The 144,179-nt window shown below is 38.1% G+C and overlaps 2 protein-coding genes and 1 pseudogene across 2 annotated transcripts; 2 read left to right on the plus strand and 1 right to left on the minus strand.

Annotated features, from left to right (window-relative positions):
* Window positions 1–425: 425 nt before the first annotated feature.
* Window positions 426–23,203, plus strand: FBXL3 (F-box and leucine rich repeat protein 3). Its single transcript, XM_037800442.1, is given in 9 exon segments — window positions 426–772; window positions 11,659–12,007; window positions 14,737–14,859; window positions 16,598–16,769; window positions 20,571–20,824; window positions 20,826–20,862; window positions 20,865–20,936; window positions 20,939–21,127; window positions 21,130–23,203. Coding segments are annotated over 9 exon segments (1,308 nt in total). The 5' UTR covers window positions 426–746; the 3' UTR covers window positions 21,216–23,203.
* A 1,920-nt stretch (window positions 23,204–25,123) lies between these two features.
* CLN5 (CLN5 intracellular trafficking protein) lies at window positions 25,124–35,272 on the minus strand. The gene is given in 7 exon segments (XM_037800443.1): window positions 25,124–27,582; window positions 27,585–27,717; window positions 27,719–27,802; window positions 27,805–28,045; window positions 31,029–31,258; window positions 31,974–32,139; window positions 34,951–35,272. Coding segments are annotated over 7 exon segments (1,068 nt in total). The 5' UTR covers window positions 35,109–35,272; the 3' UTR covers window positions 25,124–27,526.
* Window positions 35,109–79,532, plus strand: LOC119506859 (annotated as a pseudogene).
* The last annotated feature ends 64,647 nt before the right edge of the window (window positions 79,533–144,179 follow it).

Below are 144,179 nucleotides of genomic sequence, written 5' to 3' on the forward strand. Positions count from 1 at the left end.
ATTTTTAATCCCTTAGGTTATGAGGCGCAAGGCGTGGCCATCCCGAGCGCCGGCTCATCGCCCCGTGAAGGTATGTCAGCTGTCAATAGCTCCTGGTTATCCTTCTGCAGAGCTGCGGAGTTACAGCACACTCGAGAGAAACTCCTTTCTTCTTTCTGCCCCACCTCCCAAAACTTTCCTGTTTCAGCAAGATTTGAAAAAATCTCCTAAAAGTAGGAGCCACGTCTGAGGGAGGAAGGCGGCGGCCTCTCCCTCTGGAACCTAAAGCCGGAAGCCCGCAGCTGCTCGGGGCAGCACGATTTGCTCTGGCTGCGCGCGCTCCCGCGTGGGCGCGGCCCTTCTCTCGTCCTCTCCCGCCCTCCACAGGCGCGCACCCTCCCCACTCAGGCGTAGACGCGCCGGGAAGGCGCGCGGCCGCGAGCCGCAAGCGCCATTTTGAACTTCGTGTCTGGGCCGAGAAGCAGGGAAACTACGCGGCGGCCGCAGCTCGCTGAGGGAGTCTGTCGTAGTAACGGAACGTCCCGGAAGGGGGCCGCGCACAGCGTGGGACTGAAAAGGAAGGCTTCTCCTGGGTAGCCAGAGCCACAAAGGTGGAGCCGTGTTGGCACCCGCCGGGGGACCAGCGCCTCGGATGCGGGCGGAGCGCGGGGGGCCGCGGCGGCGGGAGCGCGAAGCGGGGGTTCCGGGGGGCCTCATGTGAGAGCCGCGGGACCAGCCGCCGCCGTCCCCGGAGCCCGGGGTGGTGTATGGGGGAAGCCGCCCCCGGCAGCAGGTAACGGCGGAGGAGCAGGGCCGGAGCGCCGCTGCGACGACTGGGCCGGGGTGGGGAGGTCTGCCGGCCGTTTCTTGGCGGGCAGGGGTCGCGGGTGCCTGGCTTGCGGGGGCCGCCCCTTGAAAGCCCCGGGCGCAGCGCAGGCTGCGGCGCCCAGACCTTGGAGCCTGTTTGGGGGCGTTTCCCCTCCGTGCCTGCTTCAAAACATGTCAACAAGGCGTGGTGTCTGTGCGGCGGCCGCGTGCATCCCTCCCCGCGACGCCGCGGCCCTCGGGGCTCGCCGCATCTATTGCCCGGCTTGGCAGGGTTTGGTGACAGGCACCGTGAGTTTGCGTCCCGCGAGTCCGTTCCCGGCGTTGGCTACGCCAGTGCTTGTAGCTTGAGAAATTAGAGGCATTTAGGATGTCAAAACAAACTAGAGGGTAGAGCGCAGGAGATGTGTCGGGGAAAGCCAATCCGTGGAGGTGACGGAGGGAGGTAGGGACGCCCCCGCCGCGTAAGCCAAGTGAAAAACTTGGTCGACTCAAGGGATAAGCAGCCTTTTTAGGTGCGATTGCAGACAGTAGTCAGGAAAGCAGCCCATGAAATGACTGGCCTGCTTCTCCGAGCTAAGAGTTGCAAGAGGTTTTAATTATTTTGTTGTTGATGTCCAGTCGAGTAGCTCGTCTTTTAATTAGAACCTTTTTTTTTAACTTTTAAAAAAGTTAGTTTCTGCTATTCGTGGAATGTTTACAAAAATGCCACCAGCTCCCCAGTCGTCTACATATGATCACTAGGTATTTTCACATTTCCCTGCCATCCAGTTCTGAGAGTTCATTCGCTTTCCACTCTTTTTATCCTTGTATGCCAGTCAAAGAAGGCATATTCATTTTGATATTAGTCAAAGCAAAACATAAATGGAAAGGAAATGTGATACAAAAACAGGCATTTAACTTTCCAGAGCTAAATGCAAAGGGCTTTAAAAATTATTACATGCCTAGCATATGTAAAAGTACCTAATAAAATGAGAGACAGCAGTGTGTTCTCTGATGAGCAAAAGCCTGTTTTTAATGATAGGTTGACTACTCTTTTCGGAGTTTGTGGAAATGTTATAATTCAGTAACTTCCTGTGCTACTCAATTAGTCTTAGGTGTTTTTTAGGGGGATGCACTTCCCAATAATATCATTTCTTCCCTCATTAGACGTTCTCAAGGGCCTAAGTTGCATTTATTATTTGGGGCCTGGAAAGGTTACAGTTTTAAATTAAACTGCTGAAGCAGCTCTGCAGAGGCCTAATTTTGTTGCTCTAGAAAGTCTCATTGGTTTATTGTCCAACTCTGTCCTCCCCCCTCTTTCTGTTCAAATATAAAAGGTGTTTTCACTTTGACTAAAAGTAGGAGATAAGTCTGTTGACATAAATGATTTACAGACTGGTGGATGCTTTGAATTGTTTAACTTTCTGTACAGCAGAGTTTCATGTGCAAATAGATTTACTAAAATACTTTTGAAAGCAGTATAAATTTTTTAATGAAAAACTGACATTTAAAAATTATTAAGTGCCCAGTCCTGTTATTTTCATGCATAAATGAGGATAATAGACTATTTTTTATCTGCATTTGGCTTTACATTTGTAGATGTGCTTTTTAAATCTAGGTTAATATGACATATTATAGTTTTGTTACATATGACAATAGAGTTCTGTTCAGCTATTCAAAACATATAATCTTTTTAAATCTAGGCCAAAGAAATACTGTACTTTAGTGTTGAATACTTGCTTTTATTATTTGTCAATTCCCCCTCTACCCAACATGGAAAGGTATTGAAATATACTTTGTTTAAAACAGGGCTAAAATAAACTAAAAGTGTCTATTGTTAGGATCAGCAAAGTTTTAGCAAACATAATTGTGTGAATAAAGTTATTTTATTTATTTTCTTTTATTTTTTTAAAACTGCTTTATGGAAAGATAGTTCACCTGCAGTACAATTCACACATTTAAAGTGTACCATTTATTGTTTTCAAAAATTTTCATTGTAGTAAAACGTATATGGCTTAAAAGTTCCCATTTTAACCACTTTCAAGTATACAATTCTGTGACACTGATTACATTCACAGTATTCACAGTGTTGTACTATCATCACCTCTACATCAGTATCATTTTATTTTTGCTTTTATGTTCATATTCTCAAGTAAAACTAATAATTTCAGCTTTTAATTGAATAATTCTGGTTTCAGAAGTCTTTTCTCCAGAAACAGGGAGTCAGTATTCTATAATCAGGAGTAGAAATTGTAAAGATTGCTGTATTCTGTTGTGAATCTCTGTATCTCAAAATTCTGAGTAGTTTTAGGTAGTCAGAGGAGAAATTATAAGCTTATGAGTAGCAAACCCTTAGTTCTTTGACCCAAATTTTATATGCTAAAATTAAAGTAAGACTTTAAAATAAGTTATAGCAGAAAAATGGGTCATAAGACAGTATAATCTCAACCTTTGGTGGGACATTATTGCTAACTCAGATACTTGGAAGTAGGAGCAAGAAGGAATAGGCAGTTTATTGCACATGTGCTAAGACCTCCTGGACTCATTTTCATGGCATGGAGGTCAGATGCCTCTGCCATTCTGTCTGTATTCCCCAGCTGCCAATCCTCTTCCATGGGTTTTGCTGGCTACTGGAGAGACATACTTGGTTTGCAGTTGTGCATATGCACATCCTTCCTTCCACCCAGAAACCAGAGAGAAATTTTCGTATTGTGATGTGCCAGAAGAAGGGAGTTGGAACTATGTTCTGGTTTGCTAATGCTGCCATTATACAAAATACCAGAAGTGGATTGGCTTTTATAAAGGGGATTTATTCGGGTACAAATTTAAAGTTCTAAGGCCATAAAAGTGTCCAAACTGAGGCAGCAACATATGATACCTTCGAAGAATGGCCGATGACATCCAGAACACCTGTGTCAACTGGGAAGGCACATGGCTGGCATCTGTTGGTCCTTTGCTCCTGGGTTGTGTTTCAAAATGGCTTTCTCCAGAATGTCTCTGGGTGTCTGTCTTAGCTTCTCTCTCCCAGCTCCTGTGCGTCCACGCTTGTTCTCCCAGAATGTTTCTCTCTAAGACCTCTCTTAGCTTCCCTGAGACACACTCTGGGCTTCATCTCTTAGCTTAGCATCTCCAAACTTCCTTCTGTTCGCAATTCCAAGCATCTCTAAATGTCAGCTTTCAATAGCCGTCCCCAAAATGGTGCTGTTAGCTTCTCTTGGGGTGTTTTGTCCTCTCTGCTCTCTGTGTGAGCTCCCTTTAAAGGACTCCAGTGATTTAATTAAGTCCCACCCCGAATGGGCAGGATCTACACCTCCATGGAAATAATTCAATCAGATTCGACCCTAATCAACAGACTTATCAGTCTGCCCCCACAAGATTGCATTAAAGAATATGGCTTTTCTGGGGACAGAATATATCCAAACCCGCACAGAACTACAAGCCATTCTTTCGAAAGGCTATGATCCTAAGTCTAGGTCCAAACCACTAAGAGTAGATTAACTTTCTAGAGACTGAAGTGTTTCAGGGTCTAAACTATTTGGGGTACTAATGAGTGGTCTGTAGTTACCCCATTTAATTCAGAGCCTGCCATGTATTCTTTCCAACAAACAAATCAAAACAAGATTTTTTTTATCTTATTACAAAATAATACATTGACATTAAAAGAAATGTGTAAAATATAGAAAGGAAAAGCATATTGACAAAAAAAATCACCTGTAATCCTACTACCCACTCTTAGTTACTTTAATAATTTGGTGAAGCTATTTCCACTGTGTTTTTCTCTTATAAAAACCTTTCTCTCCTTCCCCCTCCCTCCCTCCCCCCACCACATACCATGTTTTAAAACTAAAATAGGATCATTTTTTGTCTATTTTTACTGTTTCAGCACTTTAATGTTAATTTTGGACTCTTTTTTTTTTTTTAAATAGAAGTTGTGGGTTAACAGAAGAATCATACTTAAAATGCAGGATTCCCATACACTGCCTCACCACCAACACCTTGTGTTGGTGTGGAACTTCTGTTACAATTGTTGATAGCACTTTTTTTATAATTGTACTTTTTTTTTAACGGTAGTTATTGTTACAATCGATGAATGACTATTAAAATACTAATACTATCATCTATAGTTTACGTTAGGTGTATTTTTCCCATATACCACCCTATTATTAACACCTTGTATTAGTCTTGTACATTTATTATAATCCATGGATTTATTATAATTTATTATAATTTATTATAATTATTATAATTATTATAATTATTATTATTATATAATAAATTATAATTATTATAATTTATTATAATCCATGAAAGAACATTCATATACCTGTAGTCCATAGTCCATTGTCTAAATAGGGTTCACTGTTATACTGTCCTATGTTTTATCTTTTAATTTTTACTCTAGTAACCTGTACGACCTAACGTTTCCCCTTTTAACCACATTCAGCTACATAATATGGTGCTCTTAATGACATTCACAATATTGTGCTACCATCACCAACATCCATTTCCAAACCTTTTTAGTCAACCCAAACAGTAATTCTTTACAAATCAAGCATAAACTCCCATTCACCAAACCCAATCTATCTCATGGTAATCTATATCCTAGATACTAACTTTTTACAGATGAATAATATTCCATCATATGTATGTGCCACATTTTGTTTATCCATTCATTGGTTAATGGAAAATTGGGTTGCTTCCATCTTTTGGCAAGTGGGAATAATGCTGCTGTGAACATAGATTTACAAATATCTGTTGAGTCTCTACTTTCAATTCTTCTGAGTATATACCTAGTAGCAGGATTGCCACATCATGTAGCAATTCTGTACTTAGCTTTCTGAGGAATTGCCAAACTGTCTTTTCACAGCAGTTACACCATTTTACTTTCCCACCAGCAGTGAATAAGTGGTCCAGTTTCTCCATGTCCTCTCCAACACTTGTAGTTTTCTCTTTTTTAAATATTAGCCTTTCTATTGGATGTGAAATAATACCTCCTTGTGATTTTGACTTGCATTTCCCTAATAACTAGTAATGTTGAGCATCTTTTCATGTGCTTTTTAACCTTTTATATATCCTCTTTGGAAAAATGTCTTTTCATGTCTTTTGCCCATTTCTTATTTGGGTTGTTTGTCTTTTTATTGTTGAGTTGTAGGATTTCTTTATATTGAATATGTGGTTTCCAAGTATTTTCTTCCATTGGGTAGGTTGCCTTTTCACTTTCTTGAGAAAATCCTTTGAGGCACAAAAGTTTTTAATTTTGAGGAGGTCCCATTTATCCATTATTTCTTTTGTTGCTTGTACTTTGCGTGTAAAGTCTGAGAAACCATTGCCTAAAACAAGATTCTGAAGATGCTTGCTTATATTTTCTTCTAGGAGTTGTGTAGTCCTGTTTCTTATATTTAGGTCTTTGATCCATTTTTTGATAGTTCTTATATATAGTGTGTGATAGGGGTTCTCCTTCATTCTTTTGCTTATGGATATCCATTTCTTTCCAGTAACATTTGCTGAAGAGACTATTCTGTCCCGGTTGAGTGGATTTAGCAATGCTGTCAAAAATCAATTGGCCATAGATGTGAGGGTCGATTTCTGAACTCTCAGTTCGAGTCCATTGGTCACTATATCTATCCTTGTGCTGATAACCATGCTGTTTGACCATTGTAGCTTTGTAATATGCTTTAAAGTCAGGAAGTGTGAGTCCTCCAAACTTGTTCTTTTTCAAGGTATTTTTGGCTGTTTGGGGCCTCTTACCATTCCAAATACATTTGATAATTGCTTTTTCATTTTTGCAAAGTAGGCTCTTGGAATTTTGATTGGTATTTATTGAATCTGTAATTCATTTTGAGTAGAATTGACTTTTTTTAAGTCAAAAAGAAATATTTATTGAGAAAAGTGATCATGTAGGCAGAGTTAGTCTTGTTTTCCCCCACCTCCTCTTTTTGAGTCCCCTTTCTTTTTTAATCATATTTTTAATCATATAATATACATAAAAGTGATAACTTTCCAAGTGCAATTCCACAAGTAGTTAGAAAATTTCAAAGAATGCTATGGGTTACAGTTCCACAGTCTCAGTTATTTCCTTATTGTGAAATACAACATACATGCAAAAAGGTAGTATCTTTCAAAGTATGATTTAACAGGTAGTTATCTAGGAAATTTTCAAAAATGTTATATGAGTTACAGTACCATAGTTTCAGTTATTTCCTTATTGTGAAATATAGCATATATAGAAAAAGGTGATGACTTTCAGATTACAATTTAACAAGTAGCTATAGAACAAATTTCAAAGGACGCTTTGGGTTACAGTTCCACCATTTCATTTCTCTCCTTCTAGCTATTCTAATACTCTAGCAACTAAGAAGAAAATTATATAGAGAGACTCAGTATTCATAATCCTTTGTTCAATTCCATCTTGTTTGTTGCTACTCCTTCCTCTAGTTTAATCACTTTCCCAATCTTCAGGGATGTCTAGGCAGTGGCCACCCTAACTTGTTCATGTTGACAAGGGATGCTGACATTATGGGGAAAAAGGGACACATCTAATTGATGTTCTTGAAAAGGCCGTTGCCTCTGGGTTTTGGGACTTAGCTGGCATAGGAGTTCTCTGGAGGATTTAAGTTTCTGAAGAGTAAACTTTTATAGAGTCTCGGTTAGGGATCCAAGTAGGTGGAATTGACATTTTAATGATATTTGGTCTTCCAATCCATGAATGTGGTATGTCCTTCCATTTATTTAAGTCTTAGATTTCTTTTAGCAATGCTTTGTAGTTTTCTGTGTATAAATCCTTTACATCCTTGGTTAACTTTATTCCTAGATACTTGATTCTTTTAGTTGCTATTGTAGATGGATTTTTTCCCTTGATTTCCTCCTCTGGTTGCTCTTTACTAGTGTATAGAAACCCATTTGGTATTTGCATGTTGATTTTCTCCCCAGCCACTTTGCTGAATTCGTTTATTAACTCTAGTAGCTTTGTTGTAGTGGATTTTTCAGGATTTTCTATATATAGGGTCATGTTATCTGCAAATAGTGAAAGTTTTACTTCTTTTGATCTAATTTGGATATTTTTTAGTTCTTTCTCTTGCCTAATTGCTCTAGCTAGAACTTTCAGTATAATGTTGAATAATATTGGTGACAGTGGCATCCTTGTCTTGTTCCAGATCTTAGAGGGAATGCTTTCATCTTTCACCATTGAGTATGAGGTTAGCTGTTGTTTTTTTATATATTCCCTTTATCATGTTTGAGGTAGTTTCCTTCTATCCTACTTTTTGAAGTGTTTTTAGTGTTTTAGTTTCCTTCTGTACCTACTTTTTGAAGTGTTTTTATCAAGAAAGGATGCTGTGTTTTGTCAAATGCCTTTTCTCCATCAATGGAGATAACCATGTGTTTTTTCCCCTTTGTTTTGTTAATATGGTGTGTTACATTAATTGATATTCTTATGGTGAACCACCCCTTGCATACCAGGATTAGAACTCACATTCTTGTAATGTGCTGCTGGGTTTGATTTGCAAGTATTTTGTTGAGGATTTATTGTTTACATTCATTAGAGAAATTGGTCTGTAGTTTTTTTGTAGTATCTTTATCTGGCTTTGGTATTAGGGTGGTGATGGCCTCATGGAATGAGTTAGGTAGTGTTCCCTCCTCTTCAATTTTTTTTGGAAGAGTTTGAGCAGGATTGGAGTTAAGTCTTCTTGGAATGATGGTAGAATTCAACTGTGAAGCCATCTGGTCTTGGGCTTTTCTTTGTTGGGAGGTGTTTGGTGAGTGATTCAATCTCTTTACTTGTGATTGGCCTGTTAAGGTCTTCTGTTTCTTCTAGAGTCAGTGTAGTTTGTGTATTTCTAGAAATTTGTCCATTTCATTTAGATTGTCTGATTTGTTGGCATACAGTTGTTCATGATATCCTCTTAGGAGCCTTTTTATTTCTGTGGGGTCGGTAGTAATGTCCCCCCTCTCACTTCTGATTTTATTTTTTCCATCTTTTCTCTTTTCTTCCTTGTCTATCTAGCTTTGCCAATTTTATTGATGTTTTCAAAGAAACAACTTTTGGTTTTATTGATACTATTCTAAATTTCATTTATTTCTGCTCTAATCTTTGCTATTTCTTTTCTCTTGCTTGCCTTGGGATTAGTTTGCTCTTCTTTTTGTAGTTCTCCAGTGTGCAGTTAGGTTTTTTATTTTAGCTCTTTGTTCTTTTGTAATGTAAGCATTTAGGGCTATAAATTTCCCTCTCAGCACTGCCTTCATGGCATCCTGTAAGTTTTGATATGTTGTGTTCTCATTTTCTTTCATCTCAAGATATTTACTGATTTCTCTTGCAATTTCTTTTACCCCCTGATTGTTTAAGAGTGTGTTATTTACCTTCTCTATCTTTTTGGATTTTCCAGTTCTCCTTTGGTTACTGATTTCCAGCTTCATTCCATTTTGGTCAGAGAAGATGCATTGTATAATTTCAACCTTTCTATATTTATTGAGATTTTGTTTTTTGACCCAGCATGTGATCTGTCCTGGAGAATGATTCATGTGCAGTGTTCTGTGTGTGTCTGTTAGGTCTAGTTCATTTGTCATAGTATTCAGGTTCTCTTTTTCTTTTCATCTGCCTTTCACTTTCAATCTATTTGTGTCTTTGGTTCTAAGGTGGGTCTCAGGTGGACAATATAGATGAATCATACTTTGTCTTTTGTAACAGCTTTTGACTTAAAGTCTGTTTTGCATGATATTTGTATAGCTTCACCAGCTCTTTTATTGGTTACTATCTTTTCCCAACCTTTCACTTTTAACCTATTTATGTCTGTGGGTCTGAGGTAAGTCTTTTGTAAACAACATATAGTTGGATCATGCTTTTTAAATCCATTTTGCCAGTCTGTGTCTTTGATTGGGAGTTGAATCCATTAACATTCAGTGTTAACCATAAAGGCAGTACTTACTTCAGCCATTTTGTCCTTTGGTTTTTGTCTCTCTTTCCTTTATTGCAGCCTCTTTTTCTGTATAGTTGATCTTTTGTTATGTATCTGATTCCCTTTTCATTTCCAGTTCTGCTTATTCTGCTTTCAGGATTTTCTCTCATTATCTTTGGAATTGATAGTTTGTTTATAATATGCTGCAACATGGGTCTATTTAGGTTAATACTGTTTGAAGTTCATTGAGTGTCTTGGATTTGTATATTCCTGTCTTTTGTTACATTTGAGAAGTTTTCAGTCATTTCTTTCAGTAGTCTCTCTGCCCCTTTCTCTCCTCTTTCTACTTCTTGGGGTCCCACAAGGTGTATGTTGGTATGCTTGATAGTGCCCCACAGATTCCTCAGGTCTGTTCACTTTTTTTCATTCTTTCTCTGCTCTTCGGCTGGATTATTTCAGTTTCCTTATGTTCAAGTTCTCTGCTTCTTTCTTCTACCAGCTTCCATCTGCTATTGAATCCCTCTAGGGAATTTTAAATTTCTGTTACTGTGGTCCTTGGCTCTGTTTGGTTCCTTTTTGTGATTTCCATCTATTGATATTCTTTTTGTGTTCATCTATCATTTTCCTGATTTCTTTTAGTTCTTTGAACATATTTAGGGGATTTTTTTTTTTTTTAAAAAGTATTTGTCTCTATGTCCCAGATCTGGTTCTCCTCATTGATGGTTTCTAGTGCTTTAATATTCCCTGCTTTGACCTTGTCTTCCTGTTTCTTTGTATGTTTTGTGACCTTTTGTTGAAACCTGAACGTCTTGATATTTTAATGTGTTGTGGCTGGAATTTAGACTTAGAGGTGTCTGTTCCTTAAGCTTGCATCCAGCTAGGGTTATGACAGAGCTGTCCTTAAATCCCAGGAGCACTCAAAAAGGGACGGGGGCACCTTTCCCAGATTTCCTGTGCTAGTGTTCTCCTTCAAGACTTGCATATGTTTAGTTTGGAGAATAACTTGAGATCAGAATGTAGAGGCCCACCCTGTCCTTTCTGTACCTGCCTCTTATCTTAGGAATTCCCCCTATTTAAAGGATTTTGGATGCCCCTCTTCCCTAGGAAATAGTTTCCTCATGATCCTGAGCACTGCACTATATGTCTCATGCAGCAGCCCCTTGCCCCAGGTGGCCCATAGCATTGTCCTACAGAAATACTGTGGGCATTCTGTAGAGAAGAGCTCAGTGAGCCACTTTCTTCATGCTGGGCAAGTTCTGGAATTGAGAGTCAGTCCCTCAGGTCATCAGCAGAGAGATTGGGCCAGACATACATGCTCCCAGCATGTGCATGAAGGTTAATTACTCCCGTTGGAACTGGGACCTGCGATCTGCACTAGGACTGTGTGTTGGCTCTGTATGAACTCCGTGGGGGAGGGGCCAGCCAGGGCACCAGGAGATCCTACCGCTTTCAAATGATCTTTTCTTGATTTGGCACTAACCATGTTACTGCAGTCCTTTAACTGTTTTCTAGGGCTTTGAGAAACATGTTTTTGCCAGTTCTTGCTGGTTGTTAAAAGTTTCTGTGGGAGGATGGAGCCCTCTTAGATGACTTTTTAAAGAACTTTTAGAAAGTGTTATTGTAGGTTCCCTTTTGTATTCTACTACAGCTTTTGAAATACAAATTCTTGGTTTAGTTTCAAAATCAAAATAAACTTTCCCCCCAAGTTGTAGAGTATGGTATTAAGTATTTAAAATCACCTCTCAAAAAATGTATAGAATGTATAAAACCACAGTTGGTCTCCCTCCATTAGGATTTTTCATTATATTTTGTTTTGATATTCTTGAATTACTGGTCCAGTTCTTGTTGCATGTCTGTGTTTGTACATATAAACAGACATATGCACATCTCAGTGGCAGAAAGATGACTTAGTTTGGATTTATTTGTGTTCAAAAGGTAAGTAGAATGGGAAAAAAAATGATGCATTTTTTTTTTTTAATAGGATGAAACGAGGAGGAGGAGATAGTGGCCAAAATTCATCAGAAGAAGGTACTGCAGAGAAATCCAAGAAACTGAGGACTGCAAATGAACATTCTCAGATCTGTGACTGGGGTAATCTACTTCAAGATATTATTCTCCACATATTTAAATACTTGCCTCTTCTTGATCGGGCTCATGCTTCTCAAGTTTGCCGGAACTGGAACCAGGTATTTCACATGCCTGACTTGTGGAGATGTTTTGAATTTGAACTGAATCAGCCAGCTACATCTTATTTGAAAGCTACACATCCAGAGCTGATCAAACAGATTATTAAAAGACATTCAAATCATCTACAATATGTCAGCTTCAAGGTAATATTTTAAATACTTCTTTTAAAAAATAAAGCATTTTTTAGTGGCTTTTGTGTCCTAAGCCAATACATCCACTCATGTCATTAAAATATTTGCCTTTTTAGGGAAAGTGCTTAAAGATTTAGAATTACAGTGTACCTTAGAAGCTGTACTAAATAACTCTGATATTTAATGGCACTAAATAATTCTATTTTAATGTAATTATTAATAATTTCTTAAAAGAATAGATGCAGCCACCAAATAAGCATAAATCAGTTACATTGAATTATTGTGAACAGATTTGAGTGAAAAAATAGACAATAAATATTTTAAATGGGGAGACTTATGTTTGAGTAAAATATATAGTAATTGTTTCTAGCTAATAGAGACTGAGTTGCTTATTGATGGTTTTATGATACGAGGTCTTCAAATTAAAAGGACATATAGAAAGAAACTATGTAAAAGATGTAGATAATATATATTAGAGAGAAAGAAAGGTACATGGAAGAATGCCAAAGAGAACTGTTTGTTTATTTTCATTGTGTGAAGGGACATGTTAGAAATCATGCGAGGATAAGAATATGAATAAGATAAATGAAGTGGCATGGCTTTTTAAGATGTCCAGAATTGTTTAGGAAATCACAGTGGTTTGTATGTGCAGTGTATTAATACAGAAACTTGTAATGTTTTGTTTTGAGAAAGAACAATGACATGTAGAAATGTGGGCATTTTTTGGTAGCAAACAGCTGATTATTATTGTTGAAAAGTAACAATGCATGAATTTACCTATGTGTAACAGTTGCTAAGCAGGCCAAGTTAAGCCTAGGTAGAGCAATGGTTTTTAACCCAGAGATCCTTGCCATAACTAAAGCCTGCCTTTCCCCCAAATGTCAGTCCCTCTTGGAGATTACCTGCTTATTCTCCCACATCCTCCATATGTGAGCAAGGAGGAGGAGGGACCTGGTAATGGGAATGATTGGGTATATTGTGGCCCTCTTCCCAGAAAAATGCACAAAAGCACTTAGGCTCCTGGGAGTAGGGTTGTGCCAGGTTTTGCAAATAAAAATACAAGACCCCTAGTTAAATTTGAATTTCTGATAACCAGTGAATACTTTTTTGGTATAAATATGTCCTTTGCAATATTTGGGACTTACCTATTACTATAGAGTATTTTGTTGTTTTATCTGAAATTCAAATTTAATTGGATGTCCTGTATGCTATCTGGCAAGCCTAACTGGGGATGAGGGTGGGGGAAATGGTTGGGGGATCATATACAAAATTCCAGGAATGCATCTCTCCCCTCCCAACAATGAAGAAATTTTGAAGAGCCTTCCTTTTGGTTTCATTCATTTTTGAGTTAAGAGTGTTCTAATGGCAAGTTCTATAAAAAGAGGCATATAATGGATTCATCTGATAGGTCTTAAAGACCAATTCCATCTAGTGGATTAGCTGGATCAGTTTTATTTTACAGCTCTGTGATACAATTCAGGTGTATCCAACTTTTATAACCCTCACAAAATCATTTGTCCAATAAGTTTAAACATTTCTATTAAGAATTGTTTATTTTACTGTTGGAAATAATTTCTGATTTACAAAAATAGTCACCTCGCAGGGTTCTCCTGGGCCATCCTGATAATATTTGTGTTTTAATTTATTGCTGACAATAGACCCAAAAAGGTTGTAGTCAGTTTTAGAGTAGAACAATGGTTCTTAAATTTTATGTGCATCAGAATCACCTGCAGGGCTTCTTAAGTTGAAAATTGCTGGGCCCCACCCCAGTTTATGATTCAGATGGTCTGAGTTGGGCATCAGAATTTGCATTTGTAACAAGTTCCCAGGTGATGTTAATACTGCTGTTCTAGGGACCACACTTTGAGAACCATGGTGTAGAGAAACTTAAAGGATAATAGAACAGTTCTGAGACTGTAACATAAATCCTACACTTTAGTTTTACAGCCTGCTCTTCAGAACAGTTTTGGGTTAGGGTAATATACACAGACCTGCAAGTTAAGAGTAATGATACTATTTTTAACTATTCTGATTTAAGATGCTCTGTAGCCCAGGGAACAATTTCCTTTTTGAAGGAGAAGCACTTTCTTATGTCTTTTGAGTTTACCCTGGGTTTTTTGTCCATATTATACTTCCTCCAGGAAATGTATACAGAAAAAGTGTGTGGGAGGAGCTATCTCTTACGGTTATTTGGTTCAGATTTTCATGCTTGACTGGTTGGAGACCCTCATTTTACTTAACACTTACCTTTCCATTAATAACATTAATGTTGAATCCCTGGCTTGATTCACTTGAATATCTGCTAAAATGCTAATTCAGTTTCTGGTTCCTTGGAAACATGTATTTACATATATTATTTACATAAATATTAATATATAGTACTCGACCCACTGCCAAGTATACACTTATTTTTCAAAGATGATTATAATTTCATTTATTCCATTTGGTTACACAGTTTGAAACAAATCAACTTATATCAACTTAAAAGCCAAGTTCTTTCAATGTTAAGTATATATTTTATAATGAAGGCTAACAGTCTTGACAATTTGCCTTATACTTATTCAGGGGGACTCACCCCAGGGCTAAAAGTTGTATATGAAGGTGGATGATTAAAAGAATAAATATTAACTCTCAATTGTAATGCAGTAAACTAATACCTATGTTTCTTGCCTTGTAAAATTAAGATATGCACAGAGAAATGTAAATATATGCATGTGATAAATGATGTTTTCTTTTCTAAGGTGGACAGCAGCAAAGAATCAGCTGAAGCAGCATGTGATATATTATCGCAACTTGTGAATTGCTCTTTAAAAACCCTTGGACTTATTTCAACTGCTCGGCCAAGCTTTATGGATTTACCAAAGGTATCTACTGGTTTTGTTTTATTAGCTGTTACTGAGAACTCCAAATGAAACGCGAACCAGTTATTTCTTATATGGACAACAGGAGTATAAGAGAAGTAGTATATATGATGGAAAATAAGTACTACTTACAATATTAAGAAATAGGATTTTGAAAAAGCTTTTCTTTTTATCATCTGAGGCTTCTTTTTGATAAAGTTAAGGGGTGAATTTACAGAAGATTCTATAGAAAGTGCTAAAAGAAACTAGTAAGTAAAACTGGGGAACAAGAAAATTAGAAAAAAGAGAAACACAAATGTTCCTTTTTAGACCTTTAGAGGAGTTTGGTAAAATTAGAGTCAAAGAAAAATAGAGAGGACCAGTGAGAGCAGGTATTTCCTTTTTTTTTTTTTTTTTTTTAATTACTAATGGTTGCCATTGCACATATCTAGTTCTAGTACAGTACTTATTTAGTAATACAGTTTTGTCTTTGGGAACTATTGATGCAGTTACAGCTACTGCCTTCCTTATTAAACTGGTCTAGGATATTTATACTTTTTTTTCCCCCTTTTTTAATAATAGCTCTTGTATAAGACTGAAATAGGGTGTTGCTATCTCTTGGAAATCCTGAGAGACCTGAAGAGAACAAGAGATTTAATTTACCAGAATTTAATGAGAGGAAATGGGAAAAAGAAGGCAGTAATAAAGATACGAACCTGCTAATGAAGAAATGTGATTGCACAAGATAAAAAAAAATCTTGTTTGATAAGAAAATATTAGAAGAAAGATGTCAAAATTTAAATAGTTAACCAGTTAATCACAGTAAGGAAAAAGTTAGTTAGGGAATGTGACCAAGAAGACAGTGTTTCCTTGTACTGTCTGTCGTGGCTATTAGCCTACCTTCATTCCTTCTCACTGCTGCGGAGAATTCCTTAAGCTCAAGTGGGAATTGGTTATTTAGAGGAATGTGTTGTATCTGTTGACCTCTTTCCCCTTACTCTCCTGGATTCTTTGCCCATTGATTATGGCTTCTAATCTCAGCTTTGATTCAAAGTAGCATACTTTGCCCATGTTTTAATTTCTCTTACACTACAGTGGTTCCTGAACTTAGGTTAGACTCTGTGTCTAGCAGATACTCATATGTATTTGATAAATTGAATGATGCTAATTGGTTTATTTGTGAACAAAATACATTAAAATAAAATAGAAGGCTTTGAAATATTGTAGATAATTTAACATTTTAAGGAGTTTTAAAGTTTGGGATTTTATTTAAATATGGTTTTGGCAGCTTAAAAATCAAATTTTATAAGTTTCCATTTTTCCAAATGAGTCATAGCTTTTGAGTTGATTGCTGCTATAATAATTTTTAATAATTATGCTAATAGTCATTACTATTTTAATGGTTATTACATACCAAATCAAAAAAGAATGTGGTTCAGTGTTATAAAGCATTAGAGTAGGGCTGCTAGATAGGCTGAAGGGAAGTGCCCAAGTAGGTAGTCTCATCTCAGGTTTCTGAATTCCCCTTTTCACTTACCAGTGATTGCTGTGATTTAGGGACACTCATTTTGAGGCTTGAATTCCCTGTCTTCCACAGCCACCTCTTTTTACCATCCTCTTAACAACAGGATGAAAGTACACTACACCCTAAAAGTTATGAACTGTATCATTAGCGTACAGATGAACCCTGTCAGATATTGTATGGGAACCTCTAATTCTTATTTGTAAAAATTGAAATATTTTAATTTTTTTCACTTTTCAGTCTCATTTTATCTCTGCACTGACGGTTGTATTTGTGAACTCCAAGTCCCTGTCCTCACTTAAGATAGATGATACCCCAGTAGATGATCCATCCCTCAAAGTACTTGTGGCCAACAACAGTGATACACTCAGACTTTTAAAAATGAGCAGCTGTCCTCATGTCTCTCCTGCAGGTATGTTGTGTTTTTTTACAAGATACTTAACATATTTTTATAAAATGTATTGGTATGTTCACCCAATTAAGAAAAACTATTATCATTAACCCTGAAGATGTGTTAATAAGATTGTTTCATTGCTTTTGCAAAAAAATATTCTTCATATAAAATAATAGCATTAGCATAAATTCCATAGTAATCCTAGCCTAGATACTCACTTTCAGCTTTTTTTTTTTCCCTCTCTAACCAGATTTATTGAAGATAACTAAATTCTATATACAAAGTGACCTGGACCTGCTGCCTCAAAACATGATCCTTTCTTACTAATATTTTGATAGGTCAATCCATAGAGTGCCAAAAAGCAGCTTACTCTAAAAATAAATAGAAAAATGCTGAATGCACATTTAAAGAATGGCCTAACTATTGGAGCTTTAATAGTTCTATAAGATAATTAATATAGGTACGATTGAGTCCCTGTGACAAGCTGGAGAATTGATACAAGGTGTCAAGAGGCTATTTGGAGCACTGCCATTGTGATGCCATCCTGTTTCTGGATCATAATGGTCACATTATCTGATTCTAGATATATCACAGGAATATCAGTGGGGACAGACGTTAGCTTAATTGTTGACTGGACTAAAACAGATATTACTCCAACATGCTTATCTGACAAGGTCCCCATGGCAGCCCAGATTAAGTCCCTGTGAATCTTTGCCTAGGACTCCAGTAATGGATAGATTCTTCATCTTGTCCTCCAATTTGTTGCACCAAGGTCTCTGCCATCCTGCCCACATCCATCCCAGCCCATGATTCCTCAGCATTCAGCTTATTTTTAAATCATCTTATTCGGCAAGCTGTGTAGCAAGTGCTAGAAAATGAATAATTTTTTCTTTAAAAAGAATAAAAGGACAATATGAAGTCTGAGTTGCCCACTTAGATAAAATAGAATTTTCTCTAGTTGTAGTTGAGCTACAATGTTAAGTCTTGAGTCAAAGCAATTAATTACCTTTCTTCTTCCTATTTAGAGGGAGAAGAGTTATAGTTAACATTCCTCAAGATGCTTTCCCAAGTTGAATTTGGGAGCAAAGAACCCATTAAATGGGGGAATAGCATTATAAAAGCCCGTTCCAACTTCTCTGATACAGAATTTTCTAACCATTACTACATTATTCAGTTTCAGATTATTTAAATTGCCAGTGGTTTGTATTGAAAAGTAAGCATAAAACTGCACTTTATATTGTTCTCTGCTGCCTCACTCCTGACTCATTCCTCCCACTGTTGCCAACATCCACTCCTTTAGCTGTGTTATTTGGAGGACTTGTTCTTTAAGGGACAATGTTAAATTCTTGATCTCTTTACAGAACACTTCCCACCTTCCCATAACTTAAAGCCTGGTCTTCCCCTTAGGAAATGATTCCCTCTTGGATGGAAATTATCTTCTCATTCTCCCATGTCTATTCTTATAAGGAGGGGCTTAGTGATGAGAATGGTAGATGTAGTTTCGTGTTTTCCTTGCTCCCTCTGCCACTCCTAGATTGTTATTAAAGATATTATAAAATAGAAGTTAAGAATAATGGGCTTTTGCCAGTTGTTTCCTATGTGGCCTTGATCACATTATACTATCTAGTTACAGGTTTACAGTGAGAATACGGTCCATATTTCGAAGCTTCAGAGTGTACAAAGTCCTTTGTATCCTGACCTCCACCTGTCTGTTTAATCTTGTTGTTTAGTACTCACAGGCAGCTTTTACCTGAGCCCTGTGGAACTACAGCTCTTTGGTTGTACCTTTGTGTGTGGACAGGAGTACCCTGTACCCTATGGAAAGTGCCCCCCATCTTTTTTTTTTTCCTTAAATTTCTTCATCTAGCTTACTCTAGCCCAGCCTTCAAAATTCAACTCAAGTGTTAGTTGTTCTTATCCTTGCTCTTTATTTCTGGTTTAGATACTCCACCCTTGACTTTCCATAGCACTCTGAATGTAACTTGTAGCACTTATTACACTGTCTGGGAGTCTCTGGGTTTCTGGTTTCCCTGTGAGACTGTGAGCTCACTGTTACCTTTATCAAGGTACATCCCATGTTCATTTATTTTTTTAAATGTATGCATCAATTCTGATAATATAGTATAAGTTTGCTTGGTCCCACCTAATGGCTTTTGGACTAGTTCTGGGAAAGAGAAAGAGCACCTGTAATACTTTTTACATGAAGAATATAACCACAGAAGATATTAACTTAAAAGTTAACACATTTGCATATTTCCTTTCTATCCATTTTTTCATGTTTGCACAGTTTCTCTCTATATATTGTAATTATGGGTTATTTTCTGTTTTCTTCACTGAACATTTTATTGAACTTTTTCTCTATTTCTTATAGTTGTTATGATTATCTATTATTGGACCTCTGGGCACTATTTGACTCTAGTGACTCTTTGATATAATAATACTCTCGATATTCCTCTATCTTCTCTGTTCTTAGTGTTACCTTTACTGGTTCCTCTTTATATTACTCCCAGTGGAGGTGTTTTTGCCTATACTGGGTGTTTTTTGTTTACTCTGTAAACTTTGGGGAGTCTTACCTGTGGCTTTCAGTAACTTTCTGTATGTATCTTCTACATTTGATGTCTCCGGCCCCCCAGCTAATCTGTCTGGAACTCCAGAGCCTTTACATTGAACTGCCTATGGCACAGAGCCTATATTTGAACTCCAGTTTGGTACCTTTAGCTGCTTCAACTTCAAAATAGAAATAATATCTACATTTCAAGATTTTAAAAATTATTTATGAGATAACATATGGTGTTGTACTTGGTTATATCGCAATTGTACAGTAAATAGTAATGATAATAATATGTGTTTTGTTGTTCTGTTCCTGCTTTTGAATACCAGAAGAAAGCAATTGAGTGAGTCATTTAGTAGGGAATGTAAGGTGCCTCTTTGAGGCAAGTTCTTATACTAGGTTACTTTGGAGAACAAATAATGACCTGTGTAAAAATCAGTTTCTGCTAGGTTAATAGTATCATGCAGTTTTGAAGCCTGGTGCCCTAAGTATAGGAAACCATTTAAGGAACTGCTTTCTGGGTGTGATAGGACTTCAGAAGTTGTATGTATTTCCATTATTATGAATTGGGTGGTTATGTTTGACTGATTCATTCTGTAACATCTTGATATTCTTTTCCTTAGAAGTTTGGTAACGATTATTATATACTGTTAGTGATTTACTCTCTTGCTCATTTTTTTATCTTGTCCTTTTTATTTTGCAGTTGTTTTAGTTACGTAAGTCATGTTTTTATATGGCTATACCTTGTTTTATTTCTTTGTATTAGGATTATTTTTAAATTTCAAAACATCTCGTTTGGCCCTCTGTTGCACATGTAATTTTCTCTGCTTAAATTTAATGTTATTAATAGTTCTTAAAAATATATCAGTATGCATTACTGGTAAATCTTAGCGATAGTGTGTGTGTATATATATGTATTTTTTTTAGCTGAATCTTTTTTATTAGAGAAGTTGTAGTCATGGTATACTTTTAAGATGACATTATTTTACAATTTTTCTGAGTTAATTTAGCTTCATTTGTTTTTAAGGTATCAACTTGGAATTGGTTTCATGTTCTCATAGACAAAATTAGCAACAGATTTTAAATGTTTGTTGCCTTCTGCTGATCTAACTGTGTAACTAAATTTTAAGTTGTATAATTTTGTGGTAAAAAAATAAGGTAAAATTTTATTGTGGGGTATGTACTTGGTTGAGTTTTTGAACAAGTGATAAACTTTTATAAAAACTTGTAAATACTCCGTTTTGGTTTTTTTTCCTCCTTCTTCCAAGGTATCCTTTGTGTGGCTGATCAATGTCATGGCTTACGAGAACTGGCCTTGAATTACCACTTATTAAGTGATGAGTTGCTACTTGCTTTGTCTTCTGAAAAACATGTTCGTTTAGAACATTTGCGCATTGATGTAGTAAGTGAGAATCCTGGACAGACACACTTCCATACTATTCAGAAGAGCAGCTGGGATGCTTTCATCAGACATTCACCCAAAGTGAACTTAGTGATGTATTTTTTTTTATATGAAGAGGAATTTTGATCCATTCTTTCGTTATGAACTACCTGCCACCCATCTTACTTCGGACGATCAGTGAGCAAAGATGTGCTTGGCCGTGTGGAAGGACGTGCCCCCAGACTGGTTGAACTAGTGTGTGTGCTAATGGATTACGGCCACTTGATGAAGAGTTAATTCGCATTGCAGAACGTTGCAAAAATCTGTCAGCTATTGGACTAGGGGAATGTGAAGTTTCATGTAGTGCCTTTGTTGAGTTTTGTGAAGATGTGGGTGGCCGCTCTTGTCTCAATTATCTATAATCGGAAGAAGTACTAATTCCTGACCAAAGTACCGTTTGGAGCAGATTCATTGGGAAGTGTCCAAGCATCTGGTTAGGGTGTGGTTCCCAGCAATGGATGCCCACTGGTAAACCACCGCATGATGTAGGACATGATGAATAGCACCTTAACTTAAGCATATTGTATTATAATAAAAGTTCATGTGCTGTAGTTCTGATGTAATTCTATTTTGTGGCACAGAAATTTATCTACAGTGTGTATATAAAGATTGGTAACTGGAAGACTTCATGGATCAGTTTTGGTCAGAAAAATCCCTTGTGTTTCTTTAGCATAATAAGCATTCAAATCTCAGAAGATTAAAATAAAAATGGTTCAGATGTGAAAGTAATAATCAGTTATAAGACCTAAGGCATTTTAAAATCTGAAGGAAACCAAAACCTATGTATTATAATATATAAGAAGTGAGTAGTACTAATAGGTTTTCCAAAATATTATGTTGTCTATGCATTTTTTAAAAATGTAAATTTGACATTTTAGGGTCTTCAGATATGCATTACACCTGTTATAAGGTGATTAAATATAGCTCAGAAAAGTGAGCATTTTGTGACAAAATTTAGGATATATTGTAGCTAATGAAAAGACTGGTTGAAGTTCTCAAATGTTACAAAGCTCTTTGAAGAAGAATAAGTATATATAATCAATTGAAACACTTAGAAAACTAAGAAATGTCACACAGTGGTTATTATATAAGGATAATATACAGAGCCAAGATCAAATTAAGAAAATAAACAGAAGGGGGGCAGTTTAGCTCTGTATAAATGTTTGTTTACTCTTTAATCTTCTCAACCATATAAATTCTTTTCTGTGATATGTTATTATGTATGTGGCACTTGAGGTTTTTGTATGTAAAGTAAGGAATGCTTTACCAGTTCTCCTTGGTTTTGTTTATTTTTATTTAAATTAGTTTTGAGGTTATACAGTAATCTAAATGAAAAGCTTATCTATATTTAAAAAGCCAAATTAGGGGGTTTGGATAATTAAAAGTAGAACTTTAAAATGTTTATAAATTGTTTCTATGAAAGAATATTAGTCTCCAGTGAATTTTAGTGATGGTTCATTTCTCTCTTTTGGAGCTTTTAGTTATGTAAGTAGAATTTTAAAAAAATAAAAGGAACACCACTGTACAGTTCAGCATAAACAGTAGTAAATTTAAAAGAGGATATATTTAAGTTCATAATCATATTTTTGAGTAAATATTGCTCAGCAGACTGGGAAGTTACCATAGAAAAATGTCTGCAGCTTTGTGATTAATTTGGTTAAACTGATATATTATTTAAATTAGTGTTTTATATTATTTTCATATTAAAAAGGTAATCCATGAATTATAGCATCTGTAAAAATATTACATTTTGGGCTATGTTTAGGTTTTTTTTAGATATTATATAAACTTTGATTCTGGACACTAATGCTAGCAGCTATTAACCTCCTAAGGAAATTAGAAGTGGTTACCCCAAAGGAATACATTAATGCCTGAAATGGCTCTCTTTCACTTTAGAAGTGTTTAGCAGTTGGGAAAGCTAACAGTCTTACAGATCTGATCTGTTTTTCAAATTATTACCTTTCTAAGCATAATGCAAAAGGTGAGTTTCTGCATATTTTGTGGCTTTTCAAAGTGAGAAGATTCAATCCTGCAGCATATGTAAATGAGACAGATGACCCAGACTTGAAAATTAAAAAGCAATTATTGTAATATTTTCCCCTCCTACTAAACAGTAAAAAAGTACTGATTATGCAAGAAATACCTGTGTTAGTGGATGAAGTTTTTTTTCCTTGAATAGCTTTGGAAAATGGACATGGCAGTACATAATCAGTTATACTAACCATAGCTTTATTTAGAAATTTACTTTTTGTACAAATTGAATTATATAATGCTTAAAATACTTTACGTCACTTTATAAGCAAAATGCTTAGCACTTAATTTGTTTATACTGTAAAGTATATTAAATGCTTTTATTAAATTGAGAATAAAGATAGTTACTAATGCTGTTGTATTATTCCAGTTTTTAAAAGCTACCCAAACATATATACTTATTTGACTTTAAAACTAGTAAAACTTACACACTATGGGTTTTTTTTTTTCAGATTCATATTTGATGGATAATGTTTAATATTAACATTGTTTATGGTAGACTGAAGATATAAAATTAGGATATGGATATCCTTAAAATAAGCTTTGACTGATGCTTAAAATGATAAAATTTTTAAAATTGACCATGAAACAAATTTTTCTTTAATGTTATAAAGAAAGTGGTTATATTAAAATTAAAATTGTTAGTAGTAGATTCTTTCTGCTTTCAGAATGAGAACTTAGTAAATTCCATCATTTAGAAATAGAATTCTGAGCCCTTAAAGGGCCCTTGAACCCCGCTAGCCTGTTTAGGAGAATGTCTTGATGTAATCCAACTTTAGAATAGTTTTAAACGATTGCAACTGTTTTCATCTCCTATCTTAAGAGCTTCCGGAAAATAACTTCAGTATCTTGGGAATCTGGGCCTATTTTGACAACATTATTAGAAAAAAAAAAAAATGCATATTTAAAAGTCAATTACTTCATTCTAAGCAGAATTTTTTTTTTTTTTTTTTTTTTTTTTGTATTTATGGAAAAGGTTAATGATAGAAGAGAGGGATTGGTTGTGTGACGAAGACTCAGGTCCAAACTGTGCCTTTTAAAAGGCTATTTACCATAGCTGGGAATAATCTTTGCACAGATCCAACCCCATTTTATCTGTGGGGCTGGTTTTAATGTTACAAGCAGCCAGGGAAAATCCTACCTGCTTGTTGACACCCAACTTTCCTTTATAAAAGGACATAGTCTTTTATTCCATAGAGGAGTAAGAGCTTATCCTTAGAATAATCAATCCAAAAAAAAGATAAATTTTTTAATATGCTACCTTGTTTTAAATAGGGGAGAAGAAGATGTAGAAAGGAACGTTTGAGGAGCAGGAAGTTACTTGGACAATAAAGGGACAATAAAATTGAAGAAGATGCTGGAGATAAACTCAGGCCAGCCCCACATACTTTTTGGCTGTGAACAGGGAAAGCATGTGTGTTTTTGTTTTTGGAACATTGTTCTTTTTATAATATGCTAAAAATTTAGTTTTTAAAAAATAAAATCATTTTCTTTAAAGAACTACAGTCCCAGAGAATTCATTAAGTGTCACCATAGTACACTATAAAACTGGATAAAACTTCCTAAGACTAAAAAATATATTGTGGTTAAATATTTAACAAAATTTCCCATTTTACCATTTTTAAATGTACAGTTCAAAGGTATTAACATTGACATCTTTGTGCTGTCATTGCCATCCACTATCAAAACTTTTCCATCACCTCAGATAGAAACTCTGTACCCATTAAGCAATAATTCCCTATTTCCCCCTCCCCCTGTTCCTGGTAACCACTAATCTACTTTCTTTCTCTATGAATTCACTTATTCTGGATATTTCATATAAGTGGAATCATACCAATATTTGTTCTTTGTGTCTGGCTTATTTCACTCAATGTTTTCAACTCATTTGTGTTGTAGCAATATAAGACCTTCATTCCTTTTTATGGAATGTATATATATATATATTTATTGTGTGTATATATATATATATATATATACCCCACATTTTATTTATCCATTATCTGTTGATGGGAACTTGGGTTGCTTCCCCCTTTTGGCTATTGTGAATAATGCTGCTATGAACATGGGTGTTCCTAAGACTTCATTATTGTTTTTCCTGATTTTTAAGAAGAATCTATACTGATTGAGGCTTCCAGCTATTTAGTTTAGTAGTTATTTTCACCTTTTGACTGTTTTCATGTACCTGCAACAATATATTAGAGGACACTTCATGGTTATACTTAACTAAATACTGAGCCAGAATTAATGAGTGAGAATATATTTATTCTAAAGCCCTAATATGTCACACCTCAACAAAGTGGTTTATCTTAGAAATAGTTAAAGAAATTTTATACATTTATGACAACAGCAGAATAGAAAGCATATTTATTTTAAGTTATACAGTGGTGAAAGAGACAGCAAAATTTAATTGGCAAATTCTTGTCCAGCCATGTTTGGGTTTTCCAACTACCATTTTGAAATGTTCTTGAATCATCTCTACTTTAAAGCCCTACTTCATATTGTAAGTACAGTTGACAGGTATAATAAAGTCATAAAAATTACTTGCCTGTGTGAATGCTATGCTTTCTGTGCTAATCATTACCTGAGTCTACATGGTACTTCCACAGAATTTCTCATGTATTTTCTTAGAAACAAGGAAAAAATTGTGGATAATTCTTTATTAGAATCTTGTTTTAAAATTTAAGCTCCATGTTCAGATATCCTCATTTTGTCTTTGTTATGGAACCACTTCTTTGATTTGCCGTTAAAAACAAACTTGGCTTGTCTTTGTTTGTCTAAGAATCTTTGCTTGTCACCCCAATACAGTCTGAAAATCCAAAATACTGCTTCCCTAAAGAAATTTTTCTAAGAATCTTGAAGATGGTGGCATTGCCCTGATTTAGCCACTAGATGGTGATAATGCAAAAATCTAAGTTTTGCAATTTCCTCTGATGACAACTAGCAGGTTAAAGAGGAAAGATTAATTAGGCATGTTTAGGCACAATTAACCTGAGTTGACAGGCTTAATGGGAGACAGTGAAACTAAGTACACCTTATTTATCTGAGGAAGGCTTTACTTCTGTGCAGCAGACAGAATGGTATAGTGCTATCTGAAGCTATCTGGGGTAAAGGACTGGGTTTTTATTTTTAATCTGTTGTGTGCCTATAGTTTTGAAAAAAAACAATGAATTCTAAGAAAAATTAAAGACTACAAAATACAAGCTCCAATTTATTAGATTCAACAGGCATAACCACTGTCAAATTGCTTTAAAGTTTCTAAATGCTTAATTCAATGTTTTGTATTTATCTCCTTCCAGACTAGTAACCTTTTGTGGACAGGCACTGGTATGTGGACTATACTTTGAGTAGCACTGGGAGACTTGTAAAGGGCATCCAATTCATTCAGGAGAACCTGGGTTCAAAACGTGGCTCCTTTACTACTAGCTGAGTAGCCTTGGAAAACTCAACCTTTCTAAGCCCCAGTTTTCTCATGTGGGCCAGGTAAATTTTATATCTACGTTTAGGCTTTTCATGAGAACTCAATGATAATGTACCAATCTCCCAGGAAGTACTCCAATGTCAGCTGAAACTGAATAATTGGTATATTACATATTAAACCAGTTTGATATCTGCTTCATCATCTTATTGACTGGTGTTTTTTTCCATGAACGGATGGAACGTGTTCAACTGATCACCAAATCCATAAAGGACCTTGAAAACTTGTTTGATGGTCTAATGAAATCACAACTACTTGCAGTTACTTGACAAAAACCAGTCCTTTCTCTAGGAAGTTCACCTTCTTCCATTAAGCTAGCAGATTTAGTAGGAGGTAGACGTACATGGAACAGTGAAAGTTTTAGAGGGTACTTGTTTACCCAGACATGTCTGCAGCCAGATCACTCTCATGCCTCAAATGATTGAAGAACAACAGAACTATCAGCTCAAAGTCTAGATGATTATCATGAAACCCAAGAAAGGCTGGCACTTAGACTACATTAGGAAAGATCAAGGATGACATTTTATTCTTAGATTAAATCATCATAGCTACCCCTTATAAGAACATACTATGCCAAACATACATGATTTCAATCTTTACAATTCTGAGAGACGGATCATTTTAGAAATAAAGAAACTATGATTCAGCATTGTTTACTTGCATAAATCACAAAATACCAGTTACCGGCTAGTTCAAAAATGTTAGCCAAAAATCAAACCCCCAGATTTGTGCTCTTTAACACTGTATCTGCCACATTCTGGAAGCAAAATCATTCCAGCTATGGTGTCCAAATAAGTCTTTAAGGTTAAGGTGAATGAAGCACAATGTAATCAGACTACTAGACTTAGCTTCAAAAGTTACAAAAACTAAAGTCAATCTAAACCACCAAAAAATATTCAAATAAAATAGTTTAACTACCATATTGGAAAAAATAGCTCCCACCATGAAACTTACTATTTTTTTAAAATGTTATCGTATCCACGATTTTAAAATTTTGACTCCAAAGATCCTAAATATCTGATACGAACCATAATTCTCCATTTTAACAACAACTTGGAGACTGAAATCAAGATCACCTTAACATGCTAACTTTAGCCAATATAATAAGTTTCTCTTTCTCTTTCTAAGAGGAAAGTCCTGAGACGTTAATATGCAACAAGTCTGCTGATGTAATTTTACCTTCATATTCCAAGAAGAAAAGCCTAAGAAATCCATAATGTAAAATCACTTCCTGAAAATCGAGATGCTGGTGGCTTAGAGAAACCAGAGCAGTAGCATCAACATTTTATAAACCAAAGAGGTTTAGTTTTGTTAGGTAGAGGGATTTCTTCATTGTTATTTTAATAAAGGGGATTTCATAGGTAAAACCATATTCAAAATTATAAACAGATAGAAACTGTTTGTGCAAAAATATGTATAAAAATTGCAAGCGACTTAACAAAAATTCTTTAGTTGACAAATGCGGTTGTGAAGGGGTAATAAAATCTCTTAATGGGCTAAAGCAAGAGTTCTTGTTTCCTGTGTGGCCCAAAAATAGATGTTTCATTTCCCAAAAGTAGGTTCCACTGTAAAGAAAATATTCTGTATAGTTGGTTTATCGCTTGAACTCTGCTCCAAGTTCAGCCAACTTCTGATATGTCCTTAACAAATTTGGAAACAGTCGTAGGGATTCAAACCATGTTTTCTGCCCCTTTTCTGGGCTGGCTTGGACGGTCCATGTCTCGTAATAAATACTGTTTCATTTGTCCCATTTTACCCATTTTGCCATTTGTTAAATGTGTTCCTAGTTAAAAAAAAAAAAACAAAATATATCTATGTGAAAATCAAAATGAACCTTTGGTTTAGTAAATTGTTTCAATAGTCTACTAAGGCTATGAATGCATATGAATAAACAACAGCTTCTGAGGTTCCAAACTGCATCTCACAGAAATACAAACTCAGCCAATTCTTATTCCAGTATTCAGGCATAAGGTTTTTCTGAATTGTAAACATTAAGATAAAATAGATGTATAGAGAAGGTCTTAGAAAATAATTTTATAATCATTAAGCTACAGTCAAAAACAAACCCTGGATTCAGTGGCAAAAGAGAAAAATTATGGAAGAGGAAAGGTGAATGGGGCAAGGCGTGCCAAAGAAAACAGGAGGCGGAGATTCGGAGCTTCTCATTGCAAAATACTGTTTGCATACATTAATGGCTGCCTGAGAAACAGCTACTCTAGAAGGCTAGCCTACAAATGATATTAGAGGTAACACCTACCCTACCTGCCTTTAATATATGGTTATTCCTTTCCTCCCTGTACTTGCTGCTGTGGGATTCTCTTACAATCTCCTCCAACACACACACAAATTCTTTCAATGAATAACTAAACTGGAAATGTTTTTGGCCCAGGTCATGGACTAGAGCAAACACCAGGATTGTCTAACTCTCATCCTACTGCCTTGTACCAGACCAGCTCTTTACAAAGCATCTCTCCAAATGTTGTAGTTACAACTTCCACCTGGGCATTTTATGCCTAATTGAGTTTTGCCCCAACATTTCACTTTGTCACTTTGTTTGTGAACTGAAACTGGGGATGCTATTTTTAGCCTACTTCAACTGTGAAAAGCTACTGCTATAATTAAGAGTTGAGACGTTTTTTAAAACACTAACATGAAGAAAGGTCCTCAATGAATAGGATTATCAGCAGGCAGATGGATTGACTTAAAAGATTTTAACTATCAGCATATTACAAAACTATTTTACAGAAAAAAGGGTCATTGTTCAAATGATTATAAATTTTTGTAAGAAGGAAGATTTTCAGGTAACGAGATAGACAGAAATGGAGAAAGGAGAGCTATGAACTAAACCACCCTTGGAATGAAAGAAAGAGAGCTGATTATTTTATGAGCACTATTAAAGAGAGTGGACTTTAATGTTGGAATGGTTTGAAGTGTATCAATTAGAAGGTAAGAGGAAAGATTAAAAAATAGAATGGTCTATTCTGTTAAAAGATCTCCCAGAGAACATTAAAAGACCTCAGTTCTAGTTCCTGGTTCTGCTAGATCCAGCTCTTGTCACCTTAAGATAAGCTAAGAACTACCTCGCTGAGACTTCGTTTCTTATTATAAAAAAAGGAAGAAGTATATCTCATTCTCCCACAGAGCTATAAGTTAATGCACTCCAAAATGCTTTGTAAAGAGCTATAAAAGTGGAAAGCATAAATTCTAGAACTATGTAGTCAATGAAAATGTTATCACAAACTACTTCATTCAGGAAGTTCCACCTTTTTTGGGGACCAGCAATTCATAGTGTAGAGCTCTATAAATCATTTGGAACAAGCTCCATATGTCTGGATGCAACAGTGGTATAATCCCCATTGTATAAACGAGGCAAGTGGGCCATTAAGGTAAAACGTGACTGACAAGGACACCCAATGAGTTATGAAAAGTTTGCTGAACACCTTCATCATTAACCAAAAATGCAAAAAAAAAAAAAACAAACAAACAAAAAAAAACAAAAACGCAGCAAAATTCCAACTGTTTTAGCCAATACATCCGAAAGAAGAGAAAATTCAGGGTAAAATATTTAAATTGCTCAAGGGGCTTCAAATACACAATATCATATATATTTTAGGAGGCAATGTAGTGAAGTGGTTAAGAGAACGGCCTATGTGTCTTGACTGCCAGGGCTGGAGTCCCACTTACTTAGCTGTGTGACCATAACCTCTCTGTGTCTCAGTTTTCCAATTTGAAAAATGGGGAAAAATAATAGTAACTATCTCAGAAGGTTTCTCTGATGATAAAGGATGCCATTTATGTAAAGCACTTAGAACAGTTCCAGGCCAATGAAATAAGCTTCAGTAGCAGAGAGATTCCAAAAGGAGCCGAGAGGTCACTCTGGTGGGCACTCTTACGCACAATTTAGACAACCCTCTTTAGGTTCTAAAGAATTGGGGTAGCTGGTGGATACCTGAAACTATCAAACTACAACCCAGAACCCATGAATCTCGAAGACAATTGTATAAAAATGTAGCTTATGAGGGGTGACAATGGGATTGGGAAAACCATAAGGACCACACTCCACTTTGTCTAGTTTATGGATGGATGAGTAGAAAAATAGGGGAAGGAAACAAACAAACAAACATACAAAGGTACCCAGTGTTCTTTTTTACTTCAATTGCTCTTTTTCACTTTAATTATTATTATTATTATTTTTGTGTGTGTGCTAATGAAGGTGTCAGGGATTGATTTCGGTGATGAATGTACAACTATGTAATGGTACTGTGAACAATCAAATGTACGATTTGTTTTGTATGACTGCGTGGTATGTGAATGTATCTCAATAAAATGAAGATAAAAAAAAAAAAAAAGAACAGTTCCAGGCCAAGAGTAAGCCCATATGAGTGGTATCTATCATACTACTTTGTAATATAAAACATTTTATTATCAGTAAAACTTTTTTTCATATGCAGTTAATAGATCCTTTAATCAATTATTTTTTGAGGGACTCTGGGTGTTTCCTCACTATTTTATTTAGAAAGTTGAATTTAATTGTACAGAGTGTTTGATCATTTCATTCTTTTTTACCATTGGAATAGGTCAGGAGATAAACTACTCATTTTCTGTAGTCACAAGTGAAGTGTTGCATGAGAAACAGTTTGGGTCAAAGGTTAGCAGTTCTGGAAGTACATTTTACAAATGACCTCCAGAAAGGGGAACATTACCGAAATGCCTCAATGAAAGCCATTTCTTTCATTTGGATATTGATACAATCATCAAAAACTGCCATATTTTTGAAACTTACCTGACATGGTTGCTACTAGAACTAATGTTCCATTTTCCTTCCAGTGAATATCATCAATTCCTTCAAAAAAGCAGGCAGCTCCTTGATTACACCAGAAAGGGGCATTCATTTCAGGTCGGAGATGGGGGAATGTGCAGTTTCCAAGCTGGAAAAGTTCATACCATTCCATTGTGTAGTTCTTGCCAGTTAAAGTACTCCTGAATCCAATGGCATCATGCATAATTTTCTGTGTAAAAATAATACATGTATAAAAGCATTGTAAAGTAACCGTAGGTCCAAGCAACTAGATGGGAGAAAATATGGTATCCCTCAACTGTACATCAAGCAGAATTGCTCAGCTGTTCCTCTTCCACACTGCTGCTCTCATGCCCAGTCTGTGGCCCCTCAAACTCCAGCCCTTCTTCCACTCTGGTTTTGGCCTCTGGGCTCATCTCAGATAGGAAGGAGGTATGCTATGCGTACATGCTCATAATTTCCTTACGGCACAGAAAAAGTACTAGACGCCTCTATGCCATAGTCTCAGGAAAGAACTCCATGTACCTCACGGGGTGATGAGAAGATTAAATGGTTATATGCTCTTTAGGAGGAGTGCATGTAACAGGGCCTGGAAATCAAGAAGTGTTTCCTGCCTCCCTTGCCCCTTCCTCTGGGTCTCCTCCTTTCTTTTTCCATACACTGGGTAAAGGAGTTGAGTTCAGGATCTCAAAATATCAAGAAGGATTCAAGTTATTGTCCAGATTAGAAAATATAGTAAATAATATTGCAATTATTTTGTAAATAATTACATCACTATTTTTGACTACTCATGTTTTATATTTGCTAAGAATACCAATAAATATGACCTAAAATCAGCCATTTTAACAGTGATTATTCCATCAAATCAATATAATTAACCAAATAATTTAAGTAACCAAACATACAAGATTGAGATGCATTCTTACCATGTGTCCTAGAAGGTCTCCGTATTTAAATTCCCATACTGGGGCTTGTAATCGAAAGACTTCAATGACATCATCATTTTTCATAACAGGGATAGGAGAACCAACTGGACAGAAAGTATATTTAGCTTGACAATAAGGATCTGATTCTGGACGGAAAGAAAAGCGCCTAAAACAGAAAAAGAAACTACCAACTTGGATTCCAACAGAAATTTGGTTCCTCACACATTTTAGAATCCAGATTTTAATTTCACTGTAACATTTTTAAGAAAAATGTTCAAAACTCAGACCATACTGTATAAATAGAAATATACATTTTATGTGCTATCCTGTCAACAGACCCCAGCTATGTCTGTAATAGTAAATGACAGATCAAAAGCACTTTGATAAATTCATGTTTCTCATTCCCCACTCTCATGTTGAGAATTTTGAAGACAGGACATGTCTTAAAATGTTTATAGTTCCAGATCCTACCAAATCAGCCATGCAAATGTTTACTGGATAAATGAATATTTTAAAATATTTATTTTTCCAAACAATCCATACATTATTGTTCGAAGATAATGAAGATTAAAAAATAGTTTCCTTAAGAATTAACCAACATGCATTTAACCAATATTTATTGAGGATCTGTATGTAGGATACCGTATATTAGGAAAGAGGGCAATAAAAATTAAAACGCCATTCCTTTCCCCACCGAGTCTGGGGTGGGGGCAGGGAGACATTAAACAAGTAATTGGGGTACAGTGTGGTTATGCGGCAAACTAAAGGAATGTACAAAAATCCTGTGTGGGCACCAAAGAGGAAGAAACCATTTTTGGCTGCAGAAGGCTGGGGGCAGGAGTGGGCTGAAGGAGACATGGTACAGACGGTGGAGGCAAGTAATGAGATAAAGGCCTGGCTTAGGTTTTTAAAGTACCTGTGAAGGCTGGGACAGAAAAGGAGAGAAAATATCAAGCATCATAAGACAAGCATGACACCTTGGAATAATCTCCAGTAGGTATCTAAGACTAGAATTCAGGCTTCAGGCAGGAGGACGGAGAGCGGAGGTAGCAGGGACTGTGTCATTTTGCAGGAACACAGTTCAGTGTGAATAGCGCCCACTGGAGTCACACAACCCAGAAGGGTTAAGCGAGTGAATGAGTTTGAAGAATTGTAAGTAGCAGATCTGAAATGACTCAATTTGCTATAAAATAAATCTTATTTTACAAATGGGGAAAATTAAGTCTGAGAGACCAGTTAGGAAGTGACTGCAATAATACAGGCAAGAAAAGAAGGCCCGAGGGGACCACAACTGATGGGCTAGTGGCGGGGGATGGGGACGGACACACGACAGGACTCTGACGACTACTGTTGAATTCAGCTCAACACACATACACAGGTCACCTTCCACACCTTGCTCTGAAACGAGAAGGATGAATAAGAAGCTGCCTCTGTCTGTTCTCTAAGAATCCTAGATCCCTAAGGTTCCAGCCAGATCCACTGTTTTAAAATCCTAACACATAAACAAAAATTTCTATTTTAATGTGAGCTTAATAAAATCTTGATGATAACCCAAAAGGCAAACTCCCTAAAATGTATACTAAATTCTAGTAAACTTATCTGTTTTATAAGTGCTTACCTAGTTTAAACAAATACATTAAACACACACTGATCCTATTTTCAAAATTTCATCAAGAGTTTCAATTTCCCACAGTGTAATTTATTTTAGGCCTAAAGTAATTTTAAAAGCATACTTTAAATTAAATGTATTGTAGTCACTTGAGGGGATTAGAAGGACAAGTATTTAATACTTGAAACTTTCAAAGAAACAATAAGGTACAACAGTTAATACCTTGTCCTAATTGAAAATCAAGTTTTGCATTAACTCTGTTTTATTGAATATTTCATTTTATCTCTTATGAACAGTTTTTAATATTTTCAAGAAAACCTGCTTCAAACCAAAACTTCTCCTTTCTTCATGTATATTAAGCAAAACACGGAAATGGCGCAAGCCATTCAGAGAGCTGAATACACTTAATACCAAGGTTTTGACAATAGCTGACATTTACTAGATTTAATTCCCCCAGCAACTCTATGAGTTACTTTCTGAATGAGGGCAGGTAGGTACAGAGATACTGAGTAACTTTCCCAAGGTAGTAACTTTCCCCAGCTAGAGATGGTGGAGCCAGATTTGATCCCGAACAGTCAGAACCCGGAACCGGCCCCAAACCACTAGATAATCTTGCCTCCCCAACGTACCACCTCATCTCCTCATCCCCAAAGACCTAGGTGAATACTTGTAGGTCCACCAAAACTTGCTGATCTTGCTGCTGCCTGGTGCTGACCCCATGCTTTCTTTCTCCATGTTTAACTATCTCTGACAGTATTAGGCCAAGTAAACACTTTTCTGGGGTCAAACACGCATCAGCTTCGTGGTTTGCAGTCTCCGTCCTCGACTTAGGACCAGCGTCCTACCTCCAAGTTGAAGAGCGAGGCAAGAGAGGTGACCAACTCGGTTTGCCCGGAGGGGGCGGGCTCCCGGGGCTCGGGACCTGTACAACGCGCTTAGGTTACGCATTAATAACTAATGACAGTGTATAAAATAAGTAGCAAACCAGGTATTTAAACTGTCTTCCCAAGTTATTCAAGGAGTCACTTGATAAAATGTCTACAAGTCACTCGATTAAAAAAACATTACTCCCCTTTACTTCCGTGATTCGGGACTGCTCTGAGTTTGCGTCAGAACCATAGCTGGTTCAAGGGTCCCGAGAGGAAGAAAAGCCCCGGGGCGGCGTGCAACAAGCAGATGCAACGCCCAAGTTTTCAACGACAATATGCACTGCAGAAGGGTCCTTTCGGCGACCCGACTGTGCCTCCGGCAAGGCCGCGCGCTGGCTCCGGGATCACGCACCCCCGCCCCTCCTACACCGCTACGTGCGCACGCCGACGGTCCACGCGAGCCCGTGCGCGCTCCTGGCCGCGCCCCGCCCGCACTTACTTGTAGGGCACCGGCCACTGGTGCCAGGCGGAGCTGCTCGAGGTCGGGGACAACAGCCAGAGCAGCGTCAGGACGTAGTGCCAAGGTGCGCGTGCCAGGGCAGAGCCCGTGCTCCGTTCTCCTCCCGCCCCTGTGCCCGCGCTTCCAGCCTGCGCCATATGGCGACTCCGGGTTCTTCCGACGACTGTGGAGAACCCCACGAGCGGAGCATGCGCGGAGCTGCTCTTCCGACGCCCGGCGCGTACCCCGGCACTCTGGCCGCGAGCGGCTGGTGCGTCTCGGCCTTACTCTGCGCGCTGCGCCCCAGGGACTCTGCTTTAGGTCGGTGGTTGTTCACCGCGACGAACAATAGAATCGCCTGAGGAACTTCTGAGGGCTACCCATGCCCATAGGTCCCCTTTAACTGTTCTGTTTAGTTGTCAGACTCCTCGGGTGATTCCCATATGCAGCCAGGGAATCCCTGCCTCTGACGGATTTCAAGTGTTGATTTAATCAATTCTTCCATTTTTTTTGAGCCTTATATGTTCCTATCTATAAAATCAGGTCGACACATCCATCTGTTTAAAAAGCATATGCATTTGAAAACCTCTTTCTCATCTTCTTTTGTTCTGGAAACCAACTTGTATCTCTATATTTTTCCTCTCTAGAAGGCCCCTGCAGTTTCTTTTTTATATGATTGAGTTGTATTTGTAGCTGATATTGGCCCTGAGGGCATACAGAATTACTTAACGGTTTTCTGACTTTCCTTTCTGGTGGAGATTCAGATTGATTTGCTTGAGGTTTTTCATAGGGGCAATGACAACATTTGTTTTTATTTTTATTTTTTGAAGGTGAGGATACTTGCTCCTAATGCCAAGCAGATGTATATCGCTAGTCACTTGAAAGGGAGCCCAGCAGAAGAGAAGGGCAATGTGTTGGAGGCAAGTGCCAGCAGAGCCTGGGGGGGGGGGGGGAGGGGGCGGGGAGGCGTACAACATTTGGCAGACCTAAACTTCAGCGAGCTTGGCGCTGTCATTATACCTGGTGGGTTGGCTGAAAGCTGTGAAGCCAACTGTTCATTTTAATTAATGCTCACTAATTTTAAAACCTTCTTCCAGAAAGAGTGGTGCAGGCTCAGCTACCATTTCTGAATCCTTCTGTGCCAGGCTCTAGGTCAGTGATTTTCAGACTTTGCTGCAGGTGACAATCAAAGGGGGAGCTTTTAAGAACTCATACTGCCCAGGCCACACCCCAGAACAATTACATCAGACTCTCTGAGGGTAGAAACTCCCCACGTGATTCCCCTGAGCAGTCAAGATGGAGAAGCAGTTCTCTATCTGGAGTGAGCAATGGTTCCCAAGCTTGTCTGCACACTAGAATCACCTGGGAGCTTAAAAAAAATATTGAGGCCTGCGGACCATCCCTAAAAATGGTGATTTGATTAGTCTTGGGAGTCGCTTGGATTTTGGAATTTTTAAAAGATTCTCAGATGATTCTTATATCTAGACAAGTTTGGGAACCACTGCTTGATTCCAACATGTCTCAAATTTTAATGTGCATGGGAATCACCTGGGATTTTTGTTAAAATTCAGATTCCACTTCACTTCCCAGGTAGCAGGTGGCCTGTGGTTCTCTGACCACACTGGAGGGCTCAAGGCTCTGGACATCACAGCGGAAGGTCTCTGGTATCTGGCCTTTGCTCTGCTGGAATCACTTTTAGATCAGCGATTCCAGCATTTAAAGCAAAAGATTGATTTACCATGTGTGTCTGTTTAGATGTGTTATGTCCCCCCAAATGCCATGTTCTTTGACTCAGACTTGTGGTGGCAGATGTGTTAGTGTTAATTAGGTTAGAATCTTTGGATTAGGTTGTTTCCATGCAGATGTGACCCACCCAACTGTGGGTAATACCTTTGATTAGATTATTTTCATGGAGGTGTGGCCCCGCCCATTCAATGTGGGTCTTGATTAGTTTACCTGAGCCCTATAAGAGCTCAGACAGAAGGAGCTCAGTGCTGCAGCTTAGAGGGACTGTAACTTTGTAACCGAATAAGCCCCCTTAAAAAGCCAATCCATTTTTTTTTTTTTTGATTACTGCCCACTCACCGGAGATGCATCACGCGTTTGTGAAGACATCTCTGCTGGCTCCATACCCATTTCAGAGGCTACCAACTGTCTCTTAATTTCCTGGATGAAGTATTTCCGCTGCTCTAACTGCTCCTGAAAACTTGTGAGATTGACGAGGAAGACAACGAGGTCAGCGTCAGATCAGCCTCTGAGGGCCATGCCTTTGCCTGAGGAGCCACCCTAGATGACAGGAATAATAAGGAACATTTATTGAGAAGAGCCTCCCTAAATAAAATGATGAGAACATTCACTAACATGACTGAGCGCTTACTATTGCTAGGTTTTGTTCTGAGGGCTTTATAAGGATTTAGCCTATAACCCTCACAATGACTATGACTTAGGTCCTATTACTAGTTTCCATTTTAAATGGGGGATGCTCCGAGAGATTTTGTGACCAGCCCAGTCACACAGCTAGTCAGTGGCGGATTTGGGATTCAAACCCTGGCAACCTTGTTCCACATTCTGTGTTCCTACTCCCTGCCCTTTACTACCTTATATTATTCTATATCCCAGACTGGCCCATGCCAAGTGCTTTCCATACCTATTTTACTTAATCCCAAGCACTATGGGGCATTGGGAATTATTATCCCCATTATATAGATAAGGAAACTGGCACAGAGAGGTTAAGTGGCTTACCCAGGATCTTACAGCCAGTGGCTGCTATCTGGTCTAAAGACTTAGATTATTAACCAGCTCGTGATATTACAGAAATGGCCAGTCCTCAGCCTGGCCACTAATGAGCTAGGCCTCGGTTTCCCTATCTCTGAACTAGATGTGGCTTAGAACAAATGTTCATAAACTTCACCCAGGGTACCTGTTAAAAATACAGATGGAGGACCTTGCCCAAGAATCTACTTTAACAAGCTATGGTTATATCCTTAGTATGGAGAAATCAGAAACTCAGCTCTCCCTTGTAACTTTCAATCCATTTTTAATATTTTGCATAATGGCAGCATTAACAAACCAGAACACCATGTAATTGTCTTAGATATTTCTTCAACTTCTTTTCATTTAGCCCCCCTCATAAGGATCTGTATGTTGTATATTTTATCTTCTGCAAACTGAATGATTAAAATCAGTTTTCTTTTAAAATTACTTTAAAAGTTCACAGTTTTTGAAATTTTTGGAGGCAAACTGGAGATGTCCCACAGTGAGACTTGGGAATCACTGTTTTAGATTAGGATTGCATTACTTGTTGATATTTATACAGATATTTCTAAATAGGTTGCTTACTGCTGTTTTACATGTATTATTCCATATAGCTTTTCCTGTATAAAATACCAAAATGTGGTGGCTTAAAAACCATTTGTTATCTCTCTTGGCTCTGTGGTTTGGCTGGGCTTGGCTGTGTGGTGTTCGCTTAGGGCTCTCATGAGGTTGCAGTCAGATGGTGGCTGGAGCCAAAATCATCTGAAGGCTCCACTGGGCTGGGTATCTATGATGGCATCTTCACTTATGTATCTGGTGCCTAGGCTCAGATGGCTGGAACAGCTGGGGCTTACTGGGTATCTTTCTCCACAAGGCCCTTCATGTGGCAACCTTGGGTTTCCTCATAACTCATAGACCTTGGCATGGTTGTGCTTCATACGTGATAGCTGGTATCCTCCAGAGCAAGTGTTCCAAGAGAGCCAGGCTTTCCTCTTATGATCTAGCCTCACAAGGTCACTTTGGCCACATTCTGTTGATCGAAAGTGAGTTCAGATTCAAGGAGAGGGGACTTCAAAAGGCAGTAAATACCAGGGGGCATAGATAATGGGGCACCATTCTGGAGACTCATTATCACATATATGTATAAAATGTAAGTTTAAATCTCTATTTAGAAAACCTCAGAATGGGGGGGGCGCCATCAAAAATTTCATGCAGAGGTGCCTTGCATATGAAAATGAAGGGTATTTGTTTTGTTTGAGTTGCTGTTGTTTTGAGGACTTGCCAGACTGATTGATAAGACACCATTTTTTAATTCCACTGCAAGTAGGATTGCCCTGAGAGAATTTTGTAAAGATTGTTGCCCCTGAGGTTTGATGCTAAATTATTGCTTTTCACATCTAAGATGGTATTACTTGTCAATCAATCTAAAAAAAAACTACTGCTTTTTAAAGAAGAAAGATGTCAAATCAGAGACCTAATCTCAAAACTGGTAGAACTAGAAAAAGAGCAAACTAAATGCAAAGCAAGTGGAAGGAAGGAAATAACAAAGAATAGAGCAGAGATGAATGAAATAGAATACAAACAAAAACAAATAGAATTAGAAAAACCAAAAGCTGGCACTTTGAAAAGATCAATAAAATTGACAAACCTTTAGTTAGACTGACAAAAAAAGATACAAATAAGGAAAATCAGAAATGAAAGGGGACATTACTGCAGACTGTACTGAAATAAAAAGGACAATAAGAGGATACTATGAAAAACTGTATGTCAACAAATTGGACAACCTAGATGAAATGTAAAAATTCTTAGAAATACACAAACAACCTATACTGACTCAAGAAGAAATAGAAGACTTCAACAGACCAATAACAAGTAAAGAGATGGAATCAGTCCTCAAAAACCTCCCATAGAAGAAAAGACCTGGATCAGATGGTTTCACAGGTGAATTCTACCAATCATTCCAAGAAGAATTAATACCAATCATGCTCAAACTCTTCCAAGAAATTAAAGAGGTGGTAGCACTACTTAACTCATTCTATGAAGCCAAAATCACCGTCATACCATAGCTATATAAAGATAGTACAAGAAAAGAAAATTACAGACCAATTTCTATAATGAATATAGTGCAAAAATTCTCACCAAAACATTAGCAAATTGAATCCAACAGCATGTTAAAAGACTTACACACCATGATCAAGTGGGTTTTATTCCAGGTATGCAAGGATGGTTCAACCCAACAAAATCAATTACTGTAATAACCACATTAACAGAATGAAGAAAAAGACCACATGGTCATCTCAATTGATGCCGAAAGGGCAATTGATAAAATACAGCACTCTTTCTTGATTAAAAACAAAACAAAACAAAAAACAACAACTTAGAACACTAGAAATAGGAGGAAACTTCCTCAACATGATAAAGGGCATATCTGAAAAGCCCACAGCTAACATTCTACTTAATGGTGAAAGATTGAAAGCTTTCCTGCTAAGATCAAGAAGAAGATAAGGATGCCCACTGTCACCACTATTATTGAATATTGTACTGGAAGTTCCTGCCAGAGCACTTAGGTAAGAAAAAGAAATGAAAGGCATCCAAATTGGAAAGGACGAAGTTAAAACTTCCTATTTGCAGATGACATGATCTTCTATACAGAAGATCCTGAAAAATCCACAACTAAGCTTCTGAGCTAATGAATTCAGCAAAGTGGCTGGGTACAAGATCAACTTCCAAATCAGTAGTGTTTCTATACACAAGCAATGAACAATCAGAATAAGAAATCAAGAAAAGATTGCATTCACAATAGCAACTAAAAGAATCAAATATCTTGGAATAATCAAGGATGTAAAGGACTTATACACAGAAAACCACAAAACATTGCTAAAAGAAACAAAAGAAGACCTAAATAAATGGAAGGACAGTCCATGTTCATGGATTGGAAGACCACATTTTGTTAAGATGTCAATACTACCCAAAGCAATTTATAGATCCAGTGGAATCCCAATCAAAGTTCCAACAACCTTCTTTGCAGAAATGGAAAAGTCAATCATCAAATTTATATGGAAGGGTAAGGGACCCCATATAGCTAAAGCCATCTTGAAAAAGAAAATGAAGTTGGAGGACTCAGAACTTCCTGATCTTAAAACTTGATAATTACAAAGCCACAGTAATCAAAACAGCATGGTACTTTCACGAGGACAGACATATAGAACAACGGAATAGAACTGAGAGCTCAGAAATCAGTCCTCACATTTATGGCCAACTGATTTTTAACATGGTGGCAAAGACCACTCAATTGTGAAATAGTCTCTTCAACAAATGGTACAGGGAAAACTGGATCTCCATTTGCAAAAAAAAAAAAAAAAAAAAAAAAAAAATGTAATTAAGTTGGAGGACCCTTATTTCACAACATGTACAAAAGTCAACTCAAAATGGATCAAAGACCTTAATAGAAGAACTAGAGCTATCAAATTCCTAGAAGAAAACATAGGGAAGCATCTTCAGGAACTTCTGTTAGGCAATGGTTTCTTAGACTTTACACGCAAAGCACAAGGAACAAAAGAAAAAATAGATAAATGGGACCTCATCAAAATTAAAAACTTTTGTACCTCAAAGGACTTCATCATGAAAGTAAAATGACAACATACACAATGGGAGAAAATATTTGGAAACCATATATCCAATAAAGGTTTAACATCCAGAATATATAAGGAAATCCTTCAACTTAACAACAAAGAGATAAACAATCCAATTTAAAAATGCATAAAAGACTTGAACAGACTTCTCTTCAAAGATGATATACAAATGGCCAGAAATCACATGAGAAGATGCTCAACATCATTATCTATCAAGAGAAATGCAAATCAAAACCACAATGAGATATCGTTTCATACCTGCTAGAATGGCCAAATGCAAGTGTTGGAGAGAATGTGGAGAAATAGGAATACACTGCTGGTGGGAATGTAAAATGGTGCAGCTGCTGTGGAAGACAGTTTGGCGGTTCCTCAGGAAGCTAAGTATAGAATTGCATACTGGCAATCTCGCTACTAGGGCTATACCCAGAAGAACTGAAAACAGGGACTCAAACAGACATTTGCACACCAGTGTTCATGGTGGCATTATTCACAATTGCTAAAAGATGGAAACAACCCAAATGTCCATCAGCCGATGAATGGATAAGTAAAAATGTGGTAAATACATGCAATGGAATATTATTAACTGTAGAAAGGTATGAAGTCCTGATATATGTGACAACACTGGATGAACCTTGAAGACATCGTGTTAAATGAAATAAGCCAGGCACAAAAGGGAAAAATATTGTGTGATCTCATTGATTTGAAACAATTAGAATAAGCAAACTCATATTGTCGGAATCTGTAACAGGGGTTAGCTTACCAAGGGTCAGGATGGTGATAAGGATTAGGAAGTTAAGGCTTAAAATATACAGGGTTCTTATTTGGAGTGATGGAAATGTTTTGGTAGTGGATGGTGTGATGGTAGCACAACATTATGAATGCAATTAACAGTACTGAAATATATATCTGAATATGATTAAAAGGGGAGAGTTGGATTGTATTTATGGTAACAGAATAAAAAAATCCATGGAACTACACTACCTAAACAGTGAACCCTAAATTAAACCATGAACTTTAATAGTACAATTATAAAAAAATGTGCGACCATCAATTGTTAACAAATGTTCAACACCAATGCAAGGTGTTGGTGGTGGAGTGGTGTATGGGATTCTCATATTTTATGCATGTTTGTTCTTTAAAACCACACCTTCTCTAATAAAGGAAAAAATTTTTTTAGTTACTGTTATTTTAATCATCTTTTAGTATAGAACATAAAGATAGGCTTTTGTTTTTATGAAGTACATTATCATAAATGTTTTTTAAAATTTAGTTCTGCTTTGTACCAAACTTGAAATATTTTAATGCAATTTTATTGAGATACAATCACATAACATACAGTCATTCAAAGTGTGCAATCAGTTGTTCACAGTGTCATCACATAGTTGTGCTTTCATCACCACAATCAAACATTTTCATTACTCCCAAAAATAAAATGAAAATTAAAATAAAAAAGGATATCGAAAACATCCCATTCCCCTCCTCCCCCCATTGTTCATTTACTTTTTTAAATACAGTTTAATTGAGATATATCCACACACCCTACAGTCATTCACAGTGTACAGTTATTCACAGCACCATCATACAGTTGTGCGTTCATCACCAGTATCAATATTTGAACCTTTTCCTTACTCCAAATTAAAAATAAAAGCAAAAAAGAACACCTAAATTGTTCCATCCCCTCCATCTCACTATATTCTTCATCTAATTTTTGTCCCCATTTTTCCACTCATCTGTCCACATACTGGATAAAGGGAGTGTGACCCACAAGGTTTTCACAGCTACACAGTCACACTAGGCAATCTACATAGTTATACATTCGTCTTTAAGAATCAAGGTCACTGGGTTGCAGTTTGAGAGCTTCAGGTATTTCCCTCTAGCCATTCCAACATGCTAAAGATTAAAAGGTGATACCTATATAGCACATAGGAATACCCTCCAGAGTGACCTCTTTACTCCATTTGAAATCTCTCAGCCAATGGAACCCTACTTTGCTTCATCTCTCTTCCCCCCTTTGGTCAAGAAGATCCTCTCAATCCCACAATGCTAGGTCCAGGCTCATCTTCAGGAGTCATTTCCCACCTTGCTAGGGGGATTCACACCTCTGGGAGTCACGTGCCATGTAGGGGGAGGGTAGTGAGTTCACCTGCCGAGTGGGCTTGGGTGGGGGGGTGGGGGGCACATCTGAGCAACAAAGAGGCTCTCTGGGGGGTACTCCTAGGTACAATTATAAGTGGGCTTAGCCTCTCCCTTGCAGCAACTAGCCTCACAGGGGAAGGCCCCCAGATGGAGGGCTCAGCCCACTAAATTGGCAGGCCTCAATGCCAAACTTGAAATATTTTACAAAAATTAATGTCATAGTAGGTATGCCAACTTGAGTCTTCCGAACTGCATATTGTTGATGCAAAATTTTAATTTTATAATTTATATAGATATAAATCCTTTATATCTGTACAGCCCACTTGCCACAGGGGCTGCACTGAAGTTGTGTGAAAGCTTAGAGTGGGTAACCCTAATGACTGTCACCAATTTTTTACAAAAGGATCTCTGAGCAACTTTGATAATTATTGGTTGCTATGCTGACTTTTAAAAATAAAGTTAATGAATTAATTCAAAGTCATTGTCAAGTCTAGAAGTCTTTTTTAAAATGCTATTTTTGCATTCTAATCATACGGGGTATTGCTCCTATATGCCCTAATTCTTTGCTCAAGAATTGTTCGTAGGTTCTTCTTTTCAGCTGCTTTAAATAATTCCGCTCCTCTCTCTTTGCAGGTGGTTTTGGGATGGCCAAGAACTTCCCCGGATAGGAAGGACTGCACTGTCATTCGTTCTGTAGTCAACTCTTCAAGTGTTCCGCTGTGCTAAGAAGACTGTTTTTCAGCTGGTGCTGCATTCCCCGGTATTGGCAGCTAAGATATTCCCGGGTTGTAAAGTCACAGTGGGTCAGGATCATAATGTGGATGGAGAGTAAGAAAAGGATGAAAAGCTTCTTTCTGGGTAAGCAGGTTCTACAATGCTTTATTTTCCTTCCTCCAGATGTATATAAATGTGGCTGCTTTTCTGAAGGATGGACAAATTATCTTTCATTATGGGGCTGCTGTGTTTGGTGATTGGTCTTGGGGTGGGGATGGGAAGGGTAAGGGACTGTGGTTCAAAGTGATAAGACCAGGTGGTTTTGAATCATATGGTATGTGTATTCTTTCAAAATACATTGGCCTGCTCTGTAAGAAAAAAAAAAATCAAAATAACAATTCTCTTGTATTGTATCATTCAGTGGTATAGACAAAATTGTGCTTGTTTTAATTATTTCCTATTGATTGTAGCACACTTAGCCTTCATTTCTCTTACTAACTGGATATTTAAATGGAACTTCATGTTGGAAGAGATTTCTTATGTGTGCAGTGCCTGTGAGTGAGCTTTTGTTCCAAATATTGCAGTGTTTGAGAGGCTAGTGTCAGCTGGTAATTTTAACTCTGCACAGTCATGCTGTCAGATACCTAAAAAATATTTTTGCCCACTCAGCTCTGCTCTTCTGATAAATTTCCTGATGCCAGCACAGCCACTGTCATACAGGAGTGGATGCGGGCAAATCTGCGGGGATGTGAGTGAATCTCACAGGGATGCTACACACAAAATGGTGTTGACCTGCACTTTCATGTGCAAGGCTCCTCTGCATGAAATTTTTGATGAAACAGGAAAAATGGTATTTATTTTTTAATGGGTTAGAGGGCTTTGTTTATAAATAAGGTCCCAATTTCAAACTCCTAATAAATGCTTCAAATCTGTCCATTACTCTTCATACAGTGGGGGATATTTTAAATAGCATTTGAAAAATGGTGCTTCAACCATAATATTGAGGCAGTTGTTCAAGTAAAAATATTTTAGCTTTAACCAAATGAATTACATACTGTATCACTTGATGATAAGTACTTTAAATATTATCTTGACTCAAATATTAAATAATCTTCATTGAATTAGTCAGATATCTATGATTTCTAGACAGATTGTCATTTTTATTTTTCATTTTTTTAAAGTCAGAAGCAATAGTTTCCTGCCATGTTTCAAACAGATGGGCATTGAGCTGTTCCAAGGGCTTTTTCCTGAACCTCCAAGTTGGCTCTTTCCCAGGAGTCAACTGTAACTATGGTGGATTGACTTGGTTTAAATAATTACTACAACGAAAGGGATAATTTAAAAGTGAGATGGAGATATTGGAATGTTGATTTCTGCATTTACAACAGACTCAGATGACTAAAGTCATTCTCATTATTTATCTGAAGGCATTTATTCTGTTCTTTATGATTCAGATAAAGCTATGTTACTTTCTTTTCAGTCTCTGAATCATAAACACCTACGACATGATTTATGGCCATCAAGTGTTGAGCACTCAGGGGTTAGCAGAAAACAGCATAGTTGCTTCTGAAACACTCATCTGCTTTGGGTGTCTTTTTTTTTAATGCATTTTTTACTGTGAACTTTAACATATATACATAGCAGTGATAACTTTCAAAGTATGATTTAACAAGCAGTTAGTGAGCAAATTTCAAAGAATGTCACTAGTCGCAGTTCTACAACTTCAGCCATTTCCATTATTGTATAATATAACATATATATAGAAAGGTGTTAACTTTCTATATACAGCTCAACAAACGGTTGTGTAGGTAATTTCAAAAATTGTTATGGGTTACAGTTCCACAGTTTCAATTCGTGCCTTATTATACTGTATTGGTTATATACAGAAAGGTGAAGCCATTCAAAGCCCAATTCAATGAGTAGCTATAGAGCAAATTTCGAAGGATGTTTTAGGTTACAGTTCCACCATGTCATTTACCTTCTTCCAGCTATTCCAATACCCCAGTATCTAAACAAATATATATATTTATATAAAGTTTCAGTATTCATAGACCTTTGTTAAATCGTGTCTTGTTTGTTGCTACCCCTTCCTCTCACTTAATCTCTTTTTCTGTTGTCAGGGGTGTCTAGGCAGTGAGCACCCTAACTTGTTCATATTGAAAGAGGATGTCAACAGTATGGGGTAAGGGGCTGCATCTGGTTGTTGTTCTTAAACAGGCTGTTGCCTCTGGGTTTTAGGACTTGTCTGACATAGGAACACTCTGGTAGATTTAAGTTTCTGAGAGATAAAACTTAGTAAGTGAATCTTTTATAGAATCTCAGCTGGGACCTAGGTATTTGGGGACTACTTTTGGTAAGGGCATGGCATATTGTGGCCATTTGGGATGTCTAGCTGGAGCTTACCTGAAAAAACCTCCAGGATAGCCTCTTAACAAGCCACTGTGGCCTCTGCTTGTTACCTTTCATTTTCCCCATTTTGATTAAGTAGGCATTTTCAATCCCTCACTGCTGGGGTCAGGCTCACTCCTGGGAATCATGTTCCACATCGCCAGGGAGATTCATTCTGCTGGGAGTCATGTCCCTTGTTGGGGGGAGGTTAATGAATTTATTTGCAGAGTTGGGCTTAGAGAGAGAAAGGCTACATCTGAGCAACAAATGAGGTTCCCTGGAGGTGCGTCTTAGGCACAATTATAAAAGGGCTCAACCTTCCATTTACAACATTAAGTTTCACAAGAGCAAGACTCAAGTTGAGGGCTTAATTTATTTAAGTAGTGGTTTCCTAATTTAACTTACTCTATCCCAAGATAAATGGTCAGTTTCTTACATGATCTTCACTTAGTTGTATAATCATCATCACTCTCAACTTTAAACAGTTATCATAATACATCCCAGAGCTCTTATCAGCTGCTAATTATTCATTCCTCATATTAGTGTAGTGTTGGTAAGTATTCCTATTAAATATAGTCTTTAATATGTAATGGGTAGTTTTTCCATATACCACTCTGTTGTTAACCTTCTGCTCCAGTGTCATACCTTATAAGTAAATCGTGCTAACAATTTATTTAGGTTTGTGGTGCTACTCTGTGGGTTACATGCCTTTAAACAACTATTTACGAACATGTTTGACTTCAGTGTGTCACTGATACTTATAATCCCATTAATGATCCATAGTCACACATGACCATTCCCATACTATTAAGTTCACCCTCATTATCATATCTGTACATATTGGATTATCAGTCCCCTTTCACTAGCTTCTGTCTATCTCTAGGTCCCCCATATTCTATATCATAAGACACTTATTTTACATTCTTCATGGAGTTCACATTAGTGGTAACATGCAATATATCCCCTTTTGTGTCTGGCTCATTTCACTAAGCATTGTGTCTTCAAGGTTCATCCATGTTGTCATATGTTTCACAACCTCATTCCTTCTTACTGCTGTATAGTATCCCATCATATGTATAGACGACCTTTTGTTATCAACTCATCTGTTGAAGGACATTTGGATTGTTTCCATCTCTTGGCAATTGTGAATAATGCTGTTATGAACATCAGTGTGCAAATATCTGTTCATGTCACTGCTTTCAGATCTTCACTTTATTACTGAGAAGTGAAATTGCTGAATTGTAGAGTAACTTGATAACTAGTTTTCTGAGGAACTGCCAAACTGTTTACAGAATTGTTGAACCATTATACAGTCCCACCAACAATGAATAAGAGTTCCAATTTCTCCATATCCTCTCCAGCATTTGTAGTTTCCTGTTTATTTAATGGCAGCCATTCTTATTGGTGTGAGATGATATCTCATTGTGGTCTTGATTTACATCTCCCTAATAGCTAGTGAAAATGAACGTTTTTTCATGTGTATTTTTTGGCCATTTGTATTTCTTCCTTGGAGAAATGTCTTTTCATATCTTTTGCCCATTTTATAATTGGGCTGTTTGTACTATTGTAGCTGACTTATAGAATTTCTTTACATATGCAAGATATCAGTCTCTTATCAGATTCATGTTTCCAAATATTTTCTCCCATTGTGTTGGCTGCCTCTTCACCTTTTTGACAAATTCCTTTGAGGTACAGAAGCTTTTGATTTTGAGGAGTTTCCATTTATTTTTTCTTTCACTGCTTGTGCTAAGGGTCTAAGAAGCAACCTCCTAATACTAGATGTTGAAGATGTTTCTCTACATTATCTTCTAGGAGTTTTATGGTATTGTCTCTTATATTGAGGTCTTTGATCCACTTTGAGTTAAGTTTTGTATAGGGTGTGAGGTAGGGGTCTTCTTCCATTCTTTTGGATATGGATAACCAGTTCTCCCAGCCTCATTTGTTGAAGAGACCGTTCTATCCCACTTCAGTGGATTTGGGTGCTTTATCAAAAATCAGTCGACCATAGATCTGGGGGGTCTGTTTCCAAATTCTCGGTTCAATTCCATTGATCAATATGTCTATCTTTCTGCCAATACCATGCTGTTTTGCCTACTGTGTCTTTATGGTAAAAAAATAGTGTAAGTCCTCCCACTTCATTTTTCTTTTTTAGAATATTTTTAGCAATTCAAGGCATCTTTCCCTTCCAAATCCATTGTCTTGGGGCTGTCTTATTTCCATTCTGTGAAACTATCTATTGTGGCTTTACACTGTCAATAAAAGTGATGTTTTCGTTTAAAAAAAAAAAACACAAAAAAACAAAAAACCTAGCTTTTCCAAGTCTGCAAAGTAGGTTGTTAGAAGTGTGATTGGAATTGCATTGAATCTGTAGATCGGTTTGGGTAGGATTGATATCTTAATGATGTTTAGCCTTCCTATCTATGAACATGGAATATCTTTCCACCTCTTTAAGTCCCCTTTTATTTCTTTTAGCAAAGTTATATAATTTTCTGTGTAGAGGTCTTTTATATCCTTGGTTAAGTTTATTCCTAGGTACTTGGTTTTTTTAGTTGCTGTTGTGAATGGAATTTTTTTCTTGAGTGTCTCTTCAGTTAGATCGTTTCTAGTTTATAGGAACATTACTGACTTATATGCATTAATCTTGTATCCTGCCACTTGGCTGACTTTATTAGCTCATCAGTTTCTCAGGGTTTTCCAAATATAAGATCATATCATCTGCAAATGATGACAGTTTTACTTCTTCTTTCCAGTTTAGATGCCTTTTATTTCTTTGTCTTGCCAGTTTGCTCTGGCTAGAACTTCTAGCACAATGTTGAATAATAGTGGTGACAGCAGGCATCCTTGTGTCATTCCTGATCTTAGAGAGAAGGCTTTTAGTCTCTCACTATTGAGTACTATGCTGGCTGTCGGATTTTCATATATGCCCTTTATCATATTGAGAAAGTTTCCTTCAATTCCTACCTTTTGAAGTATTTTATCAAAAAAAGATGCTGAATTTTGTCAAGTGCTTTTTCAGCATCTATTGAGTTGATCATTTGAGTTTTCCTTTTCAATTTCTTAATGTGTTTATTATATTGATTGATTTTCTTATGTGAAACCACCCTTCCATGCCTGGGATGAACTTCACTTCGTCATGGTGTATGATTTTTCTAATGTGTCTTTGGATTCAGTTTGCAAGTATTTTGTTGAGAATTTTTGCATCTACATTCATTAGGGAGATTGGCCTGTAGTTTTCCTTTCTTGTAGCATCTTTATCTGGTTTTGGTATTAGAGTGATGTTGGCTTCATAAAATGAGTTAGGTAGTGTTCCATTTTCTTCAGTTTTTTGAAAGTGTTTTGAGTAGGAATAGTGTCAGTTCTTTTTGGAAAGTTTGGTAAAATTCCCCTGTGAAGCCATCTGGCACTGGGCTTTTATTTGTAGGAAGCTTTTTGATGACTGATTGGATCTGTTTATTTATGACTGGTTTGTTGAGGTCTTCTATTTCTTCTTTGGTCAGTTTAGGTTGTTCATGTGTTTCCAGGAAACTATCCATTTCCTCTGAATTGTCTAGTTTGTTGGTATACATTTGTTCATAGTAACCTCTTGTGATTTTTTAAATTTCTTTGGGATCTGCAGTAATGTACCCTCTCTCATTTATTATTTGTTTATTTGGGTCTTTTCTCTTTTGTCTTTGTCAGTTTAGCTAAGGGTTTGTCAATCTTGTTGAGCTTCTCAAAGAACCGACTTTTGGTTTTGTTTATTCTCTCTATTGTTTTCTTTTTTTGTTCTCCATATCATTTATTTCTGCTTTAATCCTTTTTATTTCTTTTCTCCTACTTCCTTTAGGATTAGTTTGCTGATCATTTTACAGCTTCTTCAGTTGTACCATTAATTCTTTGATTTTAGCTCTTTCTTCCTTTTTAATGTATGCATTTAGAGCTATAAATTTCCCCCTCAATTCTGCCCTCACTGTGTCACATAAATTTTGATACATTGTGTTCTCATTTTCATTCATCTCTAGATACTTAGCAGTTTCTCTTGCAATTTCTTCTTTGGCCCATTGATTGTTTAGGAGTGTGTTGTTTAACCTCCAGATATTTGTGAGTGTTCTAGATATTTGATGGTTATTGACTTCTAATTGCAGTCAGAGAATGTGCTTTGAATAATTTCAATCTTTTTAAATTTGTTGAGGCTGGTTTTATGCCCCAGCACATGATCTATCCTGGAGAAATTTCCATGCGCATGAGAGAAGAAAATATATCCAGGTAATTTGGTATGTAATGCTTTATGTATGTCTGTTAAGTCTAATTCATTTATCACATTGTTTAGGTTCTGTTTCCTTATTGGTCGTCTGTCTGGTTGATATATTTATCAGAGAGAATGGTGTATTGAAGTCTTCCATGATTATTGTGGAAACATCTGTTGCTTCCTTCAGTTTTGACAATGTTTGTTTCATGTACTTTGGAGCACCTTGATTGGGTGCATAAGCATTTATGATTGTTATTTCTTCTTGTTGAATTGTCCCTTTTATTAATATATAGCATTCTTCTTTGTCTCTTATGACATCCTTGCATTTAAAGTCTATTTCATCTGAAATTAGTATTGCTACCCCTGCTTTCTTTTGGCTGTAGCATGCATAGAATATTTTTTCCTCCTTTCGCTTTCAGTCTCTTTCTGTCACTGGGTCTAAGATGAGTCTCTTGTAAACAGCCTGTTATTGATGGTTCCTATTTTTCAATCCATTTTGCCAATCTATATCTTTTAATTGGGGAGTATAATCCATTCACATTCAATGTTACTACTGTGAAGGCATTTCTTGAATTAGACATCTTATCCTATGGTTTTTATTTGTCAGATCTCTTTTTCCCCTCTGTCTCTCTATTTCCTTTAAGTTACCCTTGCTAATACTCTTCAGTTCTGTGCTCTTCTCCAGACCTCTCTCTCTTTTCTTTTTTTTCTAAGTTGGTAGAGCTCCATTTAGTATTTCTTGTAGGGCAGGTCTCTTGTTAACAGATTCTCTCAGCATTTGTTTGTCTGAAAATTGTAAGCTCTCTCAAATTTGAAGGAGAGCTTTGCTGGATAAAGAATTCTTGGCTGGCATTTTTTTCTCTTTTAGAATCTTAAATATGTCATACCACTGCCTTCTTGCCTCCATGGTGCCCAGTATGTAGTCTGTAGTCTGTACTTGGTCTTATGTTGTTTCCCTTGTATGTGGTGAATTGCTTCTCCCTTGGTGCTTTCAGAACTTTCTCCTTCTCTTCAGCATGTGACAATCTGATAAGAATATGTTCCAGAGTGGGTTTATTTATTTGGATTTATTCTATTTGGAGTTCATTGGGCATCTTTGATTTGCATTTTATGTCATTTAGAAGGTATACCAGTTTGTGTATATTATGTTCCCCAGAAAAAGCCATGTTCTTTGATGCAATCTTCTGGGGGCAGACATATTAGTGTGGATTAAGTTGGAACATTGGGATTAGGTTGTTTCCATGGAAATGCACCACACCCAACTGTGGGTGATAGTTCTGATTGGATAATTTCCATGGAGGTGTGGCTCCACCCATTCAGCATGGGCCCTATTTAGTATACTGGAGCACTATATAAGCTCAGACAGAAGGAGTGAGCTTTTTGCTACAGCCAAGAGGGATTCTTTGAAGAATGCACAGGAACTGAGAGAGGAACTGCAGTTTACAGAGACATTTTGGAGACAGCCTTTGAAAGCAGACTTTTGCTCCCAAGAAGGTAAGAGAGGCCAAATGCCCCAAGAGCAACTGAGAGTGACATTTTGGAAATAAGCTGAAGTCTAGAGAGGAACGTCCTGGGAGAAAGCCATTTTGAAAACAGAACTCTGGAGCAGATGCCAGCCACGTGCCTTCCCAGCTAACAGAGGTTTTCCAGACACTATTTCCCATCCTCCAGTGAAGGTACTTGATTGTTGATGCATTACCTTGGTCACTTTATGGCCTTAAGACTGTAACTGTGTAACCAAATAAACCCCCTTTTATAAAAACCAATCCATTTCTGGTGTTTTGTATTCTGGCAGCATTATCAAACTAGAACAGATGGGTTGGGAAATTTTCCCCAACAATGTCTTTGAATACTCTTCCTAGCCCTTTACTCTTCTTTTTACCTTCTGGAACACCAGGGATTCTTATATTGTGTGCTTCATGTTGTCCATCATTTCTCTGAGATCTATTTCAAATTTTTTTATTTTTCCACCATTCATTCTTTTGTGCTTTCACATTGCATCAGTCTGTCCTCAAGTTTGCTAATTCATTCCTCTAACTCTTCAAATTTGCTGTTTTTTGTCTCAAGAATATTTTTAATTGATCAACAGTATCTTTTGTTTCCATAAGATCCATTGTTTTGTTAATACTGTTGCAAATTCTTCTTTATGCTCTTCTAGGGTCTTCTTTATGTCCTTTATATCCTGAGCCATGACCTTGATGTTTGTGTGTACTTCTTTGATTAATTTCTCCAAGTTCTGTATTTCCTCTGTTTTTTTAATTTGGATGTTTGGATTATCCATATCTTCCGGCTGCTTCATATGCTTTGTAATTTTTTGTTGTTTCTGTCCTCTTGGTTTTTGCTCATCTTGTTAGTATTTTAGAATATGCAAGATTATTTGAACATTTATCTGTAATTTGTCAGGGCTACAGCTTGGTAGAGTGCACTTTCCCTGACCTACCAGCAGATGGAGCTCTTGAGCCACCTCTTATCCTCAAGCCAGTTCTCCTCCAACTTTGGCTGTGCACTGAATGGGGGTCCAAACCATGTGGAAGTCCAATCAGTGCACCAATTTTCCATGCGCACTGGGGACTGGCAGCCCTGTGGGTAGGGGGCATGCCCTGTGCAGTTTGGCAGGGAGTCTGCTCCAGGACACAATGATCCCGACCATTCTTGGGGCTGTGGGTAGAGTGCTCTGGGACTGCAGAGCTGCGCATCTCGCCTTCCAGCTCAAATGCCCCAGTCTGCTTTGAGTGTCTTTTGAATTATCAATTTCTGTGATCTATCCCTGTGCTATTTTTTTTTCAAAATTTTTTTTTTTTTTGATGAGAGATGGGAGAAGAGACTAAGAGTAGAACAATTTCACTAATGATTAATAAGAAACTGCAGTGTTGCAGGTAGATTTCATATTGGTGGGAGAGGATTACATACTCATGCATGCACACATGCACACACATGCACATACATGCACATCTTTGCTGGAATGAAAATCAGTGTATCTTCTTATTCTGACTTTGCCTCCTCCCTTGGGATCCCTACAGCTTTTCTCTGTGTAGGGAGGTTCTGCTAAAATTATCAAGGAACTACTTTTCTACAGTGCCACATGTCTTCTATACTTACAGGTTATATCACTGCCCAGCAAGAACTTGATGTTATTAATTCTCTTTAAGGAAGACTTACATGCTTTGGACTTTCTTGGTCCCTGAACCCAACTCAGCATCCACAAGTTCACATTCCTACCAGCAGAGGAACAAAAGAGATGGAGCCAGCCCAGAACAGGCACATAACATTTTCCTAGTGCTGTTTACTTATTTTGGTTATTTGCTCTCTTCTCACACTAGGATATAAGCTCAAGGGAGCAAGTGGTTTTTCTCTTTGTTCACTGCATTGTCACCTGCACCAAGAACAGCCACTTGCACATATTAAGACCTTAGTACACATTTGTGGAATTGAATAAATGTCTACAACTTACCACGGAACCCCCATAGAGGTTCCCCTATGCAAGTTATCTTAGATTAGTCCTGGGGGGCTATCATAGAGGCCTTATCTAACAGTGAAATCTTTTTTAGATGAAGACCTCCAAATAAAGTTGTTATAAAGTATAATTTATAAAAATTTCCATTTAAACTCATAACTCTTATTTCAGAGCCCAGGTTTCAATTATGACAGGTTTTTGGACAGCTAATACTATGATGAAATACATAGCTTACAGAGCTCAGGTGCTACAGAGCAGTGAAAATTCCTAATGTTGGGGAAAAGTCCAGTTTTTCCATAACATTATCTTCTGCCCTACAAAGCCACACAGATAGGAAAAGAGGGTGTTTCAGCATGGGGAAAGCTGTGCAGAAAAGAGTTAACGAAGCAGGCCTGAGGCTGCTGTATTCAGGAGGGTAAGGTTGGCCCTTGGCTGGCATATGGGAACTTGACACTTGACATATTCTCTAAATAATAATAATGGTTCACTGTGCCTTGTTTATTTGTGCAAACAATGTGATTCATACTGAATACCTGCTTTCCTTCTGGGAGTTTGGAATTCTGATAGTTGCTAGGCAGAGGTTATCTACATCAACAGCCACCAATAAAACCTTGGACCATTGTCTTAGTTTCCAGGCTACTATAACAGATACCACACAAGGGGTTGACTTAACAATGGGAATTTATTGACTGATGGTTTCAGAAGCTAGAAGGCTTGCTTCCTCCTGGGATCAATAGTGTTCTGGCTAACCAGTGATCCTTGGGTTCCTTGGCTTTCCTGTCATATAGTGATGTCCTCTCCTTTCTCTTCTAGTTTCTGTCCACTTCCAGCTTCTAGCTCCTCCCTGACTTCCAGCTCCTCTGGGGGTTTTATTTCACTATTTCTGAGTTTTCCTTTGTAAAGGACACTAGTGAGATTAAGACCCAACCTCATTCAGTTGGACGACACCTTAATTTAAAATAACATCTTCAAGAGATCCTGTTTACAATGGGTTCACACCCACAGAAATGTGAGTTAAAACCAAGAACATGTCTAAATTTGGGGTACATTGCTGAAGCCATCACATGCATCAGAAGCTCTAGTGAGCTTCCTTGGGCAGAAATATTGCACATGTTACCCATTTTTGCTGTTGGAAAAGGAGCATGCTCAGTGTGTCTCCTCATAGAAGAGAGAGAACATCAGAAGCCTGTGCATGGATTTATCAGCCTCTGCCTGTGTTTTTTTCTCTTGCTAATCTTGTCATTTATCCTTTCACTGTAATAAACCTTAGCCATGGGTACCACTATATACTGAGTTCCAGGAGTCCTTCTCATAAGTCACCAAATATGTGGGTAGTCCTGGGGATCCCTGAAACCCATTGAGATGGCTTGGAATTATGTACCCTAGAAAAGCATGTTCTTAATCTTAACCCATTCCTGTGAGTGTGAACCCATTGTAAATAAGACCTTTTGATGAGGTTACTTCAATTAGAGTGTAGCCCAACTGAATTGGAATGGGTCTTAATCCTAATGGTAGGCTTATAGAGATGGCCACAGAGAGAGAAGCCACAGGGAGCAGCCAGAAGCTGGAAGTCAGTGGGCCCAGAAGGTAAAGGCAAAGACACTGCCATGTGCATTGCTATGTGATGGGAAAGCCATGTAACCCCAAAGATTGCCAGCCAGCCAGAAGATACCAACCACAGGAAGAAGCAAGCCTTCTAGCCTCTGAAATCATGAGCCAATAAATTCCTGTTATGCCAGTTCATAGCATGGTATTTGTTTTAGCAGCCTAGAAACTAAAACAGGTGGGTTGCAGGGTGCCATATGTCATTAAAATCCATTGAGTGAATCATATAAACTAGTAACAACAATGTATTTCCCTGAATGTAATGGATTTTGGACCTGTATGGATAGCCTGTTTGATGGGGGACTTTTAGACTTGATTCTCTGAAAATAAAATCTGTGAACTGGCTGTGATTCTTAAGCACATGGCTGGGCACTGGGATGTGCTCCTTCTGTCCATAGGAGGGCAGGACCTTGCAGAGCAGTTTGCGAGTCCCAAGAAGTTTGGGTCTTGCCAAAGTGGCCAGAGCTCCCTTTGTCACAGCCTCTGGAAAGATGTTATCCCCTTAAAAGCAAAGCCATTGAATTGGGTGGCTACTCTTCTCTCCTTCTTCACCCTTTAACCAAGTTGTTCTAAAATTTTAATGCCATTTATTCCCTATCAGGTCATGTATTTTTATTTTGAAATAATTTCAAACTCATAGAGAGGTTGCAAGAACAGTACAAGAACTCCTGCATCCAGATTAACCATTAAGCTATATTTTTAACTCGTGATTTTCTTCTGTAAGGTCTTTTTTCCTCTCTCATCCATGCCATTTGTTTTTCCCTTTCATGAAATAGTTAATAATAATCAGAAGTTCATTTAAAAATAGATTTTATGTCTTTTTGATGTGCTGGTGTGTTTCCCATTCCTTACTGGACATTTTTTCCTAGACGTGCCACTGGGTTTCAAATTCAATATTCTGAGTTACTTCCCCCATAAATCATAAAAATATCTCAGAAATTCCAGCATGTTCATGTCCAAATTACATCCTGTAGACTGCCTCTAATGCACAGAAAAAGCATAAAGAATCTTCCTTCAGATAAGGAGTGCTGATTTTTGGTTCAAAAAATAGAAACTCCATATGGTCCTTTTCCTTGCTCAATAAACATCTGTTGAATGAATGAATGAACGAATGAATGAATGAAGAGCTTATCATTTGATAGTAACTGGTCACTGTGGCAGTGACCACCACCAAATGTAGAAGGGAGTACTGGGGGAACAGAGAAGTGAGTCTGGACATTGGGTTTTATGTCCTCTGCTGTATATATTTAAGGTTTAGAATTGGGATATCTTGGGGTGTTTTTATGTAAGTCCTTCCATTCTACTTTCTCTACCTTACAATCTATTTGAGAAGCATCAATTCATGGAAAAACATAAAAACAAATTACTGTGCATGAGAGAGGGCAGGCCATTTCCATGCTATTGGTTATTCTCCTGCAGTGCTCTTTCTTATTTTTAAGTTAAGTTCCATATTAATCAGATTGGTTACTGGCATTGGGACATTACTATTGACTGCAGGATTACTCTGGCTCTGGTGGATGTTCCTTGCCACTTCAATCCCCCAAGCTAGAATGATCAACCCTAGGTTTGGGGACCATTCAGCCTCCTTGATCACATCATGGAGAATCTCAAACTCAGCTAAGGGTGCAAGGTGCTGGTCCAGGGACAAAAACAACAGGACAAACATAGCCACATTTCATATTACAGTGTTGAATATGTAACATTTAAAAAATATCTGTAGGCTATAGATGGCGGCATAGAGAAGAGTGGAAGCTAAGTAGTCCCCCTGGAACAACTACAAAAAACCAGAAACAACTAGTAAATAATCCAGAATAACTTCAGGGGGACAAACAAGACCATCCACTCATCATACACCAACCTGAATTGGGAGGAATGCCCGAAAACACAGCATAAAATCTGTAAGTAAAACCTGCGGAACCAAGTCGTGGGACCTCCTCCCCCATAGCCCGAGCTGCAAAGCCTCGTGGTGCCAGAGAGAAGCTCTCTCCCAGCAAGCGAATATAGCTCAGCTGAGCTCCAACTGGGGTGTCAAGTAGCGAGTGTGAACTGCTCACTACAGGTACGCATCCTCAAAAAACAGAGGCTTTGGGTGACGACTGAACTTGGAGAGCCGGAGGGGTGCCTTGGACTGGGTCTGAAGGGGACTATCTGTTTCTTTTTTGGCTCAGTGGAGAAAGCCCCAGTCATTTTCAGTTTCCAGGGCTGTGAAGCGAAGGGTGAAGACAGCACAAGCAGAGAGAGACCATTGAAATGCTAATGACCTCCACCTGAGGGGTCTGTCTTCTCTAGGAGGAAAGGGGTGGGGCCCTTTCCATTCAGAACCAGACCCCAGAGCCTGGGGGAACACGGCCACACCTCCTCACACCAGTCAAGAATTATAGGCTAACAGGCGTCACCTGCTGGGCAGAAAAGCACAGTGACCCAAGGCATCAAAGGGTGGAGCAATTTTCTAAGACACACCCTCAGGGAAACCAGATACTAAATATTTCTTCCCTCTGGGACCTGAGCCTGTTCTGGTCTGGGAAAACCTGATTTGGATAACCAAGGAAACCATGCCTAGACAACAGAAAATTACAACCTACACTAAGAAAAACAAAGTTATGGCCCAGTCAGAGGAACAAACGTACCCTTCAACTGAGATACAGGAATTTAAACAACTGATGCTAAATCAAATCGAAAAGTTTAGAGAAGATATTGGAAAAGAGATAGAGGCTGTAAAGGAAGCACTGGACATGTATACGGCAGAAATCAAAAGTTCAAAAAAACAACTAGTAGAATCTATAGAAATGAAAGGCACAACACAAGAGATGAAAGACACAATGGAAACATACAACAGCAGATCTCAAGAAGCACAAGAAGACACTCAGGAACTGGAGAACAAAACACCTGAAAGCCTACATGCAAAGGAGCAGATGGAGAAAAGAATGAAAAAATATGAACAACGTCACCGGAAACTCAAGGATGAAACTAAGTACAGTAATGTACGTATCATTAGTGTCCCAGAAGGAGAAGAGAAGGGAAAGGGGGCAGAAGCAATAATAGAGGAAATAATTAATGAAAATTTCCCATCTCTTATGAAAGACATAAAATTACAGATCCAAGAAGCGCAGCGTACTCCAAACAAGAGATATGAATAGGCCTACGCCAAGACACTTAATAATCAGATTATCAAATGTCAAAGACAAAGAGAGAATCCTGAAAGCAGCAAGAGAAAAGCAATCCATTACATACAAAGGAAGCTTAATAAGACTATGTGCGGATCTCTCAGCAGAAACCATGGAGGCAAGAAGGAAGTGGTGTGATATATTTAAGATACTGAAAGAGAAAAACCACCAACCAAGAATCCTGTATCCAGCAAAGCTGTCCTTCGAATATGAGGGAGAGCTCAAAATATTTTCTGACAAACAGACAATGAGAGACTTTGTGAACAAGACACCTGTCCTACAGGAAATACTAAAGGGAGCACTACAGGGTGATAGAAGACAGGAGTGCATGATTTGGAACACAATTTGGGGAGATGGTAGCACAACAAAGTAAGTACACTGAACAAAGGTAACTGAATACGGTTGAGAGAGGAAGGTGCGGAGCATGTGAGACACCACAAGAAAGGAGGAAAGATAAAGACTGGGACTGTGTAACTTGGTGAAATCTAGAGTATTCAACAATTGTGAAAAATGTACAAATATGTTCTTTTACGAGGGAGAACAAGCAAATGTCTACCTTGCAAGGTGTTAAAAAATGGGGAGGCACTGGGGGAGGGATGCAATCAGCATAAACCAGAGACTGTAACTAATAGAATCATTGTATTATGCTTCCTTTAATGTAACAAAGGTGATATACCAAGGTGAATGCAGATAAGAGGAGGGGATAGGGGAGGCATGTTAGACACTTGACATTGGTGGTATTGTCTGATTCTTTATCTACTTTGATTTAAGGTTATTTTTCCTTTTGCTGCTTCCTAGCTGTCTTGTTTTTTCCTCTTTCTTTTGCCTCTCTACCTTCTTTGACTCTCCCTCCTGCCTTGTGGAAGAAATGCAGATGCTCTTATATAGATAATGGTGAAGGTGGTGAACACATAAATGTATGACCATGCAGAAAAAAATATATATATATATATCTGTAGGCTGCAAAACCTTGTTCAAGCACAAATTACTGGGCCTGCTGCCAGCCCAAGTTTCTAATTCAGAAAGTCTGGGTGAGGGTCCAAGAATTTGCATTTCTGACAAGTTCCCAGATGCGGTTGATGCTGTTGGTCTGTGACCACACTCGAGAACCACTGCCTTGGACCTTTGCCATCCAGGTGGTTCCTGGACCAGCAGCATCAGCACCACCTGGGAGATTGCTAGAAATGCAGAATCCTGGGCCATAGCCTGGACCGATGGAATCAATCTGTATTTAGCAAGTTTATCAAAATGTGATTTGTATGCACCTTAAAGTTTGAATAATATTGATTAGAGCACCTGTTTTGATTGCATTTAGGACTTTTAATGTCAAAGAAAAACCTTATTTGATAGCAATATCCAAAATAATTGTGATATTAAACTATATTATGGCCACAAAGGGGACCAAATAAAATAATATGGGTAATTTGGTGCAAATCTATTATATAGTACTCCCAATGGCTTAGCATTATGCTTTTCTAACAGAGGGTCAGTGATGGTGTCTTCAAATTGATAGTGGTTAAAGAATTGTTAATATGCACAAGCTCAGTGTGGCCTACTGTCTGGAAAAAAATAGAGCTTCTATAATAGTTTTAGCTTTTCCTCTATCAGTAAAACAATCATTGGAATAAATATACACATAATTTAAAGTGTATCTAGAGTTTTAATACTTTGAAACTTAGTTAGAAATGAAAACTGTTAGTTCTGGGTCACTAATGGTAAAAAGTGGGAAAAAGAAAGCTATTTCCACTGTTACTTTTATATTTTGAAAAAAAAAGATAAGCAGACAAGAGAAAGTACACAAAGTTTGTTTAAAAATAGTTGAAAAATTATCATTGAGATTATTTTCCTTGATAAAGTTTTTTTTATTTCAACAGATGAAATATGACAATTAGATTAGTATCTAAACTCAGTAAGAGGAAATAATGTGCATGTCAACAGATACTGACATGCTATGTGAACATAATCAAGCAATATCAACAAAGCTGGTATTTCAAACCAAAAATGTGAAAAAAATATTTAATAAATGTTTCTGAAAGATAAAATCTAAATACTATGAAAGTCTAAAATTTAATAGTAAAAATAGCTATCTTTCTTGAGTGCCTACTATGTGCCAGGAACTATGCTAATTACCTCATCTAGGTTCTACTTGATCCCGTTTAATCCTCACCAAAACCTTGTGGTTCTATGGTTGTCTGTGTATTCTAGATGAGGAAACTGCTGTTCAGGAAGCTTATAAGTAAATGTTTTTCTGTGTATATTTTACACATGTATTTCAATTTTACACTCTTTACATACTCATCTCTTAAAGAAATAATTATTAGCTTACTTTTCCTGAATGCTACTTGTTGGAGGATAAAGAGAAAAACCTTCACAGATTTACTTAATTTACCTTTTCTAAGGATGAAGAATATTTCCTGTGACCATCTCAGCTTGCCCAGGACTGAGAGGTTTCAGTGCTAAAACCAAGAAAGTCCTGGGCAAACAATTGGTTGGTGATTCTACCAGGAATTCAGAGAAGTGGCACAATGGAGACAAGCCTTTAAAAGCAGACCTCATGCTTTCCCCGAGTTTTAGTTAACAAGTGGTTCCTATGTGATAAAAGGAAAACTAAAAGCACTGAAGGTCTGTATTAATGGATTAATGAATGCTGAATCTGCCATCTATAGAAATGGCTTTTTTTTTTTAATTTAAAAATTTTTTTACCTCAGTGGTGATGGATTTATGTGACATGGTTGGCCAGATGAGAATCACACTCTGAAATTATGAGAGTGAATGCTTTTGTTTTCCTCTACCTAAAAGAACATAGAGAAGAAACCAGCTTTGAATGATCCTCACTATGGATGTGTTTCAGAGGCTTGGTGCCCTTTGCCTTTTATGGTTGGCAAGTGAAAGTTTCTCTCTATGTACACAAGCCACCCCACTCCCACCTGTGGTTTGTGGCTTTGGGTCATGAGGCCTTCTCTGTGGACATTCACAGTGGCCTGAATTGAGGGTTGCATCCTCCAGGGCAGATTCGCTTTTGCTTCTGCTAGGGTCCTGGATATCATGGTCTGTAGAAGCATATCTTATGCTAATTTCTGGCTTGTTTGCATGAGGACCTTGCAGATAGCATAAAATTGAATCATAAACCTATGTAGGGGCAGGCCTGTGCTTATTAATTCTTGGGGGAAGGGGGTGATTTCCCCCAGACTCAGAGTCCACACAGAAGTAGGCAAGTATTCTTTGTGACTTCCTGTGCTGGTGAGTAATTTTTCTGGTGTTTCTAGGGTCGCCAGATAAAATATAAGATGTCCAGTTATAAAATACAAGATGTCCAGATGGAAGTATGTACCCTCTCAGAAGACATGTTCTTAATCTTAATCGACATTCCCATGGGTGTCAAGTCATTTGTAAATAGGATCCTTCTGAAGATGTAAAATCAGTTAGGGTGTGAACTCATTTGTGAATAGGACCTTCTAAAATCTTATGTGGCTATGGCCAAGCTGAATCAGGGTAGGCCTTAATCTGTGTAAGATATGGATATGGAGGTCGTATAAAAAGCCAGAAATCAGAGAAAGACAGAGACAGGAGGAGGAAACCAAGGGCATCACATTGACAGAGGACTGCCATGACCAGCACACTATACACCCCAGGAGAATGCATGTCCTTGCTGATGCCTTGATTTGGGACTTCTGGCCTCTAACATAAGCCAATAAATTCTTGATGTTTAAGCCAACCCATTGTTTGGTATTTCATAGCAGCCTGGTAAACTAAGACAAACAACAAATAATTTTTAATATAAGTATGTCCTATGCAATATCTGGAACATAGTTATACTATGCAATATCTGGTAAATACTTATACTGAAAAATTATTTGTTGTTTATCTGAAATTCAGATATAACAGGACATTCTATATTTTTATTTGCTAAAGCAGGCAACTCTAGGTATACCTTTTGCTTAGGCTATGGTCCTTTGGGCATTCCAGCTTTATTTGGGGTCTCAGTTATAACTCCTCATCTTGAGTGGGATCTCCTGCCTCCATGAAGCCATTAAGACACCAACCCCAGGGTTCCAATGTTAGCATCAGACTGGAAAGCCCCTCACCACATGACAGCTGCACTCTTGGTTTTCTGGCTTCCTGTGGTCATTTTCAGTTCCATTTTCATTTTGACCCCTGAGGTTCTCTTATTTTCTTCTAAGCAGCCATACATGTAAGAGAATGTTCATTATAGTTTATCCAGGATTTCCAAGTGTTTGGAAGTGGGAAGGTTTCAGGTTATCTAGTCTTCCCTGTTGCAGGAGATGGAAACCCTGACACAGGCTCTGAAACATTCATCTTAGTCTTGTTATATATTGGTGTGGGAAAAGTTAATAAACCACTCTCTTGACTTTCTGAGCTATATGTGGGAGGGAGATATTGTACACAATCAAGTATATTGACCTGAGTATAACCACATTGATGGTATAATGTGATACTCTGAAATGGGGTTTATCTAAAACAAGTTTAAGATATACCAAACGGTTCAAATACATGGAAAGAAGTAATGCAAGTACACTGAACTAATTTAAGAAACTTTGATTTGTAAGTCCAGAAGACTTAATTCCTAGAGTAATGTCACAGATAGTATTTCTGTTCACTAATAGTCTGTTGCCTCCCTGAAGTGACCCTCCCTACTCATGGGACTAGCTTTGGGCTAGTGAAGCTGAAATGCTAGCCGATAAGTTGTGATTTTTGATTTGCGATATCTCTCTTCTCTCTGCCTTGGCAAAGTTCTAGTGGTGATGAAGTGGAGCAGAGCCACCTGTGATGGATATGTAATGTGAGCAAGAAAAAAATCTTTGTTCATTTAAGTCATTGAGATTTTCGGGTTGTCTGTTACTGCAGCACATCCTGATCTATCTTTACTAATAGAGATTCCATCAATTCTCAGTCATGATACTGGTTACTGCAGGGTCAACTGTGAGCAAAATAGATACAGTCTTGACTCTCACAGAACTTAGGTTCTAATAAAAGCAACAGAAATTAATCAGATGGATGAATTAATGTAAACACAAAGCTGAGATAAATGTTTTGAAGGAAACCAATTCTTGGTAAAATTAAAATGCATTTTTAAAAAATGAACCCACCTATTTCCAGAAAAGCCAGTGACTGTTTACAAAGTCAAACACAGTATGGAACAGAACAATGCACAATTTGAATAGACCAAAGTCATTAAATAGAGCAGAAGGACCATTGTCACAGCACCCTTGAGATAAATCAATTATTATAGTAGGGCACAATAATTATTTCTTGTTTTCTGAAGCTAAGGCAAAAGGGAAATGGCTGGATTATTTCATTCTCACTGTTTGAGAACAGAATGCTGGCAAGCAATTTGAGGAACTAAACTTTTTCTTGCCTTGAAACAAGGAGCAGTTTATCAACTGGGTCTTCATGTGAGGGGAATTTCACAACTTAATGTGCAATAAGTCTGAATTTGACCTTGCAAAAGTCACAGGAACATTGTTTAAATGGATATTCCTTGAATAAACCATCTACAAAAGCCATAGAGAACAACAACAACCAAAATCTGAATTAAGGGAAGCCATTTCTGCAGGCAACCAAAGTAATATGAGCCAAATAGGTTGCTTTTTGCTTTCAAGCCCACTGGAAAGGCAGTGCTTGGAAGAGGGACAACAGGTCATGCATGGTTAGATGGCTCTCGGGACTCTCCTAGATTCAGCTGTCTCACATGAAACTTTGGAAAGGGCTGGATTTAAATTGGCTTGTGGTTGGATTTTTTCAACCAGGACTTTAAATGCTTATGTTCTCTGCTGTTTATCTGCTTTTATCTAAAGAAGAATCCATCCCCTTTAGAGACCAAAGAGGCAGAATTGCTAATGTTGAATTTCAGCAGCCTGATTTCCATGGATGGTCATATCAGTAACATGCAGTCCTGTGGGTAAGATTAATATTTTCTTCAAAAAGGAGCACCAAATTTCCTCAGGTACTTCAATAAGTTAGTTAAGATGCTAGAGTTTAGTGCCATAAAAGATGGAAGAGATTATTTGGGTCCGAAAAGTTTAAGGGCTTTTGTTAACAATGGGCTGCTTCAACCAAACAAGGACCCAATGAGCCATATGGCTCATTACATGGAGACCTAGTGAGCATGTGTCCTAGATCTGCATCTTAGTTTCCTGGCTGTGATCATATATACCACAAAATGGGTTGGCTTCAACAACGATAATTTATTGGCTCAAAACATTTGTGGTTTTGAGGCTAAGAGAAGTCCAAAATTGAGGCATCAATAAGGCAAGGTTTTCTCCTTGAAAACTGGGTCATTCCAGGGCTGGCTGCCAGTGATCCTTGAATCCTTGGCTTTTCTGTTACATGGCAGTACACATGAAAGTGTCTTCTTTTTTATTTATTTATTTATTTATTTATTTATTTTGAAATAAATTCAAAGTTATATGAACAGTTGCAAAAACTATACTAGCCCCATACACAGAATTCCATCATACCCTGACCCCCCTCCCCCGATAGCTCAATCCACCAACTTTAACATGCTGTCACATCACTATTTCTTTCCCTTCCTCCCTCCCTCCCTATCTATCATCCATCCTTTATTGCACTGTCTTCTGAAATAGGAGAGTCAGCTGCACACATCCTCAAACATACACTACAATTCACGTATATACTTCCCATGAACAAGACCATTCTTTTATGCAGTCCCATCAAGCACAGCTAAGAAGTACAATAGATTCAACAATGATACAAAGCTTACATTCTATATTTCCTTTTCCTTATGTCTCAACTGTGTCCCTTTGAGCCACCTATCGTCTATCCTCCAGTCCCATCCAAGTTCATCCTTAGCATTCAATTGTCATCTAGTTAGACTTTTTTTTTTTTTCCTTCAGTTGTGGAAACATATATACAGCCTAAATCTTCCCATTCCACCCCCTCCCTAGCCTTTCATTAGTGGGATTAATCACGTTTAGAATGTTGTAATGCTCTTTTCCACCATCCATTACTAGAAATTTCCCTTCACCCCAAACAGCAACCCTATACTCCTTTCTTAACTCCCCATTGCCCCTTCCCCCATTTCTCTTAACCCAAACTCTACTTTTCATCTCTATGGTTATATTCTCTGATAATTTCTTTGTGTTTACTGTGGGGCTTAAAATTAACCTCTAAAATCCATATCAGTCTTATTTTTCTTTGATACTACCTTCACTTCAATAGGACACATAAGCTATGTTCCTATACTCCTTCATTCCCCCACCTTTATATAGTTGTCTAAAATTACATATTTTACACTGAGTTCAAAACCACTGATTTGTCCTTAGAGTTTTTGTGTTTTATATCATGTAGGAAGTGAATAGTGGAGTTATAGTTCAAAAATTATTGACTTCTATTTGTATTCCATTGTGGTTGGAGAATGTGTTTTGAGTATATTCAATTTTTTTTTTTTTTTTTTAATTTCTTGAGGCTTGTTTTATGTCCCAGCTTATGGTCCCTTCTGGAGAAAGATCTGTGATCACTAGAGAAAAATGAGTGTCCTGGTGATTTGGGGTGTAAGGTACTATATATGTCTGTTAAAGTTCTCTATATCTCTTTCTTCTTTCCCTGTCTCTCTGCCAGCAGGACTCCCCTCAGAATCTGAAGTAGGGCAGGTCTTTCATCAGCAAAGTCTCTCAGCATTTGTTTATCTGTGAAAAATTTAAGCTCTCCCTCAAACTTGAAGGAGAGTTTTGCTGGATAAAGTATTCTTGGTTGGAAATTTTTCTCTCTCAGAATTTTAAATATGTCATGCCACTGCCTCCTCGCCTCCATGGTGGCTGCTGAGTAGTCACTACTTAGTCTTATGTTGTTTCTTTTGTATGTGGTGAATTGCTTTTCTCTTGCTGCTTTCAGAACTTGCTCCTTCTCTTCAGTATTTGACAGTCTGATCAGAATTATGTCTTGGAGTGGGTTTATTTGGAGTTATTCTATTTGGAGTTCGCTGGGCATTTATGCTTTGTGTATTTATATTGTGTAGAAGGTTGGGGAACTTTTCCCCAACAATTTCTTTGAATACTCGTTCTAGACCTTTACTCTTCTCTTCCCCTTCTGGGACAACAATGAGTCTTAAGTTTGGATGTTTTATTTTATCTATCATATCCCTGAGATCCATTTGGATTCTTTTGATTTTTTTCTCCATTCTTTCTTTTGTTCTTTCATTTTCTGTTCTGTGGGCTTCTAGAACACTGAGATGTTGTTTAGCTTCCTCTAGTCTTTTATTGTGAATATCCAGAGTCTTTAATTTGGCCAACAGTTTCTTTTATTTCCATAAGATCTTCTATTTTTTTATATACTCTTGCAATGTCTTCTTTATGCTCTTTAAGGGTCTTCTTTATGTCACTTATATCCTGGGCCATGGTCTTCTTGATGTCCTTTAAATCCTTTGCCATGTTTTCATTCCTCGATTGTAGTTCTTTGATTAATTTTGCGAGGTACAGTGTATCTTCCGATATTTTGATTTGTGTATTTGGAGTTGGATTCTCCATATCTTCTGGTTTTATCATATGCATTAAGATTTTCTGTTGTTTTTGGCCTGTTGGCATTTGTTTTGCTTGATAGGGTTCTTTCCAGTTGTAAAGAAAAAGGGATATCAATCTAATTTTTCAGGTGATGTACACTTTCTCTAACTAACCTGCAGATGGCGTCTGTGAGTCACCTGTATCCCTCAAGTCAGTTCTAAACCTTGTTCCTGCGGTGTGTGGGGAAATGATTCTTGTGGATTCAGCTGGAGAACTCAGTTTGGGTGTGTTGCTGGAGCCATCCACCCTGAATGTGGGGCACGTGTATGGGTGGCGGGGAGGGAGGGCAGTTTTAATGTTCAAATCCCCCAGGATCCCAGAGATTCAAGGCCGCCACAAGAGTCTAAGCCTTCATTTCAGTTCAGCCCCAGCCTTTCTCTCTCACTGATCCACAAACTACTGGACTTGGCATAGCATCCCTGGGTTCTCCGAGTGGATCCCCCCTCCCAGCCGCGCTTCTCCAGGAGCTCAGCCGAGGGAATGCTGTGCTACGCCACCAGTGCATGCCGTCCCTGAAGGAAAGTCCCGGGCCGCCGGGCCATGCGGTGGTGCGCTCTCAGCCTGAGGCATAAATGGCCGAACGGGGCGTCTCCACACACCCCTCCTCGCACAGTTCCTCCTTCCCAGCTCTGGGACAACTGGCGGGGCTCTGGGCTGTGGGCATGGCCCCAGGCAGGAGTTTATCCAGCCCTCTGGGGGGCCAGCTGCTAGCCGTGGGGTTTCTTTCTGCTTCTGGCTCTCCGCTCCATTCCCCTGGCCCTGAGGGTATCTGCTGCGGGCTATCTTCCAGGCCAGACACCGAGAGGCCGGCCCAGCCCCCTCTTGCTGCGTTTTACTGCGTGGTTCCCACAATTGCAGCTGGAGCCGCTCCTGGGTTTCCCACCCCCCGCCCTTTTTTTTAAAAAAAGAGCCAGCCGGTCTCCAAACACTGAACCCTGGCTTCCCCAGCCCGCCACTTGGCTGTGGGTCTTCCAGCCAGCTTACTCACTTGTTTCAGAATGCCGACTCCTGGTTTCACCAAGTATACGGCCGCTCTGGAGCTAGGAGCCCTCGTCCAGCTGGCGCATCACTGTAACCGCTATTCTAGGTCACTTTCTGGTTTTTAGCTAGTGTTTTTCACAGAGGTGTTTTTTTCGCCCTGTCTCAGCTAGCCACCATCTTAGTTTCCCCCGGAAGTGTCTTCTTTCTCTTCTGGGGTCCACTGACTTCTGGCTTCTGTTCCTCCATGTGGCTTTCTCAAAATTTCTGAATTTCTTCTGCTTATAAAAGACTCCAGTAACCCAGATTAAGACCCATCCTGAGTCAGTTGGCCACAGCTTAATGAAGGTCCTATTTATAATCATTACAATAATTCACAACCACATGAATGGGTTAAGATTAAAAACATGTTTTTTTTGGGTACATATTTCAATCCATGAGAGTTCACCCTCTGGACCCTGAAAAGACATGTCCTCCCAACAGGCAAAATATGTTCATTCCATCACAACATCTCCCAACCCTTAAACCATTTCTGTAACAATGCTAGGTGCAAAGTCTTATCAAAATCAGCTATGAGTTGTTGTTCACCCTGGGGAAAAGTTCCTCTTGGACTGATGGACCTGTGAAACTTAAAAAAAAGTTGTCTTCTCCCAATATACAATGGTGGGTTAGGTGTAGTATAAACATTCCTATTCCAGAAGGGAGAAATTGGAAGTAAAACAGTGGTCATGTATCCCAAACAAGTATGAAACATAGCAGGGAAAACTCCATTAGATCTTAAAGGTCTCTGAATTGATGCTTTGTCCTCTGACAAAACAGTGGCAGCCCCACCTCTTCCAGGTGTTTGTACAGTTGCCATGTTCTCCTTGATCACTGGGGCACATACTCCACCATCTGTGAGCAGACAGATGGCAGACAGGCTCTCTGAGAATGCCACAGCATAGGCCCTGCTATCTCTGAGAATCGGGATGTTGGCTAGGGTCTCTGTGAATGCTGGGGCACATGCAACACCATCTCCAATCAAAGTTCTTTCCCTGAACTTTGAGGCAGAAGGTGCACTTCCCACCCCTGCCTCCTCCAAGTAAGCATAGGAGTGGACTCCCCACGTTTCCACGTATGTGGATGGGCCTGCTCTCTTGGACTGAGAAGATCTTTTTGGTCCAGACGGACTTCTGCTTCCAAGTTTCCTCCTTTGAAGTTATTATTCCCTCAATTCATCCCTTTTCTGTCCCCTTACTCCTAGATATCAGTGGTTCTGCTTATACAAATTTCACAAAAACCTTGTTGGCTTCCTATGCAGTACAAGGGGATTCAGACAATCAGACAAAAGGACTTTGCACAGATCCTTCATAAATAACTGTATTTCCAATCCTGACTTCCACTGAAATGGCTGACTGGATTCATGTTCGTCTGTATCTTCATTAACATAGGGTTGTTAAGTTAAACCCTTACATGGAACCCTGTTCTCTGGGGACTCATTTTCTGGAAGCTCAGAGAGGTCCTTGATAGAACTGCTTCTGGTCCTAGTCTCAGAACACGCCATCTGGATAGGCTGGGAATTTCCAAAATTATCATTCTCTGGTTTCTTTGTGGTCAAGAGTTTAATTCTCAGCTTATTCCTTTCCTCCCACATTTTACTATAAGCTGCAAGGAGAAATTAGGCTGCACCTTCTTTTCATACTTCACTTGGAAATCTCCCCAGCTAAATATCCAAGTTCATTACTTACAAGTTCTGCTTACAGTGCAACATCAGAATGCAATTTTTCCAAGTTCTCTGCCACTTTTACAATAAGGATCACCTTTCCTCCAGTTTCAAATAACACATTCATTATTTTCTTATAAAGCCTCATCAGAGGTACCTTTAATGTCTATATTTCTACCAACCATCTCCTCAAAGCAAGCCAGACTTTTTCTCTCAAGCACCTCACAATTCTTCCAGCCATTGGGTAGCCATTACCCAATTCCAAAGCTGTTTCAACATTTTAAAATATATGCAATAGCAGTACCCCACTTTCTGGTACAAAAAAGTGTCTTAGTTTCCTGGCTGCTAAAACAAATACTATGCGATGAGTTGACTTAAATAAGAGTCTAGGAGAAGTTCAAACTCGAGGTGTAAACAAGGTGATTCTTTCTCTTTGGAAATTATGGCTTTCTGGGGGCTGGATGCCAGTGATCCTTGGGTCCTTGGCTTTTCTGTCACATGGCAATGCACATGGTGGCATCTTGTCCTTTCTCTTCCAGGTTCCATTAACTTCCAGCTTTTGCTTTTCCATGTGGTTTTCCCTTACTATTACTGGATTTCTTCTGTTTATAAAGGACTCCAGTAATCTGGATTAAGACCCATCCTGGTTCAGCTGGCCACACTTTAACTAAAATAACATCTTCAAAAAGTCCTAATTCCAGTGGGTTCACACCCACAAGAATGGATTAAGATTAAGCACATGTTTTTCTGGGGTATATAATTATACCTATCACAATCTGCATAGCTCCCAGGGGAGAAAGCTTGCCACAGTTATCTGTTTCTTCTTGGGGAACTGATTAGGCCATGTGGAGCAGGGTGGTGCCACAGACCTAGGGAACACAGTCTTGTGTGATTTTAGCAGGGCATTTGACATCATTTCTCATGATTTCTATGTAGGCACACATCTCATCCCATAAACTCAGGTAGTTAAGAAATGTATCTTTTGAGGAATGTGGGAAAATGGCAGAGTAGGAAGCTGCAGCAATCAGTCCTTCCAGCAAAATGACTACTGAATTGTCAGAATTGTCTGAATCAACTATCTTGAAACTCTGGACTCTAGTGGGAAACTGTGCAGCATCCAGGAAAGAGCTGTAGGAAGAGACTGGTAAACTGCAGTAAATGTTCCTGTATTTCATCCTCTGTGCAGCAGCTACCATCCTCTGTTCCTCAGCTGCATGACAGGAAGCAGTGGGGACTGCAACCCAGAGTTCTGGTATGGCAAGCTGGTTCCAGGGTAGGGTATAAAGATCCAGTCTTCCAAAATTTGTGAGGGTATGGTCTGATTGCTGATCACTGTCTTTGATAAGCTACTTTAGATCACTGGGGGACAGCCACAGTTTCAACCTCCCTCAGGCAAAAGTGGCAGAAGAGTTTTATAGAAGCAGTACCTTGTTTTCCTCTTTTCTCTTTTTGTTTCCTATTTTGGAGGAAAATAGTTTAGAAAAGTCACAAATTGATTGCTCCAACCCTCAACAATGGTAACTAAACACCTACAAACTTAGCAATTCCAGAAAAGTGGGAGAAATAGGTTTCCAGAGTTATAACAACATAATACTCAGAATGTCCAGTTCTCAATAAAAAAATGTAAAACACACAGAAACAGGAAAGTATGGCCCATCAAGAAAAAGAATTTGTCAGAAACCATCCCTGAAGAAGCTCATATATTGGAAATATTAGTTAAATATTTTAAATTAACTGTCTTAAATATGTTTAGTAAGCCAAAGGAATCCATATGCAAAGGACTAAAGGAAATTAGAATAATGTCTGGGCAAAATAAAGGGATAGAAATTATGAAAAGGAACCAAGCAGAAATTTTGCAGCTGTAAAGTATAAAAATTGAAGTGAAAATGTCATTAAACAGGTATAACAGATTTGAACAGGCAAAAGAAAGGATCAGTGAACTTGAAGAGAAGATAATTGAAATTATCCAGTGTGAGGAGCAGAAAGAAAAAATAATGAAGAAATATATGAGCAGAGCCAAGGGACTTATAGGATAACATCAAGCATAACAATATATGCATTGTTGGCATCCCAGAAGGATATCAGAGAGAGAGAAAGTGACAGAAAAAGTATTTGAAGAAATAATGGCTGATAACTTCCCAAATCTGATGAAAGGTATGAATATAACCATCCAGGAAGATCAGTGAACTCCAAGCAAGATAGACTGTAAGAGATCTACACCAAGACATATTAGAGTGAAATTGTCAAAATCCAAAGAAAAGGTGGATTTCAAAAGCAACAAGAGACAACTGGTTTGTCATATACAAGGGATCCCCACTCTGATTAAAGCAGATTTCTCATCAGAAGCCATGGAGGCCAAAAGACAATGGGATGGCATATTGAAAGTCCTTAAAGAAAAAAACTGTCAACCAAGAATTCTCTAGTCAGCAAAATTATCTTTCAAAAAAATGGAGAATTTAAGACTTTTACAGATAAACAAAAGCTGAAAGAGTTCATTACCAGAAGACCTGCCCTCCAAGAAATGCTAAAGTGAGTCCCTCATGCTGAAATAAAATGACACTAGACAGTTACTAGAAGAAATAAAGAACATTAATAAAGGTAACTTCATTGGTAAATGTAAAACCCTGCATTATTGTACTTTTGGTTTGTAACTGCTTTTTCCCCTCATATATGACTTAGACACATGTGTAAAACAACATTTTAAATCTATGTTAATGGTCATACAACATATAAAGATGTCATCTTTGGCAATAACAATATAAAGGGTTGGGATGGAGATATATAGGAGTGGAGAATTGGTATCCTACTAAAACTAGGTTGGTACTAGTTGAACTAGGATGTTATTTAAGATGTTCATTGTAATTAACTAAGAAAATAACCAAAAAATATGAAGAAGAAGAAAGAAGAATCAAATATGAAGAAGAAGAAAGGGAATCAAAATGATACACTACAAAAAGCAACTAAATACAAAAAAAGGGCAGTAATAGAGTAATTTAAGAATAAAAAACATGCAAGACATACAGAAAATAGCTGAATGACAGAAGTAAATCCTTTGTCAGTTATTACTTTAAATGTCAATGAATTAAAATCTTCTATTAAAAGACAGAGATTGGTAGATTGGGTGAAAACCCATGATCCATCTATATGCTGTCTACAAGAGATTCACTTTAAGTACAAAGACACAAAGAGATTGAAAGTAAAAAGATGGAAAAAAGATATTCCATGAAAACAGTAATCAAAAGAGAGCCAGAGAAAAATGGTGGTGGTCCTTGGTGCAGGGTCCAACTCTTAGTACTGTCACCCTTCTGCCTTTGCAAAATGCTAAAGGAGAAGAGGCTGGTGGAGGGGATGTCATAGGTGGTGAGCTGATGGAGGAAACATGGAGACAACTCTGGCCTGAAAGATATGCCATGTAGAATGGCAGCAGCTGAGGAATGCAAGTTGGTGGTCGAGCCAGGGAGGAGGTGGCTGAGAAAGGTATGAAACACCAAAGAGAGTGCTGAAAATGGATTTATTCTCATGTGCTCAGTTCCCCTAATGACACAGATGGACAAGATGATATCTTTTGGGATCAAAATTCTCCAATGGCAAAACAGTAAAGGAAGCAAAAAAAAAAAAAAAAAAAGAAAAACAGATATACACCCCAGATAGCGATGAGATTTCACATATTGTCAATTGTATTGCTCCTAAGGACGAAAAACCAACAACAAATTCCATGCCTGGGCATGTGGATTGGTACATCTGCTGTTCCTTGTACTCCCAGTGGAGCAAAAGGAAAATCGAGAACAAAACTTAGTTGCACAAAGTTAAAAACACAAAATCAAGAAGAAGAACTTATGAACTTAGGTAAGCAATTTGATAAAAATATGGAAGAGCTAGATGTGATTCAAGAGCAAAACAATAGAAATCATGATTTTATCCAGACAATTTCAGAAACAGACTTTACTTAATGATAAAGTACAGATAAAGTCATTATGTGATACAGTTACCAAAATTGATAATGCTATAATAAAGAAGCCAGTGAGGGAAAACACCAAAATATCTGTGGCAGATGATCAACATAGCAGTTAGAGGTCATTTGACTGAACTGTTGAACCAGCCTTTAATGCCGTTTTTGATGGTTCCACTCAAAAATGTAGTGAACACTTAAGCCAAGATCCATCACATGCTTTTTTTGAGCACCACTAATACTACCTTTGGAAAGAAAAGCAGTTTGAAAGAGGAGAAAATCATTACTAAAACAACTCTGGTCACTGAAAAACTGCAAAATAAATGCTAGGATCACTTTCTTTTCAAGTAGCCACTCCTATAATCACAAAATCATGTACGACTTCTTGTACTAAGGAGCTAGAAGCTTTTAACAAGCACATTGATCCATTTACTACCAAGGATTTTGACAATGATTGGGTAAACTTACTAGACAATTAACCTTTTGTTATACAAAATGTTGAAATGCCTGAACTCCTCCCTGTTCCTAAAACAACCCATGGTGCTGTTCACAAAGGTATTTGTACTTCCAACAATAAAAATGATAAAAGTAAGTTAAGAACAAATATAAGCCTAGATGCCAGGCTGTGTAATTCAAAAATTTTACAAGATCCTCCTTCAAAGACATGTACGTGAGAATTAATAGATGCTCAAAAAGGCAGATTTTCACCAAATCCAAATGATAAGCCAAACAAATTACCATCCATTGGAAATAAAGTGAAATTTGAGAAATCTTTCAATAAAATTGTTATTCAAGACAGAACTGAAGATGGTACAATTGTACCTAATCTAACAGAAGTAAAGGATGATATTCATATTACGTTTACTCCAGATATAAATGCTTCTGAAAAGAAATTTGCTTGGAACACAGGATATGCTAATGAACAAAAAGAAAGCCCATTTTAAATCAGTCTTCTAAGGCATCTGCTAAAGTAGATCCTTTTTGTTCTGCAAATTCAAACAATGAAACCACTGTGAGTAACCCAAATCAGACTAATACATCAAAGTTAAATCTTTCTTTGATGATTGGAATAATCCATCACTTTCCAATGAAATTATTAAAGCATGTCACCAATTAGAGAATACCTGGGAAACAGATGATATAGATAATGATTTGTTATATCAAGCTTGTGAGGATATCGAAAGACAAACTCAGCAAGAAGACATTAAGAAGGATGAGAAGATCAGTGGAAGAAGATGGTGGCATAGAGAGGGGTGGAAGCTAGTTTGTCCCCCTGGAACAACTAATAAACAACCAGGAACAACTAGTAAATAATCCAGAATAACTGCAGGGGGACAAACGTGACTGTCCACTCATCATATACCAACCTGAATTGGGAGGAATGCCCAAGATCGCATCATAAAATCTGTAACTAAAAACTGCGGTTCCAAGCTGGGAGCCCCCTCCTCCCATGGTCCAAACTGCAATGCCTCACAGTGCTAGAGAGCAGCACTCTCTGAACAAGTGAATATAGCTCAGCTTAGCTCCAACTGGGGTTTTAATTAACAAACATGGACTGCTCAATACAAGATACGAATCCCAAACAAGCAGACAGAGGATTTTGGTGACGACTGAACTTGGAGAGCTGGAGGGTGGCCATGGGGCTTTCTGTCCCTTTTTCAGCTCAGTGGAGAAAGCCTCAGCCATTTTCAGTTCCCATTGCTCTGACCCAGACAAGGGTGGAGATAGCACAGGCAGAGAGTCTATTCAAATGTAAATGACCTTTCCTTAGGGGGTGTATTTTCCGTAAGAGGATGAAGGGGGTGCCAAGCTCTACTACCCACCTTCAATTCAGAAACAGGGGGAAAGCAGCCATGTGCCACACCTCCTTACACAAGTCTGGAGGTACAGTTTGACAGGCACCACCTTCTGGGTGGAAAAGCACAGTGACTTGAGGCCTCACAGTTTGTACCGATCTTCTAAGACACCCTCAGGGAAACCAGATACTATTCCCTCCTTCCAAGACCTGAGCCCATTCTGGGCTGGGAAAACCTGATTGGGATAACCAAGGAAACCAGATGCCTAGACAACAGAAAACTACAACCTACACTAAGAAAAACAAAGTTATGGCCCAATCAGAGGAACAAACTTATACTTCAACTGAGATACAGGAATTTAAACAGCTAATACTAAATCAATTCAAAAAGTTTAGGGAAAATATGGCAAAAGAGATGAAGCATATAATGAAAACACTGGACAAACATAAGGTAGAAGTTTAAAGTTTGAAAAAACAACTGGCAGAATCTATGGAAATGAGATGCACAACACAAGAGATGAAAGACACAATGGAAACATACAACAGATCTCAAGAGGCAGAAGAAAACACTCAGGAACTGGAGAACAAGATACCTGAAAGCCTACACACAAAATAACAGATAGAGGTAAGAATGGGAAAATATGAGCAACATCTCTGGGAACTTAAGGACAAAACAAAATGTAGGAATGTACATGTCATTGGTGTCCCAGAAGGAGAAGAGAAGGGAAAAGGGGCAGAAGCAATAATAGAGGAAATAATCAATGAAAATTTCCCATCTCTTATGAAAGACATAAAATTATGGATCCAAGAAGCACAGCATACCCCAAACAGAATAGATCTGAATAGGCCTACGCCAAGACACTTAATAATCAGATTAGCAAATGTCAAAGACAGAGAGAATCCTGAAAGCAGAAAGAGAAAAGCAACCCATTGCATACAAAGGAAGCTTGATAAGACTATGTGCTGATTTCTCAATAGAAACCATGGAGGCAAGAAGGAAGTGGGGTGATATATTTAAGATATTTTAAGAAAAAAACCACCAACCAAGAAACCTATGTCCTGCAAAGCTGTCCTTCAAATATGAGGGGGAGGTTAAAATATTCTCTGACAAACAGACAATGACAGAGTTTGTGAACAAGATACCTGCTCTACAGGAAACACTAAAGCAAGCACTGCAGACAGAAAGGAAAAGACAGGAGTGAGAGGTTTGGAAAACAATTTTGGGAGATAGTAGCACAGCAATGTAAGTACACTGAACAAAGATGACTGTGAGTACGGTTGAAAGAGGAAGGTTAGGAGCATGTGGGAAACCAGAACGAAAGACGAAAAAGACTGGGACTGTGTAACTCAGTGAAACCTAGGGTGCTCAACGATTGTAACAAAAGGTACAAATATGTTTTTACATGAGGTAGAACAAATGAATGTCAACATTGCAAGGTGTTAAAAATAGGGTGGGATTGGGGGGAAAATACAATCAATGCAAACTAGAGACTATAATTAACAAACATTGTATTATGCTTCCTTTAGTATAACCAAGGCAATATACCAAAGCTAAATGCATATGGAGGTGGGTGGGACATAGGGGAACGTATGGGACTCTTGGCATTGGTGATGTTGTCTGACTCTTTATTCTACTTCAGTTTAATGCTGTCTTTCCTTTTGTTGCTTTCTAGCTGTCATGTTTTTTTTTCCTCTCTTTTTTCTTTTTCTTTTTTCTCTCTACCTTCTTTGACTCTTCTTCCTTGTTTGTGGAAGAAATGGAGATGTCCTTATACAGATAGTGGCGATGGTGCTGAATACATAAATAAGTGACTATACAGGGAACCAATAATTGTTTACTTAAGATGGAATGTATGGTGTGTGAACAAAACCATCTTAAAAAAATGGGTTGATGAAGAAACCTTGAGGGTACTATATTGAGTGAAATAAGACAGACACATAAGGACAAATATTGCAGGGTCTCACTGATATGAACTAATTATAATATGTAAACTCATAGACATGAAATATACATTACCAGGATATAGAATGAGGCTAAAGAATGGGGAGCAGTTGCTTATTATGAGCAGAATATTCAACTAGGGTGAACTTAAATGTTTGGAAATGGACAGAGATGATGGTAGCATGTTGTGAGAATAACAGTGCTGAAAGGTGTGTGAAGATGGTGTAAGGGGTAAGCTCAGAGTCACGTATGTCACCAGAAGGGAAGTTGGAGGTTAAAATATGGGAATGTATAAAATAGTGAATCTTGTGGTGGACAATGTCCGTGATTAACTGTACAAATATTAGAATCCCCTCTCATGAACTAGAACAAATGTATGACACTATAACTAGAAGTTAACAATAGAGGGGCATATAGGAAAAAATATATATACCTATTGCAAAGTATATACTACAGTTAGTAGTATTTTAACATTCTTTCATCAACAGTAACAAACGTACGATACCAAAACTATGAATCAGTAATGGAGGGGGAGTGGTTAGGGGTATGGGAGGATTGGAGTTTCCTTTTTTTGTCTTTATTTCTTTCCAGAAGTAATGAAATTGTTCTAAAAATTGAAAAAAAATTATGATGATGGATGCTGAGCTGTCTGATGGTACCATGGACCATTGATTGTGTACTTTGGAACTTTGGATAGTTCTATGGTATGTGAACAATCTCAATAAAAAATTGTTTATTAAAAAAAAGAATATCAGATCATTAGAAAATGCCTTTACACACACACACACACACACACACACACACACACACATACAAAGAAGGATGAGAAAACATCAGAAAGTATATTTGAGATCAATAATAGTTCCAAACATGGTGCTAAAAACATGTTTATTACGATCAAACAAGGAAGGCAATTGGTGCAATCAAAGCATTTGCATCTGGATGGCGTTACACTGAAAACATCTTTCTTAACAAATAGCCCACAAATAGATATATCAATGAAGAAGGAAAAAAGGGAAATTTGTGGAAATTCCCCAAGTATGTTAGGTGTTAGACAAATTTGACTATGTACTCTAAGAAGTCAAATTGTCATATAACTGATCTGCATGCCTCCTGGAATAACACTGGTGTTCCAATAAAAGTGAATAGTTCCGAGTCTGTTCTTGCAGGAAGTTCAAGTCTGAATGTGAGTTCAGGCCATAGGAGTACAAGAATTACCAATTATAAGGGAAAAAATGAGTACTCAGTATGTATTTCCTAGGATGATAGAAGAAGCTCAGAGTAATCACAACAACGTTAATTTTTCAAAGTATACATTCACAAAGATGAAGAATTCTCTGACTCTTTTTCAATTTAGTAAAAACTGTATAACAGGAAGTGTATCTGATACTAAAATTACACAGGGTTTAGGGGAAAATAAAACTGCATCTGTGAACCCAGTACTTGGGGAGGCTGTTTGACAACAGTCTTTGACGAGACTTTCTGAATCTTTGAAACAAGCTTCAAAAGAGAAAGAGGAGAAAAATAGACAGTATTCTCCTGAAGAAATTCAGAGAAAGAGAGAAGAAGCATTGGCATCATCTGTAAATGTGGCTCCCAGTTAACCCAATTTCTTTAAGAAAGTAATGGTTGGAAGACTTCACAAAGACTGTTGACAACTATCTATGATAGGAATTTTTTTCTTGATTTCTCTATGAGAAATTTAATGCTGACTTATAAAGCATGACTTCTACTTTGTCATTTAATAAATCAGTGTTTGCAATGGTAAATTAAACTTTTCTTTGCAGGTGAATATGAAAGTAATTACATATACATTTTGGAAATTCAGAAAAATAGCAATTATGTAGTAGAATTATATAGAGGAAAGTAATATTTTTAAATATTATGATTGCAGAGGATCATCAAAAAGTGGGTATTTCACTTATTTGTTTATCATACTAAGTCTTTTCCTAATACAAAACTCATTACTAAGATAAGAGGGACTATTTTTTATAATTTTACCTTCAGTAACTGTTACTTAAGGTTTTTAAACATTTCTGAATTTTAATTACTATGTCCATATTCCTAGGAACATGATTTGTAGGAAATAAAGGACTTCAACTTATTTATAAGGAAGTTATTAATTACTTCCAATTCCTATTCTGAAATGGATTTGAATATTAATATTTCCAAAACATGATACATTTTTTCAATATCATTTTTTCCTTGCAGTGTTATTGAGATGTAGTCATATACCATACAGTCATCCAAAGTGTACAAAGTTGTTCACACGATCATGATATAGTTGTGCCTTCGTCACCACAATCAATTTTTGAACATTTTCATTACTCCAAAAAAAAAAAGAATAAAAATAAAAGTTAAAAAGAACACCCAGAACAACCCATGCCGCCATCTCCCGTTATTCATTTTACTTTTATGTCACCGTTTTTCTACTCATCTGTCCATACCACTGGATAAAAGAAGTGTGAGCCACAAGGTTTTCACAATCACATAGTCACTATAAGCTATATAGTTACATTCATCTTCAAGAATCAAGGCTATTAGGTTGCAGTTCAGCAGTTTCAGGTATTTCCTTCTAACTTCTCCAATACAAAAAAAACTACAAAGGGATATCTATATAATGCATAAGAATAACCTCCAGAATAACCTCTTGACTCTATTTGAGATCTTTCAGCCACTGAAACTTCATTTTGTTTCATTTGCCTTCCCCCTTTTGGACAAGAAGGCTTTCTCAGTCCCATGATTCTGGGTCCAGGCTCATCTCTGGGAGTCATGCCCCACATTGCCAGGGAGATTTACACTCTTGGGAGTCATCCCACATAGTGGGGAGGGCAGTGAGTGTACTGCAGAGTTAACTTAGAGAGAGAGGCCACATCTGAGCATGAAAAGAGCTTCTCTGGGGGTGACCTTCAATAATTATAGGTAGGCTTAGCTTCTCCTTTGCAGGAATAGTTTCATAAGGGCAAGCCCCAAGATCGAGGGCTTGGCCTATTAAATTGGTAGTTCCTGATGCTTGTGAGGATATCAGGAATTCCCCAGCTGGGGAAGTATAATATTCCACATTTTCCCCCAGTCCCGCAAGGGAGCTTTTCATATACTATTTTATCCTGTGCCCAAATTACTCTGGGATGTATCAGACTTCACACTAACCTGTACAAACCAACCAGATTTCACTCCCTATTCAAGGCTCATGTAATTATGGTGTTTGAATAAACTGACCATACAAGTTAAATTATATTGCTACAGAAATAAAGGATTTTCCACCAAATAAACATTACTACCTTTGGTCTCACACTGAAGTTGAAGTTTTAAAACACAGTCAATATCATCCTTTTCCCTTTAATCTGGTTTAACATAGTCCTAACCAAGGCCATTTCATTCATATCTCTAATTGAAGTCTGATCTCTTTTACAGCTTCTTTTAACCTTTGCTGTATGGGGTAATGTTGACACTCATAGCTACCAAACTCTAGCTCTGAGACTAAGGTGTCATATAGATACCCGACATTCTAGGGACCTACCAGGTTATACACAAGAGCTCAGCATCTCCAATCTAGAAATAACCATTACAACTCATGACCAGAGGTAATTGCCATAAGAGCTTACAATCTAGGAACCATTACAATTAGCCCCTCCCCCACCCTACTGCCCCGATAACCTATGCTTTCTGATTCAATTCTCAGTATTTGCACATTATAGTTAGTCCATATTACCTAGGCACTATAATGTCTGTCTTTTCATTTCTGGCTTATTTCATGCAACATATTGTCCTCAAGGTCCATTTACCTAGTTGTATGCATCACAATTTCATTTCTTCTTGCAGCTGCTCAATATTCCATTGTCTGTATACACCATATTTCACCATTCCATTCATCAGTTGATGTACCCTTAGGCCACCTCCATCCATTTGCCATTCATGAATACTGCTTCCCTGAACACCAGTATGCAAGTGTCCATTCAGGTCCCTGCTCTCAGTTCTTCCAAGTATGTACCTAATAATGATGTTGCTGGACCATGTGGCAGCTTCATACTTAGCTTCCTGTGGAACTATCATACTGTCTTCCAGATGGGCTGCAGCATTCTACTACCCCACCAGCAGTGATTAGGTACATCCCTCTCCATATTTTCCCAAGCACTTGTATCCCTCTGTTTATTTCTTAACCATTCAATCCTAAGTAAACAATCAGTGGTTCCTGGTATAATCACATAGTTATGTATTCACTGCCACAGTCTATATGCAGACATTTCCATTTCTTCCACAAAAAAAGAGGAAGAGGAGAAAAAAAAAAAAAAGAAAATGACAAAAAAAAAAGAAAAAGTAAAAATGCAATACATTAAAAAGTTCAGACACCATCACCACCACCAAGAATACCATACCCCTCCCTAATATCCCCCTCTTATAGACAATTAGCTTTGGTATATTTCCTTTGTTACAATTAGTGGAGGGCTATTACAATATTACTATAGACTCTAGTTTGCATTGATTGTATTTTTTCCCCAATACCATCCCATTCTCAACACCTTGCAAAGTTGACATCCATTTGTTCTCTCTCATATAAAAACATTCTTATATTTGCAAATTTAATCACCATCATTCACCTCTTTAGATTTCACTAGGTTATGGAGTACCAATCTTTTTTTTTTATGTTTTTTTATTGTGAACTTCAACATATATACATAACAGTGATAATTTTCAAAGTATGATTTCACAAGTTGTTAGCAAATTTCAAACAATGTCATGGGTCACAGTTCCACAACTTCAGCCGTTTCCAGTATTGTAAAATATAATATAACATATAGGAAGGTGTCAACTCACGATGTACAGCTCAACAAGCAGTTATATAACTGATTTCAAAAATTGTTACGGCTTACAGTTCCACAGTCTCAGCCCCTTCCCTATAATGCAATACAAGGTATATACAGAAAGATGAAGACATTCAAGGCACAATTCAATGAGCAGCTACAGAGCAAATCCCAAAGGATGCCATAGGCCTCAGTTCTACCATGTTACCTACCTCCCTCTAGCCATTCCAACACCCCAGCATCCAAAAGATATATATATATATATATATATATATATATAATTATATGAAGTTTCAGTATTCATAGACATTTGTTAAATCTTTTCTTGTTCATTGCTACCCCTTCCTCTCACTTAATCTCTTTCTCCATCTTCAGGGGTGTCTAGGCAGTAAACACCCTAACTTGTTCATATTAAAGGGGGTGTTGACAGTATAGGGAAGGGAGCTACATCTGATTGTTGATCTTAAAGAGGCAGTTGCCTCTGAGTTTTAGTATTTTTCTGGTATAGGAACACTCTGGTGGATTTAAGTTTTTGAAAGATAAAACTTAGTGAGTGAATCTTTTATAGTATATCAGATAGGGCCTAGGTATTTGGAAACTACTTTTGGAAAGGGAATGGCATACTGTGGACATTTGGGATGTCTAGCTGGAGCTTGCATTAGAGAAACCTCCAGGATAGCCTCTTGACTCTATTTGGGATCTCTCAGCCACTGTGACTTCAGCTTGTTACCTTTCTTCCCCCCCACCCCTTTTGGTCAAGTAGGCATTTCCAACCCCTTGCTGCCTTGGCCAGGCTCACTCCTAGGAGTAATGACCCATGTTGCCAGGGAGATTCATTCCCCTGGGAGTCATGTCCCTCGTGGGGGGTAGTTTATTTGCTGAGTTGGGCTTAGAGAGAGAAAGGCCACATCTGAGCAACAAAAGAGGTTCCCTGGAGGTGCCTCTTAGGCATAATTATAAGAGGTCTCAGCCTCCTATTTACAACCCTAAATTTCACAAGTGCAAGTCTAAAGTCAAGGGCTTGATTTATTAAGTAGTGGATTTCTAACTTCACTTAATTTATATTTTATCCCCAGATAAATGGCCAGTTTCTTACATTATCTTCAATTTGTTGGTCAATCATCATCACTCTCAACTTTAAACAATTACCGTACATAATATATCCCAGAGCTCTTATCAGCTACTATTCATCCCTAGTATTAATGACAAAGGACTTTTAAAATTCAGTAATAAGAAGACAAAAAACCCAATAATAAAAAGCAAAGACCAAAGATTTGAATAGAGATTGCACCAAAGAAGATATACAAATAGTTAATAAACACATAAAAAGATGCCCAACATCATTAGTCATTAGGGAAACACAAATTATACCCACTTGAATGGGTATAATAGAAAAGACAAGACAATAACAAATGTTGACAAAATGTAGAGAACAGGAATGCTCTTAAATTGCTTGTGGAAATGTAAAATGGTAGTCATTTTGGAAAATAATCTGGCAAGTTCTTAAAAAGTTAGAGATAAATTTATCATATGACCCAGAAATTCCATCCTAGGCATCTATGCAAGAGAAATGAAAACATATCCATACCAAGAGTTGCACATAAATGTTCATAGAAACATTATTCATAACAGCCCTAAATCAGAAACAGCCTAAATATTAATCAACTGGGAATAGAGAGACAAAATATGGTATACCCAACTGTGGACAGTGGATTGTATATCATGGATGATTGTATGGTGTGTGAATGTATTTCAATAAAACTGAATTTAATAAAAAAAAATATGGTATACCCATGCATTAAAATATTCAGCAGTAAAAATGAACTACTGAGAAATGCTGATGTGGATGAACCTCAAACACATTATACTAAATTAAAGAAGCCAGAAGACCACATATTAGAATATTCCATTTACATGAAATGTTCAGAAGATACATATCTTTGGAGAAAGAAAGTAGATTAGTGGTCACTTGGGGCAAGGGGTGAGAACAGGGATTAACAATAAACAGGCATAAGTGGGTCAGTGAAAATGCTCTAAAATTGATTTATTTTAAAGATTGTAAAATTTGTTTGATTTATTAAAATCATTTAATATCACCACTTGATATGGGTAAATTTTACGATATGCCTCAATAAAGTTGAAAAAACATCATTTAAATCCTCAGAGAGATAAGATTGGAAACTTTCAATAGGAACAGAATGATACAAAAAAGTGAAAAGCCAGAGAAATCTTAGAAACTAAAATGTTTAAAAGAGAAATGAAGAACTCAGTGGATGGTTTTGAAGATAAAACTGACTAAATCTCCAAGAAAGCACTAAAAAAAGATTAAAAAATGAGACTACCAGTCAAGATGGTCCAGTATTTGAAAAACAGAGGTTCCACAATGAGAGAACAAAGAAATAGAGAGGGAGGAAATAATAAAATAATTTTAGGAACTGAAAAAATATGATTTGACAGTCTGAAAAAGTTCAACACAAAAGGATAAATTAGACTAAACCCAGTGCATTACTATAAAAGTTCAAAATTTGGGGACAGAATATTCTGCAAAGTTCCAGAGAGGAGCAAAGAAAGTACAATGGCTTTGATCTTCCTAATAGCTATAATGGAGGTTAGAAAGTAGTGGAGCAGCCTTCAAAATTCTGAAGGAAAATTATTTTCATTCTACGATTTTATACCCAGTCAATCCACTCACTGGGTGGGCAGAAGAAAGATATTTTCAGACATGCATGATTTCAAAATATTTATCTTCCATGCACCTTTTATCAAGAAGCCACTTGTTGAAGTACTTTACCAAAGAATAATGAAGAAAGAGAAATAAGAACAGGGAGATCCAACACAGGATAGAGGCAAAGGAAATACCTGGGATGATGATTGGAGATCCCGAGACTACAGATATGCACAAGTATTTAGGACAAATATTCTACATGGGAGAATGTCTGAAGACTCTGGAAGAGATATTTTCAAGGATTAGATTGATTTAAATTACCTGATGCATCTTAACTTCTTAGAGTAAATTTAGACAACTGGTAGAGAATTTGCTGTTGAATTTAAGTAAAAAACAAAATTTAAGAAAATGCTAATTATTAACTCCATGGATAACCAAGAGTTGTTCAAGCAGGAGAAGAAAAGTAATCATAGTGCGCTAATTATCTCAGCTCTAAATAGTGTTTACAGAATCATAACAATGCAGACACTGAATTTTACTCTAGGTGAATATTTGACAGATGAGAGGAGATGGTGTATATCTATATTTGGGAACAGGGCAAAAGAAAATTAATCCCACAGCTTCTATGGTGAGAAATACATAAACAACACATAAATGTAAAAAAAATAAAATCAAGCAGTAGTAATAGAACCATGTATTTAGAGCTACAGAGGTCAACACCAACAAATCAAACTAAGGGTTGAAAGTTTGAACCCTTAGTGAATGGCAAATGGTAGTGGTAAATGGCAAAATGGTAGTGAGGGAGTAAGATCACTGCTGTTTGATTTAACAAACCTTGTAGAATTGTTTGACTCTTAAACCTTGTGCAGGTATAACTTTGAGAAAATGAAGTTTTTGAAAAAGAAAGGAAAAAACAAAACAAGTGTAACCCAGACATTTGTCTCACAAAATGGCTCCTCCACCTCCTTTCCTGTGATTCTAGTGTAGGAGGAGAGTAGAAATATATTTTTTTGAAAGAAAGATCAGACATTTTTTTTTTCTTCACTAAGTTGGTATCTTCATGGTGTCTTCTTGAGGAAGCTGCAGCTTTCATCATATTTTAAGATTTTCTTCCAAACCTGTGCATCCTCTGATTTTTCCTTTTCAGCTTCCAGAATATAATTTTACATAGTTGTTTGTTTACTGTGACCATGTAATTACTTTTCTGAGTCTGGGTTATTCATTAAACCTTTTAACACCCTCCTGAGGACTGGAAGGATCTGGAGTGGAGGTAGTGAGGAGAGTCCCAGCATTGGCAAGGGTGAGGGTTCAGTACTCAAGACTGTGCTTCACTGGAGAATGGCCAGTGGTGTCTGGAAAACCTCTGTTAGCTGGGAAGGCAAGTGGCTGGCGTCTGCTCCAAAGTTCTGATTTCAAAATGGCTTTCTCCCAGGATGTTCCTCTCTAGGCTGCAGTTCCTCAAAAATGTAACCCTAAGTTGCACTTGGGGTATTTGTCTTTTCTTAGTTTCTCCAGAGCAAGAGTCTGCTTTCAACGGCCATCTTCAAACTGTCTCTCATCTGCAGCTCCTGTGCTTTCTTCAAAGTGTCCCTCTTGGCTGTAGCTCCTATTCAAAACGTCACTCACAGCTGCTCTGCACTCAGAGTACCAATCTTTATCTTCTATCTTTCCTTCTGGTGTCCTACATGCCCCTAACCTTCCTCTTTTAACCATACTCACACTCATCTTTGTTCAGTGTACTTACAGTATCGTGCTACCATCACACAGTATCATGCTATGTATTTCTGGATCTATGCAATCAATGCTGTTGAACATTCTATACTCCTTCAACATCAAATGCCCAATCTCTACCTTCTTTCTTTCTCCTGGTACCCTGTATTCTCAACATTAATTCTCAGAGTTTGATCATTAATGTTGGGTCATGTTAGTGAGACCATACAGTTTTTATCCTTTTATTTCTGGCTAATTTCGCTCAACATAATGTCCTCAAGGTTCATCCACATTGTTATATGCTTCGAGACATTATTCTGCCTTACAGCTGCATAATATTCTATTCTATGTATATACCACAGTTTGTTTCTCTGTTGATGGACATTTGGACTGTTTCCTTCTATTGGCGGTCATGAATAATACCTCTATAAACATTGGTGTGCAAATGTCGGTTCGTGTCCTTGCCTTCTGTTCCTCCAAATATATACCTAGTAATGGGATTACTGGATCATAAGGCAGTTCTATGCTTAGCTTCCTGAGGATCCACCACATTGCCATCCAGAGTGGTTGCGCCATTCTGCATTCCCACCAACAGTGAATAAGTGTGCCTCTTTCTACACATCCTTTCCAGCATTTGTAATTTTCTGGTTTTTTTGATAATGGCCATACTAGTAGGTGTGAGATGATATCTCATTTTGGTTTTCATTTGCATTTCCCTAATAGCCTGTGAAGTTGAGCATTTTTTCATATGTTTTTGAGCCATTTGTGTTTCCTCTTCAGAAAAGTGTCTGTCCATGCCTTTCTGTTGTTGTTGTTACTTTTTATTTTGAAATAAATTCAAACTTACAGGACAGTTGCAAAAATAATGCAAACCCCATACACAGAACTCCAGCCTAACCCAACCCCCCTCCACCGATACCCAGATCTACCAACTTTAATATTTTGTCATTTACCATTTCTCTCTTTCCCTCCTTCCCTCCTTCCCTATCTACTATCCATCATCTATTGCTCTGTCTTATGAACATACGAGAGCAAGTTGCACACATCCTTGAACAAATAATATAATTCACATATATGTTTCTTATGAACAAGAATATTCATTTATGTAATCACATTAAGTGTAGTTAGGAAATTCAAGAAATTTAACATTGATGTAAAACCTACATTCTGTATTTCATTTTTTTCTTATGTCCCAGTTGTGTCCTTTTGAGCCTTTTCTCCTCTATTCTTAGATCTCATCCAGGATCATCTATGGCATTTAATTGTCATTATCTATTTAGACTGTCTTTTTTTTCAATTGTGGAAACATATATACAGCATAAATCTTCCCATTCCAACCCCTCCCAAGCATTCCATTTAGTGGGATTAATCACATTCACAATGTTGCAATGCCATCACCTTCCCACCATCCATTACTAGAAATTTCCCTTCACCCCAAACAGAAACCCTACACTCATTTCTTGTTAACTCCCCATTGCCCCTTCCCCCACTTCTTGTAACACATACTATACTTTTTATCTCTATGATCATATTCTCTGATACTTTCTTTGTGTTTACCATGGGGCTTAAATTTACCATCCTAAATCTGTAACAATCTTGTTTTCTTTGATACCAGCTTAACTTCAATAGGACACATAAACTATGTTCCTTTACTCCTCCATTCTCCTACCTTTATGTAGTTCTTGTCAAAAATTACATATTTTACCTTGACTCCAGAACCACTGATTTATCATTACAGTTTATGTATTTTAGATCCTGTAGGAAGTAAACAGTGGAGTTACAAATCAAAAATACAGTAGTATTGGTATTTATATTTACCAGGTGATCTTTACTGGAAATCTTTATTTCTTCATGTGATTTCAGTCAATTGTTTAGTGTCCCTTCCTTTCACCCTGCACAGTTCCCTTTAGCATTTCTTATAGGACTGATCTACTGGTGATGAAGTCCCTCAGATTTTGATTATCCAGGAATGTTTTCATCTCCCCTCATTTTTAACCTCCAGGTATCTGTGAAATTTCTAAGTATCTGATGGTCATTGACTTCTAATTGTATTCCATTGTGGTCAGAGAATGTGCTTTGAATAATTTCAATTTTTTAAAAATTTATTGAGGCTTGTTTTATGTCCCAGCATACGGTCTATTCTGAAGAAAGTTCTGTGATCACTAGAAAGGAATGTGTATCCTGGTGATTTGGGATGTAATGTTCTATATATGTCTGTTAAATCCCATTCATTTATCAGATTGTTTAAGTTATCAGTTTCCTTATTGGTCTTCTGTCTGGTTGATCTATCTATAGGAGAGAGTGATGTGTTGAAGTCTCCCACAATTATCGTGGAACCATCCATTGCTTCTTTTAGTTTTGCCAGTGTTTGTCTCATGTATTTTGTGGCACCATGATTGGGTGCATAAACATTTATGATTGTTATTTCTTCTTGTTGAATTGCCCCTTTTATTAGTATGTAGTGACCTTCTTTGACTCTCCTAACATCTTTGCATTTAAAATATATTTTATCTGAGATTAATATTGCTACTCCTGCTTTCTTTTGGCTGTAGCTTGCATGAAATATTTTTTCCATCCTTTCCCTTTCAATTTCTTTGTGTCCCTGTGCCTACGATGAGACTCTTCCATGCAACATATGGATGGTTCATATTTTTTTATCCATTCTGCCAATCTATATCTTTTAATTGGGGAGTTTAACCCATTTACATTCAGTGTTATTACTGTGAAGGCATTTGTTGAATCAGCCATCCTATCCTTTGGTTTATGTTGGTCATATATATTTTTCCCCTCTCTCTCTTATTGTCCTTTAATGAGACAATATCGAATCTCTTTAGTACTGAACCTTTCTCTATATCTCTCTCCTTTCTTTGTTTCTCTATCCGTAGGGCTCCCTTTAGTATCTGAAGTAGTGCAGGACTTTTATTAGCAAAATCTCTCAGCATTTGTTTGTGTGTGGAAAATTTAAGCTCTACCTCAAATTTGAAGGAGAGCTTTGCTGAATAAAGTATTCTTGGTTGGAAATTTTTCTCTCTCAGAATTTGAAATATGTCATGCCACTGTCTTCTCACCTCCATGGTGGCTGCTGAGTAGTCACTACTTAGTCTTATGTTGTTTCCTTTGTATGTGGTGAGTTACTTTTCTCTTGCTACTTTCAGACCTTGCTCCTTCTCTTCAATATTTGAGAGTCTGATCAGAATATATCTTGGAGTGGGTTTATTTGGATTTATTCTATTTGGAGTTCGCTGGGCATTTATGCTTTGTGTATTTATATTGTGTAGAAGGTTTGGGAAGTTTTCCCCAACCATTTCTTTGAATACTCTTTCTAGACCTCTACCCTTCTCTTCCCCTTCTAGGACACCAATGAGCCTTATATTTGGACATTTTAGTTTATATATCCCTGAGGTCCTTTTTGATTTTTTCAATTTTTTCTCCATTCTTTCTTTTGTTCTTTCATTTTCCGTTTTGTGGTCCTTGAGGTCACTGATTCATTGATCAGCTTCCTCTAGTCTTGTACTCTGAGTATCCAGAGTCTTTTTAATTTGGCCAACAGTTTCTTTTATTTCCATAAAATCATCTATTTTTTTATTTACTCTTGCAATTTCTTCTTTATGTTCTTCTATGATCTTCTTCATGTCCTTTATATCCTGTGCCATGCTCTACTTCATGTCCTTTATATCTTGTGCCATGTGCTCATTGTTTGTCTTTAGTTCTTTGATTAATTGCTCCAAGTACTGTGTCTCCTCTGGTCTTTTGATTTGGGTATTTGGGTTTGGTTATCCTTATTGTCTGTTTTTTTCATGTGCTTAAAATTTTCTGTTGTTTTTTGGCCTCTTAGCATTTGCTTTACTTGATAGGGTTCTTTAGGATATGTAGAATTATTCAAAGACTAATCTCTAATTTGTCAGATCTACAGCTTGGTGGTGTACACTTTCTCTAAACAGCAGATGGTATCCGCGAGTCACCTATTCCCCTCAAGTCAGTTCTCCCCAACTTTGTCTTTGTGGTGTGTGGGGGTCTGATTCTTGTGGGGTCCAATTGGTGCACCAAGTTTGGGTATGTTGTTGGTACTGTCTGCCCTGAATGTGGGGTGTGTGTCTGAGTGGTTAGGGAGGGAGGGCAGCTTTAATAATCAAACCTCCCAGTTGTTCCTGGATATTCAAGGCTGTTGCAAGAGTCTAAACCTTCATCTCAGTCTCGCCACAGATTGTCTCTGCCACTCACCCACAAGTCCTCGGTATTGGCGTATAGACCCTGGGATTTCCAAGTGGGTCCCTCTTCCAAGCTGTGCCCTTCTAGGGCCTCTGCTGAGGACAGGTTGTGCTATGTCACAAGTGCTCACTGTCCCTCAAGGGACATTCTGGGCCACCGGGCTGTGTAGGGACATTTCCAGCTGAATGGGGCATGTTAGTTTCCCCCTTTTTGCACAGCTCTGCCTTCCCAGCTCTGGGACAATTAGCTGTGGGTGCGTGAAAGGCTGTTGTCCACACCCGATATTGCAGCATGTGTGTGTGTTGCTGGAAACACTTCCTGTCACACTGGGTTTTTTGGCATGGCTCTGGGCTGTGGCGCCTGCACTGGGCAGGAGGGTTCCCAGCCTGCCGGCAAGATGGCTGCAAGGGGCTTGGTTTTTTTCCCCTTTTGGCTTGCCTCTGCCTTCCTCGCTCTGAGACAATTAGCACTGGGTGTGTGACAGGCTATCTTCCATGCCAGACATTGAGGCGTTCGCACAGCCCATTCCTGCCATGCTTCACTGTGCAGTTCTCACTGCTGTATCTGCAGCCACTTTTGGTTTTTTTAAAAAAGAACCAGTCCGCCTCCAAATGCCAACCCATGGTTTCCCCACATCACAGCGTGGCTGCTGGATATTCAGCAAGCTTACTCATTTCAGAACGCAGATTCCCAGTTTCACCAATTGCATGATCCCTGTGGATTTAGCAGACTTTGTCCAGCTTGTACATTGCTGGAATTGGTATTCTGGGTCACTTTCTGGCTTTTATCTAGTATTTTTCACAGAGGTGTTTTTTTTGCCCTGTCTCTCCTAGCTGCCATCTTAGGTTCTCTCTGTCCATGTCTTTTGCCCATTTTTAAATTGGGTTGTTTGTCTTTCTGTTGTTGAGTTATAGGATTGCTTTATATATTTTGGATATTAAACCCTTATCTGATATGTGGTTTCCAAATATTTGTCTCCCATTTTGTAGGCTGCCTTTTTACTTTTCAGGGAAAGTCCTTTGATGCACAAAAGTGTTCAATTTTTAGGAGATCCCATTTATCTATTTCTTCTTTCACTGCTCATGCTTTGGGTGTAAGGTCTAGGAAACCACCTCCTATCATAAGATCTGTAAGATATTTCCCTACATTTTCTTGTGAAAGTTTTATGTTCTTAGCTCTGATGTTTAGGTCTTTGATACATTTTGAATTAATTTTTGTATAAGGTGTGAGATAGGAGTCCTCTTTCATTCAAACACCATATATTGAAGAGGCTGCTCTGTCCCAGTTGCATTGGCTTGACCACCTTATCAAAGATCAATTGTCCATAGATGAGAGGGTCTATTTCTGAACACTCAATTCAATTCCATTGGTCAGCATATCTATCTTTATACCAGTACCATGCTGTTTTGACCACTGTAGGTTTCTAATATGCTTCAAACTCAGGTAGTGTGAGATCTCCCACTTCATTCCTCATTCTCAAGATACTTTTGGCTATTCAGGGTACCCTGCCCATCCAAATAAATTTTGTTATTGGTTTTTCTATTTCTGCAAACTAAGTTGTTGGGATATTAATTTGTATTCCATTGAATCTATAAGTCAATTGAGGTAGAAATATCATCTTAATTACATTTAGTCTTCCAATTCATGAACATGGTATGTCCTATTTATTTACTTCCTTTGTGATTTCTCTTAGCAATTTCTTGTAGTTTTCTGTTTATAGATCTTTCATTTCCTTGGTTAAATTTATTCCTAAATATTTTATTCCTTTGGTTGCTATTGTAAATGGAATTATTTTCTTGATTTCCTCCTCAGATTTCTCCTTACCAGTGTATAAAAACACTACTGATTTTTGCATATTGATCTTGTACCCTGCCACTTTGCTGTATTCATTTATTAGTTACAGTAGTTTTGCTGTAGATTTTTCAGGATTTTATACATGTAGGATCATGTCATCTGCAAACACTGAAAGTTTTACTTTTGCCTCTCAAAGCCTTTTATTTCTTTTAATTGCCTAATTGCTCTAGCTAGAACTTCCAGCACAATGTTGAATAACAGTGGTGTCAGTGGACGTCCTTCTCTTGTTCCTGATTTTCGAGGGAACGCTTTCAGTCTTTCCCCATTGAGTATGATGTTAGCTGTGGGTTTTTCATATATTCCATTCATCATATTAAGGAAGGTCCCTTCTGTTTCTTTTTTTTTTTTTTTTCTACACAACAAGAGATTTAATCTACTAATTTCACATTAAAACATAAAATAAAACTCTAACCACTCCACTCTTTCTGTGTGTGTGCTTCAATGTCCTCTTCTTTTTTTTTTAATCTTCATTTTATTGAGATATATTCACATACCACACAGTCATACAAAACAAATCGTACATTCGATTGTTCACAGTACCATTACATAGTTGTACATTCATCACCAAAATCAATCCCTAACACCTTCATTAGCACACACACAAAAATAATAAGAATAATAATTAAAGTGAAAAAGAGCAATTGAAGTAAAAAAGAACACTGGGTACCTTTGTATGTTTCTTTGTTTGTTTCCTTCCCCTATTTTTCTACTCATCCATCCATAAACTAGACAAAGTAGAATGTGGTCCTTATGGTTTTCCCAATCCCATTGTCACCCCTCATAAGCTACATTTTTATACAATTGTCTTCGAGATTCATGGGTTCTGGGTTGTAGTTTGATAGTTTCAGGTATCCACCAGCTACCCCAATTCTTTAGAACCTAAAGAGGGTTGTCTAAATTGTGCGTAAGAGTGCCCACCAGAGTGACCTCTCGGCTCCCTTTGGAATCTCTCTGCTACTGAAGCTTATTTCATTTCCTTTCACATCCCCCTTTTGGTCAAGAAGATGTTCTCCGTCCCACGATGCCAGCTCTACATTCCTCCCCGGGAGTCATATTCCACGTTGCCAGGGAGATTCACTCCCCTGGGTGTCTGATCCCACGTAGGGGGGAGGGCAGTGATTTCACCTTTCAAGTTGGCTTAGCTAGAGAGAGAGGGCCACATCTGAGCAACAAAGAGGCATTCGGGAGGAGGCTCTTAGGCACAATTATACGGAGGCCTAGCCTCTCCTTTGCAGCAACCGTCTTCCCAAGGGTAAAACCTACGGTACAGGGCTCAACCCATCAAACCACCAGTTCCCTATGTCTGTGGTCATGTTAGCAACCATTGAGGTGGGGTAAACCAATACCCCTGAATTCTCCACAGGCTCCACAAGGGGGCACTACATATTTTTTTCCTTGTTTTTTCCATTTTTTTTTTTAACCTTTCCTTCCTTTTTAAATCAACTGTATGGAAAAAAAAATTAAAAAAAGAAAAACATACAATAAAAGAACATTTCAAAGAGACCATAACAAGGGAGTAAGAAAAAGACAACTAACCTAAGACAACTGCTTTACTTCCAACCTGTTCCTACTTTACCCCAAAAAAGTTACATAATATAGCAACATTTCTGTGAACTTGCTCCTACTATATCCATCAGAAATTAACAGACCATAGTCATTCCTGGGCATCCCCAGAACATTAAATAGCTTATCTGTTCTTCTTGGATTATTGTTCCCCCTTCCTTAATTGCTCTCTATTGCTAGTTCCCCTACATTCGACATTATAAACCATTCATTTTACATTTTTCAAAGTTCACATTAGTGGTAGCATATAATATTTCTCTTTCTCTGCCTGGCTTATTTCGCTCAGCATTATGTCTTCAAGGTTCATCCATGTTGTCATATGTTTCACGAGGTCGTTCCTTTTTACTGCCGTGTAGTATTCCATCGTGTGTATATACCACATTTTATTTATCCACTCATCTGTTGAAGGACATTTGGGTTGTTTCCATCTCTTGGCAATTGTGAATAATGCTGCTATGAACATTGGCGTGCAGATATCTGTTCGTGTCACTGCTTTCCGATCTCCCGGGTATATACCGAGAAGTGCAATCGCTGGATCGGATGGTAACTCTATTTCTAGTTTTCTAAGGAAGTGCCAGACTGACTTCCAGAGTGGCTGAACCATTATACAGTCCCACCAACAATGAATAAGAGTTCCAATTTCTCCACATCCCCTCCACCATTTGTAGTTTCCTGTTTGTTTAATGGCAGCCATTCTAACCGGTGTTAGATGTTATCACATTGTGGTCTTAATTTGCATCTCTCTAATAGCTAGTGAAGCTGAACATTTTTTCATGTGTTTCTTGGCCATTTGTATTTCCTCTTCAGAGAACTGTCTTTTCATATCCTTTGCCCATTTTATAATTGGGCTGTCTGTACTATTGTCATTGAGTTGTAGGATTTCTTTATATATGCAAGATATCAGTCTTTTCTCAGATACATGGTTTCCAAAAATTTTTTCCCATTGAGTTGGCTGCCTCTTTACCTTTTTGAGAAATTACTTTGAGGTGCAGAAACTTCTAAGTTTCAGGAGTTCCCATTTATCTATTTTTTCTTTTGTTGCTTGTGCTTTGGGGGTAAAGTCTAGGAAGTGGCCGCCTAATACAAGGTCTTGAAGATGTTTCCCTACATTATCTTCTAGGAGTTTTATGGTACTTTCTTTTATATTGAGATCTTTCGTCCATTTTGAGTTAATTTTTGTGTAGGGTGTGAGGTCGGGGTCCTCTTTCATTCTTTTGGATATGGATATCCAACTCTCCCAGCCCCATTTGTTGAATAGACCATTATGACTCAGTTCAGTGACTTTGGAGACCTTATCAAAGATCAGTCGGCCATAGATCTGAGGGTCTATCTCTGAATTCTCAATTCGATTCCATTGATCTATATGTCTATCTTTGTGCCAGTACCATGCTGTTTTGACAACTGTGGCTTTATAATAAGCTTCAAAGTCAGGGAGTGTAAGCCCTCCCACTTTGTTTTTCTTTTTTAGAGTGTCTTTAGCAATTCGAGGCATCTTCCCTTTCCAAATAAATTTGATAACTAGCTTTTCCAAGTCTGCAAAGTAGGTTGTTGGAATTTTGATTCGGATTGCATTGAATCTGTAGATGAGTTTGGGTAGAATTGACATCTTAATGACATTTAGCCTTCCTATCCATGAACATGGAATATTTTTCCATCTTTTAAGGTCCCCTTCTATTTCTTTTAGTAGAGTTACATAGTTTTCTTTGCATAGGTCTTTTACATCTTTGGTTAAGTTTATTCCTAGGTACTTGATTTTTTTAGTTCCTATTGAAAACGGTATCTTTTTCTTGAGTGTCTCTTCAGTTTGTTCATTTCTAGCATATAGAAACATTACTGACTTATGTGCATTAATCTTGTATCCCGCTACTTTGCTAAATTTGTTTATTAGCTCTAGTAGCTGTATCGTCGATTTCTCAGGGTTTTCCAGATATAAGATCATATCATCTGCAAACAATGACAGTTTTACTTCTTCTTTTCCACTTTGGATGCCTTTTATTTCTTTGTCTTGCCAGATTGCCCTGGCTAGCACTTCTAGTACAATGTTGAATAACAGTGGTGACAGCGGGCATCCTTGTCTTGTTCCTGATCTTAGAGGGAAGGCTTTCAGTCTCTCACCATTGAGTACTATGCTGGCTGTGGGTTTTTCATATATGCTCTTTATCATATTGAGGAAGTTTCCTTCAATTCCTACCTTTTGAAGTGTTTTTATCAAAAACGGATGTTGGATTTTGTCATATGCTTTTTCAGCATCTATTGAGAAGATCATTTGATTTTTCCCTTTCGAATTGTTAATGTGTTGTAATACATTGATTGATTTTCTTATGTTGAACCATCCTTGCATGCCTCGAATGAACCCCACTTGGTCATGGTGTTTGTTTTTTTTAATGTGTCTTTGGATTCGATTTGCAAGTATTTTGTTGAGGATTTTTGCATCTATATTCATTAAGGAGATTGGCCGGTAGTTTTCCTTTTTTGTAGCATCTTTGCCTGGTTTTGGTATTAGATTGATGTTAGCTTCATAAAATGAGTTAGGTAATGTTCCATTTTCTTCAATGTTTTGAAAGAGTTTGAGTAAGATTGGTGTCAGTTCTTTCTGGAAAGTTTGGTAGAATTCCCCTGTGAAGCTATCTGGCCCTGGGCATTTATTTGTGGGAAGATTTTTGATGACTGATTGGATCTCTTTGCTTGTGATGGGTTGGTTGAGGTCTTCTAATTCTTCTCTGGTCAGTCTAGGTCGTTCATATGTTTCCAGGAAATTGTCCATTTCCTCTACATTATCCAGTTTGTTGCCATACATTTGTTCATAGTATCCTCTTATAATTTTTTTAATTTCTTCAGGATCTGCAGTTATGTCACCTTTTTCATTCATTATTTTGTTTATATGGGACTTCTCTCTTTTAGATTTTGTCAGTCTAGCTAGGGGCTTGTCAGTCTTGTTGATCTTCTCAAAGAACCAACTTTTGGGTGATAGTTATCCTCTCTATTGTTTTTTTGTTCTCTATGTCATTTATTTCTGCTTTAATCCTTGTTATTTCTTTTCTTGTACTTGGTTTAGGATTGGTTTGCTGTTCATTTTCTAGCTTCTTCAGTTGATCCATTATTTCTTTGATTTTGGCTCTTTTTTCCTTTTTAATATATGCATTTAGTGCTAAAATTTCCCCCTCACCACTGCTTTTGCTGCATCCCATAGGTTTTGGTATGTTGTGTTCTCATTTTCATTTGTCTCTACATATTTAGCAATTTCTCTTGCTATTTCTTCTTTAACCCACTGATTGTTTAGGAGTGTGTTGTTTAACCTCCAGGTATTTGTGAATTTTCTAAGTCTCTGATGGTTATTGACTTCTAATTGTATTCCATTGTGGTCAGAGAATGTGCTTTGAATAATTTCAATCTTTTTAAATTTATTGAGGCTTGTTTTATGTCCCAGCATATGATCTATTCTGGAGAAAGTTCAATGAGCACTAGAAAAGTATGTGTATCCTGGTGATTTGGGATGTAATGTTCTGTAAATGTCTGTTAAATCTAATTCATTTATCAGATTGTTTAGGTTTTCAGTTTCCTTATTGGTCCTCTGTCTGGTTGATCTATCTATAGGAGAGAGTGATGTGTTGAAGTCTCCCACAATTATTGTGGAAACATTAATTGCTTCCTTTAGTTTTGCCAGTGTTTGTCTCATGTATTTTGTGGCACCTTGATTGGGTGCATAGACATTTATGATTGTTATTTCTTCTTGTTGAATTGCCCCTTTTATTAATACGTAGTGGCCTTCTTTGTCTCTCAAAACATCCCTGCATTTAAAGTCTATTTTATCTGAGATTAATATTGCTACACCTGCTTTCTTTCGGCTGTAGCTTGCATGAAATATTTTTTTCCATCCTTTCACTTTCAATTTCTTTGTGTCCCTGTGTCTAAGATGAGTCTCTTGTATGCAACATATTGATGGTTCATTTTTTTTGATCCATTCTGCGAATCTATATCTTTTAATTGGGGAGTCTAATCCATTTACATTCAACGTTATAACCGTGAAAGCGTTTCTTGAATCAGCCATCTTATCCTTTGGTTTATGTTTGTCATATATATTTTTCCCCTCTCTCTATTAATATCCTTTATTGTACCCATACCGAATCTCTTTAGTACTGAACCTTTCTCCAAGTCTCTCTGTCCTTTCTTTGTTTCTCTGTCTGTAGGGCTCCCTTTAGTATCTCCAGTAGGGCAGGTCTCTTGTTAGCAAATTCTCTCAGCATTTGTTTGTCTGTGAAAAATTTAAGCTCTCCCTCAAATTTGAAGGAGAGCTTTGCTGGATAAAGTATTCTTTGTTGGAAATTTTTCTCACTCAGAATTTTAAATATATCATGCCACTGCCTTCTTGCCTCCATGGTGGCTGCTGAATAGTCACTACTTAGTCTTATGCTGTTTCCTTTGTATGTGGTGAATTGCTTTTCTCTTGCTGCTTTCAGAACTTGCTCCTTCCCTTCTGTGTTTGACAGTGTGATCAGAATATGTCTCGGAGTGGGTTTATTTGGATTTATTCTATTTGGAGTTTGCTGGGCATTTATGATTTGTGTATTTATGTTGTTTAGAAGATTTGGGAAGTTTTCCCCAACAATTTCTTTGAATACTCTTCCTAGACCTTTACCCTTTTCTTCCCCTTCTGGAACACCAATGAGTCTTATGTTAGGACGTTTTATATTATCTATCATATCCCTGAGGTCCGTTTCGATTTTTTCAATTTTTTTCCCCATTCTTTCTTTTATGCTTTCATTTTCCATTCTGTCATCTTCCAGGTCACTGATTCGTTGTTCAACTTCCTCTAGTCTTGTAGTATGAGTGCCCAGAATCTTTTTAATTTGGTCAACAGTTTCTTTAATTTCCATAAGATTGTCTATTTTTTTATTTAGTCTTGCAATGTCTTCTTTATGCTCTTCTAGGTTCTTCTTGATTTCCTTTGTATCCCTTACTAGGGTCTCATTGTTCATCTTTAGTTCTTTGAGTAGCTGCTCTAGGTGCTGTGTCTCTTCTGATCTTTTGATTTGGGTGCTTGGGCTTGGGTTATCTGTATCGTCTGGTTTTTTCATATGCTTTATAATTTTATGTTGTTTTTGGCCTCGTGGCATTTGCTGAACTTGATAGGGTTCTTTTAGGATGTGTAGACCAATTGAAGTCCTTATCTCTAATTTATCAGATCTACAGCTTCATGGAGTACACTTTCTCTAACTAACCAGCAGGTGGCGTCCACGAGCCACCTGTTCTCCACAAGCCAGTTCTCCCCTGCTGTGCCTTTGTGGTGAGTGGGGGAGTGAGTCTTGTGGGGTCCAATTGGTGTACCAAGCTTGAATGTGTAGTTGGTGTTGCCCGCCCTGTATATGGGGCAAGTTTCTGGGCAGTCAGCGAGGGGGGGTGGCTCTAACAATCAAATCTCCCTGGTGATCCTGGGGTTTTAAAGCTGCTGCAATAGTCTAATCCTTCAGTTCAGTCCTGCCACAGTTTGTCTCTGCCACTGACCCACAAGTCCTTGGTATTGGCGTATGGCTCCTGAGACTTGCAAGTGGGCCCCTCTTCCAGGCCGTGCACCCCCTAGTCCTCTGTTGAGGGATGACTGTGCTATGTCACAGGTGAGTGCCATCCCCCCAGGGCGGTTCTGGGCTGCTGGGCTGTGTAGGGAGGCTCCCAGTCTGCTGAAATGATGGCTGAATGGGGCTTTGTTAATTCTCACTTCTCCACCTTCCCAGCTCTGGGACAATCAGCTGAGGTTGCAGGGAAGGCTAATGTCCACGCCCAGTTTTGTGGAGTGTGCCTGTTATTTGAAGCACTTCCGTCACACTGGGTTGTGTGGGGCAGCTCTGGGCTATGCAGCTGGCGATGGGCAGGAGTGTTTCCTGTCCACCAGGATGATGGCTGTGAGCAGACACCCCCCTTTTCTTGGGTAGTTGTGGTGTTTAGTGAATTTTCTCAGCCACTGGATTATTACCTTTTGTCTCAGAGCTCTCTTAGTTCTGCTCTTGTCTTGACCTGCCCAAATTGCAAGTCTTTGAAGCTTTCTGTATTGGGCTTCTTAGAGTAATTGTTTTAGAAAAAGAAAAAAGGATTAAAAAAAAAAAAAGAAAAAAAAAAGTGCCCTCCTCACAGATCTAATGGGTTATTGAAATGCTAAGAGACAAAGCAATTAGGGCCATTATGGAAAGGTCCACAGGGCAGAGAGATCAGCTTTTCTTTGGGATTTGCATATGAGCCTCAGGGCCTGAGCTCTGCCCTTCCCCTTTCTATGTTCACCAGAACTCCAAAAACCCTCCGCTTTTGTTTTGGAGTTTTTTGTGCTGTTTTTTTGTATGTCTGTCTCCTCTCTGCTGGGCTGGCTGCTCTTAGATTCTCTGGTGTCTGGTCTCAGTCTATCTATGGTTGGAGTTTGGATCAGTAGAATGAGTTTCCGATAAGGGCTGCCACTGCAGTTCTCCCTTCTCCTTCCCGGAGCTGACAGCCCCTCCTCCCACGGGACTGAGCCTGGCAGGGAGGGGCGCGGGTCCCCTGGCCGCAAAAACTTACAGATTTCGCTGATCTCAGCAGTTCCACATTTTCATGAGTGTTGTATGAAGTATGCCCAAAGTCAGATTGCTCTGTGGTGTCCAGTCCACGCAGTTCCTGGCTTTCTACCTTCTTTCCTGGAGGAGTAACTAAAACATACAGCTCACCAGTCCGCCATCTTGCCCCCCTCTCCCCCTTCTGTTTCTATCATTTTGAGTGATTTCATCAAGAAAGGATGTTGAATTTTGTCAAATTCCTTTTCTGCATCAATGGAGATGATAATGTGGTTCTTCCCTTTGATTTATTGATGTGGTGAATTACATTAATTGATTTTCTTGTGTTGAACCAGTCTTGCATATCTGGAATAAATCCCACTTGGGCATGGTGTATAATTCTTTCAGTATGCTGCTGGATTCCATTTGTGAATATTTTTGAGGATTTTTACATGTATGTTCATTAAAGAGATCAGTCTATAATTTTCTTTTTTTTGTAGTATCTTTGTCTGGCTTTGGTATTAGGGTGATATTGGCTTCATGGAATGAGTTAGGTAGCTTTCCTTCCTGTTCAATTTTTTTGAAGAGTTTGAACCGGATTGGTAGTAATTATTCCTTGAATGCTTGGTAGAATTCACATGTGAATGCATCTGGTCCTGAACTTTTCTTTTTTGGGAGCTTTTTGATGACTGATTCAATCTCTTTACTTGTGATTGGTTTGTTGACATCATCTGTTCTTCTCAGGTCAGTGTTGGTTGTTCATGCTTTTTTAGGAAGTTGTCCATTTCATCTAAGTTGTCTAGTTTATTTGCATATAGTTGCTTATAGTAATCCTCTTATTATCTCCATTATTTCTGTGGGGTCAGTGATTATGTCTCCTTTCCCATTTCTGATATTCATTTGCATCCTGTCTTTGTTGTTGTTGTTTTTAGTCTAGTTAAGGGTCTGTTGATTTTATTGATTTTGTCAAAAACAAGCTTCTGTTTTTGTTGATTCTCTCTTTTGTTTTCATGTTCTCAATTTCATTTATTTCTGCTCTAATTTTTGTTATTTCTTTCCTTCTGTTTGCTTTGGGGTTAGTTTGCTGTCCTTTCTCTATTTCCTCCTGGTGAACATTTAATTCCTCAAATTTTGCTCTTTCTGCTATTTAAATATAGGCATTTAGGGCACTACATTTACTTCTCAGCACTGTCTTTGCTGCTTCCCATCAATTTTGATATTTTGTGTTTTCATTGTCATTTGCTTCAAGGTATTTACTAATTTCTCTTGTAATTTCTTTCCTGACCTACTGGTTGTTTAGAGTGTGTTGCTCTGCCCCATATGTTTGTGAATTTTCTGGCCTTCCACCTGTTACTGATTTCCACCTTCATTCCATTATGATCTGATAAAGTGTTTTGTATAATATCAATATTTTAAAATGTATTGAGACTTGCCTTGTGACCCAACATGTGGTCTATTCTGGCGAATGTTCCATGTGCACTTGAGAAAAATGTGTATCCTACTGCTGAGGGTGTAGTGTTCTATAAATGTCTGTTAAGTCTAGTTCATTTATTGTACTAATTTAACATCTGTTTCCTTATTGATCCTCTTTCTATATGTTCCATACATTGATGAGAGCAGTGTATTGAACTCTTAATGTAGAAGTGTTTACTTCTCCCTTTAGTGTTGTCAGTGTGTGCCTCATGTATTTTGTGGTGCTCTGGCTCAGTGCATAAATATTTATGATTGTTATGTCTTTTTGATGAATTGTCCCTTTTATTAATAATATGTCCTTTTTTGTCTCTTTTATTTGTTTTACATTTGAAGTCCAATTTGTCTGTTGTTAGTGTAGCTACCCCCACTCTTCTCTGGTTGTTGTTTGCATGAAATATCTTTTTCCAATCTTTCATGTTCAACCTATTTTTATCCTTGTGTCTAAAGTGAGTTTCTTGTAGACATCATATAGATGGGTCATCTTTTTTAATCAACTCTACCAGTCTATGTATTTTTATTGGAAAGTTTAATCCATTAACATTTAATGTTATTAGCATAAGGTCCGTACTTTCTTGTATTATTTTGTCTTTTGGATTTTAAATGTCATATTTTATTTTTTGTCTCTTTCCTTTTACTTTTCTTGATAGTGTTTATTTCTAAACTCTTCTCCAATCCTCTCTTTTCTTTTCATATCAGCCTGTAGCACTCCCTTTAGTATTTCTTGTAAACAGGTCTCTTGTTCACAAACTCTCTCAGTGTCTGTTTTTCTGAATATTTTAAAGTCTCCTTCATTTTTGAAGGACAGTTTTGCCAGATATAGAATTCTTCCTTGGCACTTTTTCTCTTTCAGTATCTTAAATATATCAGACCATTGCCTTCTTGCCTCCATTGTTTCTGCTGAGAAACCTGCATCTAGTTTTATTGAACTTGCCTCATATGTGATGCTTTCAGAATTTCTCTTGCTGCTTTCAGAGTTCTCTCTTTGTCTTTGAAATTTGACAATATGATTAGTAAATGTCTTGGAGTAGGTCTATCAGGTCTAATCTGTTTGGGGTGTGCTGTGCTTCTTGGATCTGTAATTTTATGTCTTTTATAACAGATGGGAAATTTTTCCATGATTATTTCCTCCATTATTCTTTCTGCCCCCTTTCCCTTCTGTTCTCCTTCTGGATCATCCATGACATGTATATTTGTGCACTTCATGTTGTCATTTAATTCCCTGAGATCTATTCATATTCTTCCATTCTTTTCCTTATCTGTTCTTTTGTGTAAGTTTTCAGATGCCTTGACCTCTAGTTCACTAATCCTTTCTTCTGCCTCTTTAAATCTGGTGTTGTAAGTCTCCATTGCATTTTTCATCTCTTCTGTTGTGCCTTTCATTCTCATAAGTTTTGCCATTTGTTTTTTCAAACTTTCCAGTTCTTCCTTATGTTCACCCAATGTCTTCTTTATATCTTTCATTTCTTTTGCCATATCTTAACTTCTTGATTTGATTTTTGAATTGATATAGCATGTTTGTTTGAACATCTTTAATTATTTGTTTCAACTCCTGTATCTTGTTTGAAGTGCAAGTTTGTTCCTTTGACTGGGCCATATCTTCATTTTTCCTAGTGTGACTCATAATTTTTTGTTGGTGTCTAGGCATCTGTTTTCCTTGATTAGTTTATTCTAGAGATCATTTTCACTCTTTTACTTTGGGTTTTCATGTTGGTTGGTTTTGTTCTCTATCTATTCTTTGGTGTTCAGTTCAACTTATTCTAGACCTGTAACATAGCTTATGTTTAACTGATCAGAAATTTTTAACTCTTGTTATTCTGGTTCTTGTCCAGCCTATATGTCTCTCTCACTGGCCAATTGTCAGCTTATCACTTTCCCCTAGTCTCCCCCTATAACCAGGCACTCACAGAAGCTTGCCTCTTGGGTAGGCACTGGGCACCACAGCAAGTTCTCTGCATGCAGGTAAAACAAGTCTGCTGGCTCCCAATGGTGTTCCATTTTTCACTGGCCAGCAAGTCCTGGATTTGCTTTACAGCACTGCTTTGACTGTTGGGTCATCCATATTTCTCAACTTAAACAGGGATAGTTTCCAGTGCAGGGGGTGTAGACTGGCTCTAGTGGGTCTGGGATAAGGTCTGGAGAGGTTCTGGGAAGTCCTAAAATTCCTTTGCATTTTCTGGTCTGCCTAGCATATGGTACTGTTTGGTGACTTAATCATCCTAAGAAGGTATTTGCCTTCTGGATCCAAAGCTGCATCTGACCAGGCGAGGCTGAATTACCTCTTGGAGCCCTGCTAAGGCTGTTCAGGTAGAGCTGAATTACCTCTTGAAACTCAGCTGAGTTTGCCTGGGCAGGGCTGAATTACCTGTTGTAGCCTGGCCGAGTCTGGTTGGGCAGGGCTGGTTTACCTCTTAGAGCCCAGTTGAATCTTGCTGGGTGGGGCTGAATTACTTTTTGGAGCCCAATGAGTCTGGCAGGGTGGGGCTTAATTATCTCTTTGATCCCAGCTGAATCTGGTTAGGCAGGGCTGAATTGCCTCCTGGTGCCCCCATCTGACTAAGCAGAGCTGAAGCTGTGGGTTTCCTGTGCCGTCACTTTGCTGGGTAAAGTCTGACTCAATGTGGGGCTGTGTCCCCCACTCTCTCTGTGGCAGAGGACTCCCCCAGCTGCCACAGTTTTCTGCTGTCCCCCAGACAAGTATCAGACTTCAGGCTACTGTGTTCCTTAAGGGTGGGGGAAGGGCTTTCAGACCCAGGGCTGGAAATAGTCTCTGCCCACGTTTTCTGTGACTCTTCATCCCTCATTGATCTGGGTCTTGAAATGTCCTCCCTTATCCCCCTGCTCTCCAAACAATGGGGATCTGTCTCACTGCCATCAGCAATTTTTTACTCTGTGTCCCTGGTTGGAGGGGAATCTAACTGTTAGTTCTGTGTTCCTTCCATGCTGCATGAGACCCAGTGAGGGGAAGAGGAGAGGACCCACTGGTTTGGAACAGAATTCTCCTACCTGATATCTCTCTTCTTCTTCAATTCAGCATCTGTAGGGTCCTTCTCCCATCCATACCATCCTCCAGAGTTCCAAACAAGTCAGGATTATCCCCCGTTTTTGCTGAGTATCTGGGGAGAAGTTTTTGGCAGCTGTTTATGTTGCCATTTGATGACATCACCCCCCAACATGATATATTTTGAAAACTTTCTTACATTTTTAGGGACAACACTTATTTTAGAAGTCTAGTTTAGAAAAAAGGAAGTAATGGATTGGATTGGTTATATAAGTAATGTATCATCATCATTAATGTTTAGAGCTGGCAGAAACTTCGGAAATCATTTGGTCCAGCTTCTCTTGATTGTATAGATAAGAAAAGTGAGTACTTTTATTCTTAAAGTCACAAGACAAGTTAAAACTCTGTTAGAATGATTTCTTTGGATACCCAGATGATTATACCATTTGCTTCAGAATATTAGTGCATGAAATAACTTGTTTGAGGAAACATTATTTTTTAGTAAAAAATTTTAAAAATGTAATTAAAGGCACATTAAGGACTGTTAAAAAAAGAGCTGGAATGGCTCCTTTTTTAAAAAAAGAATTTAAATAAAAAAAAACATTACAAGAGACAGAGAAGGACATTATATATTGATAAAAAGTTTCAGTCCAGCAAAAAGATTTTACTATTATAAACATATATTTACCTCACAACAGAGACCCAAAATATATGAAACAAAAATTGACAGAATTGAAGGGAGAAATAATAGATAATTCTACAATACTAGGTGGAGAATTCACTAAATAATTGATAGAACATCTAAACAGACGATCTAATAAGGAAATAGAGGACTTGAACAACACTATTAACTAATTAAACCTAATGGACTTATATAGAAAACTCTTCCCAGCAACAGCAAAATATATATTCTTATCAAGTACACAGGGAACATTTTCCAGAATAGATCATTTTTAGGTCACAAATTAAATCTTAATAAATTTTAAAATGTTGAAATCATACAAATATCTTCTCAGACACAAATGGAATAAAGCCATAAATCAACAACAGAAAGAAAACTGCAAACTTTACAATACGTGGAAATGAAACAACACACTATAAAATAACCAGTGAGTCATAGAATAAATCACAAGGGAAATGAGGAAATATCTTGAGATAAATGAAAATGAAAACACAAAATACCAAAACTTTTGGAATATAGCAAAGTCAGTGCTCAGACTTTATAGCTCTAAATGTCTACTTTAAAAAAGAAGAGAGATTACCAATCAATAACCTAACTTCTCACTTAAAGAAATTAGAACAAAAAGAGCAAAGTAAACCCAAAGTTAGAAGGATGGAAATAGTAAAGATTAGAACAGATATGAAATAGAGAATAGAAAAACAAAAGAGAGAATGATAAAATTGAAAGTTGATTTTTTAAAAAGATATAGACAAACCTTTAGCTAGATTGGCAAAGAAAAAGGGAGTGAGGACACAAATAACTAAAATCAGGAATGAAAATTGGGACATTACTAATGACCTGACAGGAAAAAAAAAGGATTATATGAGGGTACTATGAACAATTGTATGCCAACTGTTCCAGTTTGCTAATGCTGCCCTTTTGCAAAACACCAAAAATGGACTGGCTTTTATAAAGGGTTTATTTGGTTACAAAGTTACAGTCTGAAGGCCATAAATTGTCCAAGGTAAGACATCAACAATCGTGTACCATCAATGAAGGATGGCCATTGGTGTCTGGAAAACCTCTGTTAGCTTGGAAGGCACATGGCCGGTGTCTGCTTTCTCCCAGGTAGTGTTTCAAAATGGTGTTCTCCAAAATGTCAGTGTCACCTTCCAATGGCCATCTTCAAAATGTGTCTCTCAGCTGCAGCTATTCTCTCAGCCTCTGTGCATTCTTCAAAGTGTCCCTCTTGGCTGTGGCAAGCTCACTCCTTCTGTCTGAGCTTATATAGTGCTCTAGTAAACTAATAAAGGCCCACGCCAAATGGGCAGGGCCACACCTCCGTGGAAATTATCCAATCAGAGTTATCACCTACAGTTGGGTGGGTCGCATCTCCATGGAAACACTCAAAGAATTACAATCTAATCAGCACTAATATGTCTACTCACACAAGATTGCATAAAAGATAATGGCATTTTGGGGGACATAATACATTCAAACTAGCAGACTAACAAATTAGAAAACCTATATGAAATGGATAAGTTCCTTGAAACATACAAATTACCTATTCTGGCACAAAAAGTTAGAAAATCTCAGCTGACCTATAACAAGTTGGTGGGAATGTAAACTAATGCAGCTGCTGTGGAAAACAGTTTGGTGGTTCCTCACCATATGACATGGCAATTTCATGCCTAACTATGTACCCAATAGAATTGAAAGCAGGGACTCAGACAGATATTTGTATACCAGTGTTCATCGTGGCATTATTTACAATAGCCAAAAGGTGGAATCAACCCAAGTGTCCACCAATCAATGAATAAACAAATGTGGTATATCCATATGGTGGAATATTACCTAGCCATAGAAAGAAATGAAGTGCTGATACATGTTTCAACATGGATGGACCTTGAAGACAGCATGTTGAGTGAAATAAGCCAGACACAAAAGAACAAATATTGTATGATTTCTCTTATATGAAATACTTAGAATAACCAAATTCATAGAGACTGAAAGCAGAATAATGGTTGCCAGGGACGGGGGAGGGGGAGTGAGGAGTTATTGCTAAATGAGTATAAGTTTTGGTTTGGAACGATGAAAATAGTCTAGAAATAGTGGTGAAAGTTACACTCTGTTGTCACTGTACTTAATATTAAAGAATTGCCCACTTAAAATGTTTAAAATGATTTTTATGTATATTTTGCCACAATTAAAAATAAATAAATTATATTTTAAAAAGATGTATATCTTTTAAAATTTTTCTATCAATAGGAAGTATTTGCTTTTTGAATCTCCATTGTCCTGAATGGTAGAAACTAAATCTCAGTTGGTCCTAGGATCTCCCCTCCCTCGTCTTCCTCCGTGTTCTGGGGTGAGGGCAGGTACCTGTATTAGTTAGGATTCTCTAGGGAAACAGAATCAGCAAGAGATATCTAAATAAAAGATTTTATAAAAGTGTCTCACACAACTGTGGGGATGTGCAAGTCCAAATTCTGTAGGGCAGGCAGCAAACTGGCAACTCCAAAGAAGGTGTTCAATGAACTCCTCAGGAAACTCTTCACTGGCTAGCCAAAGAAGAAGTGAAGGTCTTCTGTCTCGCTTAAAAGTCTTCAACTGATTGGATTAAATCCAGCTTATTGCATTCTCTCATTGTGAAAGACACTCCCTTTGTTGATGTAACCAATCACAGCTGCAGCCAATTGACGGATGATTTAATAAACCAGCCACACATGTCCTTGCAGTAACGGTTAGGCCAGTGCTTGCTTGACCAGACACTTGGGCACCATCACATGGCCAAGTTGACACATGAACCTAACCATCACAGTACCTATGTTGTCTTAAGGGGGCATCAGTTCCTGGGCTATCATCATCTATTTAAGCTTAGTTTGGTGGAGACATCCTTGATCCTTCTGGCCTCTGGTCACTGACCCACTGTATCAGTCAGGGTTCTCCAGAGAAACAGAATCAAGAGGATATGCATGCATTTACAAACATATGTGTGTATGTGTTAAGAGATTTATTATAAGGAATTGGCTCACACAATTGTGGGGGCTGGCAAATTGAAATTTGTAGTGCAGGCCAGAGGCTAGAAATTCTGGTGAGAGTGATGTTGAATTCTTGAGCCTGAATTCCTTAGGCTGGAGACTCAGGAAGTAGTGGAGGGTATGGTCTTGATCCGCAGAACCCTTGGTTCTCCCTTGTAAGAGCTGCAGCTGATTGGATGTGGTCAACCCATATTATTGAGGGTCAGCTCTTTTACTTAAGTCAAATAATTGTAGATGTTTATCCCATTTACAAAATACCTCCACAGTAACAGCTAGGCCAGTGCTTGATCAAACAATTCAACACTGTCTCCTAGCCAAGTTGTCATATAAAATTAGCCATCTCATCCACCTGGTCCTCTTTTGTGTCAGCCTCATACCAACTGAAAGGCCTCCTGGGATTTGCCCTTCTCCATTATTTACACACCTTTCTAGGTTTCATGCGGATCATCTGGCTCTTCCTTTGTCTCACTGGGTTTAGGAATCCCTGATGATGTTCCAGGCCTGACTGGTGAGATACTCACACATTTATTTTTCCTGAATGGCTTCTACTCTAGATGTGGGGGAGCTTTGTGCAGCTTTGAAATCTCTCCAGTGTTAATAGATACCCTAATCCCGTTTGGGGTTTTATTATTCACCCTCTCCTATCAGATGCGGTCAGGAGTAGACTCCATATCAGAGATATCCCAGTGTTTCAGCTCTCCTGCTTTTCCTGATTCCCTTCCTTCTACTAGGAATCCTTGTCTCATTTTTGGGTAGAACTGGACTTGGCTTTGATCAAGTAGGCATCCAAATTATGGAATTATCTTTAGGTCTTGAGTCTTTCAGCCTAAGTTCTCAAAGGTTTTTGAAACTAAAATACTAGGAATTTGTTTCTTTAGTTCTTTTACGTTTTGTTATGACAACCCCACTGAAGGGAAGCAGGTATAGAAAACCCTAGTTACCTCCTGAATGGGGGAAAGGTCACAGGGTAACAGGAAGTATGAGGAAAAGTCACAAGTTACTCTATCACAGTGTTAGTCTGCTTCAATATTCTAAGGGTGAAGATAGAGGAATGTGTTTAGAGAGCACAGTTAGGTGGATGGGTAGCTGCTTGAACAATCATCCTCATGGAGCAGTGGTTCTTAGCCGTCTTTGAGAATCTCATGAGTACCGTGGATCCCTTTCCTAGAGAAATGCATATTTATACGAAACTTAGCATAGTCATTGGGTCAGTGGACCACAGTAAAAATCCTGGTGATAAAATATTGTCTATTTATATAGAAAGGCTTCTTAAGGGTTTACACCTAGAAAGAAGCCATGGTGAGAGTGGTCAGCGTAAGAAGAAAGGAAGCCCAGGCGGAGCTCCTGACAGCACCGCAGGAAGTCGGCAGGCTGAGGAAGAGGCTGTGGAGGACAGGGAAGGTGCTGATGACTCCAGATCTGTCTCCTCTGCTCAGTCTGCTTCCCTGAGCTTCAGGCTCAGACATTCAGACGCCTGCTGGATATCTTTACCTGGATGTCCACAGGCACCTCATGTTCTACATGAAGAAGCCTGAACCCCTAAACTGGCTCCTTCTGTCGACTCCATAGTTTATCCAGGGCCCCATACATGCTGGAAGAATAGGAATCATTGACTTCTCTTTCATTCCTTACAGTCCGTCTGTACCAGTTTGGATATAATATGTCCCCCAGAAAAGCCATATTCTTAAATGCAGTCTTTTGGGGGCAGAGTTATTAATCTTTTTGATTAGGGTGTGACCTCTTGATTGAATGTTTCCATGGAGATTTGACCCTGTGCACTCAGGGTAGGTTTTGATTAGTTTACTAGAGTACTTTAAAGGGCACTCACACAGAGAGTAGAGAGAGACGAGAACGTCCCAGGGTATGCTAAGCCAGGAGACAGATACTTGCTGATGTTTTGAGATGCTAGCCCAGAATTTGCTCTGAAGAACCTAAGAAAGGACAAAATAGAGAAAGCCATTCTGAAATGCAACCCAGGAGCAAAGGACCAGCAGACACCAGTCACATGCCTTCCCAGCTGACAGAGGTGTTCCGGACACCATCGGCCGTTCTTCAGTGAAGGTATCATCTTGTTGATGCCTTAGTCCAGACATTTTTATGGCTGTAGGACTAAAAATTTGTAGCCAAATAACCCCCCTTTATAAAAGCGAATCCATTTCTGGTATTTTGCATAATGGTAGCATTAGCAAATCAGAGCACCATCTAATCACTAAGTTTGGGGAATTTCATTTCCCCTTGACTATCACTCTGGTTGGGGGGCCTTAGTTCTACTATTTCTACTTATTTCTATTATTATTGACCACTGAAAAGGCCTCCTAAGTGGCCTGTCTGCCTCCGGTCTTATCCTTTTAAATCCGTCATCCTATCGACCATGAGAGTGTTCTTTCTAAAACACAATTATTTATGTTATTTGTTTGTGTATGTCCCTCAAAGCCTTCCCGTTGTCTACAAAAGTGATTCCATAAAACACAGTTCTTGGGCCAGGTGCTTCAGAATCACCTGGGCATTGTTAAAATTGAAGATTTCTCATCCTACTCCAGACCTGCTAAATCAGACCTTCTGGGGGTGTAGCCTAGGGATATGTATTTTTATGATGCTATGAGAATGATTCTTTATCACTATAAAGTTTAACACTGCCTGCCTCTGGATAAAATCGAAGCACTTAAAATAACATGAATGTTCTTGTCTCTAATCCTTACCTCTTACCAGTTTCTCTCCAATACCCAGCTGCTTGTGTTTTCTCACCAACCTGATGCACACATAACTCATTTACATGCCTTTATACTGTTCCCCCTGCCTCGAACACCTTATCCTTCCTTCACATTGCTTCACTGCTCTTTCCATTGTCTGTCACAGGCATACCCTCCTCTAGGTTGGCTTCTCCACTCTCTCCTTTCCCCAGGCTCGGTATTTTGTGCCTCTTTGAGCTTCCCTAATGCTCCCTCTTGCATGTTCTTGTCAGTCTTTAGCACAGTGTCCTGTAATTGTGTTCTTGCTTCCCCTCTTGCTGGTCAGCTTTTTGATGGCAGATCCACCACTCAGCTTTCTGTTTCCATGGCCTGATACAGTGTCTGATACACAGCAGATATGCAATAAATATTTTTTGAATAGATAAATGAATGAGTATAAAGTGTGATTGCAGAATAACAGGGGGAATTAAAGGAGTGCTGTGGAATCACTGAAGTAGGAGCTACACATTCTGCTTGGAAGACCCAAGTTGGCTTCACTGGGAAATGACATTTCATTATGGCCTTAAGAGAAAAGGATGAATAGACATGTAGACTTTGCTAGGTAGAGATAAGGGAGGAAAGGGCATTCCTGGCAGAGGGAACTTTTAGGGAGAAGTGGGCAGTTTAGCATGGCTGGACAAAGAATGACCCCGTGCAAGTGGCAGAGGACAAGCCAGGAGTCAGCTTCCCCAGGACTACGAGGTCTCCAGTGCCAACCTAAGGAGGGGCTCTGTGGTGGCCTGAATGCTGGCTGACAAACCCAGGGGAAGCAGTGCCACCTAGGTTTTCCAGTCCCTGTGATGGGGAGAAGTTGGTCATTTATTAATCAGTTAATACTATAGAAGTTTTAAGTTAAAGTCTCTTATAGAATTAGAAAATGTATATGCGTGCCAATATAGAAAACATTCAGCAAATGATAATGAGCATTATTCTAATTCATGATATGCTCTATCCAACCAGCATTTTTTAAAACAAAGTCCCATCTTTTATCATTTTATGGAATTTACCTCATTTGCTTATATGACTTTCCCTTTTTCCTTTCTGACATTTTGTTCTAAAGTTATGTAAGCATTTGAGGCTTAATAATCACTGCTGCTAATTTTAGTATCATTTACTGACTGTTGAGGTTTTTACTTCCATATAATAGTGAAATTCCTAGAATTGCATCACAATTATTGGCAAAGTTAATTGGATTCCAGCTTTCTACATATTTCTTTATTTTATTATTTTTTTTAATCAGTAATTCCCATAGTTCAAGCTGCTGTATCTGAACAGTACCGGACACCTTTCAATAAAGTATAGTGTGTAGAAGGAAACCATTGTCTTCAATCGATTTGAGCCTGTGATCTATAAGTGTTTGAAAGGTACTGTTTCTTTTTAAGACTATTTTTTTTTTAATCTCTAAAATTTATGTCTGTAAGTTATATTGGAGAAAGAAAGAACTCCCGCCTCCCTTCTAGGGAGGCTGGGGCCTTGGGATTAGTTCTGGTAAATGGACTAGGAGCAGAAGGGACCCAAGTCACCTCCAGGCCAAGGCAGTTAAAGCTGCCTCAGCCACTACAGATTCCATGTGTTTCAGCGTGAAACTACAGAGGGAGGAGGGCTGCCGCCCGACATTGAACTTTGTGTGAGCAAGAAATTAATCTTGTAAGCCAGTAAGAGCTCGGAGTTTGTTGTAGCTGCTGACTTTACCCTGACTGTATATCTCATACCTCATTAAGACTCTGAATCTTCCTAATGGGCCAAAAACTTAATCTAGTCTCTTCCAGGTCAACTCTGTCATGTTAGTGATTTCTCATATAAATTCCCTTTAAGTTCTGAGGTTCCTAAGAGTCACAGTGTGGTAGGAATGGAATCTCATCTGTGACCATCTTGTGCTGACATATGCTGATATGTAGACTTGTCTGATCTTGGGAATTGCCACCCTTTCATACGGGCATCCTGGAGATGTCCATAATCTGCCTGGCTTCTGTTGCACAGGCCACACTGCTGTCAAACTGCTGAATCCCTTAGTGTGTGTGAAGCTGCCTGTGTCCATTGGCCTTTGCTTCCCACAGTTCTAGGTTTACTCTCCCAATCCATGGCAGCTCAGAGGAACTCCAGCAGGACGATGGGGCTTTCTCTACTCTCAGATACCCTAACTTATAGGAGAAACCTGTCCCCTCAAGGTTGGGGGTGGTTTTGGGTGTAGGAAACCTGCACCCAGTGACTAATTCTTGTTACCATAAAAAAGAAGCTTTGTGTGGGTGGGGCAGGGAGTAGCAGAAAAAACTAATTCTCCATCATTGTATCTTCTCCCCAGCCTTTCTGTCTCATACCTAGACTGGTAAAAAGTTGTTTTTAAAGATAAGAACTTGATAATTTTGTTCTTACATTCCTCCTGATTTTCCACATGAGGGTGGTTCACATGGTTAAATAAAATTCAGGAGAACACACATCAGTTAGTTCACGAATCATCCATCCCACACTTGTAGTACCTGTTGTCATGGTAGCAGATGAGGCCACCCAAGGATGTTGTGCAGAGCAGTGCTCCTCAAACTTTAGAGAGCATCAGGGTCACCTGGAGGGCCTGTCAAAATACAGATTGATGGGGCTTACCTTGGAGTTGCTGATTTCGGTAGATCTGGATTGGGGATCCAGAATTTGCATTTAGGGTTGCCAAAATTAGCAAATAAAAATACAAGATAGCAGGTTAAATTTGAATTTCATATAAACATATATTTTTAGGGTATGTCCCAAATATTGCATGAGGCATATATATCTTAAAATGTTTTATCCCTAAAAATATATTCATTGTTTATCTGAAATTCAAATTTAGCAGGGTGTCCTGTGTTTCATCTGGTTACCTTGTTTGTGTTTCTACCACATTTCCTGGTGATGAAGATGCTGCTGGTTTGTGAACCACATGGATGGACTAGCCTGAGTGCAGAGCCCTGGGGAATACCAATATTTAACCAGCAAAAAATTCTAAGGAGACACCAAAGAAAGGCAGCAGAATTTATATTGTTTTTTCATAAGTCAAAGGAGGAAACAAAATTTTTAAAAATGGAGTGGACAACAGTCATATGTCACAAAAGTTTGAGGAAAGATGAGGATTAAAAAGAATAAATTAGATTTGGCAGTGAGGAGAAGTTGGGGATTTTTGCCAAAGCATTTTCAGGGCAGTAATGTGGACAGAAGCCAGCTTGCAGTGATGAAGAAGGAGTGGGAGCTTCGTGGTAAAGATGACAGTTTGGACATGGTTATTTGGAGGAGCTTGTTTGCGAAGAGAAATAGAGAGGGATGCAAGGTATTTTTTTTTTTTTAATACGGGAGAGACTTCAATATATTTATAGCCAGAGAAGAAACCAGCAGAGGGGAAGTCTGAAGTTACAGAAAATAGAGAGGAACAAATAGGGCATATAAAGGAGGGATCACCAGCCCGAGGGAAGCAGGAAGAAGATGGAACTGAGGAGGGGTAGTAGCTTGGCTGATTGCAAACTCAGCCTCTCAGCCCAGGGCAGTCAGATTTCAGTTTACCAGTTTGCCCTTTAAAGGAGATAAGAACATCCACTTAGAGAAATCTCTGTTGCAGTTGTTACTATTTCAAAGTAGTAAAAAGCACATGAGTGTGCCTGTTTACGGGGTGTTGAATAGTACATTTAAAAATTCTGTGTGCTTAAATTTTTTTCTTTTGTTGTAACTTATTCTTTGAGCCCTTCTTTCATTTGGATTCACAGGGTCATTTTCACAATTTTCCAAAATTGGGTTTTTTTCCTCAGGGCGTTCTTTTCTCATCAAGTAAGCCATTTTAAACTTTTAGGGCTGTAGCCTCTGATTGGGTTTGTATCACGTGCATTTCCTTCTAGGGCTGCCCTTCACTGGTAGTGCTTTTTTGGGAAACACCTAACCCCATTACCCTCAGTGTATCACTTCTGATGCCTTTTATCATGTTTCCTGCTTAGTTCTGTTAAATTAAAAAAAAAATTGTCCTTATTTATAAAATGATGTAAACCCCATCATCAAGGCATTATTCTATTGTGTAGTATTAAAACTATCTCAACCTGAAGGGTGTTTGAGTTTCTCAAATTGTAGTCTTGGGAGCATCTGCCCAGGAATCATAGCGTACTCTTCACCGGGTATCTAGAAGCGTGAACGTTGTGCCAGTGCAGGGGTGGGAGGGAGTGACTCTTAGGAACCACAGAGAGAAGCACTTTGAGAAGTCCTGGAAGGAACAGGGAGGCTCTGAGACAGCCTTCAGGGGCTTGTCCTCTGCTTTTGCCTGGATTGCCTTTTCTCCACTGGGGTCACCTTGGGTTGTATCTCCTGGTCCAGTGAATGCGGAGGTGGGTCAGGGACACAAAGAACCAGAGCACAGCCAGCTGGGGGAGGTGTGGGCTCACCAGCGAGGTTTGCAGAATGAGCTGGTGAATGATTGAAGTGGACAAGGCCCTGTGGATCCATGGCAGAGCCATGGGGGGAATGGTTATGAGGGTTGGAGTTTCATACACACATCTTATCCTCACTGTGTTAAATGTAACTCCAGAATGCATCCCTCCTCTGTTCTTTCTCCATTTATATTTGACCTATTTATATTTAATATGTTGGAGGTTTGATGTTTAATTTAAAAATTTAATGCATTATTGTTACTTAATATATGGCATTTACTTAATAATATGTATATCATTAAATAAGTATTATTTAATGAATGACATTCATTATTATTTAGTAAGTAGCATCCATTAATATGTTTAGAAAATGCATTTATTTATTTAATAAATAGCATTTAATTTCTATTAATATGGCTCAAATGGCTTAGAAATGGCTTAATTTTGAAATGCACTATTCCTGTGTTCTCACAAAATGAAGTAACAAAGTATTGCAAATAAGAATGTGCACAGATTGATCCTGTCCTTGCCACCAGTACTGTCTGTGGGTCTTTATTGTGACATGGAGGAGGCGGTGTCTTCTCTGCAAGGAGGAAGTGAGGCTGAAGGGTTCCAGTAGCAGGAATTGGGCACAACTGCTGTTCTTGCCTCTTTCCCAGCTTCACTGAGGAGTTTTAGGAAACAGAACATCAGAATTACATAAAATCACAAGCCAGTACGATTGCATCCATCACTCTCCCCTCTGTGTGCATTCCCCCTTCCTGCTGACTTTTAAACAGGGACTTCATCAGACCCAGGAGAAGTAGAAGTGAGCTGGGTATTGCCCGCAGAGGAAGATCTGATGATAATACAATAATTTTTGCTTAATCAGGAAGTATGAAAATGCATTAAACAAACATTTTGCTATTGGATCTAGTGTGTTTTGCTCAACTGTCAACTGTCTGTTGAGACAGTGGTTGTAGGATGCAGTTCCAACCTGTGTAATTCTGAGGAAAAAATTTCCAAGGTGGGGTTTGGTGTGCCCCCCTCCCCCTGTTAAAGTAGCCCTGCTTATTCTAAAAGAGGTGAGAATTAGTTGTTTCAATGTGTCCGTGCAGTAGATGGAGCACTGATAAAAGGTTGAGCCTGGAATATTTCCAAACTTTTTTCAGCACAGAAAAAATAATCATGTCAAGTTTTTTAAATGTCAGTAATGTTTTGGTCCCTTAAAAATAAGTGAAAGTTTCTCTCTAACTTTCAAGAAAGTTTTAATTGAAACTCTTCCAATTTCTGCTCCTAACTTGTCCAGTTTCCAGTAAGTGAATAACTGCCTTTTTTTTTTCACTAACAACTAGTAAAATTCACCTGTGTGCAGACAGCCCTTTCATTGCCAGATACCTCAGACCAGAACTGTCACCTGCCTTTTATACCTGCCTGGTGCAGCTGAGAGCAGAGGAAGTTACAGTCTCTCCATCCCAAAGCAGAGTTCAGCAAAGCAAGCTAATTTAGTTCTATAGTTACTTATTGTACCTATTTATTTTAAGGAAAGATATTTCAGGGTAATTAAGCACCACAGATCTGTCAGGACTAAGGAAATAAGGGGAGAAACCAATTAGCTTGTGAAAGAGTGAGCTTCTATTTATACTTTAAAAGACCATTTGTTTCTATACCATTTGATTATAGTGATTGCTACCTAGAGTCAATCAAACATGATTGGCTGGGTCACCTACTCTGTGGTTGGGCCACTGAGAAGATTTCAATGACAAATATTGACAACAGAATGAACTGACATTTTTTGAATGTCAGGCTGAATGCTTTACATGTAATACTGCTTTCAAACTTCACAGTGATTCTATGAGGTAGTTACTATTATTACAGTAAGCGAGCTAAGATAACTTGCCCAAGTTCACACAGCTATTTAAGTGGCAGAGCCAGAACTTGAGCTAGACCTTTCTGACTGCAAAGCCCAGCTCTTAATCTCAGTGCTACTCCACTTGTAGAATCTGCAATCTAGTAAAATGGAGAAAAAGTGTATAATTTTATAACTATGTAAGACAGATTGTGCTAATTGTATAAGGCAGATTGTGGTAGATGATAAAATACATATGCAGACAAAATTATATGGAATATTGTGGAAGGAAAAATTAATCCTGGGTGGGAGGCACAGCATGATTGCCAGTTTCTCACTTAATGTCCACTGTTATTCCCAAATAAGAGAACTCTGGTTTTTAGCAGACTTATTGCTCATGGAATATAGACTACCAGCCTATCTTCCCTTACAGCTAAAAAACAGTGCATCGAGTGTATCTGATGCTCAGAGTGGATCATATTTTAATACCTACCTGTCTTCTATCAACAAAATTATTTTCAGTAATACTTGTGAAATGAAATAAATAATAATGACCAGAAAAGAAACTCAAACAGTGAATACTTTCTTTTATTAACTTTATATATATAGTCATATCAATTGAAAAATAAATAAATGTTACTGGAGAAAAAAAGAAAAAATAATGGATTAATACTTTTAAATCTCAGTAATTTTTTGTGATAAAACAAAAAGTTGTTGGACTGTTATAGTAATGGATAATAACATTACAATAACTAATAAAGGACTTTTAATAAAACTAAAACATCTGCAAGAAGTACAAATTATGCAACTATTAAATTGATCCTTGATGTCATCTTATTTTTTGAATTTGTTCTTTAATGTAAAATAATTAACAATTAAAAATGTTTTTATTTAAAATTATCCAAATAGTAAAACTAAGTAAAATATTTCATGTATGAATTAAAATTGGCAGTCATCAAACAAAAACAAGAGATCTGACAGTTTGTGTTTGGTTTTGTTTTAAATTTAAACATACATAAAACCTCTAAGCAGTTGCACAACATGAAAGAATCACAGTAAGTCAAGTTCTCTTTCTTTTCTGTGCCATCATCATTTACTTAGAATCTGCTCTTTAAACTCAGGAATTTGTAGCACCACAGGAGTTAGAGACACAAACCATGCCTGAAAGTTAAATAATAAATAAAAAATATATATAATAAATAATAAATTCTTAATTTGGAGCTTACATATATATTATTAAATCACAACAATAATCACAGTGCTTGTTTGGAACTCAGACCACCAACAAAATATTTCTTTGGAGGGAGTATTTTTTCACTGAATAGTTTAGAATCACCAGTAGTAGATAGTGACAGTAAAGAGCAGACTGACTTTTAGTTAGTGTTATTATTTTTTAGTAATTTCTCTACAGATAATGCACCACCTTACTGTCTATAGCCAACAGTGGCAGTGCCTGCTGCCTCACCCTTGGCACGCGACTGCAGCTAATATAGCCACATGACTGAGTTTTCACCAATGAGATTTAAGTGAACATATCATGTGGGATTTCTGGGACATCTGTTTACAGGCACCTGAACTAGCTTGGAGGAAGACCCTGCCTGCCCCTATTTCTTTCCTCCTTTCTGCAGTGCACCAGGTGGACATGATGGCTTGAGCTCCAGCAGCCGTCATGAACATGAGAGGAGCTTGAGGATGGGAACTAGTGATAGGGTGGCTGTGGCAGACACACATGAAGGTGATCCCCAATGCATCATGCCCTTATATAATCCCCTCTCCTTGAGTGGGTGTGAAATCTGTGATTTGCTTTTTTTATACATGCCTTTCTTTTATTACTCATCTACCCATACACTGAATAAAGGGATTGTGTCGGTCACAAGGTTTTTACAATCACACGGTCACACAATAAAAGCTATATAGTTATAAAATCATTATCAAAGATCAAGGCTACTGGATTACAGTTCAAAAACTTAAGGTATTTACTTCTGGCTATTCTAATACACTAGAAACTAAAAAAAATAAATATCTATATAATAAGTCAGTAGTCATAATCATTTATTAAATCCCAGTTTCTCAGTTATACCCCCTCTTTCTCATTTGGTCATTCTCTCAATCTTCAGGGATATCTGGGCAATACCATTTTAACTTCTTCTTGCTGGAAAGGAATGTTTACCTTTTAGGATAGAGGAATGAAACTGGTTTGTTTTGGGGGAAACTGGTACCTCTGGGTTTCAGGACTTATGTGGCATAGGAACAATCTGGAGTCTTAAATTTCTGAAAAAATAAACTTACAAAGTAAAACTTTTATAGAGTCTTAGAGCCCAGGGTATTCTTTAGGGTTTTCTAGGAATGATCTTGGTTGGGGCTTGTTATACTGTGACAATTTGCAATATCTGGCAGAAGCTTGCTTAAGAGTGACCTCCAGAATGATCTCTCAACTCTATTTGAAATCTCTCAGCCACTGAAATTTATTTTGTTTCATTGTTCTCCCCACTTTTGGTCAAGAAGGCATTGTCAATCCCATGATGCCAGGGCCAGGCTCATCCCTGGGAGTTATGTCCCACGTTGCCATGGAGACTTTTACCACTGGGAGTCATGCATCACTTAAGGGGTGAAGGTAGTGAGTTTATTTGCAGGTTGGCTGAGAGAGAGAGGCCATATCTGAGCAACAAAAGAGGTTCTCTGCACTCTTAGGTATAATTATAAGTAGGCTTAGCTTCTCCTTTGCAGGAATAAGTTTCATAAGGGCAAGCCCCAAGATCGAGGGCTTGACTTTTTAATTGTCCCTGTTGAGTGGACTTGGCTGCCTTATTGTAAAGCAATTGTCTGTAGATGAAAGGGTGTATTTCTGAACACTCAATTTGGTTCCATTGGTCAGTATATCTATCTTTATGCCAGTACCATGCTGTTTTGATTACTGTAGCTTTGTAATGTTTTAAAGTCAGGTAGTGTGAGACCTACCACTTCATTTTTCTTTCTCAAATTATTTTTAGCTATTTGAGGTACCCTTCCCTTCCAAATAAATTTGATTATTGGTTGTTCTATTTCTGCAAAATGAGTTGTTGGGATTTTAATTGGTATTGTGTTGAATCTATAAATCAATTTGGGTAGAAAGAATTGACATCTTGACTATATTTAGTCTTCCAATCCATGAACACAGTATGTTCTTCAATTTATTTAGATCTTCCTTGATTTCTTTTAGCAATGTTTAAAGTTTTCTTTATATAGGTTTTTTATGTCCTTCTTTAAATTTATTCCTAAGTATTTTATTCTTTTGGTTGCTTTTGTAAATGGATTTTTTTTCTTGATTTCCTCCTCAGATTGCTCATTACTAGTGTATAGAAACACTACTGATGTTTTTGTGTTGATCTTTTATCCTGCCAGTTTGCTATGGTTCTTTATTAGCTGAAGCAGCTTTGCTATAGATTTTTTGGGATTTTCTACATGTAGGATCATGTCATCTGCGAACAGATGAAAGTTTTACTTCTTCCTTTCCAATCTGGATGCCTTTTATTTCTTTTTCTTGTCTAGTTGCTCTAGCTAGAACTTCCAGCACAATGTTTAATAACAGTGGTGACAGCAGGCATCCTTGCCTTGTTCCTGATCTTAGCGGGAAAGCTTTCATCTTTCCCCATTGAGTATAATGTTAGCTGTGGGCTTTTCATATATTCCCTTTATCATGTTGAGGAAGTTTCCATCTATTCCTATCCTTTGAAGTGTTTTCATCAGAAAATATGCTCAATTTTGTCAAATGCCTTTTCTGCATCAATTGAGATGATCACGTGGTACTTTTCTTTTGATTTATTGATGTGGTGTATTACATTAATTGATTTTCTTGTGTTTAACCAGCCTTGCATACCTGGAATAAAATCTACTTGGTCACAGTGTATAACTCCTTTAGTGTGCTGCTGAATTTGACTTGCAAATATTTTGAGGATTTTTGTATCTATATTCATTAAAGAGATTGGTTTATAATTTTCTTTTCCTGTATTATCTTTGAATGGCTTTGGTATTAGGCTGATGTTGGCTTCATACAATAGTTAGGTAGTCTTTACTCCTCTTCAGTTTTTTCAACAGTTTGAGCAGGATTGATACTAATTCTTTCTTGAGTGCTTGTTAGAATTCACATATGAAGCCATCTGGTCTAGGACTTTTCTTTTTTAGGAGGTTTTTAATGACTGAATTAGTCTCTTTTAGACAACATATAGATGGATCCTGTTTTTTCAAATCCATGTTGCCAGTCTATGACTTTTGATAGGGGAGTTTAATCCATGAACATTTAGTATTACTGTAAAGGCAGTGCTTTCTTCATCTATTTTGTCCTTCGGATTCTATATGCCATATCATATTTTTTCTCTCTTTTTATCCTTTTAGTTATCCTTACTAATAATCTTCATTTCTACACTCTTCTCCAAACCTCTCTCTCCTGTCTTTTCCTATCTGCCTGTAGTGCCCCTGTAGTATTTCTTGTAGAGCATGTCTCTTGTTCACAAACTGTCATAGTGTCTACTTTATCTGTAAATACTTTAAACTCTCTTTCATTTTTGAAAGACAGTTTTGCTGATACAGAATTCTTGGTTGGCAGTTTTTCTCCTTCAGTACCTTAAATATAATAAAAAATACCATTGTCTTCTCACCTTTATGGTTTCTGCTGAGAAATCTTCACTTAGTCTTATTGAGCTTCCCTTATGTGATGGATCACTTTTCTCTTGCTGCTTTCAGAATTCTCTCTTGGTCTTTAGCATTTGGTGATCTGAATAGTAGGTGTCTTGGAGTAGGTCTGTTTGGATCTATTCTGTCTGGGGTATGCTGTGCTTCTTGGACCTGTTATTTTATGTCTTTCGTAAGAGTTGGGAAATTTGTCAGTGATTATTTCCTCACTATTCTTTCTGCCCCCTTTCCCGTCTCTTCTTCTGGGATACCTATAATGTGTATTTGTGCGCTTCATGTTGTCATTCAGTTCCCTGAGACCCTGCTTATGTGTTTTCATTCCTTTCCTTATCTGTTCTTTTGTGTGTAGGGTTTCAGATGTCCTGTCCTCTAGATCACAAATCCTTTCTTCTTCCTCTTCAAATCTGCTGTTGTATGTCTCCATTGTGTTCTTCATCTGTTCTATTGTGCCTTTCATTCCCATAAGTTCTGCCATTTGTTTTTGCAAGCCTTTAAGTTCTTCTTTATGGTCACCCATTGTCTTCTTTATATCTTTCATCTCTTTTGCCACATTTTCCTTCAACTCATTGAACTGATTTAGGAAATTTGTTTGAACATCTTTCATTAGTTGTTTGACCTGTGGTATCTCTTTTGAAGTGTTAGTTTCTTCTCTTGAATAGGTCATATCTTCATGCTTCCTAGTATGACTTGTGATTTTTTGCTGTCTAGGCATTTGCATGTGGTTTCCTTGATTAGTTTATTCTGGAGATTGTTTTCTCTCTTTTGCCTAGGGTTTTCTTATTGGTTGGCTTTGTTCTCTACCTGTTCTTTGACATTTGGTTCAACTTATTCTATACCTCTGGCTTAGCTTCTGTTGAACTCATCAGAATTTTTCAGCTTGTATTTTTCTGATTCTTGCCTTGCCTATATGGAAGATTTTTAAGATTGCCATTTTTTGTATGTGCAGTTGTTTCACCCCCAGGAAAAAGCTCTCTCTTCCCTCTTCCTCCTCAGGGAATGTTGATCTGCTGTGGGGTTTTTTTTTGTTTGTTTTTTTGTTTTTCCTCTACATGTTTTTAACACTCCTTTTGTTACCTCTAGCAATTTTTACCTGGATGTTTGGCTCTGTGAGTAGAATCTAGCCATATTGGTTGGACCCCAGTCAGATTTTCCCATACAAGACAGTCCCAGGACTCATGAAGGGAGTATAATCAATATCAAAGTTCCCTGGGGATGAGACCCAGCAGGGTGCCAGTTTTTCCTGTGAAGCCTCTTAATTCTGTGCTTTTCCCATTCTGCCCAGCAGATGGTGCTTGACAGCCTGCTATACCCCATAGGTCTCAAGTGGTACTGTGCCTTTAATTCTCAGTAGACCCTATCCCTGCCAGCGGTTTGGTTGAGACTGAGGCTGAGGCTAAAGGTGGGCTTAAAGTATTTCTGAGTTCTCTAAATAACAGTTACCACCTGCTTGGGGCCTTGAACCCTTCTTTTTTGGGGGAGGGAGACTGTTCTTAAGCACCCTGTTTCTTGTAGGCTGGAAATATTACAAGTTTCTCAAGCAGCCCCCCTTTCCTCCATGCCGGGAGTATGCTTGAGATGGGGTAAACTCAGCTTTTTGTAGGTTGAAATTGTTGCATGTTTGAGATAGGCTGGGTTCCTTTTTTTTTTTTTTTTTTGTAGGTTGAAACTGTTGCTGATATTCCATCCCTTTTGGTTTAAAATCTCTGAGTGAGAGCCACCACTTGTGCTGGACCCTGTCCCCTCCTCCCCTTTTTCTTAAGGAAGATATGCCCTTTAAGGAAATATCTCTTCCACCTGAATAGTTACTTTGTCTCTCACTCATTCCTTAATTCCACCCTTGCCTGGGGCTGAAAACTGATAATGCCTGCTGCTTTCTTTAATGGGCTACTAAAGTTAAAGAAAAGAAAAGAAAATCCTCAGAGTCAGCCACCAGCCCCCAGGTTCACCAATCAAGAGCTGGAGTTGGTACTTGGCTCCATGTGCCCTTTTTCTTGGGGCACAGCCCTTTTCCAGTATTCTGAGCTCAGCCACTCCAGAAACCTCTGATTTTGTTTTTGTTTTTTTCCATCAGCCCTGCCTCCTCACTACCTGGGGTGGAGCTGCTATAGATCTCCCGGTGTCTTTCTTGTTTGTATTGTAGATTTATCTGTGCTTGGAGCTGGTATTCAGCAGTCTGAGTTTGTTAAGCAAATCTGCAGTTAGAGCTTGTTTGATCTCTCCTTCCCTTGTTCCTAGTAGGAGAGGCTTCTGTTTCCCACCAGGGAAAGACTGAGTCAGCCTGCTGGGCCAGTGGGGGAGGAGCACCAGCCTCTACTGCATGAAGAATTTACTTACAGTTCTGTGCTGTGATCTTGGCTCTTCCACTCATTCCAGGCTGGTGTATGATATGCGTCTGGTGACGGAAATCCCACAACAGTTGTTCCAAACAGTTCCTGGCTATTTACTAGCTGCCCTAGGGGACAAACTAAATTCCACACCTCCCTATGCTACCCTCTTGCCCTGTCGTGATTTAATTTTTAATCAATAGATTACGGCAAAGGAGAAGGAATATCACTCCCATTATTATGTTACATTATATAAGAGAGGTGAAGGATTTTTAAGATGTAATTGATCAGTTGACTTTGAGTTAATGAGAAGGAAGATTTTCCTGGGTAGGCCTGACCTAATTGGGAGAGTTCTTTAAAAGAGGCCCTACGCTGTCCCTAAATTCAAAGACTCCAAGCAATAGGCACTTTCTTTCTCTGTTGCTGGCTTTGAAGAATCAAGATGCCATGAATTCTAGAGCCACAAGATAATGAATTCTGCCAGCAACCTGAGGAGAAGCAAATTCTCCCCCATTGAGCCTCCAGATGAGAATGCAGCCTGGCTGACACCTTGATCACAGCCTCATGAGACCCTGAGCAGAGGACCCAGCTAAGCCAAACCCAAACTCCTTACCCATAGTAATGGTGAGGTAATGTGTGTTGGTTAAAGCTTCTAGTTTTAGCTACTTTTTATGCAACATAGAAAATTAATACATTGATGTCCATGAAGTTGCCATAACAGGCCAGAAATGCCTACCTCCAGGCTTCTTTTATCTGAGCAAGAAATAATTTTTTTCTCTTTAGACCATTGTGATTTTGGGTTTTCATTTTCAGGTTGCTGAACCTAACCTTAACTGATTCACAGAGTAATGAAGGATTTTTGGAGTCATTTGTTGTTGATTTTGCAAAGTGGATACGATTTCAAAAGATGGAAACTGGGGAGGCTGGAGGTAATAATTTTCATGAGAATTGGGTAGAATGAATAAAGGAAAGCACTGGGTGTTTTCAAGGAAAAAAGGAGAGTTCAGTTTTACCAGATTATGTGAGATGAGGCTGGAAAGGTAGATTCAGGCCACATCACAAATCCAAAAGAGTTTGGAGATTGTTTTTTAAGCAATGGAGAATGGTGGAGATTTTCTGACCAGGGTGTAGCATGATCAGAGCTATGCCTTAGTTTAAAAATGCATTATGAGTTGGTGTTCTTTAGGTTGCAGAAATATATATTTCAAAGTAGGTTTTGTCTCAGAGATATTTATGGGAAGAACACTGAGGAAGAGAAACAGGAACCCATGCAGGCTAGGGGCCCCAGGAACCAGAAAGAAGGACTCATGACTCCAGGTCTCATTCTCCACTCATCCTTCTTGTCTGGCTTCATTCTTTGCTGCAGTTTCTTTTGTGGGAGACTTGCTCCTTACAGTTTCTCACCACAAGGGAAAGAGAGGACTGCTTTGCTAGCTCCAGCTTAAGATATCACCACTGGAAGCTGCACTTGGACTGGACAACCTTGGATTAATCCCAAGTGTCAAGAGGCAGATATGGTGATTGGCCTGGCCTGGGTGTGTGGGGGAGGTGGGAGGGGTGGGGTGGTATCTGCTACTAGAAAAAGGAGCCTGGGGAATAAAAACAAAGTAGTTATAGGTGCCACATGAATTTCACAGTTCTGGCTATTCATATCAAGGCATCAAGAATGGAAGGCACATTCATATTCCCTGATAAGGGAATAAAATTTTAGATTTACATTTAATTTAGGGAACTGAAATGTGCATGAAAGATTATTCACAGGTTTTCAAACAGTTCCTTTTATCATTATCAATGCCAACCAAACTATAAGCTATGTAACTGAAACTGGTTTCCACTATAAAATGTTTTTAATGCTCAATTATTTATTTATTCCATGCCCAGAGTGTATAAAATACTGTGATATGCTTATGACATCTATCATTGGAAAAAAGGAACTTCAGGGGAGCTATTTAGAGGTATTTCCAAGTTATTGAACTAATCTCAGTGAAATACTTCATGCTTAAGGAAGCAGCACTCTTTTGTTCAATTGCATCAGTAGATTTAAATAAGTAATTGTTAAAGAAAATTTCAGGCCACTTAAGAAACATACTACTTTAACCTGCGCATTTTACTAAACATACTGTAGGCACCTGTAAAATGTTTAGGATCTTTTTCTGAATTCTTGGATTTATAGATCGAGTACATAGAGGAGACTCCAAATCTGCAACTGACGTGATAAACACCTATCTCAGAACTTGAATATGCCAGCATTCAAAATGCCTGAAGTGCGTATTTTAAGCTGTGGCTCAAATACTGCCTTGAAGGCTTCCAGACAACACCCTGGTGGATGCAGGTGATGCTTTTCACCACTAGGTGGTACTCTCCCCCATCACATATGAATCTATACTCGGAAACATTGTGGATACAAAGCCAACCAAGTTCTTTATATCCTGCCTACTATTTAAACACAAGACACAAATATTCGTGTATTTACCCTACGGTATTTTGAAAGTTACTGGCTAAGCAGTCAACACTTTGTAGAAAGTGAAATTTCTATCTGCATTCTGCACCTTCTCAAAGCACATTTCAGAAAACTAGACAATCAGTGTGCCAGTTTGAATATATTGTGTCCCCCAAACGCCATTATCTTTGATGTAATCTTGTGTGGGCAGACATTATCAGTGTTGATTAGATTGTAATTCTTTGAGTGTTTCTGCGGAGATGCACCCCACCCAGCTGTGGGTGATGACTCTGATTGGATAATTTCCATGGAGGCGTTACCCCACCCATTGAGGGTGAGTCTAAATTAAATAAGTGGAGCCATATAAATGAGCTGACCAACAGAAGGAACTGAGTGCAGCTGTGAGTGACATTTTGAAGAGGAGCTACAGCCAAGAGGGACACTTTGAAGAAAGCATAGGAGCTGCAGATGAGAGACAGTTTGAAGACGGCCATTGAAAGCAGACTCTTGCTCCGGAGAAGCTGAGAGAGGACAAATACCCCAAGTGCAACTAAGAGTGACATTTTTGAGGAACTGCAGCCTAGAGAGGAACGTCCTGGGAGAAAGCCATTTTGAAAGCAGAACTTTGGAGCAGACGCCAGCCACGTGCCTTCCCAGCTAACAGAGGTTTTCCGGACACCACTGGCCATCCTCCAGTGAAGGTACCTGATTGCTGATATGTTACCTTGGACACTTTATGGCCTTAAGACTGTAACTGTGTAACCAAATAAACTCCCTTTTATAAAAGCCAATCCATCTCTGTTGTTTTGCTTTCCGGCAGCATTAACAAACTAAAACAATCAGTATGCCTATTTGCCATTACTTCGTATTGATCTGAGAAAGCTAAGGGATTATAATCTAATTAAAAAAACATGCTTATGATTTCCCCCCCAGAAAAGATGGCATATCGTAGTATCTAAACAATTTTACATACAAGGTAATAATTCAGAATTCTAAGATATTAGTTTTGTATTGCTAATCGCTCCAAAGGTATTATTGATAAACTGTACACCTATGAAGGAGGAGCATGTGTGGAATCTGTTTATATGGTCCCATGCTAAATGTTTTTGATAGATGGTAAGCAGCTCAGAGATAGGAATCCCTGTTTGTTTAACTTGCCTGGAAGCATTTCTACCACCCACTGCTTGTGATTACAAAGTAAATATTTTTTAAAATGAAGAAGACAGAAGCAATCCAATGTCCTTTGGGAAGAGATTTAAACATTTTGTTAAAGCATCTAATTTTAAATTCAGCATATCTAAATATTGAAACTTTAAACATTTCTCTCCCCAATGGATAAAAAAACAAGAGGTAGGAAATAATTAGAGCTAAGTAAATTGTGATTTAAAAATTGAAACAACTCTACTGGGGACACATGCACTTCTTCCCTCAGACTCACCCACCCAGTTTAGTTGTTCATTCATTGACTCATTCATTAATTTTTTCACTCAACAAATGTTTATTGAGCGAGTTCATGTATTTCAGTTTTGAAAGTGAAATGAAAAGACCTCTATTCTGTGGAAACTTAGAGATGAAGATAGAGTGGAGCAGTCAGACATGTAAACAGAAAATTGGCTCTGTGAGAGTTTATGGAATCATTTTTTATTTAGGGATGAAGACAGATATGAATATAAGGATATCTTGGCAATATATACACACCTTCAGTCTAGGTGGACAAAAATGTTCTGTCTGAACCTGCCAATGGCTCTTCTGTCTATTGCCTGCTAGCCCTCCAGGTAGATTGTTCACACCGGCCTGCCTCGTTATGCTGCTGCACCTAGATGTGGCCACCTGACTAGTGTTTGGCCAAAGAGATTGAAACGAAAGTGTTGTGCGGGCCTTCTGGGGCTGGTGGGCTTCCAGGGGCCACCAGCACATGAATGGAGAGGTCTGTCTTCTGGGACAGCTGCCCACTTTCCTTGTCATTGGGTCTAGGGAAGCTGGGAATAAAATCAACCCTTGTTTTTTGTTCTACTTATATCTGTTGTGCCTGGTTGCCTTGTTAAGAGCCTGTTCTGATTATAGGAATAAGACCCTGCTTTTTGTTCTAACTTTGGAAGTTAGGAAATTAGTCTTTAGCCAGACAGAAATGAATGGAAATAACATAATGATGGAATCTAGTGATTCAAACTCTTTCACACAAGCAAGAATGCAAGCCACCAAGAAAGGTTGCTTTGAAGGTTGAAAGAGAATTTAAGTGGAAGGAGTATTGATTAATCCAGGAGAAGCTGAAAAGTGTGTGCTCACAGTGGACTCTCAGTTGCAGGATTCAGGCATGTACTAATAAAAGAAGCTAAAGGAATACTGAGATGGAGCAACAGTAAAGACAAGAGGTGGGAAGCAATTGTTCCATTATGCCCTCTTGGTTAGAAACTCCATTATATACTCCATTGGCTACCTGAACTTCTCCTTTGGGGAAGAAAGAATATTGGAGAGTAGCTCAATGTCTTTAAGTGCTATTTTGAGATGGCCCCTCTCATGCCTTCATTTACCTCCTTGCCCAGCTACCTTGAACTTATTCCATCATTTTAATCCCTTTCTTGCCTCCACCTTCAACTCCCTTCCTGGTAAATCCAACTCTGTAGCTTTACCTGAGTAGCTGAAAAATGGCTGGAATTTAAAAAACACATGTCTTGTGATGTTCCTGTATAGGGGGCATTCTCATTGCTTTATCCTACTGATAGGACAAAAAGAGAGAGTCCATTCTCTACTTCTCTTGATTGCACAGCTGAAGGTTTGATCAGAACATTTACATGCCGAACTAACTGCCATCTAACTTAAATTTTAAAAAAATAGACAAGGAGAGGATCTAAGATGGCGGCATAGAGAGGAGTGGAAGCTAGTTAGTCCCCCTGAAACAACTAATAAAAAACCAGGAACAACTAGTAAATAATCCAGAATAATTATTGGGGGACAAACATGACCGTCCACTCATCATACACCAACCTGAATTGGGAGGAATGCCTGAGATCACAGCATAAAATCTGTAAGTAAAACTGTGGATCCAAGCCAGGAGACCTCTCCCCCACCCCCCACCCCCCACCATGCAGCCCGAGCTGCAAAGCCTCATGGTGCTAGAGATAAGCTCTCTCCCAGCAAGCCAATATAGCTCAACTGAGCTCCAACTGGGGTTTTTTAGCTCACTATGAGCTATGAATCCCCAACAAGCAGACAGAGGCTTTGGGTGATGACTGACCTAGGAGAGCCGGAGGGTTGCTGCGGACTAGCCCTGAAGGGGACTTTCTATCCCTGTTTTGGCTCAGTGGAGAAAGCCTCAGCCATTTTCAGTTCCAAGTGCTCTGACCCAGACAAGGGTGGAGATAGCACAGGCAGAGAGAGACCACTGAAATGCTAATGACCTCTCCCTATGGGGTCTATCTTCTCTAAGAGGAAAGGTGTGGGACCCAGCTCTACTACTTGCCTTCCATTCAGAACCAGACCACAGAGCCTGGGGGAAAACAGCCATGGGCCACACCTCCGTACACCAGTCTGGAGTTACGGGCTGACAGGCACCACCTGCTAGGCAGAAAAGCACAGCGACCTGAGGTGTCACAGTGTGTACCAATTTTCTAAGACATACCCTCAGGGAAACCAGATACTGAATATTTCTTCCTTCTGGGACCTGAGCCCCTTCTGGTCTGGGAAAACCTGATTGGGGTAACCAAGGAAACCATGCCTAGACAACAGAAAACTACAACCTTCACTAAGAAAAATGAAGTTATGGCCCAGTCAAGGAACAAACTTACACTTCAACTGAGGTACAGGAATTGAAACAACGAATAATAAGTCAGTTCAGAAAGTTTAGGGAAGAGGTGGCAAAAGAGCTGAACTGTATAATGAAAACACTGGGTGTACATAAGGTAGAAATAGAAAGTCCAAAAAAAAACAACTGGCAGAATCTATGGAAATGAAAGGCACAACATAAGAGATGAAAGACACAATGGAAACATACAACAGCAGATCTTAAGAGGCAGAAGAAAACACTCAGGAACTAGAGAACAAAGCACCTGAAAGCCTACACACAAAAGAACAGATAGAGAAAAGAATGGAAAAATACGAGCAACATCTCTGAGAACTTAAAGACAAAATGAAAAGCAAGAATTTACATGTCCCAGAAGGAGAAGAGAAGGGAAAAGGGGCAGAAGCAATAATAGAGGAAATAATCAATGAAAATTTCCCATCTCTTATGAAAAACGTAAAATTACGGATCCAAGAAGAGCAGTGTACTCCAAACAGAATAGATCTGAGTAGGCCTACGCCAAGACACTTAATAATCAGATTATCAAATGTTAAAGATAAAGAGAGAATTCTGAATGCAGCAAGAGAAAAGTGATCTATCACATACAAAGGAAGCTTGATAAGACTATGTGCTGATTTCTCAATAGAAACCATGGAGACAAGAAGGAAGTGGGGTGATATATTTAAGATACTGAAAGAGAAAAACCACCAACCAAGAATCCTATATCCAGCAAAACTATCCTTCAAATATAAGGGGGAGCTTAAAATATTCTCTGACACACACACAATGACAGAGTTTGTGAACAAGATACCTGCTCTACAGGAAACACTAAAGGAAGCACTGCAGGCAGAAAGGAAAAAACAGGAGTGAGAGGTTTGGAAAACAGTTTTGGGAGATGGTAGCACAGCAATGTAAGTACACTGAACAAAGATGACTGTGAGTACGGTTGATAAAGGAAGTTGAACCATGTGGGACACCAGAACAAAAGACAAAGGATAAAGAATGGGACTGTGTAACTCAGGGAAACCTAGGATGCTCAACAATTGTAATAAAAGGTACAAATATGTTTTTACATGAGGTAGAACAAATGAATGTCAACATTGCAAGGTGTTAAAAATAGGGTGGGATTGGGGGGAAAATACAATCAATGCAAACTAGAGACTATAATTAATATAACAAAGGCAATATACCAAAGCTAAATGCATATGGGAGGGGTGGGGAATAGGGGAAAGGTATGGGACTCCTGGCATTGGTGATGCTGTCTAACTCTTTATTCTATTTTGGGTTAATGCTGTTGTTCCTTTTGTCACTTTCTAGCTATGAAGTTTTTTGTTTGTTTGTTTGTTTTTCTCTCTCTCTTCTTTTTCTTTTGCCTCTCTGCCTTCTTTGACTATTCCTCCATCTTTGTGGAAGAAATGGAGATGTCCTTACATAGATAGTGGCAATGGTGCTGAATACATATATCCGTGACTATACAGGGAACCAATGATTGTTTACTTAGGACGGAAGGTATGGTGTGTGAACAAAACCATCTTAAAATAAATGGGTTGATGAAGAACCCTTGAGGGCACTATATTGAGTGAAATAAGACAGATACATAAAGGCAAATATTTCAGGGTCTCACTGATAATGAACACTGATAATGAACTAATTATAATATGTAAACTCATAAACATGAAATATAAGTTACCAGGATATAGAATGAGGCTGAAGAATGGGGAGCGGTTGCTTATTATGAGCGAATGTTCAACTAGGGTGAACTTAAACATCTGGAAATGGACAGAGGTGATGGTAGTCTGTTGTGAGAATAACTAACAGTGCTGAAAGGTATGTGAAGGTGGTGGAAAGGGTAAGCTCAGAGTCACACATGTCACCAGAAGGAAAGTTGGAGGTTAAAAGATGGAAATGTATAAAACAGTGAATCTTGAGGTGGACAATGTCCATGATTAACTAACCAAATATTAGAAATATCTCTCACTAACTAGAACAAATGTATGACACTATAACTAGAAGTTAATAATAGAGAGACATACAAGGAAAAAATATATACCTATTGCAAAGTATATACTACATTTAGTATTTTTTTATTCATTTTATCGAGATATATTCACATATGCAGTCATACAAAACAAAGCATACATTCAGTTGTTTACAGTACCATTATACAATTGTGCATTCATCACCAAAATTAGACATTTTCATTACCACACACACAAAAATAATAAGAATAAAAATTAAAGCGAAAAAGAACAATTAAAGTAAAAAAGAACACTGGGTGCCTTTTTTTTTTTCTTCCCCCATTTTTCTACACATCCATCCATAAACTAGACAAAGGGGAGTGTGGTCCATATGGCTTTCCCAATCACATTGTCACCCCCTCATAAGCTACATTTTATACAATCATCTTCAAGATTCATGGGTTCTATGATTGATAGTTTCAGGTATTTACTGCTAGCTATTCCCGTTCATTAGAACCTAAAAAGGGTTGTCTATATGATGTGTAAGAGTGCCCACCAGAGTGACCTCTCAGCTCCTTTTGGAATCTCTCTGCCACTGAAGCTTATTTCATTTCGTTTCACATCCCCCTTTTGGTCAAGAAAATGTTCTCCATCTCACAATGCCAGGTCCAGATTCCTCCCTGGGAGTCATATTCCACATTGCCAGGGAGATTCAGTCCCCTGGGTGTCAAATCCCACGTAGGGGGGAGTTAGTAGTATTCTAACATTCTTTCATCAATAGTAACAAATGTACTATACCAAAACTATGAATCAGTAATGGAGGGGGGCATGGTTAGGGGTATGCGAGGATCTGAGTTTCCTTTTTCTTTGTCTTTATTTCTTTTCTGGAGTAATGAAAATGTTCTAAAAATTGAAAAAAAAATTGTGTTGATGGATGCACAGCTGTATGATGGTACCATGGGCAATTGATTGTACACTTTGGATCTTTGGATAGTTGTATGGTATGTGAACAATCTCTCTCTCTCTCTCTATATATATATATGTATATATATGTGTGTGTGTATATATATATATATATATGTATGTATGTATAATACACAAGGCTTATTTGGAACTTATAACATCAAATAAGTGATTATACCGATAGTTTTGGAAGTATTCAGTTTAAGGAGGTTGAACATGTGTTCATTGTTTTGTTTATCATATTCTTTTTCTTGGAAAACCATTTATATGTAGTTTATAGGAAAAATGTAATGGAGCCCAGGTTATTTTCTTAATTATTCAAGTTCATTCATTCATTCAACAAGTATTTATTGAGTGTACATTATGATTGTGATAAACATAGAGTTTTTAAATTTATTGTAAAATTTGTTTAATGCCTGTGTCCTCTGCTCTGTCTAGGAACTCTGTCTCCATTAGACACTGCTTTCTCACCAGACCCAACACAGTGCCTTATGCATGAGAGGCCCTCAACAAATGGAGACAGCTACTTCCATTAACCAAAAGAGATACCTGAACTGAGTGCACTTTAGGTTGGGTTAATATAACTTCTAGTTAGATAGCTAGAAGGGTCAGAAAGATGATGGAAATTGTTTCAGGAAAGGGATCAGATAATCCAAATATGTATAAAGTTCTTAACCAAGGAACATCTATCCCACTATCATTGGGGTATATTAAAGATACCTGGTTTTATATTAAATTGGGAAGGGTAAGGTTAAATTTTGGGATTGTGACAATGTCACATAGGGACAATTCCTTAAAAAAACAAAAGCATTTTCTTTCCATCTTTAATATCTCTGTCTCTGTGGATGACATGTTTGTAAACAATTATGAATGCAGGGTGATGGACGCTTTTGGGGCATGCAGGTAAAGGTAAATAATTCTAGAGGTGACAAAAGTCTGATTTTTTCAATTTTTGTCCCACATAAGGACTAAATAATATAAGATTTTGGTGGCAAAACAAATGAAATACCAATATAATTAAAAAAAAATCAATTTGCACAATAAAATTATTTAAATTATCTGTATTGGTGCTGTGTTATTTGATAGGTTCTTACATTGTAAAATATAAAATTAGATTGGTAAATGTTCACTTGTTACATTTGTATAGTTGGAGATATTTAAATAAGTGAATAAAACTGATTATAAAACACTTGGGAAATGTTTGATAATAATGAGGGTATTGCCCTTACATTTAATCAGATTTTACAACAAGAAAAATAATGCCATTTTTTTCAAATCTGCTAATCACTGAGTATTTGCGCATCTAAAGGGTGGCTGGTCTAATGCTTAGCACAGATGTTGGCACCTATCTAGTGTATAAGACATACTAGCTTCTGACTGTGAGTTCTTTAATATGAGAGGTGTTAAATCAATTTTTGATCTCTGTAAGTGGGAGAGAAGATTAGTACAAATTAAAAAGGGCATTTTTTTTTTTGCATAAGCAGTTTGTAAGGAAAATTGTTCTCTGAAATCACAGAATTTTAGAAATAGAAACGAAGTAATGATAATTTAGTGAAGTTTCTCTACCTGAATTGGAATCCCTTTTATGTGGCTTTAGATAGGTCTGCAGCTTAGATCTACAGCGATGGGGGACTTAGTTCTTGATGAAGTGGCCTTTTCCATCAATAGGCGGCAAAGATTTTTCTTAAATTAAACCCGAACTTTCTTTCTTTCTTTTTTTTTTTTAGGTGATGAATGCACATTCTGTATTTTCTTGTTTGCTTAAAATATTAATAATAATAAATGTATATCAAGTCAATCCCTCAAATTAGGTTTTTTTTAAATTAATTTTTATTGAGATATATTCACATACCATGCAGTCATACAAAACAAAGTGTACATTCAATTGTTTACAGTTAGGTTTTACTTTACTATTTTATTTTATTTTTATTAGAGAAGTTGTAGGTTTACAGAAAATCTTGCAGAAAATGCAGCGTTCCCTTATATGCCCACCCCCTCCCTGTTTTCCCTATTATTAACACTTTGCATTAGTGTGCTACCTTTGTTACAATCGATGAAACAATATAATTATAATTATAACTATACTATTAACTATCGCTAATTCTAACTTTGTTACAATTGATGAAACAATATAATTATAACTATACTATTAACCTATAATGTAGATTACATTAGGGTTCGCTGTTTATGTTGTACAGTCCTTTGGTTTTTAAAAAGTTTTTATTCTAACATATATACAACCTAAAAATTTCCTTTTAACCACATTCAAATATATAATTCAGTGGTGTCAGTTACACTTACAATGTTGTGCTACCCCCCCCACCATGACCAAACTTTCCCATCACCCCAAACAGAAACTGTGCCAATTAAGCATTAATTCCCCATTTCCTACTCCGTCTCTGGCCCTTGGTAACCTGTATTCTAGTTGACGACTCTACAAAATTGCATATTCTAATTATTTCATACCAGTGAGATCTTACAATATTTGTCCTTTTGTGTTTGGCTTATTTCAGTCAACATGATGTCCTCAAGGTTCATCCATGTTGCCACATGAATCAAAACTTCTTGTTGTAATGGCTGAATAATATTCTGTGGTATAGGTATACCATATTTTGTATCCATTGTTCTGTTGATGAACACTTAGGTTGCTTCTATCTTTTGGAAGTTATGAATACGCCACTTGGAAAATTAGTGTAAAAATATCTGTTTGAGTTCTTACCTTCACATCTTTTGGGTATATACCTAGAAGTGGGATTGCTGGGTCATATGGTAATTCTATACTTAGCTTTATGAGGAACCACCAAACTGTTTTCCACAGTGGTTGCAGCAGTTTACATTCTCACCAACATTTCTCCATAACTTTACCAACATTTATTTTCCATTTTTTAATAGTAGCTATTCTAGGGCATGTGAAATGGTATCTCATTGCGGTTTTGATTTGCATTTCCCTGATGGCTAATGATGTCGGTCATCTTTTTCATCTTATTGGCCATTCGCCCATCTTCTTCGGAGAAATGTCTACTCAAGTCTTCGTACATTTAAAAATTGGGTTATTTGTCTTTTTTGTTGTTGAGGCGTAGGATTTCTTGATGTATTCTGGATATTAAACCTTTATTTGATATATGGTTTCCAAATGTCTTCTTCGCATTCTGTAGGTAGTTTTTTTACTTTCATGATGAAGTCTTTTGATGTACAGAAGTTTTTAATTTTGATGAAGTCTCATTTATTTTTTCTTTTTTTGCTTGTGCTTTTGGAGTAAAATCTAAGTAACCCATTGCCTAACACAAGGTGCTGAAGATGTTTTCCCAGGTTTCTTCTAGGAGTTTTATAATTTTGGCTTTTATATTTACGTGTCTGATCCATTTTGAATTCATTTTTGTGTATGTTGTGAGCTAGGGGTTCATTTCATTCTTTTGCATATGGATATCCAGTTTTCCCAGCAGCATTTGTTGAAGAGACTATTCTTTCCCCATTGAGTGGACTTTGCACCCTTGGCAAAATAAATTGGTTTACTTTGCTCTTCTTTTTCTAGTTCTTCCAGTTGTGAGGTTAGGTCTCTGATTTGTGATCTTTCTTCTTGTTTAATGTAAACATTTAGAGCTGTAAATTTCCCTCTCAGAACTGCCTTTGCTGAATCCCATAAGTTTTGGTTTGTTGTGGGGTTTTTTCACTTCCCTCAAGATATTTCCTAATTTCCCTTCTTCTTTGACCCTTTGATTGTTTAAGAGTGTGTTGTTTGATTTCCACATAATTGTAAATTTTCTTGTTCTCCCTCTGTTATTAATTTCTAACTTCATTTCATTGTGGTCAGAGAAGATACATAGTATGATTCTAATATTTTTAAATGTATTGAGACTAGCCTTGTGACCTAACATATGGTCTATGCCGGAAAATTGTTACTGATTGAAAGCAGTGGATTCTTTGCCCAATGAGCTCAAATGACCAATTCCTGAGACACTGGGATTTCAGAGAGAGAAAGAGTTTATTGCTAGGTGCAAAGCAGGATATCAGATGGTTTAGCAGCCTAAAAATCTGTCTCTCTCAGTCTAGGGAGTTCAAGGTTTTTATGGATTCAAACAAGGGGAGATGGAGTCATTACCTTTTTAATAGCAAGTATAAGCAGAAAGGAGGGGAGATGGGACTATTACCATCTCAATAGCAAGTCAGGCAGAAACAATTCACAAATGCAAAGAAGGGGAACTGTGCTCAAACCAAGTTAATGGATAGTTCTGAGCTGATTCAGGTTCCTCCATTAATGTTAGGGGGGTTGCCCTTGTGATTATAAGTTGCTAAAGTAAAAAAAAAAAAATGGATAAAGGGCATACAAGTGAGGGTCAGTCACCAGGTTTTTCAATCACAAAGTCACAAGATGAAAGGTATACAATCATTATCAGAGATCAAGGCAAGTTGGATTACAGTTCAGAGATTACAGGTATTTCCCTCTGTCAACTCTAATATACCAGAAAGTAAAAAGGAATATTTATATAATAATTCAGTAATCATAATCATCCCTTAAATCCTAACTTCTCAGTTACAGAATGACCCGTGGGCACTAGAGAATAGTGTGTATTCTGCTGGTGTTGGGTGAAGTGTTCCATAAATGTCTGTTAGTTTAGTTGGTGTGTAGTATGGTTCAAGTCTTTTATTTTCTTATTGATCTTCTGTCTAGATGTTTTATCCATTACTGAAAGTGGTGTATAGAAATCTCCTGCTATTAGTATAAAACCATCTATTTTTTCCTTCAAATATGTCCATATTTGCTTCATATATTTGGGGTTTTGCCAGTAGTTGCATATATATTTATAATTGTTATGTCTTGTTGAATTGACCCTTTTATCAGTATATAATGACCTCCTGTGTCCCTCATAACAATTTTGACTTAAGGTCTATTTTATCTGATACTAATATAGGTAACCCAGCTCTCTTTTCATTACTGTTTACATGGTATATTTGTCTTGTCCTTTCACTTTTTTTTTTTAACCAACAAAATAATCATTTATTCAACAAACACAAATTCATGTGCTAAATTGCATGAAAGAGGATTAACAATGCTTTAGGATCCAAAAGAAGGGAATTATTACTGGAAGCTGATTTCCAGAGGAGGTGATATGAGCTCTGACTTGTTAGATAAATTTATTTGCTGAGAAGGTAAACACTACTTGAACTATCTTTTTAAATAAGGTTACTGGCAGTAGAAAGATAACATTTTTCTAAGTACAACAGATTAATGTTATATATCATTCCCTTTCCAGTTCAAAGATGATAGCAGTTACAGTCTGAGCAGGGAGATAGCCAGTAAGATTGATGATCCTCCCCCACCAGATGCATGCATGCCAGTCTGCCACAGTTTGAAGCTCTGCACTTGGCTGCCCCTGCATCTGAAGTCTTTGCTTATCCAGAAGGCATGACTACATTCCTTCTAGCATCATGCCAGCTGCTGTGCTTTCCCAAATGGAGGCTCCCATGGACGCCACATTACCTGAGGCTTTCGTCTGGCGGACCCCCAAGCAGCTCGGCTTCCCTCCTAACTTTCAATGAAGGCGTTTGTTACTACAGGTTGCCCTGGCAGCTGCTACTCTCCAATCTATGCCGAAATTCAGGCAGGTGGTTTGTCTTGGGATGAGCACTTTCTCAGTGTGGGTGGCTTGGCTTCTCTGGGAGTGAAAGTATTCAGCCCGTGAATGCCTAGGACGCTGCATGGGCAAATGCTGGTGTTGATAAAACTTTCTTGAAGTGGATGTGTTGAAGTCTATGATGTGTCTGGATGTGAAATTTCAGAAAGAATTTCTTCTGAACTGATCTTTCATGTTTCCAGAATTCTCACAGTGTGCTGGCTCACTCTGGCAGATTTCCAGAAGACTTTCTGGGTTTCTGGATCCATTTTCTCTCTAGAGCTATTTCTGCAGCAGATCTTGAACTGCTGTGCAGATGAAGACACACCTGACCTCGCCCTCTAGAAGTGGAGTCAGAGTTGTTTTTCTAAAAACCACAGGAGCTGTTGCTATCCTAGAGGCATTTTGTATTTTAATCGGTCTTCTTCCAACTCTAATCACTAACAATTGAGACAATTTCAGGCAAGTCTTCCTTTTCATCCAAGACTCAATGTGTCATTTGGCATTTCTCTTCCCTCTGTAAATCAATTGCTGTGCTATGATCTCCCAAAATTGTGTTCCAAACCGCACACTCCTGTCTTCTCCTATCATTCTGTAGTGCTCCCTTTAGTATTTCCTGTAGGGCGGGTGTCTTGTTCACAAAGTCTCTCATTGTCTGTTTGTGGGAAAATATTTTGAGCTCTCCCTCATATTTGAAGGGCAGCTTTGCTGGATATAGGATTCTTGGTTGACAGTTTTTCTTTTTCAGTATCTTAAATATATCACACCACTTTCTTCTTGCCTCCATGGTTTCTGCTGAGAGGTCTGCACATAGTCTTATCAAGCTTCCTTTGTATGTGATGGATTTTTTTTTCTCTTGCTGCTTTCAGGATTCTCTCTTTGTCTTTGACATTTGAAAATCTGATTATTAAGTGTCTTGGTGTAGGCCTATTCAGATCTATTCTGTTTGGAGTACACTGCACTTCTTGGATCTGTAATTTTATGTCTTTCGTAAGAGATGGGAAATTTTCATTGATTATTTCCTCTATTATTGCCTCTGCCCCTTTTCCCTTCTCTTCTTCTTCTGGGACACCAATGATACGTATATTCTTGTACTTTGTTTCATCCTTAAGTTCCCGGAGACATTGCTCATATTTTTTCATTCTTTTCTCCATCTGCTCCTTTGCGTGTAGGCTTTCAGGTGTTTTGTTCTCCAGTTCCTGAGTGTTTTCTTCTGCCTCTTGAGATCTGCTGTTGTATGTTTCCATTGTGTCTTTCATCTCTTGTGTTGTGCCTTTCATTTCCATAGATTCTACTAGTTGTTTTTTTGAACTTTCGATTTCTGCCTTATGTATGCCCAGTGTTTTCTTTACAGCCTCTCTCTCTTTTGTGAAATCGTCTTTAAAGTTTTTGAATTGATTTAGCATTAGTTGTTTAAATTCCTGTATCTCAGTTGAAGTGTACATTTGTCCCTTTGACTGGGCCATAACTTCATTTTTCTTAGTGTAGGTTGTAGTTTTCTGTTGTCTAGGCATCTGACCTCCTAGGCCACCCCAATCAGGTTTTCCCAGATGAGAACAGGCTCAGGTCACAGAAGGAGGAAATACTCAGTATCCAGTTTCCCTGATGGTTTTTCTTAAAGGGCTGACACACCTGTGCTTTTCTGCCCAGCAGGTGTACCTGTCAGCCTGTCACCAGCTGGTGTAAGAGGGTGTGCCTGTGGCTGTCCTCCTCCAGGCTTTGGGGTCTGGTTCTGGAAAGGCAGGCAGTAGAGCTGGGTCCCTCCCTTTCCTCTTGGGAAGCTGTGCCCCTCCAGAGAGGTCAGCTGCATGTCAATAAGTTCTTTGTTTCTCTGACTTTGCTGATGAAAGTGTTTTGATTTTAAAATGGCTGAGGCTTTCTTTACTGCAAAGTGCTGCAGGCTGAAAACTGCTGAGGCTTTCTCCACAGGGAGATCCTCTGGGCTCCCCATCCTGAGACAGATATGTCCCCCGACTCTCCCAAGGTCAGTTGTCACCAAAAGCCTCTGTGTGCTTGTTGGGGATTTGCTGTCAGTATTGACTGGTTAATATTAAAACCCCAGTTGGATCTTGGCTGAGGCCCACTTGCTTGTTTGGAGAGTGCTGCTCTCTAGCACCGTGAGGCTTCCATGAGGGAGGGGCTCTCGGCTCTCAGCTCTCAGCGCGGGTTCGCAGTTTTTACTTACAGATTTTATGTTGTGATCTAGGGCGTTCCTCCCAATTCAGGTTGGTGGATGATGAGTGGACAGTCATGTTTGTCTCCCTGCAGTTATTCCAGGTTATTTACTAGAACAATTCATTTATGAATTGTTCCGGGGGGAACTAACAGTCTTCCACTCCTCTCTATGCCTCCATCTTAGCTCCTCCCTAGTTTTCCTTTCTTGTAGCATTTTTACCTGGTTTTGGTATTAGATTGATGTTAGCTTCATAAAATGAGTTAGGTAGTGTTCCATTTTCTTCAATGTTTTGAAAGAGTTTAAGCAAGATTGGTGTCAGTTCTTTTTGGAAAGTTTGGTAGAATTCCCCTATGAAGCCATCTGGCCCTGGGCATTTATTTGTGGGAAGCTTTTTGATGACTGTTTTGATCTCTTTGCTTGTGATTGGTTTGTTGAGGTGTTCTGTTTCTTCTCTGGTCAGTCTAGGTTGTTCATGTGTTTCCAGGAAATTGTCCATTTCCTCTACATTATCTAATTTGTTGGCATACAGTTGTTCATGGTATCCTCTTATAAATTTTTTAATTTCTTTGGGATCTGCAGTAATGTCGTCTTTCTCATTCATTATTTTGTTTATTTTGATCTTCTCTCTTTTTGATTTTGTCAGTCTAGCTAGGGGCTTGTCAATCTTGTTGATCTTCTCAAAGAAAAAACTTTTGGTTTTATTCTCTTTCTTTTTTTTTTTTTTTTTTTTTCCTCTATGTCATTTATTTCTGCTTTAATCCTTGTTATTTCCTTTCTTCTACTTGGTTTAGGATTAGTTTGCTGTTCATTTTCTAGCTTCTTCAGTTGTTCCAGTAGTTCTTTGATTTTAGCTTTTTCTTCCTTTTTAACATATGCATTTAGAGCTATAAATTTCCCCCTCAATACCTCCTTCACTGCATCCTGTAAGTTTTGATATGTTGTGTTCTCATTTTCATTCATCTGTATATATTTAGCAATTTCTCTTGCTATTTCTTCTTTAACTCGCTGATTGTTTAAGAGTGTGTTGTTTAACTTCCAGATACTTGTGAATGTTCTAAGTCTCTGATGGTTATTGACTTCTAATTGTATTCCATTGTGACCAGAGAATGTGCTTTGAATAATTTCAGTCTTCTTAAATTTATTGAGGCTTGTTTTATGACCCAGAATATGATCTATTCTGGAGAAAGTTCTATGAGCACTAGAGAAGAATGTGTATCCTGGTGATTTGGGATGTAATGTTCTATATGTCTGTCAATTCAAATTCATTTATCAGATTGTTTAGGTTTTCAGTTTCCTTATTGATCCTCCTTCTGGCTGATCTATAGGAGAAAGTGATGTATTGAAGTCTTCCACAATTATTGTTGAAACATCAATTGCTTCCTTTAGTTTTGCCAGTGTTTTTCTTACGTACTTTGGGGCACCTTGGTGGGGTGCATAGAAATTTACAATTTCTTCTTGTTGAATTGTCCCTTTTATTGGTATATAGTGACCTGCTTTGTCCCTTATAACATTCTTGCATTTATAGTCTATTTTATCTGAGATTAATATTGCTACTCTTGTTTTCTTTTGGCTGTAGCTAGCATGGAATATTTTTTTCCATCCTTTCACTTTCAATTTCTTTGTTTCTCTATGTCTGAGGTAAGTCTCTTGTAAGCAACACATTGATGATTCATGTTTTTTAATCCATTCTGCCAATCTGTATCTTTTAATTAGGGAGTTTAATCCATTCACATTCAATGTTATTACTCTCAAGGCATTTCTTGAATCAGCCATCCTATCCTTTGGTTTTTGTTTGTCAGATGTCTTTTCTCTCTCTTTCTCTCTTTATTTTCTTTAATGTACCCTTACTAAGTCTCTTTAGTACTGTACCCTTCTCCATACCTCTTTCTCCTTTCTTTGTTTCTCTGCCACTAGGGCTCC

The sequence above is a fragment of the Choloepus didactylus genome, chromosome 12 (assembly GCF_015220235.1).
Source record: "Choloepus didactylus isolate mChoDid1 chromosome 12, mChoDid1.pri, whole genome shotgun sequence".
Classification (NCBI taxonomy): domain Eukaryota; kingdom Metazoa; phylum Chordata; class Mammalia; order Pilosa; family Megalonychidae; genus Choloepus; species Choloepus didactylus.